Raw genomic sequence first — 144,179 nt, 5'->3', positions numbered from 1 at the left:
AGAGAAGGAGGGAGGGAGGAAGGAAGGAAGGGAGGGAGGGAGGGAGGGAGGGAGGAAGGAAGGAAGGAAGGAAGGAAGGAAGGAAGGAAGGAAGGAAGGAAGAAAGGCAGGCAGGCAGAGAGGGAGGGAGGAGGGAAGGAAGAAAGGAAGGAAGGAAGGAAGGAAGGAAGGAAGGAAGGAAGGAAGGAACGAACGAACGAAGGAAGGAACGAAGGAACGAAGGAACGGATGAACGTCAGGCCAAAACTGAAGGTCTACCCCTCTGGAACCCTGGGTGACTTCTGCTCACAAGTTGTGCTGCTTTGGTTCCAGGTAGCAAAATGTCACAAAATGGAAAAAGAGACTGTCTTTACACTTCAACCTGGGACAAGAACACAATGATGGTCAGCAGATGACTTCAGGAAAAGCTTACTTAGAATTTCTCCCAGTGCTGGAAAGCAACCATCAGGAAGAGAGGAAGCATAGACCCCCACATATTCTCCTGATGGCCACTGGTACCTCTGACTGCGCTGAAGCAGCCCCAAGCAGCATCCTGGGACTCCGCATCGAGGGAGAACTGGCATAGTAGAGAAGAACAGAATGAGCTTTCTCACTGCAGAGGAGTGAAAAAGCCTTGCTCTCGAGACACTTCTGGAGACTTCCTAAAGTAACAGTGGCAGGGCTCCAGATGCTCTGCATGGGGAGGTGGTGATGAGAAAGGTTGGTTTGGTTTCTTCACCTTACTTTTTTTTTTTTTTTTCAAGAGACAGGGTCTCACTCTGTCACCTAGGCTGGAGTGCAGTGGCACGATCATAGCTCACTGCAATCTCCAACTCCTGAGCTGAAGCAATCCTCCTGCCTCAGCCTCCCCAGTAGCTGGGACTACAACTACATGCCATCATATTCAGGTAAATTTTTTTTTTTTATTTTTTGTAGAGATGGAGTCTCACTACATTGTCCAGGCTGGCCTTGAACTCCTGGCCTCAAGAGATTCTCCACCTCAGCCTCCCAAAGTACAGGGACTACAGGTGTGAGCTACCACTTCCAGCTAAAGATGGTCATTTTTTAATGTGATTCCATTTGTCCTCCCATACTAACTCATGTACCTTCATGTCACTTGGGGAAATACGGGTGACATTATGCAACATTTCTGTTTTTTTCTTTCTAAAACAGCATCTAAATGTGGTTAAGCCATTCTTAGTGACTTCTAAGTTTCTAGGACCAAAGAGTTTCTATATATTCAACATATTTACCCACTTGGAAGCACAAATATAGCCGACTGATTTATATATTCCTAGTGGTAATATTTATAGTTAATGAAAGCATCAGACTTCATTCTTTAAAGCTATTTTTCCAAGATGGTAAAAAATGATTGCTAATATGTTATCTTGTTTTAGACTACATTTTTTCTTGTCATTGACAATGAAAATGTGCCTCTTTTTATAGGGAGCAAGTTTAAAAAGATGTTTTCTATATTCTTAATTTAATTTGGTGATTATATAATCATCTCTCCTCTAAGGGAAACCAATGGCACTGTGGGTTTTTTTTTTTTTTTCTTATTCTCTCAACTAAACACCTACAATCAAACAAAGAGAAGGCAGGACAAAAGTGTCTATTCATTTATAAGTAAAATAAATTGAACCTTGACTTATTAGAAAATGCAATTTGAGAATGAAAAATTCCTTTCTTCACATAATGGCTTGGCAATTCTCATCCTTGCATAAATCTGTTCCTTTTAAACTCTTAGCTTTTAGGCCTTGGCTGTTTTCATTATATTTAGAAAAATTGTCTTCAATTACATGACCCCAAACCAGGCCCTGGGCTCTTTACAAATTCATTTCTAATGTGCTGATCTTTATGCTGTACCTCAAAAACTCTTATCACTATGACTGAATGAAACTTCGTAATGCTGGAGAATCACTATTCCCAGCATCTTAAACAGTAAATGAATAGTCAAGCAAAACAGAATCCTAGTGCTATGTACAACTGTCCTTGAGAAGCTAAAAACACGAGATGTTTCAGATCTCAAATGTCAGCCCACATTCTCCCATCAAATAGTTTCCATTACAAAGGATTTCTAGCGCAGGTGGTAACATTTTTGACATTTATTTAACAAAAATGTATTAAACACCTACTATGTGTTTGCACTGATCCTTGTACTTGGAATTAGACCATGACCAAGATATGTAGAATTGTTCATGACTATATCTGTGTCAATGTGGCTTTTAGTTGATCCCACTTCTATCTGTAGATTCCAGAAGGAAATAATCACATATGAGAAATATTTAATCTATAAGACAAGGTACTAGTTATGATATCAACAACTTGCTAAAAAGAAATGGTAGATATAGAATAAAGTACAGTATTCCCCTGGCATTATGTGCTATTCAAGTCCTTGGTTTCTGCTTCTCTTTGTTGGACCCCACTTCCCACCACTAAGAGAGACAACAGAGACTTGAAAGAAGCATGTGCTTTGCTCTTTGCTGATTCAATAGCAAGTAAAAATCTCAACTTCTGGGCAGAAAATGTTGCTTCCAATGGCAGAAATCAATTAATTTGAGGGAAGCATCCTTCTTCTTGACTTAGGTATAGTCTTTTACTACACACACTTTCATTTCCTGTCAATGAGAAGCAAAAGTAAAGATGTTCTTGGAATGCATTTCTATTTAAAAAAAATTAAATGGTCAGGCACGGTGGCTCACGCCTGTAATCCCAGCACTTTGGGCTGTAATCCCAGTGCTTTGGGAGGTTGAGGCAAACAGATCATAAAGTCAGGAGTTTGAAACTATCCTGACCAACATGGTGAAATCCTGTCTCTACTGAAAATACAAAAATTAGTTGGGCTTGGTGGTGCATGCTTGTAATCCCAAGCTACTCAGGAGGCTGAGGCAGGAGAATCGCCTGAACCTGGGAGGCAGAGGTTGAAGTGATCCGAGATTGTGCCACTGCACTCCAGCCTGGGCCACAGAGTGAGACTCCTCAAAAAAAAAAAATTAAATGTAGATATAAATACACATGCAAAAGGATATTCCTTGCAGCAATGTTTGTAACAGTAAAAACTAGAAGCATCTTCAGTGTCTATCACCGGGGTCAGATTAATGAATTTTGGTACCGCTATATAGTAAAATACTATGCAGAATCAAAATCATGCTGTTTTTGCATTGTAGTAGGCTATATTCATTACCCCAATTTTTCACAGCTCCTGGTATTCACATTCTTTGTTAGTATATTCCCACACTGATTCTGCACTTGACCTTGTGATGGGCTTCAGTCAATAGGGTAATGGCAAATTTTATGCAAATAGAGGTTTGACAAAACTCTTATTGCCTCTGCATCAACTCTTGGATCCCTGCCTCTGTAATTATAACATGCTTGAGCTAGCCTGCTTAAGAGATGTGAGAGGTAAATGGTGAAAAGCCAAGCTTTCCAGCTGATACCATTATAGACCAGCCAGCTCCTAGCCCACTTACTAATAGATGTTTTAAAAAAAATACAACTAAGATCAGCCTATATTTGAAGAACTACCAGCTGAACCTATAGATACATGAAAGATAATAAAAGGCTATTGTTTTAAGTCATTAAGCTTAATGAAGTGTACTAACTCAATCTCAAAAAAATATGACTGAGTCATGAAGGCAAGTCAGAAAAATGATTATAGGATGATTACATTATACAAAAAAGATGTCTGATTCATACATAGAAAAAAGATCTAGTACAGAGGGATATATACCAATATTTACAATATTTACCTCTAGGAAGAAAAATAGATTGAATGGGGAGTATAAGGTAGATTCTTACTTTAAAATCTATATAATCTTTATTGATTTAAAAAAATTTTCCTAGTGAGCATATTTTCATGCATTACTTATATAATTTTTAAAAATCTTCAAGACAAAGCACAGCTATAAGATATCACCACCACAAAATATATTTTCTCTTCACCCAGCTCATTTGTTAAAAGGACATAAAACTTTACATAATGAATATTTTAGTGAAATTTCATGTGACTTGCAGAACACTTTGAAAATTGAAAATTGTTTAAAAACCTCTTCAAGGAAGATATAAGATAAACAGGCAGACAACAAGCATAAGAACAGATGCCTGGTTTACTAAGTTCTTCATACTATTTAAATATAGCCTTAATTAGGTTAGATGGGAAACAACAGAAAAGGAAACACTCAGAATCCTCTTGAACTACATGGGAAGCTCAGCATTGTCAGTACATTAGATATAAATACTACTTCCTTGAGCCCAGAATTGTCCCAGTACTTCAGTTGTGAGAGATGTTATCATTTTAGAGCACCTAATTCTAAAGCATCTTTATTAAGGAAGTGTCTTAGTCTATTTTCTTTGCTATAATGGAATACCACAGACTGGGTAATTTACAAAGAACAGAGGTCTATTTTGCTTACAGTTCTGGAGGCCAGGAAGTCCAAGTACACGGTCGAGGCATCTGGTGAGGGCCTTCTTGCTACATCATAACATGGCAAGAGGCAAAGAAAGTGCCAGTTCAGGTATTTATCTTCCTATAAAGCCATGAGCCTCATCATAGGAACCCCTGCCTGATGACCTTAACTAATGCTAATTATCTCCCAAAGACCCCACCTCCAAGTAACATCAACATATGAATTTGGGAATTAAGTTTCCAATACATACAATTTGGGGGACATACTCAAACCATAGCAGAAAGTTTCCATTAAGAATCATACATTTTGAGTTTGATAATTTGGTATGTATATCCCAGTTTAGTCACTTTTTCAATCTTTTGGAGTCAGAATTTTTAAATCTACATAAAAAGGTAAATCTATATATACTCTCACAAGATAATTGTGAGGATTAAATAAGATACTTCCCTTCACTATATAAATAAACAAAATTATTTAAATACCTTTTGAACCCACCAATAAAACACACAGAAGACAATTACTTATGGGGTAAGAATTTGAGAAAACCTGAATTTATTTTCCCGACCCTAAATATCATCCCCTCTCATTTATTCTGGATCATTGAAATTTTGCATTAGGAAGTCCTTTACTTGGTTTAAAGAACATTCCTTTTTTAGAATTTTACATCTAAAATCCCTAAGGGGAGAGTGAAACCTTAATGTAAGAATAGTGAGTCTGACCTTCACTAGCTATGCGATGATGGCTACAATAAACAACTTATTTTGCAAAATTGTGGGAATCAAATAAGGTACTGAATATAATTATGCCTAGCACTAAGAATGGGTCATGTTAAGAAAGTAATAAACATTCTGTTGATCGTTCTGACAAATCCAGTCATGTTAAGTAGATTCCTAAAGGCTTCAAAATCCCTTTGAAAAAAAGCAGCTCAACAGAACTATAGATACCTAAAACATTACTATCAGATGGAGCTGTCAGACAAACTTTTATTGAGCTCCTGTCATCTGCCAGGTACTATAATAGACCTAACAAATGAAAGTCAAGTAAAATAAAAATAAATGTCTCCATAAAATTCCCTATCTAAACTAGAAAAAAATGAAGGAAATAAGTCATTAAATAATGTGTTAAATGCAGTAACACAGTTGTGTTCAGGGTGCTATGGAACGAACCAACACAATACTGCTAGATTTCTAGTCCAGCTCTGTCCAAATATGTCAGCCACCAGCCATAAATGGATAGTGTGACTAAATAACTAAATTTTAAATTTTATTTAATTTGTATTAATTTAAACTTAAATGGTCACATAAGCTAGTAGTTACCATATTAAAGAGTGCAAATTTAAACATTTCCATCACTATGGAAATCTCTGTTGGAAAGTGCTGCTCTAGACACGGAGTCAGTAAACATTTTCTGTAAAAGAGCAGATAATAAAAAAAATTTTTTTTTGAGATGGAGTCTCACTTTGTTGCCAGGCTGGAGTGCAGTGGCACGATCTCAGCTCACTGCAACCTCCGCCTCCTGGGTTCAAGCGATTCTCCTGCCTCAGCCTTCTGAGTAGCTGAGATTACTGGCACACGCCACCGTGCCCAGCTAATTTTTGTATTTTTAGTAGAGACAGGGTTTTACCATGTTGGCCAGGATGGTCTCAATCTCTTGACCTTGTGATCCACCCGCCTCAACCTCCCAAAGTGCTGGGATTGCAGGCGTGAGCCACCGCGCCTGGCCTGATAATAAATATTTCAGTCTTTATGAGCCACATGTGCTCTCTCAAAACAACTGCACTTTGCCACTGTAGTCCAAAAGTAGCCCAAGACAATGTATTATACAAGTGAGTGTGGCTATGTTCCAATAAAACTTTATTTAGGAACACTAATATTTGATTTTTGTATAATTTTCCTATGCCACAATATTCTTTTTTTTCCCTCCTTTTTAACCATTTAAAAATGTAATCTGAACCATCAGGCCATCCAGAAAACAGGCCCTGATTTGTCCTGCAGGCCAGTGACCCCTGCTCTAGACACTCAAGAAACACCTCAGACAGGTTTTATTTAGTTGAAATTTGAAAAACTGGCACTCACCAGGCTTATAATGTTCTATAGTAAAGTAGAAAAGGAAGGAGAGAAGAGGAAGGAGAGGAAAAGAAAGGGGGAGGAAGAGGAAGAAATGCGGAGAGAAATAAGGATGAAAGAAGACAACACATTCAGGGAACACAAGTAAAGCTGAGTATAGAATACATAAGGTTGACAGTGGCTGAAGATAAATTTGGGAAGCAGGGTCAGCAACTCGTAAGCCAGTATAATGTCCCTTCTTGTAGATCTATTTGAGTTCAGCTATGTAGTCAAGCCCACAATACTAATGGGCTGCACTTGGCACAAAATTAATTAAAGGACTGCGGCATGCCAGCAAGTCAGTGTCAGGCATGTTTCCTCAGCAGGAGTTCTCACAGCAATCCACAGCCCAATCCTCTTTATCCCCAACCCCAGCTACCACTTGAGTACTAAGGAATGAGATCATGGATGTGGGAGCCACATTGATTTAGTAGCTCCACGCCCCAAATAGGAACCAATATATCTTATAAGAGTCCTGTAGACACAGCTTTTAGGGATCCAAAGAGACATGCCCCAATGAAACCATCACCACACTGAAGGAGTCAGTCCTGTGGTTTCCCACTTGCAATGCTCCTTGAGCAGGTGCAGTGTGTCAATAAGCAATTTTTGCCATTTGTAATATGGCCCAGTAACACAGCTGGACCTTCCACTTTTATTGAGTCTTCAGGGGAAAAGAACTAGAAGCACTTATTCAAGATCAATTTCTCATGTAGAAAGGAAAAGAGTTGTTGACCCTTTACTTACAACTATGCTAAGGAACTTGGTCTTCATCTTACAGGGAACAGAAATCAATACAATCCAAGTTGCATATTAGGAAGATTACTATGAAACCAACATGGAGGATGAAGAATGGAGGATGGAGCAAGTTGGCAGCAGCGAGTGGGTTAGATTCTGAGAAACTGAAAAGGACTTGTTGCAACAATGCAGGAGACCATAATGGCCCGAACTAAGGCAGAAATCATGAAGAGAAAACTGAAAAGATTTGATGACTAATTCAATATGGGAGGTGAAAAAAGAGGACTGTATCAAAGGTAGCTCCCACATTTCTGGCTTAATGACTAAGACTTGAGTGGCCATCTGTCGTTGAAATAGAAAATATAAGGAAAGGAAAGCTGCCGAAAGTTGTATTAACCTTACAAGAAAAACTAAATAGCAATTCAGCACCATTTACAAAAGAAAAACACAAAATGATCTTGATTTGTGTTCTCTTATGTGATATCTTGACCCAGAAAAAAATACATAGTTTTCAGTCTTGAGTAGTGCTGCCAAATGCACCCACCTATGTTAGAACACTTTATGTTAGAACTAAGAAAAAGTGATTTCTTTTATTCAACTGCTGACCAACAGAACAGATCACTATAAACCTATTATTTCATGTGGTGAGTTAGAGGCTCCCTCATTAACAGGGCAGCCAACAAAGGGACTGATGTTGAAGGGAGGATCATTCCTGGTGCTTAATTCATGTGCTTGTTCACATCTCAAATCTTGGTATTGTTCCTTTTGAATGACACATATATTTTGCCCTTGAAAGGGTCGTTACAACCTGGTCATACCCTTAAAGAGGCATGGGAAAGTATGAATACAAAAAACAGATGGTATTCTCCTTTTAGACCGCCTTAGATTAGTAAATTTCAACAATTTTCTGATTGTAGAATACATATGATATGATCATATTTGAAAAAAAACAAAACTAGAGTTAGCGAAAAAAGCCACTATAAGCCCTGTCTGGCAACCCTAAAACCCGCTGGTTTAGGAACTCTGTGTTAGATTACACCTGTAATTTTTACTTTCTAGCATTTCCCTAGTTCCCATTGCATTAGTGATCTAAAGCCAACCACAGAATCTGTTTGAAGGAAGATTCTTCAAGGCCTGATGAGCCTGGACTTTGGGAAACATTTCTAGACAATCATCAAATCCATACCTTTTCTGTTACTGCTACATCTGTAATACATTGCAATGCCCTGAATAATATCAGAAAGGTGGAAGAGTGAAGTTCCATTCCAAAAATGAAGTCTTGTTGTTAATTATTCCTTAATCCTTCATGCTTATGGAAGTCTAGAAGGATGTACAAAACAAGTCCTTACTTTTAATGAGACATCTACTGCTATCCACAGAGTCCACCTGAAAGGGGTTCTCTACACTATTCAAAATGACACACCAAAACCTTAACAATCTAAGGAAAAATTCCATCTCACTTCTCAGAATCACCCCAAAAAATGGCACCCTCACCATGAACTTAATATCAGAATAAAAGAAAGGTTCAGCCCAAAACTTCTCCTCAAGCTTTGCTGATAGCAAACATATTACAATATTTGGGCCTGGACAGATGCAATAGAGCTATCTTTCACTACAGGTTTATGGCACATTGAGATTCATAAGTTGCCCTATTCAGCTCAACCTACCTGCTTCTTAGACACCCATCAGACCTTCATTTTGAACTGCAAATATTTTCCAATTTTCTCTTTCCCACATTCGTTGTTAAGAGGAGGTTTTTACGTCCTGTAAGCAGTTGCCCTCAGCTTCCTTTTTCTCCCCTGTCAATGAAAACAATCTGTCTCTATCACCTACTTTTTTATTACTTTTGGCTATTGGTGCAACATCCTAAAAAACACAGAGAATGAAAGTGAAAAAGGCAGAAAAAACATTGGAGGGACTCAGAGAAACTAGTTTCAATGAACAATATTTGTTTAAATCTGGAAAAGAATGGGAATCAAGACAAAAATCTACATTTGGGGTTTGTGGCACATGTCATTCCCAGAGAGTTGTCAGTAGGACTTGCAAATCAACACAGTCATGGTCCCTTCTCACAAATCTCAAGGTTTCCTGGAGCTTTAATCTTCTGCTTTGGTGTTTCCATTCATACCTTACAGTAGAGGATTTCTGCGCATGTTAACTAATCTCACCGCTAAGCAGCAAACAAACGTTCATTAGATGGTTGTCTCTGCAACCACTGGTCAAACAAAGAGCACCTTCATGGCAGGTGGGCGTCTATAGACTAACAGGAAATGAATGGATACTGTAAGAACACTTTTTTTGTGCATTTCTGCCAAAAACAGGTAAAAGTTGAGCATTAGAAGACAAATACTCAACTCAACTTCACGAACTCCCCTTTCTTTAATTGAAGCAAACTGGGCTATTATATTAACCACATTTCTAGTTCCTGGAAGCTTGATGCTTTAACATCTGCCCTACACATGATGCTGGACATAGCTTGTTCTAGACAACAGAATAATATATATGACTTGCTTTGCTTTGTTCTTTTGCCTCCCTCATCATCCTTTTTTCCTCAGAGGGAGTTCACCTCCCAGGGATGAACTTTTCAAACAAACCAATCAAACTAGAATCCACATCCCCAACCACTTTTCTTATTGGACTTATTTTCTTATTGAACTCTTACACTCCAGGCGATTATATACACACCAGAGCCAGATACTATACAACTAGGGACAGTCTCTATGCCTCAGAGCCTGCTGAAATTATTCAAACTAGCCAATCTGAAGCCTGTTCACCCTGACTCACTCATTCCTTCCTGCAGAAATACAATAAAAGCCCTTACCTACTGTTTGCCCCTCTCCCTCTGCCTCATGTCCAACTCCAGTGCTAGCCCATCTGGTGCCCCATGGTGTGACATGCCCTTTCTTTTGGGAACTGTGAGTAATAAACTATCCTTTTGATAGCAGTTATCTCTTGGTCTTTTGAACTTATTATACCTCAACTTTTCCATTATACACTATATTTTAGAACACCTGCTGACTTTCACTATAATATAGAACTGAGGAGAGAGAAACCATAGTGATTAGAAGGGGGAATGTACTAAAGTCAACTAAAGTTAATTCCTAGTAACTCTCATTTGGGAAGAAAAATTGTTAGAGAGCTACCATCTCCCAAGGGGCCCCATGTCATGATGCCTTATCTCTTCCTTCAGAAGGACGGAATAAGGTACCAAGAGTCAAAGCACTCAAGTCCACAAGGCTAGTCTGGCTCCATTTCTTTCCAAAAGTATTAGACTCTTTGATCAAATCATAAGTAAAATATTGATTTCAAACCCATGGCGTGTGTGAGAATTAAAGAAGTAATTTATGTGAAGTGTCTGTTCCAGTGCTTGGCACACCATAGTTGCTCAATAAATGGTAAATATTATTACTGGTACTACTAATAATACCTCATTATTCTTTTTCATTTTTTGTTTTATGTCTCACTTGATGCTGAAATGGTAGTTAAGAACCAACCAGGCCTAAAATTTCTGAATTGCTTCAAAAGAGTTAAAAACCAATGATTCATTTGTCAATAGAAAAAAGAAAAAACATAACATTTGTTATTTTATCACTCACAAGTATTCTGATTTATTTTCACAATAAGCAGCCAGCTTGTCATGTTCCAGCCAATATGACTTATAAATTAGTCATACTGAGAGGAAGAGAAATCATAAGTGTCTGTTCCAAGGCAAGAAACCATCAAGCATTCAGTAATAAAAAGGCATAAACATAACTATAAAATAAAACATTTAAACATCAATAAACCTCAATCAAAAATATCACAGAATCTAGGTTCTAGCAGTGCATAGTGTTGGTGAATTGTGTGATAGTTGTTTCCATGATGGGGTAGAGGGTTCCCAGATAGTTAGTCAAACATTAATCTGAGTGTGCCTCTGAGGGTGTTTTTTGATGAGATTAACATTTAAATTGGTGAATTTAGTAAATCAGATTACCCTCACTAGTGTGGATAGACCTCATCCAATCAGTTGAGAGCTGGAATAGAACAAAAAGTCTGATCCTTCCCTGAATAAGAGAGGATTTCTCCTGCCTGAATGCCTTTCAACTGGGACGTCATCTTCTTCCTGCCTTCAGACTTGAACTGAAATGCCAAGGCTTTCTGAGTCTCAAGTCTGCCAACTTTAGGGCTGAAACTACACCATCATCTCTCCTGTGTCTCCAGCTTGACAACAAACACTGGAGAACTTGAAACTTGTCAGCCTTCATAATTGCATGAGCCAATTCCTTTTAGTAAATCTCTTCCTATATATTTGGGGACTTCAAAACATTTGTGAGAATATGGAATTAAAAGATAAAAATAAAAAATATAAACTTTATTTTCCAACCAAGCTCAGTCAAGTTCAGGACACATTTTATATTATATCAGCCATTCAGTCCATCCCTGAAGAACTGTGGGTCCTGGGAATTCAACCATGTCAATTTAGTCATTTTTTTTACATTGTTAACTGAAGAAAATTGGCACACTTCAAAGACTTTTTTTAAGATTGGGAACCAAAAAGAAGTCAGAAGGAGCCCAGTCAGGACTGTCAGTGGATGCCAAATGACTTCCTACTGCAAATCACAAAATTGCCCTTGTTTGATGAGAAAAATGAGCAGGACTATTATTGTGGTAGAGAAGGACCCTCTGGTGAAGTTTCCCCGGTTTCTTTTTTGCTGAAGCTTTGGCTAACTTTCTAAAAAAAAAAAACCTCATAATAAGCAGATGTTATCATTCTTTAGTCCTCCAGAAAGTCAACAAGCAAAATTCCTTGGGCATCCCAGAAAACTGTTGCCATGACCTTTGGTCTTGAACAGTCCACTCCTTGGTAGCCATTGCTTTGATTGTGCTTTGTCTTCAGTACCAAACTGATAAAGCCATGTTTCATCTCCTGTTACAATTATTTGAAGAAATGCTTCAGGATCTTGATCCCACTTGTTTAAAATTTGCATTGAAAGCTCTGTTCTTGTCTATAGCTAGTCTGGATGCAACAGTTTTGACATCAGAATGGAAAGTTTGCCCAACGTTAATTTTTCAGTCAGAATTATTTAAGCTGAACCAATTGAGATGTCTATGGTGTTAGGTATTTTTTGTACTGTTAGTCATTGGTCCTCGTCAATTAGGGCACAAGCAAGACAAATTTTTTCCTCACAAACTGACGTGGATGCTCTTCTGCTGCAGGCTGTATCTTCAACATTGTCTTGTCCCTTCCTAAAATGAGTTATCCATTTGAAAAGTACCGGTTTCTTTGGTGCATCATCCCCATAAACTTGTCATAAAGCATCCATGATTTCACCATTCATCTACTCAAGCCTTACCATAAATTTGATGTTTGTTCTTGCTTTGATTTTTACAGAATTCATGTTGCTCTGATAGGGGCTCTTTTCAAACAGAGATCTTATCCTAATTAGTGTCCCAAACTAGGTCCTGTTCAGATATGTTGTAACAAGTTAGTATAAGTTTATTTAGGTGCAAAAACAATTGAAATGCATGAGTAGTTTATTCATAGTATGCATTTTCAATGAACCTTTTTGAAGACCCTCTCCTATATACATCTTCTTGATTGTTTCTCTGGAAAACCCTAACATGCATGTCCAAGGACCTGTAATAATAATAAGAATAAATAATTGCAGTGTTTACTATGTGCCAAGTGCTGCTCTAGGCCCTTTATAGATATTTCCCCATTCCTTATCACATTTCCCATTTGCACCAAGAATACTGCATGGGCAGTGGGCAGCACTTTTTTTTTCTAAATGGGAAATAGGTTAAAAAGCAACCCAATGAGGAAGTACCATTGATATTTATAGTAGAGAAAACAGAGGCATAGAGAGATGGAATAATTTGTATCAGATTATATAATCAGGATTTGAATCTACACACTATGGCTCCAGAATCTATGCTTCTTTCCAAAATGGTGCTCTGCCTCTTATTTTGAGGAACAAAATACCTAGGGTGACACAGACCATCACTGGAAACCTAGTCATACTGTGGACAACTCTGTGTGACCTCAGCCCCATATTCTCATCCTTTAGAAAATGACTTGTAGGAATTTTATATGAACTAAATATTCAACTCATAATACATAAAGTGCCTACCATATTTTCCTAACACATCTGATACTCAATGGTTGCTACTTTCTTTCCCCAATGTGAATGAAATTTTCTTGTTTTTATTACCATAATCCTAGACTATATTAACCTACCAGTATTTCTGCTCACTGGAAAGTAATAAGCTTCTGTGTTCTTTCATTTTTTGCTGTTTTGACGATTTATCTTTCATACACTTTCAAAATTAGCAGTAAACATAAAATCAACTCAGTTTTAATATCCACATTTCCATCAAGTTACACCATGCTTGCCCATGTTGTAAAATATATTTGCATAATTTCATTATCATGATAAAGTGAAATATGACTTGCATTATGACATTAAAATAATATACCTTCTCTAAGGGCTGTAACTCTAGTTTCACAAATGTGACAGATTATTTTCTTATCCTATTCATGCTTTATGTGGGGAATTAACTTGCAGTTGAATTATATATAATTTGCGTTGTTCTTTATTATAAGACATAAACTACAAGAGCTTATAATTTTTATAAATTTAAATTGATATCAGTAGCAGTAATGTTTTGTATACTTTGCATTTCTTTACATAAAACTGACTGTATTAGCACCTTTAGTACATTTTCATCTAGAGAATAGTCAAGGACACATCCATAGGCTTGCTTCTTTACAGCTGAGAAAATGCCAGTGTTTTTCCTTGCCTGTTCTTGTTTGGTTTCAATTTGAATATGGATATATACACAAATACAATTCTTTCTTTCTTAACAGCCTTATTAAGGTATAATTGCCATATAATAAACTGTACATTTTAACTCTATAATGTTTTGACATACATATACATCCATGAAATAATCATTATAATCACCACAATCAGAGAGTGAATATATCCATCACCCCCAGAAGTTTTCTTGTGCGATTTTGTAAGTCTATCCCTTTCTCCTCCATTTTGGTGCCTTCCCATTCCCAAGGTTACCTTACAGACAAGGTAACCTCCTACTATTTATGCCCTTGCATAATCTCCTTCCTATAAGCATAGGCTCAACCTGTGACTTCTTGCTAACCAAAAGAATATGGCAAAAGTGATGTTCATATTTGTCTGGTTCTGTTGCTTGACTCGATCTGTTATCACATTAGTCACATTAGTTTGCCTAACATGGCCCTTTTTTGCTACAAACAACAACAACAAAAATGGTGCTTGTTCTTAACAATCTAACCTCCACCTTCTTCTTCAAGCCTATCTCCTATTAAACCCATGCCAATGCCTCTTATCCAATCAAAACAAACTACTTATCTCCAAACAGGTCACAATTCTGATGATTTTATTAATAACTAAGCAAGGTATCTTCCTACTTTTATAAATCATGCCACCATTCAAATTGTATTTCTACCTTGAGATCTAATCACATGAGTCTTCAACAATGATGACTTACTCTGAATCTGTGAAGCTTATCACTAGTGTTTTCTATTTGTGCTTCACACACTCAATCAAGTACAGTGATTAGCTCATAAATTCTATGAAAGCAATGAATGAAAGCAGTGATCACATCTACTTCTGCTCATTATCGTATCATAAAAACGTAAAGTAGTACCTAACAAATAATAAGTGATCAACAAATATTTACCTCCAAAATGTAACCTCGTATTTCTTTTTTTTTTTTTTTTTTTTTTTGAGATGGAGTCTCACTCTGTCACCCAGGCTGGAGTGCAGTGGCGCGATCTTGGCTCACTGCTAGCTCCACCTCCCGGGTTCATGCCATTCTCCTGCCTCAGCCTCCCAAGTAGCTGGGACTACAGGCGCCCACCACCGCGCCCGGCTAATTTTTTGTATTTTTAGTAGAGACGGGATTTCACTGTGGTCTCAATCTCCTGACCTCGTGATCCACCCGCCTCGCCTCTTTGTATTTCTAAAACTTAATGCTATATGGAGATCAAGTAATATAACTTATATATGATGATGATGATTAACAATAAAGAAACATCAGAAGAAAGGAAGATATGCAGCAAAGGAAATGGGATTGGTGGAAAATACAGTGACTGCTTCTTTTCTGAAAACTTAATGTACCTTTTTTCTTTTACCTAGTGATCACTGTAATAGTTTTATATTGAATCAAATCCTGTTTCATACCAGATAATGCTAGATAACATGTACTTACAGTTGAACAAAATATTTAAACTCTCTTCTATTTACATTTATCTCTTCATACCCAAGAATCATGAGACCTAAACCATTAAAAAAAACAATAACAACTTTAGAAAGCTTACTGATCTGAAATCCACAGCTTGTACTTCCCATCAGTTCAGATCAATAACCATCTATTGAGTGCTAACTATAAGACAGTCATGCTTAGGTGCTGGGGATAGAAGATGAATAAGAATTGTCAGTATTCTTGAGGAATATTTTTTGTACTGTGGACTTATTAATAGAAACCTAAATAGATTATTCCAATGCAATATATTAAGGAACAATGAGATAGAAGGCACGACTTCAAGGGCTTGGCACCGAATAGTAAGCACAAGGCTGTGTGAATAGGTTTGCTCTCCAGTTCTTATCAGAAATATTTTCACATCATCTTGGTATTAAAAGTATTCCACCCTACCAATATAAGCCCCAAATAAAAATGTATAAACTTCAGGATAAGGGATTTTAAGAACAAATCCAGAAGGGAAAAAATTCACATAATTCTTCTTTTGTTACTGTTGTCATAGGAGAGAATCTCAACCCAAGTGCTTTTCCATGACCTTGCTACCTGGATTTAATCTATTATAACATGCTAACTGAATTCTAAGAGGGAGCATCTCAAGGACAAACACACCAAGAGACAGGTAGAAGCTGAAATGCCTCTTGCCACCTTGCCTTTGTACTCATGCAGCATTATGTTTGCCCCATTCTACTGGCAAAAATGGAACTCTAGGGTAAGCCAGGCTCAAAGACAGGGGGATACACAATGCTGTAAATACTGGGAAATATGATTCATTGAGGAGGGTATCATTGGAGGTTATTTACTATCCAAGAACTTTTTGATCATAGAAAAGCATTTACTCAGTTGACAGTCCCAGCTGATTTCTCAGCTGAAGACCAGCATCAACTGTCAACCACATGACTAAACTATCAGGAATCTCCATCCTGGTTGGGGGATGGATGGAGAATGGGAAGACGTTAGACAAAAAGTAGGAAATTTCAGTTAGATAGGATGAATAAGTTATGGACATCTATTGTACAGCATGGTGATTATCATTAATAATAATGTACTGCATACATGAAAATTGAGAAAGATCTTAAATGTTCTCACTAAAAAATAATATGTATATGAAGTGATAGATATGCTAATTAGCTAGATTTAATCATTTTACAATGCATACATAAATTAAAACATCATGTTTTACATCATAAGTATATATAATTTTTATTGGTCAGTTATGCCTTAATAAAGCGGAAAAAATAAAAAGCAATTCCCTCCAATAACTATCCTTCACAATCAGAATATAAAAGATCATGCCAACATGCACATTAAAAAAATAGAAAATACATTAAAATATTAAGAGGATATAGCTGTTCTTCTTTAAAGAAAAAAAAACCCAGCCCAGTTAACTTTTCAGTAGGCACTGGTCCTAGTCATCATCTAATTAGAACCATATAAAAAACCCAAATAAGAATTGTCCAGGTAAGTCCAGTCGCCACAGAAACATGAGAAATACTTGTTGTCTTAAGGCAATAAGTTTCCTAGCAGTTTGTGCTATACAAAAATAGATAGCAGAAACATCTTGCATTTTCCAAACATAAGAATGTGTACTATAATATTTAAATTAACAACTAAAGGAATAGAAGAATGACTATATAAATAAAAAGCCAATAGGCTGGAAAAATATAAAATAATAAAAATAATCCATTCAAACTTTAATTTCTAAGTATAATGTACTATTTCATAGCAGGCCAATGCTCTTGAAACAATAACTAGGAAAAAAGATAAGCAAATTACCCAAATCATACTATTAAAGGTACTAGAAATGTAAGGAAACAAAAAGAGTTATTTGAAATAAAATTCTAAGGAGAATTCTAAGAAGTATATAAGAGGGGAAACTTTCTGAGAGAAGCTAATCTAATAATATCCAGGGGTTTTATGGTTTTCTGATTTTGTTTTGTTTTGTTTTCATGGACCATATGCTAATTTCTGTTGTAGACTAATGATTTGGGTTGTGCAAGCTTCAGGCTTGCCTAAGCACAAAGCTTCTAATGAGAGAACTGTAAGGCAGAAAGACTTGTAGTAATCACAGAGGAAGTAGCGTGGCAAATTAAAACTTGCAGAAATTGAAACAATAGTTGATGTGTTTATAAGACATTTTCTGCATTTTGATTTTGTAAAGAAATAAGATAATACAGGTCAAATTCTTTTATAGGCAGACTGAAATTCTCTCCATTTTTTAATGCTAAGAAATAAGAACTTGTTTCAAGCACACTGTCAAGTTTATCTTCAAGTTATTTGCCACATTTTGAAGTTAGGCAGGGTATGAGCCTAGAGATTTGGGCTCTGAAGTAAAGAACTGGAACTTCTGTAGTATTTTACACCTGAGAAAAATAAGACGATCCAAGCTCTACACATAAGGTCTGGGAAAGCCACATCCTCAAAGCAAAGGTGAACCAGAGGTTGACTGTGTATTGCTAAAATTCAAACTCAGCTGCTACCCAGCTCAATTTTGAATTGGACTGCAGTAACAAGATTCTCATCTTACCTGATTAATAGAGGAAAGAAGAAAGAACTCTATCTGGTGGAAGTTTACAACGTCAGGAACCTCCTTAATTCTTTATATGTCCAACATATATAAATGTTCAACATGTAATAAAAAACTATTATAATTGGAAAGAAGTCAAAAAATGTTACCTATTAAAAAAGAGAAATGGCAGACAATAGAAACAGACATACAGATAATCCAAGTGTAAATTTAGCAGACAATGGTATTTTAAAACAACTGCAATATGTTGGAGAAATAAATGAAAATATGAATCAAATAAGTGAAAGGATGGAATTTAATGGAAAATTGGAATCTATAAAAAGGTTCAAATGGACATTCTAGAACTGAAAATAGAAAAATAGAATGTACAAAATAAAGAATACTATTGATAAGTTTAATAACAGATTGAATACAGCAGAACACAAGACTAGTAGATTGAAAGGTCAGTAAATAAAAATACTAAGTTAAGCACTGCAAAATAAAAAATAGTGGGGTTGGGGGACAGAACAGGGAATAGCAGGTAAATGTAAAATGTTCAAAATATCTATCACATTTGTAACTGATATCCCTAAATGAGAGAAAAGAATAGGGCAGAAACAATTTGAAGAGATAATGGATGAGATAATTTCAAAACTAATATGAGACATTAATGCACAGTTTCCAAGAAGCTCCATGAACCCAAAGCAGGATAAACCAAAGCTAAAGCATAAAGCTTCAAAGTAGACAAAGTGGGAAAACATTGTCTTCAAAGAAACAATATTAAAAATGACAGCATGCTTCTTAATAAAAAATAATGTAAACAAGAAGGAAATTAAAAAGCATCTCCAAAAGGCTGACAAAATGACTGCTAACCTAGAATTCTATATCCAGTGAAAATAACATGCAAAAATGAAAGTCAGCATGAACAAATGTGTAGACAATAACTGGGTTCAGTTACTTCCCAGTCATAAACGAAAGAAAAGCTGAGAGCTCTTCAAGAAAAATAAAAATTATTCTAGAAGGAAATATAAAAATACAAAAGGAAGTGAAGATCACCAGTAAGAATATATATATAAATAAATACTGGAGGTATATAAATATATACAAATGAACGTGAATACTATACAAATAACATATGCGAATAATGGTATGAGTAGGCATAACGGGGTATTGCCTATAGATAGCAATAATTGTGATATTTTGTGAAATTTAAATTACATGGGGAAAGATTTTTTAAAAAGAAGATAATGTAAAGGTAGAAAGTAAGTAAAAAATTTTAGAGATTTGAAGTTTTTACCACTACTGGGGAAATAGGAAAATTAATACTTTGCATTAGTCTATAATAAGGAGGTGACACATATTATAATTTCTATAGTAACCAATAAAAGATAGTAAAACAATGTATAACTAAAATATTTAATTAGTATTAGAATAGTAAAAAGGTAATAATAGAAATAGTAAAAAGTATAATAATAGAAAAGGAAAAAAGCAAAAATAAAAGAAATATTAAAAATATGAATAAAATAGAAAATAGTAATAGTATGATCATTTTAAGCCCAACTATTTCAAAGTTGCATTAAATACAAATGAATTAAATACCCCAAGGAAAAGCATAATATTGTCAAACTGGATTTAAAAATAACAACTACAGTTTAATGTTGTATATAAGAGACTGACTTTGAATAACAACAAATATGAGAAATGGTGCTTAGCATAATTCTTACCATCACTAGTCACTGGGAACATTAAAATTAAAACTACAATGAAATACAAAGACACCTACCCAAATGGCTAAATTTTAAAATGCTAATAGCATCAAATTTTGTTGATTAGGTGGAAGAATGGGAACTGTCATAAAGTGCTAGGGAAAGTATAAATTGGTAAGGCCGAGAAGGACAACTATTTGGCACTGTCCACCAAAGTTAAGTATATGCTCTTCTTATGATTCAGCAAATCCACTTCTAGGTATATATACAACAAAACTGTCTGTGTATGTGCACCAGAAGACATGTATGAGAATGTCCATAATAGAATAATTCAGGATAGCGGAAACTAAAAATAACCCAAATGTCCAAAAAAGTACATTAAATTGTCTTACACTTGTATAACCAAATATACAAAATAAGTTTACTAGAGCTAGTCACAAAAATGTGATGGAATACCATAAACATAATCAGCAGAAACAAAACCCAAATAATATATTTAAATGATTCCAATTATATAACTATACCAAAGCTAATAATGGCGAAACTTAAATTATATGCTAGAGGTCAAGGTCAAGATTGTGGTTATTTGTGGGGGAGAACGTAGAAAGATTGGGAAAGGACATTAAAGGGTCTTCTCTAATATTGGCAATGTTCCCATTTTTTTTACCTAAATAGCAGTTACATACTTTAGGGTAATTCATTAAGCTAAGTGATTATAATTTGTTCTTTTTTTAAAGATGAGTACGTCAATAGAGAAATTTCAAAAATTATAGAAATGGATCTGTGTTTGTGAGATAACATTGCTGGGCTTAATACATGAGCTGAAACATTAAGCAAAGATGTATGAAATAATCCTTCCAGCAGACATCTTTTTGGCAGACATATAAATGCAACAAGACAATGTGGGCTGGAAACACAGAGGATGAAAGAGGGACAGTTCCAAGGGACGGTAGACAGCACCCGAAGATGCTTGTTATTATAAAAGGAACAAATCTATGAAATTCTCTCTATATCAAATCACAACATAGTAATATGAAAATGAATGGAGGCTTTTAACTTAACACTTAAGAAAAATGGTTTTTCTAGGTTGTTTTTCCATCTACAAAACTGATTTGACTAAGCCTGGTGACAATAATAGTCAGTTGCTATGTAGTGTACAATCACAAAGTTTGGAGATGAAAATTACCTCTTTATTTGATCTATGCAAAAAGATATCACATTTAGAAAGTCATATAATTTTGATAATGTCAGTGTTTAATTTTTAAGTAGTTATTTAAACAACTGTGTAGGGATATGGCTTAATGAATGCTCAAGAGGCAGAAGAGAGAGAGAAACTCATAGTTGTTCAGTTGAAGTTCTGCATAATTTTTTAATGGAAGTCCTGATTGCACAAATTGGGACTACAGAACTTCGGATCTCCAGGTTTCTGACTCAGATATGCCAGGAAAACTTCTTTCATTTGCCAAAATAGCAATAATCACAACATTTAATATTCCTGGCACTGCGCTGCAGTAGGGATACAAAACTGAAATACGCTACAACGTAACTTTATAAAATATGCCATTAGAAAATGGAGGTATAATCATCGTATTACTCTCAGGAAAAATAAACTTGTGATAATCTAGGAAACATATGCAAAGCCAAGCTATGATAAAAATTCACCATTTTACTATTATAATGTTACTAGTATTTGTTTACTATTATTGTAAATTTATTTTATATTATTTATATAAATTTGCTTTGTATTATGTATATCTGAATAAAATAATTGTGTATTATTACATAATATGTAATATTTGTTTATAATTCATATATTTATATTATAAATTTATTTCCTATGACTATAACATTTACAATTATTATAAAGTTCACTTTTACTTACCCAATTCCTACTTCTCATCTGCATCCTACTTTTTAAAGAATTTCCATTTTTATCATTAAAACCTGGTTTATTACCAGCAAGCAGAATGTCTTTAATTGAATCCATTTACTCAAACTACAAAAATACAAGGTTCTTGGATATTAAGTCCAAAAATGTGTTCAGATTCAGTTTGTAGATTATTAAATCTTACTAAAGTCCATTAAAGGATACCAACATGAGGCAAATGTTTATACTATTATTTTAATCAATAAAGGCTTAATATCCAGAATGTAAAAAGAATTCTGGCAAATCAATTAGGAAAAGACACATGAGCCAATGAAATATAAATACACAAAAAAATAAAATAGAGGCATTTCACAGAAAAGTAAATTAGAGGCCAGAGAAAGATTTTTGACATAACTAGTAGTCCTGGAAATATAAATTAAGACCAAATCAAGATACCGTTTTATACTCACCAAAATGAGTAAAAGATAAGAAGTCTAGCGATATTGCTTTGGCAACAATGTGGAATCCTGGAGATTTTTATATATTGTTAGCAGGATGTAAATTACTGTAACTACATTAAAAAACAATTGAACACTTTAGCAATTTCTTATACAATTGAAGATGGGCATACTTTACCATTAATCAGTTCCACTCCCAGGCATATGGCTCATAGATGCACATGTGCACAGGGATATGAGTATTGTGAACAAAGCAACATTGTTAGTAATGTTAGCAAAAAATAACAGCAGACAATCCAAATGTCCAAAAACAGAAAAATGAAAAACTATAGAATATTAATATTAAAAATATTTTATGAAAATGATTGACTTAATACCATAAATGACTCTCCTAAGTATAATTTGACTTTTTCTCTTTTTTCTTTTTTTAAAAATTTTATTTTAAGTTCTGGGATACATGTGCAGGATGTGCCGGTTACACAGGTAAACATGTGCCATGGTGGTGTGCTGCACCTGTCAACCCATCACCTAGGTATTAAGCCCCACATGCATTAGCTATTTATCTTAATGCTCTCCCTCCCCCTGCCACCCTCCCCGGCAGGCTCCAGTGTTTGTTGTTCCCCTCCCTGGGTCTGCATATTCTCACTGTTCAGTTCCTACTTATAAGTGAGAACATGTGGCGTTTGGTTTTCTGTTCCTGTGTTAGTTTGCTGAGAAAGATGGTTTCCCGCTTCATCCACATCCCTGCAAAGGACATGATCTCATTTCTTTTCATGGCTGCATAGTATTCCATGGTGTATATGTGCCACATATTCTTTATCCAGTCTATCATTGATGGGCATTTGAGTTGATTCCATGTCTTTGCTATTGTGAATAGTGCTGCAATGAACATACAGGTGCATGTATCTTTATAATGGAATGATTTATATTCCTTTGGGTATATACCCAGTAATGGGATTGCTGGGACAAGTGGTATTTCTGGTTCTAGATCTTTAAGGAATCACCACACTGCCTTCCACAGTGGTTGAACTAATTTACATTCCCACCAACAGTGTAAAGGCATTCCTATTTATCCACAGTCTTGCCAGCATCTGTTGTCTCTTGACTTTTTAATAATCACCATTCTGACTGGTGTGAGATGACATTTCATTGTGGTTTTGATTTGCATTTCTCTCATGGTCAGTGATATTAAGCTTTTTTTCATATGTTTATTGGCTGCATAAGTGTCTTCTTTCGAAGAAGTGTCTGTTCATGTCCTTTGCCCACTTTTTGATGGGGTTGTTTGCTTTTTCTTGTAAATTTAAGTTCCTTGTAGATTCTGGATATTATTAGACCTTTGTCAGATGGATAGATTGCAAGAATTGTCTTCCATTCTTTTTTCTTTTAAAATGAATTTTAATAAAGCTCACAAACAAAATAAAATAATATAATGTTTAAGGAACAGAACAACATTAACATCAGAATAGTAGTTACTGCTCAGAGCAAGCGTACAGGAGAAGGGTATTTAAGATCTGTGCTGGCAATGTTCTAGATCAGGGCTCAGCAAACCATAGCCATGGGTCATATCTGGCCTGATGCCTGTAAAGTTTTATTGGAACACATTCATTTACATATTGCATATAGTGGCTTTTATGCTACAAAGGCAGACTTGAATGGTTGAAATAGACATCCCATTTGGTCTACAAAACCCAAATAATTCCTATCTCGTCCTCTACAGAAAGTATTTACCAATCTCTATTCCAGTTCATAAATTCAGGGATAGGCTCCCGGCTCATTATGCTTCATAACTTACATTTGTAACTTAGATATGTTACCTATATTCTTTTGTATATGTTACATAATTGCTTCAAAACAGTGTTCCTATAGAAACACATTTTTATGTTAGATTACTTGGATTGGCAATTCTTCTTCTCTTTTTTTTTTTTTTTTTTTTTGAGACAGATTCACTCTGTCACCCAGGCTGGAGTGCAAGTGGTGTGATCTCAGCTCACTGCAGCCTCCACCTCCCAGGTTCAAGCGATTCTCCTGTCTCAGCCTGCCGAGTAGTTGAGATTACAGGTGCCAGCCACCATGCCCAGCTGATGTTGTTATTTTTAGCAGAGACGAGGTTCCACCAAGTTTCCCAGGCTGGACTTAAACTCCTGACCTCAAGTGAACTGCCCACCTCAGCCCCCCAAAGTGATTACAGGCGTAAGCCACCGTGCCAGGGAATTGGACAGTCTTTATATTAATGTGGCTAGGGGGAAACTTCATCATGCCAGCGCCCTATTCTAAGGTCATCACTTACTTTTCATTAGATCAGTCATGAAAATTATCTGCTCCCAGTCATGGGGAGAATCAGCAAAATGGGCCTAACAAATAACGAAGATAATCAGAATTACAATAACATCCCAATGCAAAAGGTAGTTGGTACATTGGTCTCCTGGGGCTACCATAACAAAATAGCTCAGACTGGGTGGCTTTCAACAACAGAAATTTATTCTCTCACACTTCTGGAAGGCAAACATCTGAAATCAAGATGTTGGAGGATGGGTTTCTTCTGGAAGCTCTGAAGAATCTGTTCCATGCCTCTCCTAGCTTCTAGTAGTTGCTGGCAATCCTCGATGTTCCTCGGCTTGTAGACACATCACTGTGATCTCTGCATCTGCCTGTACATGGCTTTTCTCTGTGTGTATCTCTGAGTCTTCACATGACCTTCTTCTTGCAAGGACTCTAGTCATTGGGTTTAGAGCCCACCCTAATTCAGTATGACCTCATTTTAACTAATTACTTCTACAAAGATTCTATTTCCAAATAAAATCATATACTGAGATTTAGGCTGACATAAATTTTGGGGGTAAACTCTTCAACCCAGTACCCCTATTATCCCCAATGAATAGACTGCACTTCGGTGCTAGGGTATAGAAAATTCTTAAACTCCTTATCACAGTCCTGGCAAGTATATTGCTCAGGGGTCTTTCAGGAAGACAGAAACTACTCTAAACATTTAAAATAGAAGTAATTTAGTAAAAATAACTGGTTACAGTGGTGTTTGAAGAAGTCAAGCATGGGAAAATGAGTCAACCTGGACATTAGCACAGAAGGAAGCCACTCTCACTCCTTGACTGGAAAGAGCGTGGAAGTGATGTTCTCAGCATCCAGGGATCAGGATCACACAACAGTAGCTAAAGCAGCAATGAGCCTGTCAGGTGGAAATTGCAGCCACTGAGGATATGAAGCAGCTAATTGAGATAAAACAGGGGGGTGGGAATAGGGAGGAGAGCAGGATGGGGATAATTTGCCCTATTCTTCCACTGCCATTTAAATTCCCACCCAGCCTCCCATTCGCCACACCCAACTGGAAGCCAACATCTGATGGATAAAGCAGCCTGCAGGTGTTCACTTTACCGTCAAACAAAAGCCAAGCAATGAAAGGCTACAGTGGGTCAGAGGGCAAACAAGCCATGACTAGCCCAGCAAATCTATACAAAGGTTAAAAAAATTCCCAGACACTTATAATTAGAATGAAAGATTAAAATCAAACGTTTTAAGAGGTATGCTGGGCCTCAAATGCTTCTACTCTGTTCAGCCTTCTCGCTGATAGGAAATTTCACTTTATTAGCAATCTCAACTATTCAGGAGGCTGAGGCAGGAGAATCACTTGAACCCAGGAAGCGGAGGTTGTAGTGAGCCCAGATCATGCCACTGCACTCCAGCCTGGTGACAGAGCGAGACTCTGTCTAAATAAATACATAAATAAATAAATAGAAAATTCTTAGAAGAGCATAGTACATTTTTTTAAATGTTGACTACGTGTACAACTTAATATGTTAAGTATGGTATTAACCTAAGATTCCAAATACCTGTTTGCTCATTTGACCTCTTTTCTGGGCTTGTTTTGAGCTTATATAAAAGCATTCTCTGTATAAATGGCCACATTAATAAAGCAAGAATAATATATGTCTACTTTTTCCTTTTTCCTTCTTCCCCATTAGAATTAAGGAAAGGAAAGAGCATGAAAACATACAAACATACTCCTCCTTGAAAATAATCCACTTACACATTCTGACTCAAATTTTCTAAACAATTTTAAAGTGTTTGAAAGCACTTTTAATTTCTTACAAAACTGCAAATAGACTGTGTTCATCATGCATAGATTTGATAAACAGTATGGAAATGTTATCAATGTTGATATTTTGTGAATTGTCAATAACCTGAGTGCAATTCACATCTATTAAGAAAAAGCTAAAAAAAAAAAAAAAAGCATTGATGAAATGGATTGGTTCGAAAGCTATTAAAACCCTCCACATTTTGGACAGATACCAATTCTTTGCTTCATGTCATTTTAAATAAATGACATAATAATAAAATAAATACTCATTGATATTCGAATTGCTTTGATGCAAGCCCATTCCTGGAATGATGGCAGCACAAATTATTAGGATTCTGATAATTTTGTGGGACTTGAGTGATGACAATATCACATGCAGAAAACTAAAGATGGCCAAGACATGGACTTTGCTGGAGAATCTGCAACCTAAAACATAATTCACAACATCCCTGGCAGATGGCACAGAGTTGTCCAATCATCTTTGGAAAATAGCAAGAGATCTATTTAAAGCTGCCCTTTAGATCTTTTTTTGTTTTTTGAGAAAAAGCCTCGCTCTGTCACCTAGGCTGGAGTGCAGTGGCACCATCTCAGCTCACTGCAACCTCCACCTCCTGGGTCAAGTGATATCCTGCCTCAGACTCCTGAGTAGCTGGGACTACAGGCATGTGCCACCATGCCCAGCTAATATTTGTATTTTTAGTAAAGATGGAGTTTCACCATGTTGGCCAGGCTAGTCTCAAACTCCTGACCTCAGGTAATCCACCCACCTCGTCCTCCCAAAGTGCTGGGATTACAGACATGAGCCACGGTGCCCAGCTAGCTGCCCTTTAGATCTTAAAGACTTGATAAACAGCAAGAATTCACAGGTTTGGGGTTCTTTACTTCCTAAGCTTTTGCTGGTCATTGCCTCCATCTCAGTAAAAGCACAAAGAAATGGCTAATATATTCCTTAATGATGACATTTATAAAAAGCATTAATGAAATGATTGTTCAATAAAAATTATCTGGAAAAAATGTCATTTAGACAAATTCACTGTCAAGCTATCCTGATAATTTTCTTAAAATTTAAATAAAACACACAATTTGATACTTTTAGACCATAAAAGAGATATATTTATTCGAACATTGTTCTGTGATCTTCAAAGGTGTAACTGAAACACAAATTAATGGACTTTTAAGCCCAGTAAATTACTTTCTTTCCCTTTTGTTTCATTTGCATTTATTTTTTTAAAAATGTACTTTGAGAGTAAAGCAAGCCAATAAAAGACCCATTTGAAGTATAATTATAATTTGTTGATCAAACAGGAAATTATACTATGCAATTAAGCAACCTGGTTATATAACAAACAAGCATAATTGAATTATGCCTCAGTTTGAATTTCCAGTTGTTTTCAGGGATGGATAGCCGGGAATAGGCTTTGTAGAGGTTAGGAACCCAGGCTTTGGAGTCAAGTACATCATGTGGATTAAAAAACAAGCTCTGCCATCTACTATCTGGGAAGTTACTTAAACAAAGCTTTGGTTTCACTGTTTTTTAAATGGGCTAATAATTGTACATTACACCTTTCTTTTCTGAAGTAAATGGCATGGTGTCTATAAAGTGCTCAGACCCCAATACCGAATAATTGCTCAGTATATAACTTTACAATATTGTTTTATATCGTTATTGAGGCATGAAGTTATAAAATCCCTAATTACCTGGTTTTCCCAAACTGTAACTAAACAAGCAACTTCAAATGTCAGTCAGGTCAATTCATTTCAAAGTGTATCCTTAAATTATCTGTAGAAAATCTTTTATGAGGCCGGGCGTGGTGGCTCAAGCCTGTAATCCCAGCACTTTGGGAGGCCAAGGCGGGCGGATCACGAGGTCAGGAGATGGAGACCATCCTGGCTAACATGGTGAAACCCCGTCTCTACTAAAAATACAAAAAATCAGCCGGGCGTGGTGGTGGGCGCCTGTAGTCCCAGCTACTCGGGAGGCTGAGGCAGGAGAATGGCGTGCACCCGAGAGTCGGAGCTTGCAGTGAGCCGAGATCGCACCACTGCACTCCAGCCTGGGCGACAGAGCGAGACTCCGTCTCAAAAAAAAAAAAAAAAGAAAATCTTTTATGAAAGGAGAAAGCCCAATCAATTCTGTTCTAAGAATTATTTATTGTTCAAATTCTCAGCGAGTTTTAGGAAACAGGTTATGCTAACCACAAAGCAGGGAAGAGCTCCAGATATGAATGTGTGGCTCAGCAGCTGTTGAATGGACAATTGGGGTTTAGCCAGAAGGGTGGGGAGAAATATCTGGGGAGCCAAAGTCTTGCAAACATCACATCGAAGAATGTTTAGTCTTTCAAGGCCTTCTATACATCTAACTTTATGCTGATGGCAAAACTGAATTAACACTACAGAATGAACTACAGGCTAAGTTAATGTATCTTAAATATACAGGTACTACAGTAAGGTCGAACTACACTATAGTTATAGTTACGAGGGCTGTACAGTTAAGGTGGAATCAGGAAGAACAGCTAACATCTTGTGAGGAAAACAACTTCAGCCAAGTATTTAAGGCTAGAAGGGAGGATGAAAGGGATGTTTTAAGGTGAGGAAATAGTTCCCTCGTGGAGTTAAGGTAAAGCCCTTAACTAGGAAAGGCTTGGATGTTCTCATTCAGATTATCGTCTAGTTTTATTTATTTGTCTCATCAGATTGAGAGCATAGGCTCTGGAGTCAAACATAGCAGTTTGCAGGTGTTGGCTGACACTCACAGCCTCAGTTTCTACACTTGCAAAGTGGGAATAACAATGCCTGACTCAGAATTGTTTCAAAGCCTAAAGAAGACAATATATAAAAGCCTCAGTGAAACAGAAAATTTTCCCCGACCCCTTCACGGGGCTCGCAAAAGGAGTGGCTCGTTTACTCAGCCTGCAACTCTCAACCCCTCAGAGGAGGAGGAGCACGCAGGTGAGAAGGTACAGGGGCCAGAACGAGTGCTTCTGGGCGCTGGCAGGAGCAGAACTCCCTGCGGCCCCATGGCAGCATCTAGGGGGGTACCTGCGACCCCCTGGAGCCCCAGAGGGTGTGTGTTACAGTGCACTCTTTCAGCTTAGCTGTCCACAGAGGGCTTCAGTGTTTAACAGCTCAATGTGACAGCCCTCTGTATCCCAAGCTCTTGTTCGGCATCTGGGAATAATCATGTTGTATGAACAAACTGAAAATGGTAAATGCAGGGAATTTTATTGCTGATGAAAGCGGTTCTCAGTGGGATGGAGAGCTGGGAAGGGGATGGAGCAGGAAAGTGATCTTCCCCTTGGAGTTTTCTCCAAAATCCCGCCATCAAGCCCCACCTCTGAAGTCAAGCTGCTTCTCACCAACGTCAAGCTGCTTCCTCTCTTCTCTCCTCTCTGCCGCTCTGCTGTCAGAGTAACCCGAGGTTTTTACGGTTACAGGATGCGGGGCAGGGCAGGCCGTGGGTGGTTTTAGAAAATGAAGCATTCAAGCAGGAAACAGGAATGCATATTCTCACTTTGAGCCACTGTTCCAGGTTTGACAGTAGGGCTTCACCAGGGACCCCACCCTCTTCTACCCAGTATTTCCCTGCCTCCTGTCTGTATCACTAGAACCAAGTCATCAGCCATTCAAGTAATCACTATTATTTCATTGAGTCAGCCATTGACATACTTTGATAATTCATGTTCAACTTTTCATGTTTGCATTTGAAAGGAATAATGAAAGACTCTCCACCTCTTCAATTTCCTACATTCTCAAAAATAATGCAACAACTATTAGGAACAAAAGCAACTGGAAATGGTCCATTCATTTCTCTTCTAGTAACATTTCCTAGGGGGATAATTTGAAATATCAGCAAAGGTTTATGTACAAAGACATGAATATGCTTAACAATTATGCTTACCAAGAGTTTTTATGCCACCAAAAAATTCTAATAATGCCTGAGAAGAATCACATTCAAAATTTTTTCTGCAGCCTGAACTCAGCCATTTTAAAATGCGTAGAGAATAAAGGACAGAAACAAAGATGTGCTTTGAAACTGACCTCTACTTTCTGAACAATGCCTCCTGCCATAAGCTTTCTTCTGTGTGAGGTTTCAGATCTTCCCAGCTTTAGGCAAGGGCATAGTACCTTCTGGGCCAAAAGTTGCCTAGAAGACTCTCTTATATTATTTGGAATCTCTTTGCTTATAACTGCTTCCTATCATTTGCAATTACACAAGGCCAAACTCTAATGGCTGATATTAAAAACTGTTTGCTGCTACAATGGTGCATTGAAATATATGAAGTCATGTTTATCTCATGCAGTAGAATAATTTCTTCATTCTCTGAAATTCTTGAAACAACAACAAAAACCATTGCTTCTCTCCAATTCCTTCTGTTCCCACTCTTCTGGCAGCATCTCATACACAGACTGTTGAAAGAGTTTCAGCATTACCGTTCCTGCTAATAAACTCCATCTCTCTCATCCATCGTGTGACTACAAAGAAAGAAACCATCCCAAACCAAGGTTTAAATTATATTATTCTCATAATAGATGCCTACTTCCTAATTAACAAAACCATACTTTTTGCAATTTTGCATTAGTCTCAATTTTTTAATCACTTCTTCCCCAGAACACAAGATCCCTGGTCAATCTAAATTCTGCTGCATTCCTCTGGAACATATGCTAGATTAAAATATTTCCAATGAATAAATGAATACAACAGCCGAAATGCACCCATCATTCCTCCACAATCCCATATAATCTAGCATCTATCATGTGTGTAGACCCTATCAGACCACTTTGTAGTGTAACTAGTTCTGCCCCCGTATTGTTCTCTAAGTATAAATTACTCGAATACAGGGAATGGTTTACACAGTTTTGTTTTCTTAGTAATAACTCACGTTATCCTTGATCACGTCCATGATTATTCTGTGCATGTCAGTCTTATCTCTCACCAGGACTGTTCTCATTGCCGTTCTCTGTTAATTTATAGTGTGGCTGAGGGTGAGTCAGAGCTTCTCTTAACCATAGCTCCCTGGCCTGTAAAAGGAGGCAGTTGGACTGTGTGATTCCTAAAGCCCTTTCTAAGTCCAACAAGCTATGATTATTTTAGGGCCCGAAGGTAAAGGACCATGAAGGCAAAAATGGTCCAGGTTTGCAAATGACTTTCAGTTCAGTGTGCTCCATTAATATGTGAGTGAGAAAGTCAGTTGTTATGCATTGCAGGTAAACCTTATTTATATTCAGAACATTGGGAAGTTTCCACGTAATACACAAGAAATGTCTAGCATGCCAATGAAGTTTCTGTCCTTTGAGGACTGTCCAACTTGAGAAACAGAACAACAAAATCAAAGAACTGCTAGAGGTAAAACGTGTCAATCTTTCATGTCTTCGGGTAAAGACACAAACAGGCTTCCTATCAGACATGAATAGAGTCCTTTAATGCAGATATAGTTTTACTGTCCTTGCCAATGATGCAATCCAAAATCCAAATTAGTATTAGAATTTCCAAGGCTTTTGTGTTTAAGGTTTTTAATTTTTAAAAAAGCTATCTAATAATAATTCATTATGTCTTCAATCTATATTTTCTAAGTATCTATTGTATCCCAGCTCTGGATTCTACATTACTTGCTACGTGAACTGGGGCAAGTTATTGAACTTACTTGTACTTCAGATCCCTCATAAGTTGAATGAGGACAACAATTGTTCACATTTCACCAGCTATGGTGTGAATTAGAATTAATATATATAAAACTCTAGAAGACAGACTAGTACATAGTTAACCAGTGTTTTGTTTTTGTTTTTGTTTTTGTTTTTGTTTTTGTTTTTGTTTTTGAGATGGAGTCTTGCTCTGTTGTCTAGGCTTGAGTGCAGTGGCATGATCTAGGCTCACTGCAACCTCACCCTCCTGGGTTCAAGTGATTCTCCTGCCTCAGCCTCCCAAGTAGCTGGGATTACAGGTGTGCACCCCCATGCCCAGTTAATTTTTGTATTTTTAGTAAAGACAGGTTTCACCATTTTGGCCAGAGTTAACCATTTTTAAGTGATTTATTTAATTATTGGCGTTACTGTTATTCTGTTATTGTTATTTTTCCATGTAAGGCACTCCACTAAATGTGTTGTAGGATTAAAAATATATATATATCACAAAGCATACTATCTATATGTTGCTTCTCAAAAACTTTAATATCATAGAAGAGGTAAAGATACTAAAAGAAGAAATTGATGATGCCACATAAGACGTAAAGATAAAATGCCATGAAAATTAAGAAAAGAATTACGTAAACTTCCACTATAGACCTTAAAACAACATGTGACTTTTTAAAACATGCTTTTGGTTCCTCTCTGCCCCCACTCCGACTGCCCATGTTGGACTAAATGTCCCCTGGAAGGTAGGACCATGACTAGTTCATCTTTGACTCACCTTGCCTTGCACAGAATACAATATAAAGGAAGGCATCAATAAATCTTGGTTTAATGGAATAAAAGTCTTGGAATCAAGCAGATACCATTTGACTGCAAATTGAGCATCCAAATAGAAAAGTCTAAGAAGGAATTAGAAAAAGCAGAATTTTTAAAGTTTCCTGAGTCGAGAAAGTATAAAGATACTGAGATTTTTGCTTTCAGAAAAGAGTCTCATAGTTGTCTGTAGAATGAACTGGGAAAGAAAAAATAAGTCAGAAGCACATTTAGATTTTCCTGTGTTAACTCAAAATCTTCAATTTCCCAAGTTTTACATCTTTAATAAGATTTATATAAAACACTTCAATTCCATTATCAAAGTGGTATTACTTGGTTCATTATGAAAATGAAATCAGTACTTTCTAAATGTGAGGCTGATGCCAAAGTTATATCAGTTCTAAGATAAAATTAATGCTGTAGATACTGTCAGAAAGAAGGATCTTAGAACAGAGACTCAGCTGAGAAAATTTTATTAGGAATTCTATGATTGTGACTTTCTGTATATCCAGGGCTCCCTACAAGAATTGGAATATAATCTACAGCCTTTTCAAAGTAATTTAGAGCAACAGCTTTACAGTAAGATAGAGAATGGAATTAATAAATCAGTCTCTTTTGTACTGCAGGCATTGCAGAAGCTGTGGTTAAAGTAAAATGTCACCCCTTTGTGATACCTCACAAATCATCCCCTGCACCTGCCAAAATTTGGAGTCATTTGCAACGTGCCTTCCCACATCACAAGACAATCACTTATTTTCTTTTTCCCTGAAAGTTCAGAGTAATTGAAATGTTGGTTCCTTGTATCTCTGAAAATAAGGTAAGAATTTTGTTTCTGGCCATTTGGAGATTAACATTGTAATCCCTCTACCCCAACCTATGACACACAAAAAAAGATACATTTTTTAAAAACCCACATACTTTTAAATGCATTGTTAAGCTAAAAAGAAAGTCCGGAAAAATTCCTAAAGGCAAAAAAAATGATGATAATAATAATAAGCCACAAGCACAGTGAGAAAGAGAATACAAAGTTGGAAAGGTCCTGGAGGCAAATGCCAATAAGAGGAGCCTCAAGCTTTGGGGACTGAGATCATGTCAGGTGGATAACTGAGGATTAGACTGTGGGTCTTTGCCAGGGTAGAGACTGCTGGACATAAGCCCCCCATCAAAACAAACAACTCTAATGAGGTGGAAGAATGACCTGGGCAACTCAGGCCTGCAGCAGAGTTAAGAGAGCTAAGAAGAAAACCTGTCTGCCCCAGCTTCAGTTAAAGGACAGAAATATATTAGAAGAATAAAAATAGTCTCATAAAAAATTCTAACCACAGACTGCCACCACATGTGGCTGGGGCTTGGTTTCATATCATGTGTATGATTTGGGGAAGCAGAAGCCAAAATATTAATTAAAGTAGACCGAGGATGACAACACAAATCCTCTTGGGAAGAAAGCATCTTCCACTGAGCCCCAATGTGATTTTCTAAAGTCAAATATTAGACCAAAATAATTATCAATTACACAAGAAAAGAAGATATCTTGAGAGTCAGTAAAAATAACAGGTTCAGAGCCCCAATACACAGAATTTTATATTAATAATAATTTAATATCATTTTATAATAGATATTTAACACAATTTAATATATTAATATATCATAATGTTATATTATACTAATATTAACAATACATTAATATATTGATATTAATATAAATATGTAATATATCAATCTAATTAAAATTAATGTTATTTATCATATTAATATTATATTATCATAATGATAATATATTTATTATATAATTATCATTATACAGTTATAATTTATTAATATGTTATTTTATAATCATATTGTAATTGTATAATTGTACTATGGTAATAATTTTTATTACCATAATTATATTATGATAATATATTATAAGATTTATTTAAAATAATTATTGTAAGGTAATTATAAAGGATATTTTTATATTATTAATATTAATAATATTTTATATTAAATATTATTATATTATACATGGAAGTTTATATTAATACTAGAATACACAGAATAGAAAATAATCAAGGATTAAAATGTTTAAAGAATAAAACCATAGCCAAGGATCAGGAGAATATTAAAAATTACCAAGCAGTTTTGACAAAGAACCAAGTAAAACTTCTAAAAATCAAAAAAAAATCATTGAAGTTCAACACTCAGAGGATGAGTTAAACAGCATGGGAAACAAAACCAAAGGAAAAATTAATTAAGTATACCTGAAGAAATTAGCCAAATGCAGCCAAAAAAAACAAGATAATTTAAGAGGTCTGGAGAATAGGATGAGAAGTTTTAACATATATCTAATCACAGTCGGAAAGAACAAAGAGGTTAGGGCATAGGCAATATCTAAAGAAAAATGTCTAAGAATTTTCTAGAAATTATAAGCTTAGAAATACTCAAGCAAAGTTTTATTTAATAAAAAAAAAAAAAAAAAAAAAAAACAGAAAACTCACAGCCTAGCCACAGCATAGCAAAAATTCAGAAAACCAAAGACAAGGAAAACATCCTTTAAAAAGTCATAAAAAGACAAAAGAATGAAAGAAAGATAAAGAAACAAAAGAATCAATAGCAGGATTAAATGAAATGGAAGCCAAAAATAAAAGTACACTATATTCCATTTATCCTTGTTACATCAGTGAGCAGGAGCCTCAGCACTTGGGACCCTCTGTAATTGCCCCAAAAAGAGACCCCCCATATACAAGAAAACATAATATATGATAAAATAGGCATGGCAAATCAGTAAAGATGAATTGGAGCTTAAATAATCGTGTTGGAAAAGTGAATTTATAAAACAGTGAGGCTGGAATAATTGATTAAACACATTAAAATAAAATGAAATGGGAACTCTATCTCACATCATACAAGAAAATCAATTCTAGATTAAAGATTTAAATGTGACAGGAGATTTTTCCATTTTAAAAAATACACAGGTTAGTATTTTTGGGACCCTGTGGTACGGAAGACTTTCTTAAACAGGATACGAAGCATAAATCATGATTGAAAAATAAATAAACTTGACTCATTAAAATTATGAAGGTTTCTTTTTATCAACAGATATTTTAAAAGAAAACGTAACATCAAATATCAGCCTAGAAGATACTATTGCAATCGGTAGAGCATAAGCTAGAATACATAAACAATTCTCATAAATCAAGAAGGAAAAGACAAATGACTAATGGAAAAACACGGAAAAATAAGAAATACGGCCCAGTGCGATAGCTCATGCCTGTAATCCCGGCACTTTGGGAGACCGAGGAGGGCGGATAACTTGAGGTCAGGAGTTAGAAACCAGTTTGGCCAATGTGGTGAAACACCGTCTCCTTTTTGTAAAAAAAAAAAACCCGTCTTTTTTTTGTAAAAGATACAAAAACTAGCCTGGCGGCGCGTGCCTGTAATCCTAGCTACTAGGGAGACTGAGGCAGGAGAATCTCTTGAACCTGGGAGGCGGAGGTTGCAGTGAACCCAGATTGCGCCACTGCACTCCAGCCTGGATGACACAGGGAGACTCTGTCAAAAGGGGAGGGAAAGGAGAAGGGAAAGGGCAGATCTAAAGGGCAGCTTTTTTAGCCAGAGTCTCCCGCTGTCCTCCAGGCTGGAGTGGAGTGGCTCACTGCAATCTCCACCTCCTGGATTCTCGCAATCTCAGCTCACTGCAATCTCTGCCTCCCAGGATTCTCGCAATCTCAGCTCACTGCAATCTCCACCTCCCGGGTTCTCGCAATCTCAGCTCACTGCAATCTCCTCCTCCCGGGTTCTCGCAATCTCAGCTCACTGCAATCTCCGCCTCCCAGCTTCTCGCAATCTCAGCTCACTGCAATCTCCACCTCCCAGCTCCCAGGATTCTCATGCCTGGATGACAGAGTGAGACTGCATGTAAAAAAAAAAAAAAAAAAAAAAAGAAGAAGAAGAATAGGAGGAGGAGCAGCAGCAGCAGCAACCAAATGTTCATTGACAAGATAACACATAAATAAATTCTTGTAGTTATACAATGAATTACTACTTGTGAAGATGAGTGAATTACTGCTCCATACAATAGTAAAGATGAACTTCCAAAGTTGAACTTCCATTATAATGATGAATAATGTAAGGGTAAATACAAATTAAAAAAGAAAAAAGTTAACTTTCCCTGCTGCAAAAAGAGAGATACCCTTTTCCCCTTTTGCTTTCAGAAAAAGTTTTCTTTAGAAAACTTGTTATGATAAATTCCTTCTATGTCCCTTTGAGATGTGTGTCGATCTTTTTAAAACCTAAATAAGCCTTTTGGCAACTTTACAAACTAGGAATTTCAAGGACCTGGGAGCCATCTCTTTGAAATGTAATCACAATGGAAGACAGTGCCCTATCTCCCAGTTTCTGTCAGAGGCGTGGAGCCTCACTTAGTTGGGCACCTTACTCCAAGACTAACTACATGCTGTCATAAAGGTATGAGAAGTTTAGTTTTTCCTTTGGATAAAACCAATTATCCAAAGGATAATTGGAGATGGTGACTCCAATGACCAGGTGAATTTACCACGAACTATGACAAATGATGTTGTCAAGTCCTTTTACTTGAAGAGTAGTCATTGCTTATCTTGAGAACATGTATGTGATGGGTTGTGTTTGTGTAGCTATACGGAGGAGTGAGATCTCTTTCTGTCTTTGCAATCTCTTTAGCAGATTGCCTGTGGTGTGCATCACATTGTGATTTAATGTTTATTCAATAATAAAAGTCCTCCTCCTCGTCTACCTTTGTGGAGACATTTGCTGGGTTGAAAGCTGTATTAGTCAGAGGTCTCCAGATAAAGAGAACCAATTGCTGTGAGTAAGAGAGAGAGATTTATTTTAAGGAACTGCCTCATGTGATTATAGAGGCTGGCAAGTCCAAAATCTGCAAGGTGAGCTAGTAGGCTACAGATCCATGAAAGAACCAATGTTTCACTTCCAGTCTGAAGGCTTGCAAGCTGGATACCCAGGAGAGTCAATGTTCCAGTTCAAATCTGAAAGCCATTAGGCATGAACCCGGGGAAGATCCGATGTTGTAATTCAAGTACAAAGGCCATCATCTGCTGGCAGAATTCATTTCCTCTTGGAGGAGGTCAATCTTTTGTTCCACTGAGAGCTTCAACTGATTGAATGAGGTACACCACATTATGGAGAGTAATCTGCTTTACCCAAAGTCTACCAGTTTAACCATCAATCTCATCCAAAAACACTTTTCACTGAAACATCCAGCATAATGTTTGACCACATATGTAGGCACCCTGTGGCCCAACCAAGTTAATACATAAAATTAACTATCACAAGTGCAAATCTTGTCAACTTCGCACCCATACACATCTTCTTAAACCATATTAATCTCCAAATAACAACAATAATAAAGTCATACTTCTACCTAACATGATAAAGTATTCTGCATACAACCAAAAACATACTCTTTCCCCAGAAGAGGATACAAAGTTCTTGAGTGATGTTAACTCTTCTCCTTTATATTCTATAACTTAAATACTATGTTGTAAAATTAAAGAGTACTTAAATACTATAAGTCAATATCTCTTACACTACATAATAACAGGATAATGGAAGGAAATAAAACAAAAATGCACAAATGTATTCACAACAAAATAAGGAAAAAATACTCATAACAATTACAGTCTTCACTTCTGTAACTGATCATGTGGTCATAGCTGATATTAATATGTATAGCTACCTTCTTCCATTACCCATTCTGTATTCCTTTTGCCCTCAGCAAGTACCTCAGGTGGTCATGATTCTTTACCAGGTACAGTGATCCAAGCTTCCTCTCCTGAAGAGTCTGGGCCATTAGTAGTCCTTCCTGGATTGGGTTGTTGTCATTTTCTATTGACTATAATCACAGGGCATAACACTAAGACACACCCTAAGTGACTTCCTCTATTCCAGATATGCTCTTTCTTTGCTACCATTTTAGCAAAGCAGTCCAATTTCCCTTTGACAGTCAGGATCAGTTGTGCCAGCCAACACCATAACACCCTGCTTATGCTGTTGACTCAGAGATATGAGGATCCCAAGGGGTCCAGGTGGCAGTCTTAACTTCCCATTGAATGGAATAATTGTTTTAGTTTCTGGTGAATGCATCTCTCCCTCTGCAACTAAGACTCCTAGACCAGCAGACAATAAAATTGCAGGAACAGGAAGCAAAATATTTGCTAGCAGATTACTAGGAGTAATAGTGAGTAGTACCACTCCCATTTCCACTCCTTGATACCTGGACCTATGAATCCTGTCTATGGGATAAAGAGCACCATACATTGGACTCTGATTCAGAGTATATAAAGCCTCCTGGAGAAAGCTGGCCCAGCCCTGCAAGGTATTGCCATCTATCTGGTGCTATAACTGAGTCTTCAAAATGCCACTCCATCATTCTATCAAGAAAACTACTTCAAGATGGTGAGCAACATGGTAAATACAGTGAATTCCATGAGCATAGGCCCATTACTATACTTCATTTACTGTGAAGTGAGTTCCTTAACCAGAAGCAATGTTGCATGGAATACCATAAGGGTGCAAAGGCATCTGTAAGTCTACAGGTGGTAGTTTTGGCAGAAGAACTGTGTGCAGGGAAGGCAAATCATATCCTGAGGGCCTATTCCAATAAGAATAAAACACTACCCCTTCCATGATGGAAGTAGTTCAATGTAATGACTTGCACCAGGCAGCTGGCTGATCACCTGAGAGAATGATGCCATACTGAGGATTCAGTGTTGGTCTCTGCAGCTGGAACACCGGACACTCAACAGTAGCTATAATCAGGTTGGCCTTAGTAAGTAAAAGTGGATATTGTTAGTCCATCCCTAATCTTTCTCTTGGCCGTGATGGTCATTTTGTTCATGGGCCCATAGGGCGGTGACAAGAGTGGCTGAGGAAAGAGATTGGCTGGTATCAAAAGAATGGATCACGCTGTCTACTTGAGTATCAAAATCTCCCTCTATTAAGGTCACCCTTTAGTGAGCATTCACATAGTATACAAATATCTTCATGTTTTTTCCCATTCAGAGAGGTCTATCTATGTATCTCTCCCAGATTTCTTTATCATCAATTTTCCAATCCTGTTCCTTCCAAGTCCCTGACCATGCAGCCAAACAATTGGCCATGGCTTCTAAGTCAGTCTATAATTGCTCATCCAGCCAATTCTCCTTCCAAGCAAAGTGAACAACTAGGTGCATTGCTGGAAGTTCTGCCCAGGGGGAAGAGTTCTCTTCACCACTGTCCTTCAGAGGTGTCCTAGAAAAAGGCTGTATTGCAATAGTTGTCCAGTTTTGGATATTACATGCATATTATGCAAAACTATCCATAAACCAGATTGAATTTACCCTTCCTCTATTATTTGATCACATGGAACTCTCCATGAGGCTATGAGTTCAGGCTGAAGGAGAAAAGAAAGTGTAGCAGGAGTGGAGACCATGGGCATTTGGGCCACTTCTTCATGTAACTTACTTGTGCCTTCAGGGTCTACTTGGTCCTGATCACATGTACATTACCTCCATTTGATGATGGAGTGCTGCTATGTACATGTTATATATGCCCAACTCCATGGCTTAGTATGAATTTTAGTGTACTGTTTTTCTAGATCAGATAAAACCCAGTTCATGATGGACACCTCAGCTTCCAAGGTAACTTGATGGCCCGTAACTCTATTAAGGCCCAGAAGCAAGTTAAGGATTGTTTATGAAAAAGAGAGTAAAGGCCAGGGGCAATAGCTCACACTTGTAATCTCAGCACTTTGGCAAGCCAAGATGGGAGGACTGCTTGAGCTCAGGAGTTCAAGACAAGCCTGGGTAACACTGAATAAAAAAAACAAGCCAAAAACAATTAGCTAGGCACAGTGGTGTGTACCTGTAGTCCCAGCTACTCAGGGGGCTGAGGTGGGAGGATTGTTTGAGCTCAGTAGGTCAAGGTTGCAGTGAGCTGTGATTGTGCCACTGCACTCCCGCCTGGGCCACAGAGCAAGACCTTGTCTCATTATAAAATTAAATTAAAATTAAATAAAAAGGAGAGTAGTTATCATCTTTGATTCTCCCACTGATTCACTGAACTAGAAGACTCCCAAATTTTAGACTGATTTATATCCCACCCTCCCAAATTTTAGACTGATTTATATCCCACTGAGGTAGAACAGTGAAGATATATCGGTAGCATTGACAGCTGAAAGTAAAATCTTTCTCATGGACCTTATGGGCAGGTATGGAGGAAAAGGCACATTTCAGAGCAATAGCTATATACCAGGTGCCAGGTGTTAATTTACTCAAATAATGAAACCACGTTATCTGATACAGCAGCTGTAATTAGGGTCACAACCTGGTTAAGTTATAATAATCCACTGCCATTCTCCAAGATCCATCTGTCTTCTGCACAGGCAAAGTAAGTGAACTGAACAGGACTGTGGTGGGAATCACCACCCCTGTCTCTTTCAAGTCTGTGCTGGTGGCACTCATCTCTTGAAGCTCTCTAGGAACATGATACACATTTTAGTTTACTACTTTTCTAGATAAAGGCAATTCCAATTGCTCACACTTATCTTTACCCATCATGATAGCCCTGATTCCACAGGTCAGAGAATCAATGTGGGAATTCTGCCAGTTGCTGAGTATGTCTATTCCAATTATGAATTCCGGAACTGGGGTAACAACCAAGATGGCTTCGGGGATCCACTATGCCCGCAGACCTGAGCTAAAACTCCACTGATGACCTCCAGAAGTCTCTATTGGCTTACAGACCACAACAATGGTTTGAGTCTCTTGAAATCAGTATCACTTCAGTTAGTGTCCAGTAGTCCCCTAAAGTCTGATTAGTTCTTTTTCCCTTGTGCGTAGCTACCATAGTAAAAAGCTGTAGTCCTTTGGGGAAAGCTAGAAGAAAGGTTAACAGTATAAATTTTTAGCAGCAGACTAGGGTTCTTCCTCAAAAGGATTTAACTGCCCCTTCATTCAAGGGGCTCCGTGTCTATAAACTGGTTCAAATCTACAAATCTAATAATTGACATATGGGCCATGATTCTCTGTTTTTGTGACTCAGGTTAGACTTTTTTTCTCTTGACCTACAGCTTTCTTGCTTATATAGATTAAGAATGAATTTAACAGTCTTCCTATCTATTTCACCTCTGGGAACATAACATTTAACTAGCCAATCCCATAATCAGGATGAGTCAGACTAATGAATCACTGCTTTGCCTCTGCTGTTCATTACAGTAACTGTATCTACCTGCCTTAGGTTGTTGAGTGCCACCACTTAGCCCCGACCACTCCAGGATGCAATTATTCCCATTGCATTTAGTTTTCCTAATTCAGTGGCTGTAGCTCTCACTGTAAGTTCTGGCCTACAGGGAACAGGGATCACAGAGCTCTTCAAGAATATTGGGGCTCCTCTAACAAATTCATTTCCCATAGTCGTAGCAAAAGCTCCCAGGGCAGGTAAGTAGGTCTTAGACGACAAATTCACTCTGACATTCCAAACTCCCTAACCCTTTGAATGGCTTCCTCTATGGTAAACCAAGGCAGATACAGCATTTCAGGTTCAATCAGTATGGGCCTACTTTTGCTCCATGTTTCAACCAACCAATCAACCAACCAATCTGTGAGAATTCTTTATAACTCCCTGAACTATGACTTTAAATGCAGAATGTCTGATTAGTGGACTCACGTCAATCAATTCAGCCTGATCCAACTTTATTGGTTCCTTCCACCATTATTCCACACCCTTAATATTCATTTCCACACATATCCACAGGTTTCTTTTTGTATAAATTAAAAAATCAATAAGTTCTTCTGGACAGTAGCATACTTCTGCATGACTCACACTTTGTAATTCACCTTTGGGGACCTCTAAAACTTCAGTCTAGTTATAGGCTGACAAGCAAAGGTGAGTATTTGGAATGAGTCCTAAGGAGAATGAGCATTGTCTTGCTTGGCAACTGCCTCAAGGGAGGCTGTTGCAGTTTCTTCAGGCAATGCAGGGTTAATCTCCTCAATGGTGGTGGAGAGGCTGCTTCTACAGGCAAGGAAGATGCATGCAAACTTAGGGATTCAGTGTCCCCAGCTTTTCCATGGTTTTCACACACACACTTTCTCCAACTTCCTGAATCCCATTCCTTTCTAATCAATGCCCTCACCTTAACAGTAGACACCCTGTGAGACTGAGAATTCAATTTGCTTTGTAATACAGTCACTTACAGGATGAGATGCTCGTTTGGTTTTCAGCAATCTCAGCCCGACAGCTGTAGAAGTTAAGTGTTGCATTCTGGGCAGACATAGAAGCTTTCGGCTCATTCATTCTATGCTTGAGTTAGGAACTTGTATCCCTGAGTTCATCCTTTTCTTTTCCCACTTTTACCAGCAACATTAGGAGCAACCAGCCCATCTCATTATACTCAGTTTGACAAAAATGTTCAAAGACATCCTATGCCTCACCACCCAGATATTTGCCGTTTTTAGGTGTTTAAATTAGGAGTATCCAATGGTGATATTGTGCTTATTTCCATTGCCACATCATGCCAAGGATGGATAGACAATGGTATTGTATCTAGGTCAAATTTCTTAGGGTTTTTTTTTTTTTTTTTTGAGATGGAGTCTTGCTCTATCACCCAGGCTGGAGTGCAGTGGCACAATCTCTGCTCACTGCAACCTCCACCTCCAAGGTTCAAGCAATTCTCCTGCCTCAGCCTCCCAAGTAGCTGGGACAAGAGACGCCTGCCACCATGCTTGACTAATTTTTGTATTTTAGTAGAGACAGGTTTCACCATGTTGGCCAGGCTGGTCTCAAACTCCCGACCTCAGGTGATTCACCTGCCTTGGCCTCCCAAAGTGCTGGGAATACAGGCATGAGCCACCACGCCCAGCAAAATTTCTTAGTTTTGATCACTGTTCTATGGTTATGTAAGATAATCCCATAATTGTAAGCTGAGTGAAGGGCATCTGAGAATTCTCTTTACTATTTCTGGAACTCTTCTGAAAGTCTGAAATAATCTCAAAATATAAGGTTAAATATTAATTTTTAATTTGAGGTTAAACCCAAAACCTCATCTTCCATAGTTCCTTGCCTGACCTAGACGGTTATATGGTCACCAACAACACAAAAGAAAATTATTTTTAGTTTGTAGCTGGACCGTATAATGGAACTTTCAATATTCAAAGACAATACATTTTTTAATTTCTGAATTAACAACAATTTAATATACATTGGATTTTTGCCTGTATGAATTTTTTAACCAATACTTTGCAGCAATTCAAAACCAACAGAAAATTTAAAAGCAAACACATCAACATTTTGTGTTAGCAAAATACTGAAAGTAAAATTCTAGAAAATGTTAAAGAACAATATGGAGGAATTCCTGGCTCCCACCCACCACCTGCTCTTTGCCTGGGAACTTTTCCCTTAACCAGTTGCAGTCCCTCTTGCCATGGCTAACTGGGCCTGGAATACACACTTGAGCTCGAAGACCACAGTCAGTTGGCTGAACCAATCAGATTCTCTCCAGGAATTTAGAATCTGGACACCAGACACTCTAGTACTGTATTCTGTAGATGCTAAATACACATTTTTCACGTATTTTATTTCCAAAATCATAATGCATCTTACAATAGCTTGTGCATTACATTTAACAGACAGCATTTTTCCTTAGTAATACGTTAAGCAATACTGCATGTTAGCATATCTGAGATACAGAGTATGAATCTAGTATGTGCCTCCTGAGCATTTTGGTGGGAGACCACATATGTCTATTGCTGCCACTTCTCTTTCTGTACACGTAAGCAAAAAAGAAAATCCTACGAAGAGAAAAGAAAGAATGAACCAAAGACACAGAGGAAAAATGAAGAGGAGAGACTTGTAGCTATAGAGAGAGAGACAAAAGATTTATATGGAAGAGAAAGATTTGCTGCTTTGGCTTCAGACAATGTTTCATTTTGTTTATCTCATTTTTTGTACGACCAAATGGTACTTTCATCCTTAGGCTCTCTAAATTGCTTTTGTATATTCATAATAAATCCTTCTTCACTAAAAATTATACACTAAAAGATATAGGTTATCCAAGGACACCACAAAGATCAGTAAATCAGCCAAGTTTTCCAGAATTTCAAAAAGAAATTTGTCATTTGTACTGAATGTGTTTAATATGAAAGGTGCTAGTGTTCCTTATACATTCCAGCAAGGTGGTTTTTACTAGGCCAAAGGAACAAAGATTACAAAAGGATGTTTAAAGAGGAAGTCAAATCTCATTACAAAAGGACAAAGGAAAAATAAAGAAGAAATTAATAAGAAATGCAAGCACATAATCATCTTATACACAAATTCAATTAAACTGCTAAAATTAAGAATGCAGACATTATGTGTCCTCCTCCTTTGCAAAAACATCCCTGGGATAGTATATTCTTTGCCTCCTATACTTTTATCTTTTTTTCATAATGTCAATGTTTCTGATTTATGTCATGATTTTAGTATTTCAATTCTATAAGCATGGAAAGCGAATTCCTTATAAGTTTGCCTATTTGGTATCACCATTTTTATTGACTGACTTGTCTACTTGAATTTAGAATTTGGCAAAAATATATATATAAATAAGACACAAGTCATTGATACTGGAGCCTAATTTTTATTACATATTTATATGCTCACTTGTAAATACCTACATGAGATCATTACCATAGAAACTGAGGAAGTGTTATGCTGCACATTCTTTTGCATCTAATATATTTTGCATAACAAAAGAAAAAGAGAACAGCATTTCAAAGGCAATGAGGGAGACACAAGTGAACTACCAAGGCTCTCCATGTTGGGGAGTACTTTGGTACTTGAGCCTTCCTGCTTTTGTCTTTTTTTCTGATACCTTGGTTCAGGTTGCCTCAAAGACAAGAATTTGCATACAGGTAGTTTATTCTGGGAGGTGATCCTAAAACACAGGAATGGGGGACTGGAAAGAGTAAACAGAGAAGGAAAAGCACATCACAACATACATTTTTGAAATGTGGTACATATACACAGTGGAGTACTATGCAGCCATAAAAAAAGAATGAGATCCTGTCATTTGTAACAACATGGATGGAACTGGAGGTCATTATGTCAAATGAAATAGGTCAGGCACAAAAAGACAAATTTCACATGTTCTCACTTATTTGTGGGAGCTAAAAATTAAAATAATGGAACTAATGGAGACAGAGAGCAAGAGAATGACTACCATAGGCTGGGAAGGGTAGTGGGGATAGTTAATGGGTACAGAAGTATAGTTAGAAAGAATAAGACCTTGTATTTGCTAGCATAACAGGGTGACTATAGTCAAAAATAATTGTACATTTTTAAGTAACTAAAAGAGTACCATTGGATTGTTTGTAACAAAGGATAAATTCTTGAGGTGATGGATACCCCATTTACCCTGATGTGATTATTATGTATTGTATGCCTGTATCAAAATATCTCATGTACCCCATAAATATATACACCTACAATGTGCCCACAAAAAACTTTTTAAATGTGCATGTTTGACTTGAGCACCCCTGTGGGCAACTGGAGCTGGGTCCTGCTGCTCTTATTCGATGCACTTCATAATGTCTGCATGAAGGACTGAAGAAGAAAGTATTCATGTACAGGTTCCAGCACCATGGTTCAATGGCTAGCCCATGAAGTGTTCATTTTCTCACCCTTCCATTTTTATGCATAGCTTAAAGGGGTGGGATACATTTCAGGGGACATCCTACAGAACAGCAGCAGAGAAGTCCTGGGGCAGAAATATGAGATCAGCTGAGGCAAAATGTTATCGGGTTATGCCTGCATATAGCTGGTTGCCACAGCAACAACTGGAGTATAAAGGTTATGAGGGTATCAGGAGGAGAAGACAGAGGTGAGCAACACTGCTGAGGTCCTATTCCTCTTGATATCACATAAATTCTATATCCTGGCCAGGTGAAGTGGCTCACACCTATAATCTCAGCACTTTGAAAGGCCAAGGCAGAAGAATCACTTGAGCCAAGGATTTTGGACAAGCCTGGGCAACACAGTGAGACCCCCATCTCTACAAAAAATAAAAAAGTAGCTGGACATGATTGTGCATGCCTATAGTTCCAGCTATTCAGCAGGCTGAGGTGGGAGGATCCCTTGAGCCTCAGATGTTGACAAGGCTGCAGTGAGCCATGTTTGCACCGCTGCACACCAGCCTGGGCAACAGAGTGAGACCCTGTCTCAAAAGAAAATGTTTTTAATTTAAAAACATACATATATATATACGTATATATATATATATATATATACACACACACACACACACACACACACTGTATTTATTTAATAAAGTTTCAAATTAATGATTTAAAAAGTGAATTGGTTATTTATCTTATTGTCCAATAACAAAAGTAAATATAAATAAGTAGGTCTTTTTTCTTAGTGGGACAAGTACCAAAGCATTTACTCTTGACATCATTGTGCATGATGCTGTGGTTAGCAATTGGTTGAAAGAACAATCCTAAATTATTAGTGGATATGAGTATGATTAAAGAAATCAATTTGTGATTCACATGGTCCTTTCAACAGATGATTATATAAGTAAGTTTATTCTGTTAGGATAAAAGGCAGACATAGACTTACTGTATTAGTCAAGGTTCTCTAGAGGAAGAGAACTAATAGAACAGATAGATAAAGGGGAGTTTATTAAGGAGTATTAGCTCACATGATCACAATGTGAAGTCTCACAATAGGCCATCTGCAAGGTGAGGAGCAAGGACGCCAGTGCGAGTTCCCAAACCTCAAAAGCAGGGAAGCCAACAGTGCAGCCTTCAGTCAATGCTCGAAGGTCCAAGAGTCTCAAAGCTGAGAGACTTGGAGTCTGATGTTCAAGGGCAGAAAGCTTCAGCACAGGATAAAGATGGAGGCCAGAAGACTAAGCCAGTCTACTCCTTCTATGCTCCTCTGCCTGCTTTTATCCTAGCCACACTGGCAGTTGATTAGATGATGCCTACCCAGACTGAGGGTAGGTCTACCTCTCCCAGTCCACTGACTCAAATGTTAATCTCCTTTGGTAACACCCTCACTGACACACCCAGGAAGAATACTTTGCATCTTCAATCCAATCAAGTTGACACTCAATATTAACCATCATACCTACCATATAGAGGAACAAAAAGGTGATTTCATGCCAGTAATGAAGAACAAGTAGATTTAACAAAGTAGCATGAAAAGCTCCATATTCATTCAGTCATTATGGTAAAAAGTACATTACGTGAAGGAGATGCACATGCAACCCAATAATCTGCAATAGACGTCAAAAAGCCATCTGATGAAGGCTAATTGTCAGGACAGCAGAAAAGAGCATGAAGGTATAGTGCTTGGGGAAGCAGGAAGGTCCTCAGAGAAGGTGTCCAGGATACCAGCTATGTCAGGTGGCCACCTCCTTCTTCCTCAGGACCCCTGAAAGAAGATGGCCAAAACAGATGCTCTCGCTATTACAGCAGTCTCCAGATTTTGCTTTGGCTGGTATTTTCAATACCTAATGTTAATTTAACCTTCCCCTCTTTGACTCATATTTTCTCCTACAGAAAAAAACTCATCCCATTTTAGACTATTTCATATCAGGTTTATTTATCTTCCAACTTTAACTGTTCTAAAGCTGTACTTGCGCTAAAGCTTCTGAAATTGTGCCCCAGTGAACGCTGTAAAAGGACTTGTGGCCATTCTATCCATTTAGTATCTCTACTCTATCTTAATATTCTGGAGCTATTTAGAAATCCTCCTACCTACCCAGAACTAATGTTCACAAAGCCTTCTTTACTTCAATGTGTGGAATGCTTTCCCAACCTGGATCGGAACTCCTGCCCTTTCCTGTTGACGATGTTTATCAGTGACATTGATTAAATGGTGAGAATGTTCTCATACAAAGTGTATTTATGTTATAATTTATCAGACTGACTGCCACTGGCTCTACTCTGACTTTTCCTTTTAATGATATATTGATGTCACTGATTGAGAGTTTCTCAATAAGATGTTTTATTTTTCTGAATTAAGTTGAGTGATTATTAATTTTAAATTAATTTTTCTGAATTAATTTATGAGTGTTTTAATACTCTTAGATGTAGGTGACAACAAATTTTTCTTCTGTCTTCTAGTTCTTTGTCTATTTGCTTCATCAGAAATTCATATATATATATATTCATATATATATATATATACATATATATATATATATATATAATAACTATGGTGAGGAAGTTTCAAATTCAGAGATGTAGGCCATCAAGGGAACATTCCTATTTTAAAGAAAAAAGTTAAACATAGGAAATGCTACTTACAAGGATGTATGATAAATTGTCAGTAGTTCAGAAACTGGGTGTGGTGGTTTTAAAAATGGCCTCCACTGAGGTGGGTGGATTGCCTGACGTCAGGAGTTCAAGACCAGCCTGGCCAACATGGTGAAACCCCTGTCTCTACTAAAAATACAAAAATCAGCCGAGCATGGTGGCACACTCCTGTAATCCCAGCTACTCAGGAGGCCAAGGCAGGAGAATCGCTTGAACCCGAGAGGCAGAGGTTGCAGTGAGCCAAGAACACACCACTACACACCAGCCTTGGTGACAGAGTGAGACTCCGTCTCAAAAATAAATAAATACATACATAGATAAATACATAAATAAATAAAAATTAAAAACTTAGATACATGTATTAAAAAACTTTTTTTTAAATGGCCTCCAAATTTTTTGACACACCTCTCACTGAAAGGCGGCCTCTAGATTCTCTCCTTTTGAAATGGGGCTTTGTAAAAACTTCAAAAACAGAATATAGCAAAAGCAACACTGTACCTGTGTCTGACTCCAGGCTTTAGGAACTGGCGGCTTCCACTTGTCTCTAGGGGTACTTGCTCTTGGAACCTGACATCATGCTGTGAGGATCTACAAACAGCCCATGGAGAGGTCCAGCTGAATCAGAACCAGACTCCTAACCCACAGCACTGAGGTCCCTGCAAATGGCCTGCACCAATTTGCTAGCATTTTAAAAATGGATCTGGGCCAGGCACAGTGGCCCATGTCTGTAATGCCAGCACCTTTGGAGGCCAAGGCAGGAGGATCACTTGAGCCCAGGAGTTCAAGACTAGCCTGTGCAATGTATTGAGACCCCACCTCTATCAAAAAATATTTTTTAATGAACCTGCTAGCCACTACCATGCAGCCCCAGCTGGTACCCAGCAGAGATGAGCTCCTTGCTGTCAAGCTCTGTCCAAATTTCAGATTCATAAGAAAAAAAAGAAGAAAAGATTACCATGCCAAGCCACTATGTTTCAGGATGATTTATTTTACACCAATAGAAACTGGAACAGAGAATTTTATATAATATCTTAGTAAACTCTTAAATGTCACACAAAGTTAGAAGAAATAAAATTAGCAAGTAATAAAAGAGGTTATATGCACCTATCAGTTTTAGAGATATTCAGGTGCTCTCGCTGTAAATGGAAAGATGGTCACCAAAAGGTTAAGAGATTTGCCCAAAATTAAGAATTTAATGAGAGGAAGCATTAGGATTAAAATGCAATCCTTGGCCTCCAACTTTGATATTTCAATGTCTTGCCAATAGCCTGTGCCCCTTTGCTAGCAGCCTGTGTTTGAAAGGAATTTGTTTTCTAGGGCAGGTCTGCACTTAATGGGCATTCTTGAAAAGATAACCCCAGAGCTAATCAAGTTAAAAGAAACTCATATTACATTGGAAGTCAAATGCATGTCCCAGATGTAAACATTTATTTTAGAATTAAAGTTCTTTCCTTAAGCCTCAAGTGATAGTATTTATTAATTATTGGCAACAAGACTGTCCAAACACCAGGGCAGTACACGCAATTATACCAACAAGCAAGGAACATAGAACAGTATAAGCTCCAGCAATAACAAAAACAGTGGCCAAAGAAAATGTTAACTCTTAGCAAAATAAATATGTCATGTGACATGCTGTGTTTGGATGCCACTTGAGAATCTAACTGACCCATCACTGAAAATAAATTAAAAACAGAAATATCCACTTGCCATCTTTATTAGTCCATTCTCCTGCTGCTAATGAAGACACACGCAAGACTGGGTAGTTTATAAAGAAAAGAGGTTTAACTGACTCACAGTTCAGCACGCCTGGGAAGGGCTCAGGAAACTCTTACAATCATGGTGGAAAGGGAAGCAAACATGTCCTTCTTCACATGGTGGCAGCAAAGAGAAGTGCTGCACAAAATGGGGAAAAGCCCCTTATAAAATCATCAGATCTGGTGAGAACTCACTAGCATGAGAACAGCACGAGGGTAACCACCCCCAAGATCAAATTACCTCCAACTAGGTCTCTCCCATGACATGTGGAGGTTATGGGAACTACGATTCAAGATGAGATTTGAGTGGGGACACATCCAAACCCTATCACCATCCTAGAAAATATCACTTGATGTTTCCATTTATATTCAAATTTACTGAGAAGGGATCCAATGTAACTGGTATTTTCTACAGTGCTTGCATGTGATTAATGCCTAGTAAATTTATACCAGCAAAACCAAAGAAGAAAATGCCCAGTGGTAGAGATGAGACAAACTTGATAAAGCCAAGCACACATTGAGAAAATGTAAGCAGATGGTAAATCTCATGTGTATATTCAACCAAAATACCTAGAGCACTGTTCAGGACTCCCTCCTACACCAAGACAATCAAACAGGAAATTTTCTGCTCTTCTGACTTGCAAACTAAAATAAATTCCCCACTCTTGTCCCTGTTTTTTCTCCCGTTTTGGCAGATATGAATCAAATGAATATATAAATCTGAATTATAGTTCACATTCGCTGGCTGTTATAGCCAAAAAATTTCATTAGTTAACAGACAATCTCCATGCCCGGAGGGATGACAATTGTTTTTTATATCAAATTTTTCTCTAAAAACAGCTGCTCTAAGGGCAATGACAGATGTCTGTTTTCTAGGGATGTTCTCTACTTTGATTTCTCTGAAGTTAACACAACTGTGTCTTTGTCTGTTTCCAAGAAATAGTTCAGAATTCATTTTGGAAATCTGTTGACTTCTATAAATTCTAACTACTAAATTATGACTACTAAATATAAACACCTATTATTAATTACACCAGGTACTTTACATCTTTGCCATAATAAAGTAGTTAAGAATCAGGAATGGGAACCAGGCAGACTCGGGTTTCAGTCCTGATTCTCTTCTGTTAGCACTATGACATCGGGAGAGTTACCAAAGCTCTTCGATCTGATGTGTTTTTGTAAGGATTAAATTGGATTCAACAAGGAAGCAATATTTTTGTTTTTGTTTTTTTGAGACAGAGTCTCACTCTGTTGTCCAGGATGGAGTGCAGTGGCATGATCTCGGCTCACTGCAACCTCCACCTCCCTGGTTCCAGTGATTCTCCTCCCTCAGCTTCCCAATTAGCTAGGATTACAGGCACCCACCACCATGCCCAGCTAATTTTTGTATTGTTAGTACAGACGAGGTTTCACCATGTTGGCCAGGCTGGACTCGAACTCCTGACCTCAAGTGATCCACCCACTTCAGCCTCCCAAAGTGCTGGGATTACAGGCATGAGCCACCACACGCAGCCTAAGGAAGCAATTTTGAAGATTTTTTTTTTTTTTTTTTTTGCCCATGGACGAAGAATTGGCCCAATTAGTGATAAAACTAAATTTTGTCTGTCTCCAAAGCTCCTACTTTACCTACTATACAATACCATTTTGAGGATCATGTATGAATTATACATTGAAGTGCATGGCCTAGAGTTATTGTTCTATGCAGTGATGTTGTAACAGCATTTAAATATACTGTCACTGTAAAACTTCATACAAATCATCACATTTTCTGAAAAATATTACATCACCGTATGTGTTCTCATGAGGAAAAACCCCTCATAACAGTTGTTGGACGACAATTCTCCGGGTGTCGCTCTGAAACGGACAGCAGCCAAACTTACTGCCCATTAAAAGATTCATGTTCCCTAAACTCAGCATCTTTCTCTCATAATGTAATCCATTGAGTGTGCAAATGTCATCTGATTCTCTTCACATCACCAGGTGGGAAGTGGGGCTTGGGCAATGGATGCCAAAATGCTGGTATTTTGACTACTCCTATTGCTATGGGTAATAAACTCTCCTTTATCTTTGACCCAAGATGTGTATTTGTTCTGCCAGCATTCATAAAACTGTGGTAGGCTAAAAAATAAACTCTTACGAGAAACAGGTACTACAACCACCAAAGAGTAATTGGGTCTACAAGGAATACCAGCAGGGCTCATCATTTCCATCATTATGAGTTTAACTGTGTCCCCTAAAACAACACGTTGAAGGCCTGGTCCCCAGTATTTAGAATGTGCCCTTATTTGGAAAAGGGGTGGTTGTGAATGATTAAAATGAGATCATACTGGAGTAGGATGGGTCCCTGATCCAATATGATTGGTGCCCTTATAAGAAGAGAAGATGACAGAAATGCACAGGAAGATGACCATGTGAAAACAGAGGCAAACACTGGAGTGATATATTAATATCTACAATCCCAGAAACACCATGTGTTGCTGGCCACCATCAGAAGCTAAGAAGACAAGGGAGGATTCCACCCAAAGTCTCAGAGGAAGCATGACAATGGCAAAAGTGAATGAACAATCTGAGGCTGGGGGAATAGCCCATGAGAACAGTAAATATGAAGGCTGCAAAAAGCCCAAGCTGAATTCTCCTCAACAGTCTCCTACCTCACATGCCCACACACTCCATCCTACCACCACCCCAATGAGACAAAAAGGAAATAGAGTAAAATGTGTTGCTCTTCTGTAAATCAGAGAAGATAGCTCTTAGGTTGGTCTGTTTTTCTCACACCACACACCCAATCCATCATGAAATCCTACCACTAGCAATATATATATATGTATCTAGAATTCCTCATTCCTCACAAACTTCACCATTATCACCTCCCTGAAGTCCACCATTGTCTTTCAACTGAATTATTGTAGTAGTCTTTTAACTGACGTCTCTCTTACTTTCTTGTGTCCCTATATTCTATTTCCACACTGCAATCAGAGTAATCCTGGCTGGGCACGGTGACTCACGTCTGTAATCCTAGCACTTTGGGAGGCCAAGGTAGACGGATCACTTGAGGTCGGGAGTTCGAGACCAGCCTGGGAACATGCTGAAATCCCATCTCTACCAAAAAAATACAAAAATTAGCCAGGCATGGTGGCATGTGCCTACTGTGCCAGCTACTCAGGAGGCTGAGGTAGGAGAATCACTCGAACACAGTAAGCAGATGGAGGTTGCGGTGAGCTGAGATCACGTCATTGCACGCTAGCTTGGGCAACAGAGTGAGAAGTGTCTCAAATAAAAATAGAGTAATCCTGTTAATTGTAAATCAGATTACGTCTCTCTGCTCAAAATCCTTCAATGGCTTCCCATTTTTCTCTATATCAAAACCTAACCCCTTTGGGAGGCCAAAGCAAGAGGATTGCTTGAGGCCAGGAGTTTGAGCCCAGCCTGGGCAACATAGTGAGATCGTGTCTCCACAGAAAAATTTAAAACATTAGCCAGGCACAGTGGTGCACACCTGTAGTCCTAGCTACTTGGGAGGCCAAGGTAGTAGGATTGCTTGAGCCCAGGAGTTCAAGGCTTCAATGAGCTATGATAGTGCCACTGTACTCCAGGCTCGGTGACAGAGTGAGACCCAGTCTCTAACAAAAAAATAAAATTAGAAAATTAGAAAATTTCTAATCTAAAATTCTTAGGTTAGAACAAACAAAATCTAAGTCTTAAAATAACCAAAAGTTTCTGTATAATCAGGCTACCTGCTACTCTCTCCTACCCCTTCCTACTGCTCCTCCTCTACAGTGCTTCCTGGATGATCCTTAAACATGTCAAGCCCACACCCATCATAGCATGTTCCTCTGCCTAGAACAGAGTGGTTTGTTCTCTCGTATTTTACAGATCTCTGGTCCAAAAAAACAAATCTCTTATTAGAAAGGCCTCTCTTAACCACTCAAAAACACTACTACCCTACTTTATTTTCCTAATATATGTTTATCTATGTCCACCTAAGATATAGAAACTGGTTTATACATGATTATTGATCTGTTGTCTGTTCCCCATTAGGTTGTAAACCCCTTAAGATAAAGGGTTTTGCCTATTGTTTTCACTGCTATATTCCCAATGCCTAGTTCTTGAAATACAATACCTACTGAACAAATATTTATTGTTAAATGGGTGAAGATGAGATCTACGAATTATCTAGTGGATATTTTTGTAAAAGTAACTGAAAAGTCTAGACAGACATGCCCTACATGAACTAAAATAAAATGTACTTCAGTTAAAAAAAATTTAAGGAAATCTTAGGCTATAGTCCCCAAAAGAGAGATGACAAAAAAGAGAGTATGTCTTATTTCTCTTCAAATCACAATTCTTACTTAATATATACCTGTTTAATTAACTCTGTTTTATCAGCATTGAAAATTTTTTTTCTTTCCATTATAGCAATAGTCAAATCATTGGGCAATTCATATTTCCCCTTCCTGTGGTCTATATATGATGGTTAATTTTATGTGTCACCTTGACTGGGCTAAGGGATGTCCAGAGAGCTGGTAAAAAAAAAAAAAAATATTTCTGGATGTATGTATGAAGGTGTTCTGGAAGAGATCAGCATTTGAGTCAGCAGGCTGAATAAAGATCTGTCCTCACCCATGTGGGTGGGCCCCATCCAATTTGCTGAGGGCCTGAATAGACCAAATGGAGAAGAAAGGGCAAATTCTCTCTTTCTTTGAATTGGGACACATCCATCTTCTCCTGCCAACAGACATCAAAGCTCCTTGTTCTCAGGCCTTCAGACCTCCATCGCCAGCCCCAGGCTAGCCACCCCCAACTCCCCCAACTCAGTTCTCAGGCTTCAGCCTCAGAATGAGAGTTATATCATCACTTCTCCAGTTCTCAGGCCTTTGAACTCAGTATTTCAAATCTTAGCGTTTCAGTTTCTCTGAAGAACCCTAATACACTATAATACAATTTTTCTTTCTCAGAAACAACCAATATTTATAATAATTCAGTTATAATCCAATTCAGTCAGTGACCAATATGAAAAAACTAATCCTTTACAAAAACTGATTCTACCAGACAATGTCACAAAAATAATCTCAATATCTAAAATCAATGCAAATTCAGCAAGTAGTTCTCTTGCAAATTTGATATTTAACTCAAATATAAAATATATTGAATGTTTTCATGACATTTATTAAAATCCCTAGTGGGCTAAGTCTCACCAATGGAACAATTCATTTTTCTCTCAAAGTCAAATTTACCTTTTTAAACTTTCATGCTCTTTAATAACTATATATATAGTAAAACACATGTTAATATTTCACCATGCCTTCTCCTCATTTTCACTAGCCACATAATAATTCACGGTATTATGCAACAATAATTTTGAGAGACACACTCCAAACTCATCAAATTGTACATTCATTATGTACAGCTTTTTATATGTTAAGCACACCTCAATAAAGTGATTTTTTTAAAAGAGGCATGCAAGTTAAGGAGTAGAATTTGCAATTATGTTCTTCAGATTCTGCACATTTTTGAAGAGTAGAGCATTCTTCAAAATAATGATTTCAAACCTTAAAGTTATGCAAACTAACAGAATTCAAATGTTTCGCTAGCAATATATGACCAATGGGATGTAAGCAAAATTCCTATTGCCCAAAGTTAATGTATAAACTTGTCAAATATAGTAATGAGCTCTATATAACCATGTACATCACAAGCCTAGCAAGGCATTTACAAGTGTATAAACTGTTGGGATGAATTAATTCCTTCACTTCTTGGATTACAATGTTATCAGAACTTGGCGTTTGGGGGAATTGGAACTTAGTGAACTTTAGATGAACTGGGATATGGACGGTTGCCTCTAATGAATCATTGTGACAGAGGCTGCTTTCCTTCTTTTTGTTTTTTAATAGGAAAGTGAGCCTACTGAGTTACAGTCTCTTTCCATCAAAAGCTCAATGAGAATTTGGAAGGTGAGTGGGAGTGTAAGACTTTGTTTTGATGAATAACTAAAATGATTTGCTTACTGAACACTACTCTCCAGCAGTTTGCCAAGCATCTACAAAATACAGCCTTCTATAGAGTTTTACAAAATAAACTTGGAAGCAATTTAGAGTACAATATTTCTTCAAGACAGTTCATCAGTCAGAAGCAACCTGACTTCCCACTGGCACACTCTGAATCAGCCAAGAAGACTGCCTTTCAGTCACCAGGATGAATAGAAGGCTTGGCTTGAATTTCTAAGAAAAGAATTTCAAGACAAAGTAAGATTGCAGCAATTGCACAATTCCGGACTTCAAGTCAGGAGATAAAAATTCTAACATCAACTGATTCCTCTAAGAAGAATTTCATTTGTAAGGGATCATTCTCATACACCCAATATAGTGATTTTTAACAAAGGAGAAAAATTGTATTCTACGACCTACTCCTTTCATTTCCTCTCTTGTCTTTTCTCGTTTCCCTCTTCATATAAGCACTGCGGCTATCAGTTTGCATCCCTATCCATTTGCCTTTGAATTGCAGGGTAACAGAGCTGCCATTTTAGTCACCAGAGCAGAGGCAAAAATCGCTACTAATCACATAAGCAATTAATCTGAGTGTATGTCACATAATAGCTGAATATCCATGGGGAGCTAAGAAAATAAATCAAGAGGAACGTCTTCTTCCTAATGCAATTTTTCTACTCTTCACTACTCCAGATAAAAGACCAATGCATATTATTTAATTTAAAGTAACATGATGATACAGTGAACAAGCTGCCGATAAATCCCAGCTCATTGGAATTCAGCATGGCTGAAACAATGTCTAGCTGGCAGTTAAAAAGCAGTCCCAGTTGTATCCCCCTGAAGACTTTTCAGAGGCCGGCCCTGCCAACTTATACTAAATGTGTTCAGTCATACACATCATTCAGTTAACGCTTTCTGAAAAACCAAGCAGGCCAAAAAGTCTGTCATTAACTTCTGAATTTTCCCTACTTTCACTTTGACTTGGCTGCAGAAACTACCAAAGAGATAGACCCAGCCAGGCCATGGTTCTAATGATGTCGTGGGTGCTGTCATACAAATGTTTGCTTACCTTGCAGGATTATATCTGGAGATGAAGATGAAAAAGGTAGCAGAGAAGGTTGCCAGCTGGCCAATGTCACCAAAAGGATGAACCTTCCAGATCCTTTCATCCTATCACTAATCATTCCAAATTCTTTATAGTTTGTTCTCCCTACCTGACTGCACCAGTTCTGGAACCAGACCATCTGGGTCAGAATTCCAGCTTTCCCATTCTTGGGTGGGTCATTTTATCCTCTCTGTGACTCAGTTTCCACATCTGTAAGATGGGGGTAATATCAACCTTATGGGATCATGGTAATTATTAACTGAGTTAATTCTCATGGAAAAATGGCTAGCAAACATTTGTTGCTGTTTGTGGTCGTACTGGAAGGGACCAGATATTTTGTCTATACCCTCAATTGCTCATTTAGTATTTAACCCATAGAAGATACTTAGAAAGCCTGTTGGTTGAGTGGCCTTGGGCAAGGCATTTAAATTCTCCAAGCTGGTGAGAAAGAGATATATCTGGGGGTGGCAGAGTAGGGGGGACAGAGCTGAAACAGGATGGGCAGATATCAGTAATTCTTGAATCTGGATTCTATAGGGATTATTTACACTATTTTCCTTATTTTTCTATACATTTAAATATTTCTGTGGTAAAATTTGAACCGAGAAAAAGAATTAATTTGAGCTTTCGTTCTTTCACCTAGGAAATAATAATAGCCTGCTTGCAAAGTTACAGAAAGTATTAGAAATATGTGAAGTACAGCGTGTGCCACATGATAAGGGCTTGACAAACGGTAATTGTTATTTTATTCTTCTTATTAACTGAGGAACTAAACCGTTATACCAATTTGAACCACTGATATTTAAATGCAGGCACCTTGTTCTTCAGTCTATACCTTAGTTTTTGAAGGTCTACAAACTCCATTATATCCACGTACCCAGAAACCTTCTCAAAACCCAATTAAAATTAACTCAACACATAAAAGATTAATAAATAAACCTCAGCACCAATTTATTAACTTGCAGTGGAGATAGTGGGGAGACTTAATTAGTAGTGAGAGAAGCCAAAACTCCGGAGCAGTATGATCCCAATAGGTATTTCTTTCATCTAGGAAATGCACAATAAACTGGAATTCCTTCTAACTTCAGCCTCTCTCACTCTCTTTCCCTCTCTCTGCAGAATAAAAGTTGCCAGATTCTTAATATCAAATTGCCCTTTTTGCAGGCTACAGATCACCTTTCTTTCTTCAGATGACTTAATGCTACCAATTAAACTATGATTATATTTCACTGCTCAATCTTTCCTAGAGTAAAAAATAGGAAACCAACAAACTAAAATCTCACCTCATCTCCCTTCCTCTTCCAGGTATGGACCTACCCTCTCTCAGGCTTTCCTTTCATGCCATCTCTTCTTAAAAAATTTTCTGCATGTGCCTCCGTTCCCTCACCTCCAATTATTCCACCCATTCTAATTTGGCTTCCACTACTGATCAAAATTACTGTCCACCTAAGGCAACCAGTGACTGTGCTGTCTGTTTAATGTCAAGAATAAAATATTTTAGTCTTAGAGTTTTACCTTTGTGCTGTGAAGATACGAAATATCTTGGTTATGAAGTTATGAAAAAATATCTTCACAGCATTCTACACTGGTACACTGATGACTCCTTCCCTCCACCATTTCTTCTTTTTTCCATTGATTGATTGATTGATTGATTGATTTTTTGAGACAAAGCCTCATTGTTGCCCAGGCTGGAGTACAGTGGTGTGATCATAGCTCACTGCAGCCTCAGCTTCCCTAGTAGGTGAGACTACAGGCATGTGCTATCACACCTAGCTAATTTTTTATTTTTTGTAGAGATTAGGTCTTGCTATGTTGTACAAGCTGGTCTCAAATTCCTGGCATCAAGCAATCCTCCTGCCTGGGCCTCCCAAAGTGCTGAGATTTACAGGTATATGCCACCATGCCTGTCCCCCATTTCTTTCTAAAGCCTTCTTTTCCCTGATCTCAAATTATTCTGGTGATTTCTCTACTTTCTGGCCTAGCCTTTGCTAGCCCATCACCCCTTACTGCCTTTAGATGCTACAAATTGTCTAGGTTCATTTCTGCCCCATCCTTTCACCATTATATGCTCTCTTCCTAGGTTTACCAGAATTTCCTAAATCAGGGTTTTTCACCCAGAGTTCTACTCTAAATTTTAAATCTATGTAATAAATGCACACTTAACATCTCCTCTAAGATATCACAAAGTAGCTTTAATTGCAAAATGTACAAAACTGAATTCATCCACCTTGCCTGGACCCAACTTGCCTTGTGTGTTCCTCCTAAGACATCTCGGCCTATATGCCAGAAAAAGCAGTAGTTTCCCTGACATCTCCTTTTCATTTATTTCTTCATTTCCTATCAATCTATCTATCTATGAATTACATGTATTTGTGTAGGTATGTGTATGTGCACTCATGCCTCCTGGGGGATTGTTGGGTACTTTTGAGTGCCTGTTTAGAGTTTACTATAACTAATTTAAAGTGAAATCAACCAATAAGGTTGTGTGATTTGCCCTAGAAACATGCAGCTGGTCAGAGCAGGTACAAAGGTCAGAGCATAGAGTTTAATTAGGATTGAGTTTTTCCAGATTGTGGGAAAGAGAGTTTCTGAGGTGCCAGTTGAGTTGGTCTCTCCTGTGTGAGACCCCAAGGGGAGCCACGGGCAGCCTCTGAGGAGAAAAGTCTCCTTATTTCCTTCATGTCTTTATGCCCCGAGAACATAACCGCTCAGCGGCATTCCACAGGTTGCTCAGGGAGATAACACTCCCTTGAAGCAGTGGAATATAATCAAACATCTTGGCTCCTTCTGAAACCGGCTCGCACCTGTTTCAGTCCCGGTAAGTTAAAGATTTTAAGTAGTTTAGACACACGTCTTTGCTCAAGGAAATTCACAGAAACCGCCACTGCTATACATATTATTGAATGAGTCACGAGTTCTCTTTCACTGATTAATCCTTTTCCTTATCCCTTCCTCCCCCTCCTATCTGCCCTAAGAACAAAGAGCTTGTGAACCAATTAATTGGACGGAGCCCGAGAGCTCTGGGCCTTGAGTAAGCCTCCGACGCTCTGGTCCTCTGGTCCCCGGGGTACCCGCTGGGTGATGAGGGGCTGGTTTCCCCAACACAGATGAGTATACAGAAGAGAAGGACAAGGAATTGGGGGATATTGCAAGACAGTGATTATAATTATGAATCATAAAATCTATGATGAGTATTAGTGAAGTTAATCTAAAAGGGAGTGGCGATTGATAAAAATAATAGTAGAATCAGTGGATGAAGGTCTCAAGAAAGTCAAAGAAAATGAATGGAACAGATTGGAGGTCAAGAATGAACTGCTAGGCTGGGCACGGATGGCTCATGCTTGTAATGCTAGCATTTTGGGAGGCCAAAGTAGTCAGATCACCTGAGGTCAGGAGTTTGAGACCAGCCTGGCTAACATAGTAAAACCCTGTCTCTACAAAAAATACAAAAATTAGCCAGGCATGGTGGTGGGCACCTGTAATCCCAGCTACTCGGGAGGCTGAGGCAAGAGAATGGCTTGAACCCGGGAGGCAGAGGTTACAGTGAGCCAAGATTGCACCACTGCACTCCAGCCTGGGAGACAGGAGACTCCGTCTCAAAAAAAAAAAAGAAAAGAAAAGAAAAAAAAAAGAACTGCTAAAATCAAGGAATTGAGGGCCAAGTTTTGAAGGAGGGGAAGAAATATGTTAAAATAGGGGAGAAAGACATCACCAAATTCTAACAATTTTACTTTCTAAATATCTCTTGGATCTATCCATTTGTTCCTGCCAACTCAACCCTACTCAATGTTACCAGGTATGGGAATGTCCAATAATTCACCAATTAATACAAGACATATAATAGTTTTAAATTTTATTTCTAAATTGCCTAAAATTGAGAGTACTTTTCTAGAAAACAGAAAACAATAAAAGGTATATCCACTGAAAATATCAATGTTTACTAGAGCCTTATATTTAAAAAAAATCATAAGCATGCACATTACAGAACAGGCATAACGTATAATATGCACATTAGTTAAATTCTGTACTTGTAAAAAGTCTAGGGGAAGTAACTGAAAATATAAATTTTAAAATATTTCTGTAGTCATAGATTAAAAGGTAAATGTGGATAAGCAATATAATTCTCAATATATTTTATTCTGCAGAAATACCTTAAACAACACTGCATTGTCAAAGAATAGTATGTCCTCTACAATTAAAAAAAATACAAGAATTTACATTCTTAATAAACATGGCATTGTGGCATAAGAGGATGTAGCTTAGTGCCTCTTGCAAGGCAATGGAAATATCTGAGTTGACAAATGAATCTCGTAGTGGAAACTCTATTACAAAACAGGCCAAGACATTCTGGCATATTGTGAAGATATTTCAAAGGCTCATAGCTATTATTTCTGGTAAACTGCTATAATTATATTTTTAGATTTAAAAAGAATATTTTATAAATATGTTTTGTTGTGTATAATGAACATATAAATATAAACATCTTTATTAATGATTACATAACAGTTTAACCATATGACTTGCAGACAGAATTATTAGTTTTACATGTTTGCAAAAATGCTCTTAAAGAAGGAGTTTTTTAGTTACCCTGCAAGCATATCCTTTTAAGTAATAGAGTCATCCTTCTAAATGGCCAGAACTGGGTGATAAAATATGCCCTGCCAAATTCCACCTGTACAGATAAACTCTTCAAAATATAAATTTTGCACTGCTTTAAAATATTTTATTTTATTAATATAACAGTGACAGACAAAGAGCAGGTACAAAATCCAAAGATGCGAACACCATATCTTATCACTGCTTCCCTTGAAGTTTAATCACAGAACTGGCTGTGAGAGCACACAGATTGATCTTTCTTATTTTTGAGGCTGCATGAGGAAAAGAGATTTTTCTAAGGTAACTAAAGGCCAATGGTAACATTTTTTATTTCAACTCAATAACTACAATTGCAACCTGGAGGTGAATCACAAATCCTCCATAACGCATATAAGCCTCATAATTCTCAGGGAAATTGACCAAAATTTCCATCTTAAAGGAAGGGTGCTTTAAAGGACACCTTATTCCACAGGTGTCATAAGGCCCTTGCTAAAACAGAAAGGAAAAAAACCTGAAAATGCAAATGATACTTTGTGTGATGTTTTTAAGTACTAAAAAGGGGATTGAGAGAGGAAATTACAGAGATTATGGAAATTAGAAAATAAAGAATGAAGTAATAATACTAGGTTATTTATATGGTTCCTATCCTCAGATGATAACTATCACCAATGTTACTGAAGATACAGTATTAATCATTCAAGTAATTATTTTTAAAAAATATATTCTTAAATTTTTAAATACAAAACTTAGAGAAAAATAGCATTTCAAAGCAGAAATTACTGTTCTTTTACCTTTTGGTCATTCTGCTACTCGTTATCAGAGAATGAAGGGAGAACAGTTGACTCCCAAACCAGATGCATTTTGCTACTTACTTCTAGTTCTCAAGAACATTTTGGTGGCCAGGGCAAGGTGTATCATGGAGGGGAGGTAATTTACAGCTGGAAGCTGACTGAATGAGAGTAAAGTAACTCAGGATTCTGGCCCACATCTTACTAGAGAAATACTGTCTTGATTCTACTTACCTGATATTTAAGGAATGAAAACATGAATGTCATACTAGATAGCACACATGTACTATGAAGCTAGTGGATATTAACCACAAGGTATTACTATTGTGTAACTATCACCAAGTATTGTAATAAAAAGCTCTGACTCATTAATGATTTTAATAAAATTGACTTTATTTTTTTTTTGAGAAAGGGTCTCGCTATGTTGCCCAGGACTTGAACTCCCGGGCTCAAGCAATCCTTGTGCCTCAGCCTCCCAAATAACAAGGACTACAGGCACACCATCGCACCTGGCTCTCTTTAATTTTTTACTCTGAGAGGTTCAAGCTAAATTCCCTAAAATAACATGTAACTAGGGATGCACTAAAATATAAATAAAGCCTCCAAACACATTTGATTCAGATTCATGTCATATCCATGCTAATTCTCTAGGAATAGATTATTTTGACTCACTATGTCATTAAAATGTTTTCAAAATTTGTGTTCTGCTCTTATTTCTAATTATATAGATAACTGCATAGTGACATGAAAATGGATGTTTCACTGAGATCCTAAAAGTGTGGTTTCTTGGTAGAGACATAATTGGTATTTGAGGTAGAATAATTCTTCAAACCTGGTTCACCAAGTCCAGTTTTGACATCTCTGAACTGGAGCAGAAGCCATGGTGATAAAATTCCAGAGGACTGGGCATTCAAGGGAAAGACATTTAACCAACACATCACTCCCTGATCTATCTCAATCCTTCAAGTCCTCCACCACACCCCTCAGGCAACCACTGATCTGCTTACTGTCACGGTAGTTTGCATTTTTAAAAATTTCATATAAATGAAATCATATAGTGTATAATATTTTTATCTGATTTGTTTCACCCAGCATAATTATTTTGAGATAAACTGACATTGTAGTATGTAACAATAGTTCATTCTACTTTATTGTTGAGTTGTGTTGTATGGATACACCACAATCTGTTTATCCATTCATGTGCTGGTGGACATTTGGGTTGTTTCCAGTTTTTGACTATTGCAAAAAAAAAAGCTGCTATGAACACTGGACACATGTTTAATTTTCTTGTGGTTATATGGCAGGTAATGTGGTAGGTTAGATGCTAGGTATATGTCTAACTTTTTAAGAAACTGACAGTTTTCCAAGGTGATTATCATATTTTTTATATTCTTACCAGCAGTATATGAAGGCTCCACCACATCTTGATAAAATTTGCTTTCTAATTTTATTAATTCTATCAGGTAAAATAGTGGCATCTCACTGAAATTTTACTTGCATTGCCCTAAGCACAAATTATGTTAAGTGTTTTTTATGTGCTTGTATGCCAAACATATCTTTTTGGGTGAACTGTCTGTTCTTACTCATATTCAATCTAAGAGACAATAGTGTATTCAAAACAATAATAGCAACAATGAATTTAGTGACTATAGCTTATGAATAAGTAAAATGAATGAGTCAAAATAAATAGTATTTTCTTGTGATCAAAATTAAGTTGTTATCACATCAAAAAAACCTGTTATGACAATAAGATGGTTTTTGTAAACTTCCTGGTAACAACAAAGCAAAAATCTTTAATAACTACACTAAAAACAAAAATGAAGGAATCAAAACATACTGAGAGAGAAAATTGCTTAACAACAAACAAAGATAGTAAGAAGGAAAAAAGGAAGAATGGAGCTACAAAACAACTAGAAAACAAATAATGTGGCAGTACAAAGTCCTTAGCTGTCAATAATTACCTTGCATGTAAATGGATTAAATTTTCCAATTAGAAAATAGAATGGCAGGGGCCAGGCACAGTGGCTCATGCCTGTAATCCCAGCACTTTGGGAGGCCGAGGTGGGTGGATCACAAAATCAAGAGATCAAGACCATCCTGGCCAACATGGTGAAACCCCATCGCTACTAAAAATACAAAAATTAGCTAGGCATGGTGGCACGTGCCTGTAGTCCCAGCTACTCAGGAGGCTGAGGCAGGAGAATCGCTTGAACCCAGGAGGCAGAGGTTGCAGTGAGCCGAGATCACGCCACTGCACTCCACCCTGGTGACACAGCAAGACTCCATCTCAAAAAAAAATAAAATAGGGTGGCTGAATGAAAAAAAAATCAAGACCCAACTATATGCCACCTACAAGAGACTCACTTTATTTGGAAGGATATGCTTTGGCTGAAAGAAAATGAATGAAAAAAAGACATTCCTTGCAAATGCAAACCAAAAGAAAGCAGGAGTAGCTAGCTATATTTCTATCAGATAAAATAACTTAAAAGTTTCTTTTTAAACTATAAAAAGAGACAAAAAAGACCATTATGTGATGATAAAGGGGTCAATATAAAAAGATATGTAACAATAATAAAGATATATGCACCCAACATCAGCACACTCATATACAAAAAGCAAACATTAGTAGATCTAAAGAGAGAGAGAGAAAGGAATATAATAACAGCTTACTTCAACATTCCACTTTCATCAATGAACAGATCATCCAGACAGAAAGTCAACAAAGGCACATCAGATTTAAAATGCATTCTAGACCAACTGGACATAACAGATATTTACAAAACATTTTATCAAACAGCTATAGAGTTCACATTCTTCACAACTGCACATGGAACATTCTCCGGGATAGATCACGTGTTCAGTTACAAAATAAGCCTTAACAAATTTGAAAAATCAAAATCAAGTAGCTTTTCTGACCATAATGGAATAAAACTAGAAATCAATATGAGGAAGAACAATGAAAACAGTACATATAGAAATTAAACAAAATGTTCCTAAACAACAAATGGGTCAATACAATTTTTTTAATTTTAAAATTTGTTGAAGCAAATAAAAATTGAAACACCAAAGCTTATGGGATACAACAAAAGCAGTCCTTAGAGGGAAGATGATAGCAATAAATGCCTACATCAAAATAGAGAAAGAATCTCAAATAAACAACCTTGCAATGCATTTCAAGGAACTAGAAAAACAAAAACAAAGCCCAAAATTAGTAGGACAAAAGAATAATAAATATCAGGACACACAAAAAGTAGAGCCTAAAAAAATACAAAAGATCAGCAAAACAAAAAGTTTTTTTACAACAGACAATCTCAGAATCAACAAACCTGTAGCCAGATTAACTAAGAGAGAAGACTAAAAAAAATAAAATCATAAATAACAAAAAGAGACCTTACAACTGAGACCACAAAAATAAAAAAAAATTATAAGATTCTGCTATGACAATTATATCAACAGTTGGAAAGCATAGAAGAAACCAAGATTGAAGCAGTAATAAAAAGTCCCCCATCAAGTTTGGCACCTAATAGCTTCACTGCTGAATTCTACAAAACATTTAAAGATAAACTAACACCAATTATTTACAAATTATTCCAAAAAAGTAAAAAGGAGGAAACCCTTCTGAACTTATTCTACAAGGCCAGCATTACCCTGACATCAAAGCCAGACAATAAAACAACCACAAAAATTACAGCCCAATATCATTGATGACTGTGGATGCAAAAGTCCTCAACAAAATACCAGCAATCAGAATTTAACAGCACATTATAAAGATCATCAACTATGATTAAGTATGATTTATCCCAGGCATGCAAGAATGGTTTAACATACACAAAACAATAATGTGATGCATCATATTAACAGAATGAAGGGAAAAAAACATATGATCACTTTAATAGATGTAGAAAAACATTTGACAAAGTTCAACACCCTTTATGATGAAAACTCTTAACAAATTAGGTAAAGAAGGAACATACAACATAAAAAAGGTCAAATATGATAAACCCACAGCCAACAACATGCTAAATGGGAAAAAGTTAAAGGTTACAACAATGTGTAAAAATAATTATACACAACAACTTAGTGGACTTTAATTCAGGTAAGCAAAATGGGCTTAACATTCGAAAATCAATTAAAAATCAATTAATGTAATCCATCACATCAATAGGCTAAAGAAGAAAAAATTACAAAATCATATAAACAGAAGAAGAATAAGCATTTGACAAAATCCAGCACCCATTAGTGATATAAACTCTCAGCAAACTAGAGAGAGTAACTTCCTCAATCTGATGAAGACCACAAAATAAAAACCTACAGCTAACATCATACTGAAATCTGAGAAAATAGGTGCTTCCCATTAATATCAGGATGACGGATGACAAGCAAGGATGTCCACTTTTAGCACTCCATTCAACATTATACTAGAAGTCATAGCTAAGGCAATAAGACAAGAAAAGAAAAGAAAACATATACCGATGAAAAAAATAAGAAATCAAACTATCTTTGTTTGCAGATAGCATGAGTGTTTATGTGGAAAAGCCCAAAGAGGCAACAACAATAACAAAAACTCCTGGAACTAATAAACAATTACAGCAAAGTTGCAAGACACAAGATTAATATTAAAAAGTCAGTTGCTTTCCTATACACCAGCAATTATCAATTGTGATTTGAAATTGAAAACATAATACAATTAACATTAGCACCTTAAAAAAAACTTATGTATAAATCTAAGAAAATATATACAAATTTTATATAAGGAAAACTACAAAACTCTGATGAAAGAAATCAAAAATTGAATAGAGAGTAACTCCATGTTTATGGATAGGAAGACAATATCATCAAGATGTCAGTTCTTCCCAGCTTGATCTACAGATGCAACACAATCCCAATCAAAATTCCAGCAAGGTTTTTTTTTTTTTTTTTTACAATTGAGTTTTATACAGTTGGATGAGTTATAATTGTGTATGCTCATGTAACTATCACCCAATTCAAGACATGGAATATTTCCATCATATAATCCCAGAAATTGTTTTTGTGCTTCTTTCTAATAAATTTCCCGACCACCTCAAATAATTAACTTCCAATTTTTACTACCATAAATTAGATTTCTCTGTTCTTAGGTTTTTAAATTTTTATTTTATTTTAGATTCAGGGATAATGTGCAGATCTGTTACATGGATATACTGCCGAATGGTAGAGCCTGGGTTTCTAGAGTACCCATCATGCAAACAGTGAACATACAATTGATTTTTGCATATAGATATTGTGTCTGGAAACCTTGCTAAATTCACTTATTAGTCCTATTAGGTTTTGTTTGCTCGCTTGCTTGTTTTAACAGATTCCATCAGATTTTCTAAATGGATAATCAGGTCATGTGTAAATAAAGATGTTTTATTTATTTATTTCCTTTATCATTTGCTTTTCTTTCATTTTCATGTTTTACTGCACTAGTAAAAAGTTCCTGCGTAATGCTGAATAGAAGTGGTGAGATCACACCTCAGGGAGAAACATTCTGCCTTTCACTATCAAGTATGCTATTTGTAAATTTTCCTAATTATCTTTATCAGTTTGAAGATGTTTCTTTTTAGACCCACTAACTAAGGATATTTATAAGGAATGGATGCTGAATTTTGTTTCATGCTTTCCCTGCATAAATTGATATGATCATTGTTTTTTCTCTTATAGTTTGTTGTGAATTACATTGACTAATTTTCTAAGGTAAACCAACCTTGTGTGGCTAACACCCACTTATCCATGCTGTATTATCCTTTTCACATATTGTTGAATTTGGTTTGCTAATATTTTGTTTAGGGTTTTTACATGTATGTTCATAAGTGACATTTGTAGTTCTCTTTTAACGTCTTTCTAGTTTTGTGATAATTATATTCTTGATCTCATGGAAAAAGTTGGAAAACCTTTCTTTTGAGATGGAATCTCACTTTGTTGCCCAGGTTGGAGTGCAGCGGCACCATCTCAGTTCACTGCAACCTCCGCCACCTGGGTGCAAGCAATTCTCATACCTCAGCCTCCTGAGTTGGTGGGACTACAGGCACCCACCACCATGCCCAGCTAATTTTTATATTTTTAGTAGACACAGGGTTTCACCATGTTGGTCCGGCTGGTCTGGAACACCTGACCTCAACTAATTTGCCCACCTCGGCCTCACAAAGTGCTGAAATTACAGGTGTGAGCCACCGTGCCTGGCCCAGCTTTTATGCTTATTTAATTTAAAATATTTTCAAAAACTTTTTTAGTTAGTTCTTTGACTTATGGGTTATTTGGAATTATGCTATTTAGTTTCCAAATATTTGAGAATATTCTAGAGAAGTTTCTGTTAGATTTCTAGTTTTATTCTGTGTGGCCACAGAATATACCTTGTATGACTTGAATAATTATAAACTAATTTAAACATGTATTTTGAACCAAAATATGACATATCTTGACAAATGTTCCATATCACTTGAAAACATGCATTCAAGCCTTGTTATGTGGTATGCTCTATAACTGACAATCAGATCAAGTTGGTTGAGAATGTTTATCAAGTCTTTTATATCCTCGCTGATTTGTTTTATCAAGTGTTTTATCAATTATCCAGAGAGGTATTCAAATCTCTAATTTCAACTGTGGATTTGTCTATTTCTCCTTGTAGTTCTATAATGTTTTGTTTTGTTTTGCTTTGCTTCATGTATTTTAATGTTCTGTTATTTGGTTAAAAAAAACATTTCAGAATGGCATGCCTTTTTTACACAATGACCATTTATTCTTTTTTGGTAATATTCCTTTCTCTGAATTTTATTTTGTCTCTTACTAATAGAGACACTTTCTGTTGACCAGTGTTAGTACTGCATATATTTCTTACTCTTTTACTTTTAATCTATCTGTGTCTTTGTATTTAAAATTGATTTATTGAAGGCAATATATAAATGAGGTCTTGCTTTTTTATCCAAGCTATCAACCCTGCTTTTATTGGGCTGTTCATAACACTTACATTCAATATGGCTATTACTGTAATTAAGTCTATCATCATGCTATTTGTCTACCATTTGCTTCATCTGTTTTTTCTTTTTTTCAAATGGAAAATGAATTCTTTATTTTCAATATAAGGCTGGACTATGTTCTGAAGAGAAAACAAGCAAGAAAACTTAGTAAAATGTATCAATAATAGATCATCAGTTGCATGCTGGGCAGCTCTAGTATAAACCAGTAGGTTATTCATACTGTCAATTGGCCAACTTGGGTGTTGCTTTTAATATGTATCAATTCTGGGACATTCTGTAGTGACATACCTTCTCTTTTTCACTGATCTTAGAAATTTCTCTTAGATTTACAGATTGTCTTTATGTTTATAGCTCTTTCTTCTCTTCAGACCTTGAAAGTTTATAATTGCAGTTGGCCATCGTATCCTAGTATGACAGAGATGTTAATGTCTTCTACGTCTGATTGGTGTACCTGAAAGTGACAGGGAGAATGGAACCAAGTTGGAAAACACTCTGCAGGATATTATCCAGGAGAACTTCCCCAATCTAGCAAGGCAGGCCAACATTCACATTCAGGAAATACAGAGAACGCCACAAAGATACTCCTCAAGAAGAGCAACTCCAAGACACATAATTGTCAGATTCACCAAAGTTGAAATGAAGGAAAAAATGTTAAGGGCAGCCAGAGAGAAAGGTCGGGTTACCCACAAAGGGAAGCCCATCAGACTAACAGCTGATCTCTCGGCAGAAACTCTACAAGCCAGAAGAGAGTGGGGGCCAATATTCAGCATTCTTAAAGAAAATAATTTTCAACCCAGAATTTCATATCCAGCCAAATTAAGCTTCATAAGTAAAGGAGAAATAAAATACTTTACAGACAAGCAAATGCTGAGAGATTTTGTCACCACCAGGCCTGCCCTAAAAGAGCTCCTGAAGGAAGCGCTAAACACTGAAAGGAACAACCAGTACCAGCCACTGCAAAAACATGCCAAAATGTAAAGACTATCGAGGCTAGGAAGAAACGGCATCAACTAACGAGCAAAATAACCAGCTAACATCATAATGACAGGATCAAATTCACACATAACAATATTAACTTTAAATGTAAATGGGCTAAATGCTCCAATTAAAAGACACAGACTGGCATATTGGACAAAGAGTCAAGACCCATCAGCGTGCTATATCCAGGAAACGCATCTCACGTGCAGAGACACACATAGGCTCAAAATAAAGGGATGGAGGAAGATCTACCAAGCCAATGGAAAACAAAAAAAGGCAGGGGTTGCAATCCTAGTCTCTGTTTTTTCTTTTTTTCATCTTTTTCTTGTTTAATTCAGATTTAGTGTTCTTATGAATTCATTTTCTCTCCTGGCATATTAGCTATAAACTTTTGTTTTGATATTTCAGTGGTTGTTTTAGGGTTTATAGACTACATTTCTAACTTACCATAACACACCTTCATCTATACTATGATATACAGTATAACAAATTTCCAGTAATGTACTTCAATTTCTCCCATCCTTACTTTTATGCTATTTTTTACATTTTTACTTATATAGGCTATAAGCCCCATAATACAGTTTTTGTTTTAATAGTCAATTATATCTATAAGAGATATAAATAAGGAAAACATCTTATGCATTAACTGATGTAGTTACCATTTCCAGTGCTCTTTATTCCACTGTGTGGAGTTTGAATTTCCTGGTTCCATGGATCTACAGTTTCCATCATATTTGACAAATTTTCAGCCTTTTTTTTTTAGTATTTTTCTCCTCACCCACCTTAGGGGCAATAATAACAGGCACATTAGTATACTTGAAGTTGTCCCACAACTCACTGATGTTCATGTTTTTACATTTCTTTTTCTCTGCATTTCAATTGGATAGTCTATTACAGTACCACGCCTTCAAATTTATTCATCTTTTCTGCCATTATATCAAACCTTACATCAGTCCAAGTCAGTGTAGTTTTCATCTTCCACATTGTAGTTTTGATCTAAAAGTCTGATTTAGATCTTTTTTATATCTTTCACATCTCTACTTAAGTTTTTGAAAAACTGAATATTTAAAACAGTGTTTAACTGCTGGGTTACTTATTCCACACTTTTGAGGGAAGACCCTTCTAAATAATCTACTCAATGCCCCATTAATTGTGAAGTTTTCCAGGCTGGCTAATAAGGAAAGGCACCCTTCCAACCTTGATCGATTGCCACAGACTGACCTGCTATTCCTTTCATATAGTTATTTCCCTGGACTCAAGTTTATTGTTTGCTCACATGCATATGGTGATAAGCACTTGGCTAAATATCCTATGGAGTCCTCGTGCAGGTCTCAAGGGTTCTTTCTTTGTGTAAATCTCTCTTTTCCAGGACTCTGTCCTGTACACTACAGATGATTTGGTCATCTTGTACTCTCAGCTCCTTGTCTTCAATTCAGGATGTCTACTGGGCCCTGTCCACGTTCCTACTTCCTGCACTGAAGCCTGGAAATTCTCTCAAGGCAACCTTATGTGTTTCCTGTCTTTCAGACATCACTGTCTTTCATTACCTGACATCCAACATCTTCAAAACTGTTGTTTCATATATTTTGTCTAGTTTTTGTTTCAGGGGGGAATGTAAATCCAGTAGAGTTAAAACATTTTTAATTTCAGAAATGAAATTTTGCTTCTGACTTAAGTGACAGTAGGACTTCCTATTTCCTAAGAGTAATCAGACAAGGACTGGTTTTCAGTCAGGGAAGAGGACAAATTATACCCATCAAATAAATGTAGAGACATTCCTAGAGAAAAAAATAAAATTATCTTTTCATTACATCCCACAGGTTGTTCTTGTTCATTGTACCAGTTATTCAACTACTGAAAAAAACTTTCATGACCAGGAGTATGGGGTTTACTCATCCATGCCATCCTTTACTGCTATTACTATAACTGTAACCTCTCTTTACCAAACAATAGATGTAAAACATTCTCATAGAATGAGACATTTACTTTTCTCCTTGGAAAGTTTTCCAGTCAACATTTTCTGTCCATCAGCTGTCATTGGAGCTTAAAGAAAACCTGCTAGACCCTGGTCATATTTACTGCTCTCACCAAAGAGCTTGATAATGGAATTGGGATTCACTCTGCGAGTTGTTTCTGCAGCACCACAGATACTGGAATTTTTACAATGTTGCCCAATTGGATCTTAGCTCTCCAGACACTGAATTTGATAGTACTCTGCCTTAACCTAACTGGTCTGTCTTAGACTACATGGAACTCCTGAATCAAAGGTTTTAATCAAGAACTTTTTTGTACTGCAGCAATAAAAATGTTTCCGAAAGCAAGAAAAACATTTATTGTCATTGTATAAAAAAGGGCCTTTGAATATTTCCTTGTTTCTAGACTTTTGTCAAAATTTCCATGCACTTAAAGCAGCCTAAAAATGTTTAAACACTTGATGTTTCAGTTAAAATATCTATTAAATACCTATTTAGTGATGGGTACTATAATGTGCATTGGGAATATAGAAACAAAGTAAATCAGTTCTGTCTTTAGAATGCATTGAGGCTGGAATGGGTCCCAGAGTTATACAGACAGATAAAAAGCAGTTAAAGAGGCCAAGCATGGTGGCTTATGCCTGTAATCCAAGCACTTTGGGAGGGTGAGGCAGGTGGATCACCTGAAGTCAGGAGTTTGAGACCAGCCTGGACAACATGGTGAAACCCCATCTCTATTAATAATACAAAAAGTAGCCAGGCTTGGTGGCAGGTGCCTGTAATTCCATCTACTTGGGAGGCTGAGGCAGGAGAATTGCTTGAACCTGGGAGGTGGAAGCTGCAGTGAGCCCAGATCACGCCACTGCACACTCCATCTTGGGCTACAAGAGAGAGACTCCTTGTAAAAAGCAATTAAAGATTTGTCTTGTTTCCATAAAAGGTCATACCCATAACAAGCTATTATAGAATTTTTAAAACTGTAGAATAATCAAGTTTTTTTTAAGTCACAAAAATGATCACTTTTTATTTCATTTTCCTTAAACCCTATCAAGCAAATTTTCATGTTTCCCACAGGAGAGTAATCTCAACCAGGGGTCAGGAAACTACAGCCCAAGGGCCAAATCCCTTCTGCCTCGTGTTTTTATAAATAAAGATTTATTGGAACATAGTCATGATCAGTCATTTACATATTGCTTATGGTTGCTTTCATTCTGCCATAGCAGAGTTGAGTACTGCAACAGAGGTTACATGGCCGTGGAAACTGAACACATGTATATCTGGCCCTTTACGGAAAGTTTGCAGACCTCTGCATCAGAGGATTAACTTCTCAGCTCTGCATCTAAACAAAGAGCTCTACATAAACTAAGATGAAAACTTGGCTGCTCTGAAATCTGCAATAAAGAAAATTAGACAACCCAATACATGATTTCATATTTAACAATTTGATAATTTTTTACGTCGCCCACATCATTTTTGTTTGCTTGTATGAAGCCAATTGCCTTTACTCCACCTACAGAGAAGGTAGAGATCACCTGACCATTAAATTCTTCATTATAGTCCTCCATATATGTTTGTGTATATCACTTCTTTCCTCAGAAACCAAAATATTTTGAGAGTCTTAGATCATCATAATGTAAATAGCATAATGCAAACGCAAATTAACTCATTTTACCTGCACATGACTTCCCAAATACACAATTTTTGTTAAATATTTTCTTTGTATTACCTTGATTTGGTGAATATTATTTAAAAGTGTCAGCTATCTCTAGAACTAGTTCTTGAGAGGTTTTCTTGGAGTCTTTTTGTAACAAGGGAACTAGTTCCTCAAAATCAATTTCTCACATTCTGCTTTTTTACCTTTACCTTTTGCAAATAGCTATTTACAAATAATTTTTTGAGCTACCTAATAGTTTAGCCACAACCTAGCACATTTCTTCAAGTCATTCCATTTGGAATTGCTTGCAGTATATAGAGACACATTAAAATGTTATCAATTACTCCCAAATAGATTATCAGGCAGCTAAAAAGACTATGACAACTTAAAATATCAAGAAATTTAGAGAATATATGTTCAGGAGAAAATAATTTGGAGCCAGGCACAGTGGCTCACACCTGTAATCCTCTTGTGAGGCCAAGGCAGGCAGATTGCTGGAGCTCAGAAGTTTGAGACCAGCCTGGGCAAAATTAGCTGGGCGTGGTGGCACGTGACTGTGGTCCCAGATATTATGGAGGCTGAAGTGGGAGGATCGCTTAAGCCTAGGAGGAGGAGGTTGCAGTGAGTGAGCCAAGATCACGTCACTGCACTCTAGCTTGGGTGACAGAACGTGACCTTGTCTCAAAAAAAAAAAAAAAAAACAGTTATACAGGGATTTTCAGCCTCACAGGGGTCGGTGTTCCTAACCTCAGCGTAGTTTATGGGTCAACTGTATAAATACGTTTTCTTAAAAATAATAAGCCCTCGGCATTAACATATGTATCGTTCATAAAACAATAGTGGAGAAAACATTTTTCTTTATTTCTATTAAGATAGATTCAAATTGGTAGTAATTAGTTGCTACGATGAAAATACATTTAGATAGGAAATATTCATCCCTATAGACCCCATTATTATAGGTGAGCTTTATTTCTACTTCAATTAACCTACACCCTCCCCCAAATCATTCTGGAGTCTTAAAGCCCACTTTAGGCAAAATGAAATTGCCTAAAGTTTCCTCAGCTGAAGTAATGACTTAGAAAGAGTCCAGATTTCTGTTTAGCAATTTGAGTGGGTCAGTGAGTGAGCTGACAAGCTCAGCGAGTCATTTCCCAGACCTCGCCACTGAATTCCTTAAACATAGTTAGAGATATTAAACACCTTTGTGATTTTTCAGGGACTTTAACGCAGTTGCCTCTGTGGTATTATGCTTTAACCATTTTTTTTTTTTTTTTTTTTTTGAGACGGAGTCTCGCTCTGTCGCCCAGGCTGGAGTGCAGTGGCGCAATCTCGGCTCACTGCAAGCTCCACCTCCCGGGTTCACGCCATTCTCCTGCCTCAGCCTCTCCGAGTAGCTGGGACTACAGGCGCCCGCCACCACGCCCGGCTAATTTTTTGTATTTTTAGTAGAGACGGGGTTTCACTGTGGTCTCGATCTCCTGACCTCGTGATCCGCCCGCCTCGGCCCCACAAAGTGCTGGGATTACAAGCGTGAGCCACCGCGCCCGGCCGCTTTAACCATTTTTAACAGCATTATGCTCTATTCCCTAAATTATTCATGTTACTTCTCAGAAAAGTCAAAAATCCATTCTGAAATATCCAAAATAAGAAGGCAGAGCTACTTTTCTAGTTTAGTATTTTTCCTTATTTCAAGACCAGGTAATAGGATGCAGTTCAATTAGGTTTTTTAATTTGTTTTATGTCTTTACACAGCAACATTTGCACATATTATATGTAATAATATGCAATAAGAAACTGAATGTCATTACTCCAACTCCATCCTAATTGAGAAAAAAACTTATTCCTCCATGGTTTTACCCCTAAAGTACATTATGCTTATTTGGCAATCAATTTAACTTTCATTATTGCTTCTCTTTTGAACTCTCATTTTAAAGTAAATATTTACCTTTTTTAGTTTAAGTACCATTAAAACTATCTATAAAAGTCCATTTCTTTGTCCTAGTTCTAGATTTATTTTAGATATGACTGGATAAAGATCACCAGTGTTATATATATATATATATATATATATATATACAGACACACGCACACACACACACACACACACACACATTCATTTCCTTGATTTGGCTTTCTGAGAACAGATATAGAAGAGTAGAAGGAAAATAAGAGATAGGAGCTGCTTTCTAACAATTTCATATGCAAGGACATGGTATCCATGAGAAAGAAAGTACCATATAGACCAGAGGTCCCCAACTCCCTGAGCCATGGACTTGTGCCAGTCCATGGCCTGTTAGGAACCAGGAGTACAGAGCAGAAGATGAGTGGCAGGCGAATGAGTGAAGCTTCATCTGTATTTATAGCTGCTCCCCACTGCTTGCATTACCACCAGAGCTCCACCTCCTGTCACATCAGTGGCAGCATTACATTCTCATAGGAGCATGAACCCTATTGTGAATTGCACATGCGAGGGATCTAGGTTCTGCGCTCCTTATGAGAGTTCTAATGCCTGATGATCTGTCACTGTCTCCCATCATCCCCAGATGGGACCATCCAGTTGCAGGAAAACAAGCTTGGGGCTCCCATTGGTTCTACATTATGGTGAGTTGCATTATTATTTTATTATATATTACAATGTAATAATAATAGAAATAAACTGCACAATAAATGTAATGTGCTTGAATTATCCCAAAACCTTCCCTCTCTTCTCTGGTCCATGGAAAAACTGTCTTCCACAAAACCGGTCCCTGGTGCCAAAAAGGTTGGGCACCACGGATGTAGACTATTTGAAATATCAAGGCTTCTTTGCAGTTCCTCCCTCTGAACACTGGCCACTTTAGGCATCCCATGTACATGGCTTTTCACATTAACTATTTCCCTCAAACTGACTTTTTAGTGCATAGCCAATCCACTTATATAGGATTCATATTCTAAAAGACTTCTCCAAAAGGTTTTATTGAAAATATTAGCAAAATATATCCATATTGAAAAATATCAGCCTTTGTGTTTCTATTATTTACCTATGCAACTCTGAAATCATAGCTTCTGTTTCAGAAATTATTGCTGTATCTAGAAAAGATGAAATTGAATAACGATAGCTATAACTTAATAAACACTAAAATGGGCCAAACCTATAATAGATACATTAATCATAATATATTCAATCTCTATAAAAATCCTAATAATAGTTTCTCTTGAGAAATCCAAGATTTCTTTTAACAAAGGATCAAAAACAAATAGCTGGCCAGGCACAGTGGCTCACACCTGTAATAATCCCAGCACTTTGGGAAGCCAGGCGGGTCAGGAGTTCAAGACCAGCCTGGCCAACATGCAGAAACATGTCTCAACTAAAAATACAAAAATTAACTGGGTATGGTGGCACATGCCTGTAGTCCCAGCTACTTGGGAGGCTGAGGCAGGAGAATCACTTGAACCAAGGAGGCAGAGGCTGCAGTGAGCTGAGATCATGCCACTGTACTCCAGCCTGGGCAACACACAGAGACTACATCTCAAAAAAAAAAAGAAAAGAAAAGAAAAAAATATCTAATAAATCACTAAGCTAGATTACGCATCAACATCTGAGTCCCAAACCAAAACCTATGCTCACCACTATAGAATATGATCTCTCATTAACAATGACCTCACTTAGTTTTAGAGTTTTAGTAGTTTCTATATGAATACCAAAATGTTCTGAATGTGAATCTCCCTAAAATTAGCACTTAATCTAAGAAGGCTAAATATTTCTGAGCAGAATGTCTATTATTTAATGTCCTAAAATATCTATTATTTAAAATAGTACCAACTACTGTAGGAAGCTCAACTGACAAGTTTACCTTCAGAAGAACCACAGTCTACCATGAACGTCTCGCACTTAGTTTACCATACTGAATGTAAACATTTCTTAAGAAAAATTTAGGATGTTATGGCTGAATGTCTCTTATTTGGAGTTTTAGAAATTTCTTTAAACCACGGGACAATTAGCAGCCCCTCTGGACACATCTCCTGCCCCAAGCTGTTTTGCTCAGCTTCTCTTCTAATTCTCTATAAAGGTATCTTGTAGATCATTTCCATTGAATCCTAAAAGGTAGCATAATAATCCGTAGATTCACAAAGCACTAAGCATTGAATGTAGTGGAATAAATAATGTGTCTTACACATATACTTGTTATTACATTTCAAATTTATGCAGATTTTACTGATTAACAAATTACAAGTTATGTGAAAGTATTATTTTCATAGCATTTTTGTTATTTCAACCACCATGAAAAATACTATTAAGTAATAAAATGTGAATGTTTCTATTAATTTATTTCTTACTTTAAAAAGAATTCCACATAGCTGAAAAAGCTGGAAACCACTACACTAATCCTTAAACAGTAAAATTTCCATTCTACTAGGTTTATTGTAATTTGACCAAGAAAAGGAGTGTAATATCTTCTTCATAATTGTTCAAAATTGTAATATTAGACAAACAAAAAACCCACAAGCAAAAGATGAAAAGCCCCTAAAATATAATACTTCATCACCTGCTCCTAAGAACCTAAAAGAGCAAAAAGCTCCAATACTGATATTTAGGATACCTTTCCATTCTCTCTTCCAGCATAAATAATATCCATTTTTGCAGCCTCTTAATACAAATAACTGAGACAAAGAGCCTGAAAAGAAATGTAGTCTGGTCTGTGTTTCTTCCCAGTTATTGGCATGTGTTTTGGGAAGAATTTAGCAGCATAAAGGGATGCATGGATATTTTGAGCAAAATATGCAGGAGTCACTCTTTAATTAACATCACCAAAGATACTCAAACACCATACAACAGTAATTACAGCGTGGGGCTATTTGCTCTGTAGTATTAAAGAATGTCAAGACTTCCATTATTTATAAAGCTGTATTTTTTCAGCCTTTCATTTCACTTGCTCAAATTGATTCTGAAAAGATTTAGCTCCACCGTAAAACAAAATCGTTTTAAGACCCCAATATGTTGTCGTTGCTATAAATTGCCTAGATATTTACTTTATAGTCAGAAGTGATTAACCTTGATGAACTCTGAATTAAAGTCCTTCCAAAAGTGATTTGAGAAAAATAATTCTGGCTGTTGGCTAACCTTTGACCCACATAAATTCCCTTAGTTTTTTATCCTGAAAGAGTAGAAAGAAGTTAACTTTGAATGTATACCTGTCAGACAATCCCAGCTTCATTTTCTACCATTATATTATCTAATGGAAGTTGTTTGACTTCTTTGAATGCCTGCCAATAGATTTCCTTCACTGTATAATCAGAATTACATCAATACTGTTTCTTTACACACAACTGACCTACAGTAGGATTTCGAAAAACATCCTATACTCATCTTCCTATAGGCTTTTTATTCACATCTCCTCTTCAGCTCTTAGCACTTAGCTTTGACCTCTTAGCACATGGATTTGACCAGATCCTTGAAATCTGGGGCTTACCTAGTATCAGCAAGAAGGAGGAAGAGCCAGTGAACTAATGATCATGGATCTGGCCAGTCCGGTTTACAACAGTTTCTCTTCATTTGCTTAATTCATCCTCAAAGGCATATGTTTATTTTCAAGAAACTTGTAAGTAGTAGTTGCTAGTCATATGAAAAAATGAAATTCACATTTGTTTCAAATCCAGTCAAAAAGCTAAAACATATATCTACACTATTTTTCATCTGTAACATCATGGGTTAAATTAGAAAAACAAAATGGTTGCCATCAATAAATATTGCTGGAGTTCATAGAATTTAAAAAGCTGAATGTTTGGATGCTGTGAATCAGCTACGCAAAAATCTTTCACAACTTTGTTTTCCCTGAACTTTCTCTGAAACGGAGCCTAGAGAGTTAAGAAATCCTTCCAGAATCCCCCACAGCTGGGTTTAGCCATGCAACTCACTTCCAGCTAGTGAAACTAAAGCAGAAGTCAATAGACAGGCTTTATAAAATGAAAAAAGGTATACGTTTTGGCATTTAGCTTTTGCCATTTATTCTTTCCCTTTCTTCTGCCTGGAACATGGATACAATGCCTAGAGGTACAACAGCCTTTTGGAACTATGGCCATAAAAGACACAGTTTAAGCACAAAAGGAACTGAGGTATGAAGCCATTATACTATTCAACCACCCTAAGATATCCTACTTCCAAATTTCTTGTTGTATGATATAAATAAAACTCCTATTCATTTTACCACTATCAGTTGAGTTTTCTGCTATTTCTAATTAAAATTTATCCCAGTGGATGCAGCCTGAGCGGAGAATAGAATTTTGTTCAACAGAGAAGAATGAGAAGGAAATCCAGATGGGAAAAACAGGAAGAAACATAGCCATATCCAAAAATGAACATCCTGTATTTGGGGGAAAAAAAATGAACATAACAAATTCACTGAAGTCAAGGATATATAGGAGGTAGTAATACACAAGATGGGTTTGTAGCTATGGGAAGGGGTCCAAATATAGTCTCTGAATGTCCACGAAGAGTGGGAAATAGAGACTCATTGAAGGGTTGATGGGACAAGAGAGGAGGGGATTTAAGATATGTATATAGTAATCTGCAAGGAATTTTTCAGTTGCTTAGTCCTCATATACATAGGGCTGGTATACATCATTTTTAAAGACCTGGAATGGCACATCTATTCAGCATCTATTTCTAGTAATTGTTCTATGTAATCTGTGAAGCAGCTCTGATACTTGATCCAGAGTAAAAGTAGTAAGAGGCCTCAAAATAAAAAAGCAAGGATGTATTTATCCCTTAGGCACTTTTTTTTTCTCTTTTGACACACAGTCTCTCTCTGTCACCCAGGCTGGAGTACAGTGGCACAATCTCAGCTCACTAACCTCTGCCTCCTTGGTTCAGGAGATTCTCCTGCCTCACCCTCCCAAATAGCTGGGATTACAGGCACATACCACCACTTCCAGCTCATTTTTTATATTTTTAGTAGAGATGAGGTTTCATCATTTTGGCCAGGCTGGTCTTGAACTCCTGACCTCAGGTGATTCACCTGCCTCGGCCTCCCAAAGTGCTAGGATTACAGGCGTGAGCCACCGCACCTGACACCTTAGGCACTTTTGCTCTTTACATGGTATATAAACTCTTTACTTGATGTTATCTCCCATATCACTTCTGTCACCAACTGATTTAGTCACTCCAGACTACTATAACAAGATACTCTACATTGGGTGGCTTAAACAATAGAAATTTATTTCTCACAGTTCTAGAAGCTGGGAAGTTCAAGACTGGAGCGCTGGCAGATTTGGTGTCTGGTGAGGGCCTTTTCCTGGTATGTCCTCACATGCCCTTTGTTTGGTGCATGCACAGAGACTGGGGGGTGAAAGGAGGTTCTTGTCATTTCCTCTTCTTCCAAGGGCACTAATGCCTCCATGAGGGCTCAACCCTCATGACCTAATTACTTCCCAACACCCCACTTCCAAATACCATCACACTGGGGATTACGGTTTCAACATATGAATTTCAGGGGACACTCACATTCAGTCTATAGCACCAACTAATGCTGTAATGGTGGCAACCAGTCCCCAGTACCTGCTGCACCTGCAGAACAGATCAAATTGGACTTTATGACTCCAACCTTTATGCTACACATTGGAAGAACATGTAGGCCTGAGCATGGGTTCCCCCAGAAGCAGAAGCTGATATAAGTATTGGAGTCCAAGTCTTTTATTTGCAGAGGGAAAGAACAACAGTTAGGGAGTGGAGAAGTCAGTGAAGGATGGTGAGGCATTCAATAGAGAGAGTTTCTAGAGCTCAATCCCACTGGAAAAGCCCTAAATTTAACCTGAGAAGGAAGGAACATGGTATATTTATCAGTCACTGGTTGGGCAATGTCAATTCTCCTGCACTTTGGGCCAGTCATGGGCAAAGGCAGAGGTGCATTCTTTAGCAGCAGAGAAAGTCCTCTGGAAGTCCTCCAGCAGGCCACAGTGTCTGGAAGTCTGATGGCAGGCACTAATGTAGTAAGGAAATAGGAGTGGAGAAATATGAGTGGAGAACTCTATTAGTCCATTTCATGCTTCTGATAAAGACATACCCAAGACTTGGCCATTTACAAAAGAAAGAGGTTTAATGGACTTACAGTTTCATGTGGCTAAGGAGGCCTCACAATTATGGTGGAAGGCAAGGAGGCGCAAGCAAGTCACGTCTTACATGGATGGCAGCAGGCAAAGAAAGAGAGCTTGTGCAGGGAAGCTCCCCCTTATAGAACCATCAGATCTTGTGAGACTTATTCACTATCATGAGAACAGCATGGGAAAGACCTGCCCCCATGACTCAATTACCTCCCACTGGGTCCCTCTCACAACATGTGGGAATTCAAGATGAGATTTGAGTGGAGACACTACCAAACCATATCAAGAACCAACAACATACTTGGGCTGGCCAATGACTAAGAGTCCAGGGATGATTTTAAGCAGCAAAGTTCTAGTTCTGCAGAAACTATAAAATGACCCAAACAGAAGAATTGAGGAGAGATTGAAAGATTAAGGATACAGCAGCAGAGCATAAGACTCTAGTTTTCCTTTCTTTGCTGTACTTTAGAAACCAGATATAAACCCAAAATTCCTCCAGAAAGTAGCAAAGAGGGAATACTCAAGTAGGATTTGCTTATACTCTAGAAAAATTATAATAGTTGTAAAAAATGCCCTTTTAGATAAAAGTAAAAAAAATACTGGTTAAAATAATAAGGGTAAGAATTATTCCTTTCACTTTTGACAAACCCAGGATGTAATCAATATGGTAAAGAATAAGTCAAATATTAAGATCAGAGTCTAACATCTTAATACTAGGCAAGAATCAGTAGAGGAAGCTATGCTTGGAAGCTTCCATTGTGCTAAGAACTTCCACCGCTGTAACTTTTTCTTTCCCTCTAACAAACACCAGTATAAGACTTACTATGTGACAAGCACTGTTCTATAAGTAAAACAAAATAAAATTAAAATAAACTAGAACTAAATAAAACAAAATAGAAAGAAAAATAAAACTCAATTCCTTCTCCTGTATCTATGAATTACTTACTACGATTTATCCCCATTTTATAGATTGAAGCATGAAGAGGTTAAGGAACACCCTGAAGCAAAATCTATCTCCAAAGTACATGGTTTTAACCATTATAGTCTTCTGCCCTCCTCCAAATGATAATCTGATAGATACTCGAGTATATGGTTGTGCCTAAAATCCATATTATTAAGACAAGTTTTTGCCTTCTTATTACTAGCGCTGGCCTATCATTAGGCTACAGGGGTAAGATCAGGAGAGAAGAGCTGAGTCTGCTGGGCTAAGTGTAACAATCACGTCATCTCTATCTCCCAAATGTTTGGTATAACAGAAACAGGCTCAACTGGCTAAAGTAAGAGTAAAGTAACTGAGACTCACACTAGAGAATCTTGAACGCCAGCCATGGAGTTTCATCTTTATTATCCTGGAAACACAATCATAAAGAATTATTGAAGAATCTGAGCAAGAACTTACAAGTACGTACATGTGGTCAGGTGTCAGACTGAGTAACACAAATAGTGGCCGTGTAATAGTCAGTGTCAGGCAAGAGGGATTCCAGAAAAATCACAACTATCTGGAAAAGTCTACCTCCTCCTGAGGTCATGACATAACTGCTACTGTCACTCTAGGCTTCTAAAATGCTAAATCCTATAAAGCAATAACAGGTTCACACTGAAGAAAAGACAGCTCGGAATTGTCATGTAAACATTCATCATCATAGATGCCAATTGTGTTCTCTGGATCCTTGAATTCATTCTCAAAGCAGAGAGAAAAATGCTATTTTCTTTCAATAAGAACCAGCTGGAATGACAAACATTCTTTCCTCAAGGTTGGGTTCCAGCTAGACCCAGAAAGGTGTTCAACAGCTGGTTTCTCACATCTCCATTTGACAGCCAAAGACTTTTGGACAGTACTCATTTTGATATTAATGAGTTTGGGGATTGGTAGCCTGAGTTATGTGTCTCTAGTGATCTAATTTCTATAGGAGCTCACCATTCACACTTACCTTCACATTTTGCTACCTGCAAACATGTCCCAGAAGTGCTCTGCAGAGCTGACTGTCTCTCAGGATCCCTATGGTTTTTTTCTATGCATGCCCACTTTCCAATGCCAGAAATGTTGCTTAATCGGTGTGGGCTAGAACCTGAGGATGTACATTTTTTCAGATACTGCAGGTGACTCTGATGCAAAGCAGGGTTGAGAACTACACCACAGCAGTAAAATTATAATGGTTGTTAACACTGTTTGCATTCCTGCACGTGCCATTCAGGGACCTGCCTAAAGGATTTAAGTGTCTTAACTCATTTTTATCTTCATTGCCACCCTCTGAGGTTGGGACTATTATTACCTCCATCGTTAAGAAATCTGAGGCAGAAATAAACTGGGTAACTTTCCCAAGGTAATATGGTGGATCCAGGATTTAATCCCAGGCAGTTTGCCATAAATATATACACATGTTCCTTACACCAGCTAAGAAAAAGCAATTATTTCTATAGCCCATTCAGTAGTTTAAGATCTTAATTCTTGAAGTCTTAAAGCTCAAAGAATTTAAGATTTAAATGAAATTGGTTTGAATTATCTGTATTATACTGCATATCTGAGATGTCTACACAGGGGCTGACAAGTGGTCAGTTCTGACTCCAAGGTGTGGCTTTCACTGAATTAGCTCAGTTCAAGCGCATCCTATCTACTGCATTCACTTGCCAATGTTTCATTCATATGGAAATAAAGAAAAAAACTAAACTAAATGGTAGGTTTTATAGGGTAATGTATAGTAAACTTCTTTACTGATTTCTTAGGTGAAACAGAGAGTTTATTACTTTTTAAGTGTAGCAAGATAACTTAAAATTGAATAATGATTCCCTTTTATTAAAATTTCTCCAGCCACCTGACTAAGCTGGTTGCTCAGCCACACCCACTGTCTTGTTTTCTCTCTGTTTCCTTCTGTCTTATCTAGTTTTTGCTTTTCCATCACCCCTGCATTTATCTTCATTCTGAAGTAAAGGCTGGGTGCAGTGGCTAACACCTGTAACCCTAGCACTTTGCAAGGCCGAGGCAGGCAGATCGCTTAAGCCCAGGAGTTTGAGGTCAGCCTAAGCAATATGATGAAAACCCATTGCTCAAAAAAAAGAAAAATACAAAAATTAACCAGATGTGGTGGCGTGCACCTGTGGTCCCAGCTACTAGGGAGGCTGAGGTGGTCAGATCAATTGAGCCCAGGAGGTCAAGCCTGCAGTGAGCCAAGACTGTGCCATTGCACTCCAGCCTGGATGACAGAATGAGACCCTATCTCTAAAAATAAAAATAAAGACATTTAGCAATTGCATTGCCTATCTCAGGTGTAGTCTTCAGCCTTAGGGGCCCACCATCAAATACTTACATTCAATTATAAGTGGCTTATCAAAGTATTTTCTTACATAAAGGTAGTGCTATTCCCGGGACGATATTGTTTGTTTTGCTTGTTTTTAATCTTTAAGAATGTTTTCTTCACCAGGGACAGGGCCGTGTCTATCGTTTTACAAAATAAATATGAGATATAGTCCCTAATCAAAGGGTTGACAATTTAGGTGGTGAGGTAAGACCACATTATTTGATTATGAATGACACAAGAAAAACTATAATGATAATAATATAAAGTACGCTAAACATCAGTTGGGATATATGACTGAATATAAATGAATGAAAAATGTAAAAACATTAAAAGTTGAATTAAGAAAAAAAGATGATTTAATAAGAAATGAGTATATACATAAGAGCCCTGGGAGTATTGTAAACTTGGAAATTTAGAGAAGAGAAAAAATAGAGCCCAGGGATGTAAAAGAAATCATTACAGAGAAGAGGACACCTTGGCTAAGTAGGAATCAGAGGATCAGGAATACGAAGTGGAAGACATTTGTATCTCACCCCAGATCAATTCAATCAGAATCTCCCCAGATGGGACCTGAAGCATGATCTATACTCCAAACCCTCCAAGTGATTCTAATACATACCCTTGTTAATCATCACTGTTTCATCTAGTGCCTCATGGCTCACCTACTGAGAAAAATGTCAGTCAGGGTAATGCAATTCATGACAAGGGATTATCTAATATGGGATAATTTGTCAAATTTTCTAATCGTCTTTACGTTATGCACACAATAGACTCGAAATACTGCATCTGGACAACATGGCAAAACTCCGTCTCTCCAAAAAAAATTTGTTTTAATTTTTTAAAGATCTAGTATATTCTAAATTATAACCAGAAGATGGGTTAGGAAATGCTCCTGAATTCTTATCACCTCATTTTACTGTGTGTCATTTGCTAGTTATACATTAGCAGCAGCAGCTTTGGAAGTGAGTACCTGTCAACTGCCTGTCAGATGGACAAAGCTTACCATGTAAGAGAAACACTGTAGAAGCACAACATACTTCCAGCTTTCATGGACTGTGAATTGTTATTGGTAAAATACGGGCAATAACCAAATCAATGTGATTCAAAACAATACTGGAATTTGTTTCCAGAACAAAATCAATAAGCTTCCAGAAGGACTCTAGGAAAGACTTCCACTTACAGTTATAGAGGACTAACTGCAATCAGCCAGCTGTTGCTGAAAACAACTAGAAATCCTGGATATAAAAAATATTAATTAATTAATTTAAAACCTGAAGGCAATGTGCAACCAAAGTTTCAAGGACTTGACAGCTGACATCCCTGAGAGAAAGGAAGTACAGAATGGTAACTCCCAAATTCATCATATTTTTCCTCAAGTCACTGGCTTTTTTAAAAAATTCTATTTTTTAATTGACACATAATAATGGTACATATTTATGGCATACATAATGTGTTTTTGATACATAAAATGTATAGTGATCAAATCAGGGTAACTGGCATATCCATCATTCAAATATTTACTATTCCTTTGCTTTGGGAACATCCAATATCCTCTTCTAGCTATTTGAAAAAATATATATTATTAACTACAGCCATCCTTCAGTGTTATGGAACACTGGAACTTATTCCTCCTAATTAGCTGTAATTTTGTATCCTTTAACAAATCTCTCCCTACGTCCCCTCTCCCCTCTCACTTCCCAGCTTCTACTATCCTCTGTGCTACTTTTTACTTCCATGAGATCAACTTTCTTAGCTTCCACATACGAGTGAGAACATGCTGTATTTATCTTTCCATGATTGGCTTATGTCACTCAATGTAATGTCCTCCAATTCCATCCATGTTAGCATGGATGACAGGAATGACAGGATTCCATTCTTTTTATAGCTGAATGGTATTCCACTGTGTATATATATTATATTTTCTTTACCCATTCATCTGATATTGTATACCTGGGTTGATTTCAAATCTTGACTATTGTGAATAGTGCTGCAGTAAACACAGGGGTACAAATATCTCTGATATACTGATTTCCTTTGCTCTGGACAAATATCCAGTAGTGGGATTGCTGGGTCACATGGTAGTTCTATTTATACACATAGACTTTTTTTTAAAATGCTGGCTGAGAGACAAAAAAGCCACACAGGAAGCAGCAACTTAAAGGCTGAAAAGTTGAGCAGAGTTCAGCAGTGAGTTCAGTGGTTCATGAGACTGAGAAAACAAAAACTGGAGAGAGAAGGAGCTTAGTAAACACTCCTAACTTTCACCTGGGACTCATGAAGGGCTATGCTGTTGGAGTAAGGGCAAAACAGCTCTTTTAGAAACTTAAATAGAGCTGCAAATCAACTTAATTCCCAAAGAGATTGAATTGTTCTTCTCCAAACTACCTGCATACAAGAAACAAAGGCAAATTCTCTGTGTGAGGACATAACATTGTGCAGAGCCCCAAAACTGTTCTATAATTTTCACATACAACTACAAAAAATAGTCATTTCTGTAAAATAGGGGAAAAAATTTATCCTATACCATAGTTATGAAGATTGTAGAAGTCTGTAAATTACCTGGTACACTGATGCTCAACAAATGAAAACTCTAAGAATGGGCAATAAGAATATATTTATAGAATATGTAATTTTTAAAATCCTTTCATTCTTTCTACAAGAGACACTGGGGAGCTGATTAATAACTTTGTGTTATATGAGACAAAGGTGTGCTGGCTTTATGATTAGACTAACACTAGTATTAGAAACTACAGACAGATACTTTCTCTTGTCAGCACCTAAGCAAGAAACCAGAAGTCAGCAAAGACAGCAATTCTGCATGAATGAAGCGAGCAGAGCTTGAAAAGCACTTAAGCCGCACTTTTGTAGCCATTGTCACCACATCAAATCCCAAGCTGTTATGTTTATTATTAAACAAAATTTCTGCATATAACATCACAACCTAATGTTTCATAATTGAGGGAAACTATCCTTTCACTATGGGTGTTCCTTAACAACTAAAAATAGAAATGCATTATCCACACTTTCGAAGACTCTACATTGTACTGCACTTAGAATGTCAGAAAATAGGCCAGTTGCGGTGGCTCAGACCTGTAATCTCAACACTTTGGGAGGCTGAGGTGGGTGGATCACTTCAGGTAAGGAGTTGGAGACCAGCCTGGGAAACATGGCAAAACCCCATTGCTACTAAAAATACAAAAAATAGCTGCACATGGTGGTGCGCGCCTGCAATCTCAGCTACTCAGGAGGCTGAGGCAAGAGAATCGCTTGAACCCAGGAGGTGGAGGTTGCAGTGACCGAAATCGCGCCACTGCACTCCAGCCTAGGTGACAAAGACTCTGTCTCTCAAAAAAAAAAAAAAAGTCAGAATAGTGTTGACATTAGGAATTAAATGTACCTCGAATTTATTAAGTGCTTGAAAACATGAGTTCTTGTTTTTATATCTTTAAGAATTGTGTTTTGGTGTTTATATACTAGTGGCTAAGACTATAAGGCATAAGAAACCTAAGTGCCAATATCAGCCAATGTAATACTAAATTTAGGTAAAATTAAGGTTAAATTTAGTAGAACTCTTGGCTTCAATTTAACTTATGCCATTTAGTCATCGGATTTGAAATATCCAAATGCTACTTTCTAGGCTGTACCCAAGAAATAACTGTGCCCAGAATAACTATGCCCAAGATTTTAGAAATACCACAGCATAGAAAGTATATTGATTATATAGAAGATGCCAAAAACATTGAGATTAAAATGTTTTTACAAATAAACAACTGTTTACAACTATTATGCCACAAACACTGCATTGGTGGTGACACATTTGAGAGCAGGCACTAAAAAAGGTTGGAAAAATTATGGTTATTCTAGTCAGATTTCTCTTATAGTTCTCACTCTGGAGCTCTAATAAGACATTCAAAGAAGTAAGATGTTCCTAAGTACAATAAAATTACTGTACTCTGTATGACAAATCTCTTTCCCCCAAAGGATGGAGACAAATTGAGAGATGCATGGAAAGTTCATGACTTCTGATGAGTGCCAATAACAGACAAAACATGGAATATAGAACAATAAGATAGAATAAAAAGGGAATGACAATGACATATGTTGACAGTTTCAAACAAGTATCAGAGAGGATTTTTTGATAACAGAAAAATGAAATACTAGATCCTTGATTTTTAAACAATTTTCAAAACCACTTCCACCTTAAAATGTATTCTGAGACTGGCAAACTAGACATAATAGCAGTTGAACATTTCAGCAAGGACACAACAATTTTTGGCTGAAGTACTCTTTTTATGTTAAGAAAGATTCAGTTTATAAGAGCAACAAAAACTAGCAAATACTTAAGAATTAACATGAGAATATTCAAGAGATATATAAACAAAAGTTATTATATTTAAACCTTATTCATGGGCATAACATGAGACCAGAAGACAGAGGGAGGAACACCACGTTTTAGATTGAAGGGAAAAGTACCATAAGACTATTGATTTTTCTTAAATAAATCTATTAAACCAATGTAATTTAAATCGAATGCAAACTTACATTTTATAGAACTTTACAAAGTTATTCTACATTCAATTGAAAAAGTAAATGCACAAAATAGGCAACAAAATCTTAAAGAAATAAAAAAGAATAAAGAATTATTTGCTGGCTGAGAAGATGGCCAAATAAGAACAGCTCCAGTCTACAGCTCCCATCGTGAGTGGTGCAGAAGATGGGTGATTTCTGCATTTCCAACTGAGGTACCGGGTTCATCTCCCTGGGGAGTGTCAGAGAGTAGGTGCAGGACAGTGCGTGCAGCGCACCGTGCACAAGCTGAAGCAGGGCGAGGCATCGCCTCACCCGGGAAGCACAAGGAGTCAGGGAATTCCCTTTCCTAGTCAAAGAAAGTGGTGATCGACGGCACCTGGAAAATTGGGTCACTCCCACCCTAATAATGCACTTTTCCAACAGGCTTAAAAAACAGCATACCAGGAGATTATAACCCGCACCTGGCTCGGAGGGTCCTACGCCCAAGGAGTCTCGCTCATTGCAAGCACAGCAATCTGAGATCAAACTGCAAGGTGGCAGCAAGGCTGGGGGAGGGGCAACCACCTTTGCTGAGTTAGTTGTTTGATTAGGTAAACAAAGCTGCCAGGAAGCTCGAACTGGGTGGAGCCCACCACAGCTCAAGGAGGCCTGCCTGCCTCTGTAGGCTCCACCCCTGGAGGCAGGGCACAGACAAACAAAAAGACAGCAGTAACCTCTGCAGACTTAAATGTCCCTGTCTGACAGCTTTGAAAAGAGTAGTGGTTCTCCCAGCACGCAGCTTGAGATCTGAGAACAGACAGACTGCCTCCTCAAGTGGGTCCCTGACCCCTGAGTAGCCTAATTGGGAGGCACCCCCCAGTAGGGGCGGACTGACACCTCACACGGCTGGGTACTCCTCTGAGACAAAACTTCCAGAAGAACGATCAGGCAGCAGCATCTGCGGTTCACCAATATCCAATGTTCTGCAGCCACCGCTGCAGATACCAGGCAAACGGGGTCTGGAGTGGACCTCTAGCAAACTCCAACAGACCTGCAGCTGAGGGTCCTGTCTGTTAGAAGGAAAACTAACAAACAGAAAGGACATCCACACCAAAAACCCATCTGTACGTCACCATCATCAAAGACCAAAGGTAGATAAAACCACAAAGATGGGAAAAAAACAGAGCAGAAAACCTGGAAACTCTAAAAATTAGAGCGCCTCTCCTCCTCCAAAGGAATGCAGCTCCTCACCAGCAACGGAACAAAGCTGGACGGAGAATGACTTTCACGAGTTGAGAGAAGAAGGCTTCAGACGATCAAACTACTCCGAGCTACAGAAGGAAATTCGAACCAACAGCAAAGAAGTTCAAAGCTTTGAAAAAAAATTAGATGAATGGATAACTAGAATAACAAATGCAGAGAAATCCTTAAAGGACCTGATGGAGCTGAAAACCAAGGCATGAGAGCTACATGATGAATGCAAAAGCCTCAGTAGCCGATGCAATCAACTAGAAGAAAGGGTGTCAGCGATGGAAGATGAAATGAATGAAATGAAGCATGAAGAGAAGTTTAGAGAGAAAAGAACAAAAAGAAAAGAACAAAGCCTCCCAGAAATATGGGACTAGGTGAAAAGACCAAATTTACGTCTGATTGGTGTACCTGAAAGTGACGGGGAGAATGGAACCAAGTTGGAAAACACTCTGCAGGATATTATCCAGGAGAACTTCCCCAATCGAGCAACGCAGGCCAACATTCACATTCAGGAAATACAGAGAATGCCACAAAGATACTCCTCGAGAAGAGCAACTCCAAGACACATAATTGTCAGATTCACCAAAGCTGAAACGAAGGAAAAAATGTTAAGGGCAGCCAGAGAGAAAGGTCCAGTTACCCACAAAGGGAAGCCCATTAGACTAACAGCTGATCTCTCGGCAGAAACTCTACAAGCCAGAAGAGAGTGGGGACCAATATTCAACATTCTTAAAGAAAAGAAATTTCAACCCAGAATCTCATATCCAGCCAAACTAAGCTTCATAAGTGAAGGAGAAATAAAATACTTTACAGACAAGCAAATGCTGAGAGATTTTGTCACTACCAGGCCTGCCCTAAAAAAGCTTCTGAAGGAAGTGCTAAACATGGAAAGGAACAACCCATACCAGCCACTGCAAAAACATGCCAAATATTAAAGACCATCAAGGCTAGGAAGAAACTGCATTAACTAATGAGCAAAATAACCAGTTAACATCATAATGACAGGATCAAATGCACACATAACAATATTAACTTTAAATGTAAATGGGCTAAATGCTCCAATTAAAAGACACAGACTGGCAAACTGGATAAAGAGTCAAGACCCATCAGTGTGTTGTATTCAGGAAAACCATCTCACGTGCAGAGACACACATAGACTCAAAATAAAGGGATGGAGGAAGATTTACCAAGCAAATGGAAAACAAAAAAAGGCATGGGTTGCAATCCTAGCCTCTGATAAAACAGACTTTAAACCAACAAAGATCAAAAGAGACAAAGAAGGCCATTACATAATGGTAAAGGGATCAATTCAACAAGAAGAGCTAACTATCCTAAATATATATGCACCCAATACAGGAGCACCCAGATTCATAAAGCAAGTCCTGAGTGACCTACAAAGAGACTTAGACTCCCACACAATAGTAATGGGAGACTTTAACACCCCACGGTCAACATTAGACAGATCAACAAGACACAAAGTTAACGAGGATATCCAGGAATTGAACTCAGCTCTGCACCAAGCAGAACTAATAGACACCTACAGAATTCTTCACCCAAAATCAACAGAATATACATTCTTTTCAGCACCACACCACACCTACTCCAAAATTGACCACATAGTTGGAAGTAAAGCACTCCTCAGCAAATGTAAAAGAACAGAAATTATAACAAACTGTCTCTCAGACCACAGTGCAATCAAACTAGAACTCAGGATCAAGAAAGTCACTCAAAACCACTCAACTACATGGAAACTGAACAACCTGCTCCTGAATGACTACTGGGTACATAACGAAATGAAGGCAGAAATAAAGATGTTCTTTGAAAACAACGAGAACAAAGACACAACATACAAGAATCTCTGGGATACATTCAAAGCACTGTGTAGAGGGAAATTTATAGCACTAAAGGCCCACAAGAGAAAGCAGGAAAGATCTAAAATTGACACCCTAACATCACAATTAAAAGAACTAGAAAAGCAAGAGCAAACACATTCAAAAGCTAGCAGAAGGCAAGAAATAAGTAAGATCAGAGCAGCACTGAAGGAAATAGAGACACAAAAAACCCTTCAAAAAATTAATGAATCCAGGAGCTGGTTTTTTGAAAAGATCAACAAAATTCATAGACCACTAGCAAGACTAATAAAGAAGAAAAGACAGAAGAATAAAATAGATGCAATAAAAAATGAAAAAGGGGATATCACCACCGATCCCACAGAAATACAAACTACCATCAGAGAATACTATCAACACCTCTACGCAAATAAACTAGAAAATCTAGAAGAAATGGATAAATTCCTCAACACATACATCCTCCCAAGACTAAACCAGGAAGAAGTTGAGTCTCTGAATAGACCAGTAACAGGCTCTGAAATTGAGGCAATAATCAATAGCTTACCAACCAAAAAAAGTCCAGGACCAGATGGATTCACAGCCGAATTCTACCAGAGGTACAAGGAGGAGCTGGTACCATTCCTTCTGAAACTATTCCAATCAATAGAAAAAGAGGGAATCCTCCCTAACTCTTTTTATGAGGCCAGCATCATCCTGATACCAAAGCCTGGCACAGACACAACCAAAAAAGGAGAATTTTAGACCAATAACCTTGATGAAAATCGATGCAAAAATCCTTAATAAAATACTGGCAAACCGAATCCAGCAGCACGTCAAAAAGCTTCTCCACCATGATCAAGTGGGCTTCATCCCTGGGATGCAAGGCTGGTTCAACATACCCAAATCAATAAATGTAATCCAACATATAAACAGAACCAAAGACAAAAATCACATGATTATCTCAATAGATGCAGAAAAGGCCTTTGACAAAATTCAACAACCCTTCATGCTAAAAACTCTCAATAAACTAGGTATTGATGGGACATATCTCAAAATAATAACAGCTATCTATGACAAACCCACAGCCAATATCATACTGAATGGGCAAAAACTGGAAGCATTCTCTTTGAAAACAGGCACAAGACAGGGATGCCCTCTCTCACCACTCCTATTCAACACACTGTTGGAAGTTCTGGCCAGGGCAATCAGGCAGGAGAAGGAAATAAAGGGTATTCAATTAGGAAAAGAGGAAGTCAAATTGTCCCTGTTTGCAGATGACATGATTGTATACCTAGAAAACCCCACTGTCTCAGCCCAAAATCTCCTCAAGCTGATAAGCAACTTCAGCAAAGTCTCAGGATACAAAATCAATGTACAAAAATCACAAGCATTCTTATACACCAATAACAGACAAACAGAGAGCCAAATCATGAGTGAACTCCCATTCACAATTGCTTCAAAGAGAATAAAATACCTAGGAATCCAACTTACAAGGGATGTGAAGGACCTCTTCAAGGAGAACTACAAACCACTGCTCAATGAAATAAAAGAGGATACAAACAAATGGAAGAACATTCCATGCTCATGGGTTGGAAGAATCAATATCCTGAAAATGGCCATACTACCCAAGGTAATTTAGACATTCAATGCCATCCCCATCAAGCTACCAATGACTTTCTTCACAGAATTGGAAAAAAACTACTTTAAAGTTCATATGGAACCAAAAAAGAGCCCACATTGTCAAGTCAATCCTAAGCCAAAAGAACAAAGCTGGAGGCATCACGCTACCTGACTTCAAATTATACTACAAGGCTACAGGAAACAATACAGCACAATACTGGTACCAAAACAGAGATATAGACCAATGGAAGAGAATTGAGCCCTCAGAAATAACACCACATATCTACAACTATCTGATCTTTGACAAATCTGACAAAAACAAGAAATGGGGAAAGGATTCCCTATTTAATAAATGGTGCTGGGAAAAACTGGCTAGCCATATGTAGAAAGCTGAAACTGGATCCCTTCCTTACACCTTATACAAAAATTAATTCAAGATGCATTAAATGTTAGACCTAAAACCATGAAAACCCTAGAAGAAAACCTAGGCAATACCATTCAGGACATAAGCATGGGCAAGGACTTCATGTCTAAAACATCAAAAGCAATGGCAACAAAAGCCAAAATTGACAAATGGGATCTAATTAAACTAAAGAGCTTCTGCACAGCAAAAGAAACTACTATCAGAGTGAACAGGCAACCTACAGAATGGGAGAAAATTTTTGCAATCTACTCATCTGACAAAGGGCTAATATCCAGAATCTACAATGAACTCAAACAAATTTACAAGAAAAAAACAAACAACCCCATCAAAAAGTGGGCAAAGGATATCAACAGACACTTCTCAAAAGAAGACATTTATGCAGCCAAAAAACACATGAAAAAATGCTCATCATCACTGGCCATCAGAGAAATGCAAATCAAAACCACAACGAGATACCATCTCACACCAGTTAGAATGGCCATCATTAAAAAGTCAGGAAACAACAGGTGCTGGAGAGGATGTGGAGAAATAGGAACACTTTTACACTTTTGGTGGGACTGTAAACTAGTTCAACCATTGTGGAAATCAGTGTGGTGATTCCTCAGGGATCTAGAACTAGAAATACCATTTGACCCAGCCATCCCTTTACTGGGTATATACCCAAAGGATTATACATCATTCTGCTGTAAAGACACATGCACACGTATGTTTATTGTGGCACTATTCACAATACCAAAGACTTGGAACCAACCCAAATGTCCAACAATGATAGACTGGATTGAGGAAATGTGGCACATATACAGCATGGAATACTATGCAGCCATAAAAAATGATGAGTTCATGTCCTTTGTAGGGACATGGATGAAGCTGGAAACCATCATTCTCAGCAAACTATTGCAAAGACAAAAAACCAAACACCGCATGTTCTCACTCATAGGTGGGAATTGAACAATGAGAACACATGGACACATGAAGGGGAACATAACACACCAGGGACTGTTGTGGGGTGGGGGGAGGGGGGACGGATAGCATTAGGAGATATACCTAATGCTAAATGACGAGTTAATGGGTGCGGCACACCAACATGGCACGTGTATACATATGTAACAAACCTGCACGTTGTGCACATGTACCTTAAAACTTAAAGTATAATAATAATAATAAAATTTAAAAAAAATTATTCACGTGACCACTCAAATACCAAAACATAACAGAAAGTTTTGGAACCCCAAGGAATGGTGAAGTAGATAAATCACCCTAAACAGTGCAAAACAGACCTATGCAAGTACAAGCAATTAATATATGATCAAGTGACATTGCAGATAATTAGGGAAGGTTGCATTAAAACAGTCAGCTATATACTTGAAAAACTAAAGACAGATCTCTATATCACTCATTTAGAAAAATAAATTCCTGCCATACTAAGGATCTAAATGGTCTGGGAGTGGTGGCTCACACCTGTAATCCCAGTACTTTGACAGGCCGAGACAGGAGGATTGCTTGAGCCCATAAGTTCAGAAACAACCAGGGCAACACAGTGAAAACCTATCTCTACAAAAAAAAACAAAACATCTAATTAGTAAGTCATGATAGCACGTACTTGTAATCCTAACTACTCAGGAGGCTGAGGTGGGAGGATTACATGAGCCCCAGGAGTTTGAGGCTGCAGTGAGCCATGATCTTGTCACTGTATTGCAGCTTGGATGACAGTGAGACCCTGATTCAAAAAAAATAATAATAAATAACATCTGAATGTAAACAATAAAAATATAAACTTTTAGAAGGAAATCTAGGAAATTATATTTTGATAGGAAAGGCCTTAAACAAAACTAAATCCCAATACCATAAAAATTTATAATTTGACTTTTAAAAAGCCAAATTTTGAATCACAAAAATCTCTTAATTATACTGTATAGAGAATATCTATAAATTATTTTTAAATAAATATAAATGTCTCTGGGATATATGAATAAGAAATTAACAGAAGAAATACAAATTTCAAATAAACATTTGAAATGATAAAATCATTAGGAACCATAGGAATTCAAATTTATCATCAGCCTAGCATAAATTTTAATAACTGATAAAATTTACTGTTGTCATGTCTTTATGCTACTGGCAAGAATATAAAATATCACAACCATTTTGGAGAACATTAAAATGTGCACAAAACACGTATGTTTATTGTGGCACTATTCACAATAGCAAAGAGTTGGAACCAACCCAAATGTCCAACAACGATAGACTGGATTAAGAAAATGTGGCACATATACACCATGGAATACTATGCAGCCATAAAAAATGATGAGTTCGTGTCCTTTGTAGGGACATGGATGAAACTGGAAACCATCATTCTCAGTAAACTATCGCAAGGACAAAAAACCAAACACCGCATGTTCTCACTCATAGGTGGGAATTGAACAATGAGAACTCATGGACACAGGAAGGGGAACATCACACTCCGGGGACTGTTGTGGGGTGGGGGGAGGGGGGAGGGACAGCATTAGGAGATACACCTAATGCTAAATGACGAGTTAATGGGTGCAGGAAATCAACATGGCACATGGATACATATGTAACAAACCTGCACATTGTGCACATGTACCCTAAAACCCTAAAGTATAATAAAAAAAAAAAAATGTGCACAAAAATAGATCCAGGTATGTCGCTGCTATAAATTTATCCCTCAGGAATACTTGAATATGTGCACAAAAGCATTTATTAAAGCATTGCTTATAACAATAAAAATTAAGATAACTTAAGTGACTCAATTTAAAAAATTGTATATATTATGATAATCTACTATGTGGAATTATATTTAGATGTTAAAAAGAAAATGGAATACCTATGTGTTCTAACATAAAAAATTCTCCCAAAATATAAGTAAAATAATTGAGGTGGCAGACCATATATACATTCAGATACCATTGTGTTTGAGAAATACAGACATATTATGCATACACATGTAAATTAAAAGAAAGCGATCTAAAAATATAACATTCAATATTAATATTAGTTAACCTCAGGAAGAGATAACTTCCTTTAAACTATGCATAGAGTACGTGGCAAAAAATTACAGCCAATCCACTTTATTACATTGTAATATGTACTTAACAAGTCTATACTGTCAATAAAATAATTTGATACATAATAAATATGTAACTAACCTTATACATTGACATTTTTAATTAATATAGAAAAAAAGCAATACTGACATGCATCTACAGAAATGGAATTTTGAGTTTTCATTTACATTCTCAGTCTTACAGAAATATATCTGTGACAGTAGTCTCCAGATGTATAAACTCCAAACTATGGAATCAAAATGAAGCCAAGCTTAAAATTATCATTCTCCTCATCAGTTCTGTAATATTCAGGATCAAAATTAATCTTGCAGAAAGTAAAGAGATACCATATATTTATTTTTTAATGGTTATTTTGCTTTTGCAGTTTGCATACATTCATAGGTAAACTTTAATAACACTCTAGTTTTATGTAGTTATTTATTTTAACCAATATTTTAATGCATTTCAAGGAGACTGGCTATTTATGCTGTAATAACAATCTGAAACTGGCTAGAACAAATCTTCCAAATCTTTATAGTAAATACAATCTCAATCCAATTTCTAATACATATTTATTTTTTGACTGAGGAATAGCACACTGATTTTAAAGTTCATAAGGGAAAGTAAGTACTCAAGGCAAACCTATACATTTTTGAAACAAAAATAGTAAGGAATCTCAAAACTTACAGTAAAGACTCAGTAATTAAAATGGCTTGTTGTTAATTCAGAAATAAGCATAAAAATGAACACATGCTTATACTTTCATATTCATTGAGAATGTGATATATAAATTCTTATCAATAAAGAAATAGAGAGCCATTCAGTAAATGCTATCAGACAGTTGGCTAGTTGAGAAAAAATAAGTTGTACTCATTAAAACTAAACGTAGTGAATACAAAACAAATATTCCAACAAATACAGTAATAATTTATAATATTTAGGTGAAGAACTTTGTAAGCAAGATAAGAACCATAAAAACTAAGGTCACCGAATTTAAAATTCAGTTTAACACAAATAACATAAGCAAAGATTAAAATCTACAAAAACACTGAAGCTATATGTGCTCTATAAAGCAAGTAATATCTATATTACATCAAAAGTTCCTATAAAGTTATAAGAAAAAGACAAGTATCTCAATAGAAAAAAATGGACAAATAATATAAATTGGCAATTTAGCTAGGAAGAAATATAAAACTTTATATGTGAATGAACTTTAAGCCAGCCAATCTGCTTCTGGGAGACCATTCCACAGAAATATTAGAAATTAGTACCAGCACAAACACGAAGTTTCCATTGACATCCTACTTGTCATAGAAAGAAATATTTATTTGTCCTTTAAAATGAAAATATTCTGTCAGATGGATAGGTTGCAAAAATTTTCTCTGATTCTATAGGTTGACTGTTCATTCTGATGATAGTTTCTTTTGCTGCACAGAGCTCTTTAGTTTAATTAGATCCCATTTGTTAATTTTGGCTCTTAGAACTTAAACAAATTTAACAAGAAAAAAACAAACAACCCTGTCAAACAGTGGGCGAAGGATATGAACAGACACGTCTCAAAAGAAGACATTTATGCGGCCAACAAACATATGAAAAAAAGCTCATCATCACTGGTCATTAGAGAAATGCAAATCAAAACCACAAAGAGATACCATTTCATGCCAGTTAGAATGGCGATCATTAAAAAGTCAGAAAAAAATAGATGCGGGACAGGATGTGGAGAAACATGAAGGCTTTTACTCTGTGGGTGGAAGTGTAAATTAGTTCAACCATTGTAGAAGACAGTATGACTATTCCTCAAGGATCTAGAACTAGAAATACCACTTGACCCAGCAATCCCATTACTGGGTATATACCCAAAGGATTATAAATCATTTTACTATAAAGACACATGCACAAGTATCTTTATTGTGGCACTATTCATGACAGAAAAGACTTGGAACCAACTGAAATGTCCATCAATGATAGACCGGATAAAGAAAATGCAGCACCTGGCCAGGCGCGGTGGCTCAGGCCTGTAATCCCAGCACTTTGGAAGGCCGAGACGGGTGGATCATGAGGTCAGGAGATCGAGACCATCCTGGCTAACACAGTGAAACCCCGTCTCTACTAAAAATACAAAAAAATTAGCTGGGCGAGGTGGCGGGCGCCTGTAGTCCCAGCTACTCGGGAGGCTGAGGCAGGAGAATGGCGTGAACCCCGGGGGGCGGAGCCTGCAGTGAGCCGAGATTGCGCCATTGCACTCCAGCCTGGGCGACAGCGAGACTCTGTCCCCCTCTCCCAAAAAAAAGAAAATGCAGCACCTATACACCATGGAATACTATGCAGCCATAAAAAAGAATGAGTTCATGTCCTTTGCAGGGACATGGCTGAAGCTAGAAACCATTATTCTGAGCAAACTAACACACACAAAAAAACAGAAAACAAAAAACTGCATGTTCTCACTCATAAGTGGGAGTTGAACAATGAGAACACATGGACACAGAGAGGGGAACATCATACACGGGGGCCTGTCGGGGGTGGGCGGTAGGAGAGGGATAGCATTAGGAGAAATACCTAATGTAGATAACGGATTGATGGGTGCAGCAAACCACCATGGCACATGTATACCTATGTAACAAACCTGCACATCGTGCACATGTACCCCAGAACTTAAATTATAACTTTAAATAAAGGAAAACATTTAACCAAATTAAACAACAACAGACTATCATGAAATCATTTAAGGAATGAGGAAAATCATATACTACACCCAAGAGAGGAGGATTTAATTGGCCAACCCAAGGCCACATAATCAAAAGCAAGTTGCTGAAGAATATCATGATATAATCTCATTAGAAATATCGAAATGGCAGAAAACCAAATACCGTATGTTCTCACTTATTAATGGCAGCTAAATGATGAGAACTTATGAACACAAAGATGGAAACAACAGACATTAGGATCTACTTAAGGGTGGGGTGTGGGAGGAGGGAGAAGAGGAGAAAAGATCACTGCTGGGTACTGGGCTTAATTTCTGGGTTATTAAAAATAACCTCTACAAAAACATTGGGACGAAACTGTACTGCTGATGAGTTCTTTTAAAGATACAAAAACTAGACAATGCCCATACTGTTTAAAATATTCCAGGAATAGACAAAATGGGAAACACCCTAATTCTTATTATGCAGCTAAAACCATCTTGAAAATAAGATTAGCAGGCAATAAGCAAACAGACAAAAAATGTCAGGTTAATCTTACATGTAATACAATCAAACACACTAAATAAATACCATAAAAATTAAATCAGAAATTTATTAAAAGTATAATATATAATGAACAAATAGAGCTTGTTACTAGTTTCATATTAATATATCTACCAATACATATATTAATAAGTAAAATAGAAAGCATAGGATTATCTTGATAGATGATGAAAATTCATTTGATACAAATCAGATTTTTTTAAATCTCAATAGAACAAAATAGAAAATACTTTTGTGGTATACCAGCAGATATACCACATTGGTTGTCTACATTGGTTGTCTACACTGGTTGTCTACACATTAGCCATTCCTTCATCCTTCTTTTCTTCCTCCAGAACCACCACTCCTTCCTCTGGCCTTTCATGTTTCATTCCTTAATTAGCAAAAGTCTTCATTGTTCCTTTCTAGGGAAATAAAGTAAGTGTTTCCCATTCTCCCCTTTTATGAATGTGTAGACAATACTAATGGACTAGCATTTCTAATCCGTTAATGTATATGTGAAAAAGAAGATTAAGTTCTATTTTCTCTATAAACCTGAACTATGGGGAACCAGATTGATACTTGAGGGAGAAAAATTACACACCATCCAAAGACACTGGGCATAGAGTCAGATGCAATAACTGAATAAGATCTTGGAGTCCGTTCCTGTGAGAAAGATGTTAACAAGTTAACAAGGTGTGCAATGAAGCAGTTGGCCATTTAGCTGAGTCCTGTGGGAAACCCTCTAAGGAACTGTGGAGAAGAGCCTCCAAATGTCCCTGTAGAGAGATTCTGGGTCATGTTTCCATCAATGCTCATCCTCTGTTGATGAAGGATTGCCCTAGTGTATGACCTCTTTTTGAACTTCAAGGTTGCACCTGCTTGCAGCTGAATGGCTTGTCCAGGTTTCAAGAAAGCAGAACAGCATATGCCTACAAAGTACTTGGTGCAGAAAGCAGACAAGGGGAGGGAACTGTCCGCTACATTAGTGCTGAAATCAAGTGCACAAAAGAGTTGTGACAATTTGCACTCCAAGTGTCTGCCATACAATCCAAATAAAGGTTTTTGAGAAAGGTAAATGCAAACCAGTTAATGAACTTATCTAATTAATAAAAGAATTTATCTGAAGTTTATCAGAGTTACTCAGGGAAACTGGGAAACAAGCAATCAAAAAAAAAATTATACATAGCCATTAGACGAAGCTGCCATTCAGATGTGATTAAAGATGAAGTGTCACTTCCCTAAAACAGTCCTCTCAAACACCATTGTAGCAGAATTCTAAGTGACCATAAGTCGTTACATCCCCCTATTTTCAATGCCCCTGTTAGAAAAAAATATATAAAAGAAGTTCAAGTTGCCTTAAGAATAACCAAACAAATGTTGAATCACTTCCTCAGATAATCAAATCAAGGCATTTTTACAATCAACTAGGAAAGGAAGAAAGGTTTGAATTGCACAAGTGAAATGCCTATTCCCAGTCAGTTGGCAAAGACTACTATCTCTGCAGCATTAAGTTACTCTCCCTGGGTTTTATTTTCTTGGCTGCAAACTGGAGCCAAGAAATAATCTCCAAGATAATTTCACCTCTTATACTCACTGAGCTTATGGGCCAAACCTCCAAGCTTAAGAGCATCAGAGAATGGGCATTATTAAGAAAGATAAAAGTAAAGCTTGGGGTTGAGGTGGTAGCGATGGAGTTAGTTATCAGTTAGTTTCAGTTAGTATCAGTTTATGCTGCATTTAAAAAAAAACGCCCCAAACCTTAGCAGCTTTAAGCAACAAGCATGTATTATTTTTTATGATTTTGTGGGCTGGCTGGATGGTTCTTCTGATTTGGGCCAGCTTACCTGAGACTAAAAGCTCTACAGCAGAGGTCAGCAAACCTTTCCTGTACGAGACCTTATGGACCGTAGGGTCTCCCTTGAAGCCACTCAACTCTGCTGCTTTAGTGCAAAAGCAGCCATGGACAGTACGTACATAAATAGACATGGCTGTGTTTCAATGAAACCTTATTTGCACAAGCAGCTGATGGGCTGTATTCAACTCATGGGCCATAGTTTGCTGATCTTTGGTCTAGAGTGGTCTAACATACATGTCTAGCTGCTTAGCTCAAGAGAAGCCAAGATGCTTCAGTTCTGTTCTACATTGCTTCTAAATTTCCACCAGGATAGCCTATGTTCATTCATACGATGTATCTGAGGTTCCATATTCAGCAAAAAGCAAGCCCCACTGCATGGCATTTTAAAAGCTTATCCTTGTGACGTATTTTCCTCATAGTCCAAAGTAATTTGCATGACATGTTCTCAGCCAAAGAATCAACAAACAGCCTCCACCCTTTTATGGAAGGAAAATGGAAAGTCACAATATAAAGTAATGCACATACAGGGGTGAAAGAAATCTGTAGCCATTTTTATAATATGCCACAGGGAACCCTGTAAAAATACAAATGCAGTGAATCCAATTTTTGAATTATTTATATCTATCCTATTAAAAGAAACCCTGAACCTATTAAAAAACAAGGCTTTGAGATGACATGAAATATACACTATTTCTCCTCAAATTTTTTTTTTTTTTTTGAAATGGTGTTTTGCTCTGTCACCCAGGCTGGAGGCTGTGGCGCAATCTCAGCTCACTGCAACCTCCGCCTCCTGAGTTCAAGCAATTCTCCTGTCTCAGCCTCCCAAGTAGCTGAGATTACAGGCACATGCCACCATGCCCAGCTAATTTTTGTATTTTTAGTAGAGACGGGGTTTTGCCACGTTGGCTAGGCTGGTCTCAAATTCCTGACCTCAGGTGATCCACCCACCTCAGCCACCCAAAGTGCTGGGATTACAGGCATGAGCCACTGCGACCAGCCAAAATAATTTTAATGTTGCAATTATGTCAAGCTTTTTCACATGGAAAGAAATATTATCACCTAAAGAATTTCCGAGTTCCTATGACAATATAAGCTGTAATTTATAAGGTTTGTAGAGATTAGACTATTACAGAGTGGATTAATAAAATTGTTGTAAATTGGGTATGTTTTTGGCTGCCTTCACATGAAAAGAGATGTCTATAGCCTACAGCAGTAAGTAAACAGGACATTTATCACTTGAGATTAAACATACACACTTAAGTCCATCATTTTCCCTGAGTTTGATATCTGTCCTCTAGACAACAGGAGTCTGCAAAGGTAGAAGGAGCAATCACTACAGAAATTTACTGAAGTGTTATTTTATAACAGGAAGCAGCTGAGACCACTGTCTAAGAAAATGGAGAAGCACCCTCAGAAAGCCAAAGGTGGAATTCTCTTTTAACATTCTGTCAAAAATATAGACATAAAAGTGAGACTATTTAGTTATTTGATAGGATTTTCAAAATTCTTTTTTTTTAATTATACTTTAAGTTTTAGGGTACATGGGCACAACGTGCAGGTTTGTTACATATGTATACATGTGCCATGTTGGTGTGCTGCACCCATTAACTTTTCATTTAACATTAGGTATACCTCCTAATGCTATCCCTCCCCGCTCCCCCAACCCCAAACATGCCCTGATGTGTGACGTTCCCCTTCTGTGTCCATGTGTTCTCATTGTTCATTTCCCACCTATGAGTGAGAACATGCGGTGTTTGGTTTTTTGTCTTTGCAATAGTTTGCTGAGAACGATGGTTTCCAGCTTCATCCATGTCCCTACAAAAGACGTGAACTCATCATTTTTTATGGCTGCATAGTATTCCATGGTGTGTATGTGCCACATTTTCTTAATCCAGTCTATCATTGTTGGACATTTCGGTTGGTTCCAAGTCTTTGGTGTGGTGAATAGTGCCGCAATGAACATAGATGTGCATGTGTCTTTATAGCAGCATGTTTTATAATCCTTTGGGTATATACCCAGTAATGGGATGGCTGGGTCAAATGGTATTTCTAGTTCTAGATCCCTGAGGAATCACCACACTGACTTCCACAATGGTTGAACTAGTTTACAGTCCCACCAAAAGTGTAAAAGTGTTCCTATTTCTCCACATCCTCTCCAGCACCTGTTGTTTCCTGACTTTTTAATGATAGCCATTCTAACTGGTGTGAGATGGTATCTCGTTGTGGTTTTGATTTGCATTTCTCTGATGGCCAGTGATGATGAGCATGTTTTCATGTGTCTTTTAGCTGCATAAATGTCTTCTGTTGAGAAATGTCTGTTCATATCCTTTGCCCACTTTTTGATGGGGTTGTATTTTTCTTGTAAATTTGTTTGAGTTCATTGTAGATTCTGGATATTAGCCCTTTGTCAGATGAGTAGATTGCAAAAATCTTCTCCCATTCTGTAGGTTGCCTGTTCACTCTGATGGTAGTTCCTTTTGCTGTGCAGAAGCTCTTTAGTTTAATTAGATCCCATTTGTCAATTTTGGCTTTTGTTGCCATCGCTTTTGGTGTTTTAGACATGAAGTCCTTGCCCACGCTTATGTCCTGAATGGTATTGTCTAGGTTTTCTTCTAGGGTTTTCATGGTTTTAGGTCTAACATTTAATCCATCTTGAATTAATTTTTGTATAAGGTGTAAGGAAGGGATCCAGTTTCAGCTTTCTACATATGGCTAGCCAGTTTTCCCAGTACCATTTATTAAATAGGGAATCCTTTCCCCATTTCTTGTTTTTGTCAGATTTGTCAAAGATCAGATAGTTGTAGATATGCGGCATTATTTCTGAGGGCTCTGTTCTGTTCCATTGGTCTATATCTCTGTTTTGGTACCAGTACCATGCTGCTTTGGTTACTGTAGCCTTGTAGGATACATTGAAGTCAGGTAGCATGATGCCTCCAGCTTTGTTCTTTTGGCTTAGGATTGACTTGACAATGCGGGCTCTTTTTTGGTTCCATATGAACTTTAAAGTAGTTTTTTCCAATTCTGTGAAGAAAGTCATTTGTAGCTTGATGGGGATGGCATTGAATCTATAAATTACCTTGGACAGTATGGCCATTTGGGTTTTCAAAATTCTATGTGGAATATTATGGCATCTCTGGCTGAATCTGGTACTGATACTCATTTATAGTTTTAAATCGTTTTATTTGTATGAATATGGATTATTAATTTGTCAACAATAAAGAAACATAAAGATATACAAAATATAGAGAACTTTGAAACAAAATTGAAGACGTCCCCTACATGAGAGAGATGGCTTCTGTATGTGGTACAATTTTTTTGTGTGTTCTCAAGATTAAACTTTAAGTGACAAAACTGCCCTCTCCTTAACTTCTAATCTTCAGGAGAGGGAATAATAAATCTTTAAAATAATCCTTTCAGAGAAGAAGCAACCAACATCTTTAAGCATAAAAAAAATAATGTAAGTCATTTCAGATTAGCTATTGCAGGGAGGTCAGAGAAGAGACTGATCTTACTGCTTAGAATAGTAGATCTTAAACTGTGGTCCCAGACCAGCATCACCTGGGAACCGGTTAGATATGCAAATTATCCAACCCATACCCTATTCCATAAATCATAAACTCTAAAAATGAAGCCAAACAATCTGTGCTTTAACAAACCTCTTAGTTGAAGTTGATGTATGCTAAAGTTTGAGAACCACTATTGTAAAACGACAGAATAGGATTGTTGCATTAGGAGAGACACTAGAAGCCAATTATGTCTGATAATTTTAAACTACCTGTTCTTGGCAATTTTCATAGCTCATTCACTTTTTGTTAAATTAGATATTCAGTCAGGAATTTTTACTGACTACTAAAAATAGGCTTGATTGGCAAATCATCATGTTGTGAATGCCTACTTTTCATTTCTTTTTCAAGTTAGGTGGCATCAGTATACCCATGGACAAAATAGTTACATGAGCAAAGTTAGGACATGGAAGTGAGATAAAATTCTATCTCATTTCTTCTTATTTTTTATTTATTTATTTATTTATTTTTTTGAGACGGAGTCTCGCTCTTTCACCCAGGCCAGACTGCAGTGGCACTATCTCGGCTCACTGCAAGCTCTGCCTCCTGGGTTCATGCCATTCTCCTGCCTCAGCCTCCCAAGTAGCTGGGACCACAGGCACCCACCACCACGCCTGGCTAATTTTTTGTATTTTTAGTAGAGACGGGGTTTCACCATGTTAGCCAGGATGGTCTCGATCTCCTGACCTCGTGATCCGCCCGCCTTGGCCTCCCAAAGTGCTGGGATTACAGGCATGAGCCACCGCGCCCGGCCTATCTCATTTTTAATAGTTTTCAAAAAGTATGCACTTCCTGTGACTCCACAGAATTAATTTGGATAAGAAGAGTAACAAAAATTTGCAATGTTGTCCTTAGAGAAATCACGCAATATGAGTCTAGTGTGCATTAACACACACACAACTTACCCAAAGAATTACAAGTGGTATCTTTCTCATCTTAAAAAAAAAAAGCTAAAAGTAAATAAACACTTAAAATATTCATGAAAAAGACCCAGGAAGGAAGTTAATAAACTAGATGAAATTCAATTTAGCAGAATTTGATCCAAAATAGTACATGGAGGATAAACTAAACATAATATGGAGTATGGAAGAGCTCTGGTTAGCCAGGTGTGGTGGTGTGCACCTGTGGTCCCAGCTTCTTGGGAGGCTGAGGCAAGAGGACTGCTTGAGCCTGAGAGCTCGAGGCTGCAGTGAGCCATGTTCACACCACTGGACTCCGCCTGGGCAACAAAGTGAGACCCTGTCTCAAAAAAAGACAGACAGACAGAGAGAGAGAGAAAGAGAGAGAGAGAGAGCACACTCTGGAAGTTCATTTGGGTTTGGAGATATTTGGTTTGGGTTATTTTTAACTTATGTGGAGGGGTTCCATGAGTTTACAATTTCATATACTTTTGCTTTTTTCTACCTTCATGGAGAAGTTGCAAATAGCCAGAATGTTACAGCTTTAGACTACATGCTTTTTTCAACCAGTCCCCCATCTCCAGCCACTTTCCATATCTTGTTCTTACTGTTGAACATGCTTATCTCACAGGGCATAGGACTTTCCAACAGAGAGTTACACAATTGTAATCACTTTCCAAACACTCTTCTACTTAATGAAGCATGTGAGTGACATTTGCAAGTGCATTTAACAGCCTATGAGAAATCTTAAGCTTAAATATGGTACAGGTCATACAAATTCATAAAGGAAAAGATTATCCTAAAGGGAAAAAACTGCCTTTTCTATGCGTGTTTTACACCTTTGGTTGTCTGACAACTGAAGCTAATCAAGATAGCTCAAGATGTGCTATGCCTGAGAATGTGGTTTTCTGGAATAAAGGTGAAAAGAGAGGACATTTACTTACTACAAATCTAAAATAAAGCACTACTAACTAGTGCTAGTCTCAGATACTCAGAACTGAAGTTTCTCTTTCCAAAGTAAATTTTAAACTTGGATGGTATTTTATGTAGAATTATTGGAGAAAATGACCCAATTATACGTGTTTCTTTCATACTGCATGAAGATTGGTTTTTACAATCTTCTTTAAATTTTACAATTTTCTTTAAAAAGAAAGCTATAAAAATTTACAATAAGGATAAAGACTATTTTCTAATGCATTATATTTATAACTAGTTTATTAAAAATAATTTGGTTTTTTAGAAGCTTTGCACATGAATTATGATAATATGTGAACTCTGAAGACATTAAAAGTATTAGTTCCACAAAAGCAACATGAGATTGAGACTCAAAACCAATTGACTGAAAGCACATACATCTGGAGGTGGCCTATGTAAAACTTAAGAATCATAGGTTTCATTCTTAACTCAAACTATAGGCATGACTAACCATTTATAGGTCTCATTGAACTTATTGAAATAAAAGTTTTCACAACTGATCAGCCCTATTGTCTTTCTCAAATTTGTATTCACAACTAAAATCAAAGTTGCATGTCCTTTTTGGTGGGAATGAAAGAGAATTTTGAGTCTGAAAGAAATACAATCAAATTAGGCAGAATGCAATGAAACAGTTCGTAGAGGGAAATTTATATCATTTAATGCATATTATAGAAAGAAAGAAAGACCTCAAACCAATAATTTAAGCTTCCACCTTAGGAAACTATAAGAAAAGAGCAAAGTAAATCCAAAGTAAGCAGAACGAAATAATAAAAATTAGAGCAGAAATCCATAACAATAAAACAGATAGGAAATCAACAGAGAAAATCAGTAAAACTTTGGCCAAGCTAACCAAGTATAAAAAGAGAAGACACAAATAACTAATATCAGGAAAGAAAAAGGGGTCAACACTATTAATCCTATGGACACACTCTCTTTCTAAAAGGATAATAAAAAAATAGTACGAGCAACTCTATAATCACATTTTTATATTGCAATGAACCTATTCCTTGAAAAACACATTCTACTAAAACTCACATAAGAAGAAACAATCTGAATATGCCTGTATCTATCACAGAAATTGAATCCATCATTAATAATCTTCCAAAATAGAAAATACCAGGCAAAGATGGGTTCACTTATGAATTCTACCAAACATTTAAGGATGACACAACATGAATTCTCTATAATCTCTTCCAGCATACAATTAGAAGGAATACTTCACATCTCATTCTGTGAAACCAACATTACTCTAATATAAAAACAAAGACATTACTAAATAGGAAAACTATAGACCAATCCATATCATGAACATAAATACAACAGTCTCAACAAAATATTAGCAAACCAAATCCTGTAATTTGTTTTTAGAAAGGAATTATACACCATGACCAAGTGAGATTTATTCTGATGTTGGACAAACATTCAAAAATCAGTTAATGTAAACAATCACATAAACATGCTAAAGAAAAAAATTATAGGATCATGTCAATATATTCAGAAAAGCATCTGTCAAAGTCCAACACCCATTTGTGATTAAAAAAAAAAACTCTCCACAAACTAGGAACAGAGGGAAGCTTCCTCAACTTAATAATGGCCATCTACAAAAGAACCCATAGTTAGCATCATACTTAACATTGAGAAAATAAATACTTTTCCACCATAATTGGGAATGAAGTAAGTATTTCTGTTCTCATCACTCTTATTCAACATCCTACTGGAAGTGCTAGATTGTGCAATAAGACAAGAAAAGGAAATTAAAATTATATAGATTAAGAAGGAAGAAATCAAACCACCTTCGTTTACAGATGACATCATTGACATCATTTCTATGTAGAAAACCCCAAAGAAGCAATAATAAACTCCTGGAACTAGTAAGCGATTCTAATAAGAATTCAGGATATAAAGTTAATATATTAAAGTCAATTGCTACCCTATGTACCAGCAATGGTCAATTGTAATTTGAAACTAAAACATAATGCCACTTGCATTAGCAAAGAAATGAAATAGTCATAAGTATCACAAAATATGTACAAGATTTATGTGAGGAAAAATACAACTCTCTTGAAAGAAAACATGGAAGTCCTAATTAAGTGGAAACACATTGCATGTACATGAAAAGGAAGACTCAATATTAAGATGTCAGTCTTCCCAACTTGTTGTATAGATTCAATGTAATCCCAATTAAAACCCCAGAAAGTTATTTTTCGGAAGCCAACACGTTCTACAGTTTCAGTGAAAAGACAAAAAGTCCAGAATGCCTAATACAATGTAAAAGAAAAGAACAAAGTTGGAAAACTGACACTACATGACTTGAAGACTTACTATAAAGGTACAGTACTGAAGACAGTAGGAAGACAGTGTGGTATCAGTAAAAGAACAAATAGAGAATTAGATCAAAATAGTCCAGAAATCAACCCCCACACATATAGTCAACTGATCTTCGACAAAGGAGTAAAGGCAATTCAAACACTTAAAATATTCATGAAAAAGACATAGAAAAGAAGTTAACAAACTAGATGAAATTCAATGTAGCAGAATTTGATCCAAAATAGTAGACTATCTTTCAACAAATGATACCGTAACAAGTGGATATCTACATGCAAAATCATAAATATAGACACAGACCTTGAAACTTTCTTAAAAATTAACTCAAAGTTGTTGCAGGAAGTCAGGGACCCCAAATGGAGGGACCGGCTGGAGCTGCGGCAGAGGAACATAAATTGTGAAGATTTCATGGACATTTATCAGTTCCCAAATAATATTTTTATAATTTCTTATGCCTGTCTTTACTTTAATCTCTTAATCCTGTTATCTTCGTAAGCTGAGGATGTACGTCACCTCAGGACCACTGTGGTAACTGTGTTAACTGTACAAATTGATTGTAAAACGTGTGTTTGAACAATATGAAATCAGTGCCCTTGAAAAAGAACAGAATAACAGATTTTTAGGGAACAAGGGAAGACAACCATAAGGTCTGACTGCCTGTGGGGTCGGGCAAAAACAGCCATATTTTTCTTCTTACAGAGAGCCCATAAACAGACGTGCAAGTAGGAGACATATCACTAAATTCTTTTCCTAGCAAGGAATATTAATATTAATACCCTGGGAAAGGAATGCATTCCTGGGGGGAGGTCTATAAACAGCCGCTCTGGGAGTGTCTGTCTTATGAGGCTGAGATAAGGACTGAGATACACCCTGGTCTCCTGCAGTACCCTCAGGCATACTAGGGTGGGGAAAAACTCCACCCTGGTAAATATGTGGTGAGACGGGTTTTCTGCTCTCGCATGCTGTTTTCTGTTATTTAAGATGTTTATCAAGACAATATGTGCACCGCTGAACACAGACCCTTATCAGTAGTTCTGCTTTTGCCCTTTGCTTTGTGATCTTTGTTGGATCCTTATTAGTAGTTCTGCTTTTGCCCTTTGCCTTGTGATCCTTGTTGGACCCTTATCAGTAGTTCCGCTTTGCCCTTTGTCCTGTTCCCTCAGAAGCATGTGATCTTTGTTCTGCTTTTTGCCCTTTGAAGCATGTGATCTTTGTACCTACTCTCTGTTCTTACATCCCCTCCCCTTTTGAAACCCTTAATAAAAAACTTGCCGGTTTGAGGCTCCGGTGGGCATCACGGTCCTACCAATATGTGATGTCACCCCCGGCAGCCCAGCTGTAAAATTCCTCTCTTTGTACTGTCTCTGTTTATTTCTCAGCCAGCCAACACTTATGGAAAATAGAAACAACCTATGTTGAAATATTGGGGGAAGGTTACCCCAAAACAAAATGAATCATAGACCTAAATGTAAAACATTAAAAACTCCTAAGAGATACCATAGGATAAAATCTAAGTGACTTGGGTATGATGATGACTTTTTAGATTCAACACCAAAAGCATGATCCATGAACGAAAAAAATGTGCACGTTGCACTTTATTAAAACGAAAATTTTCACTCTACAAAAGACACTTCCAAGACAGTGAAAAGATAAACCACAGAGGGGAAAGAAATATTACAAAATATATATCTGATAAAGGATCAGTATACAAAATATACAAGGAACTCCAAAAATAAACTCAACAAATAAACTCCAAAATAAACTCCAAAACTCCAATAAATAAACTCCAAAAATAAAACTCAACAATTAAAAAAAAACCCAGTTAAAAAACATAGAAAAGATCTGAACAGACCTGACCAAGGAAGTTATAAAAATGGCAAATAAGCATAGGAAAAGATGCTTGACATCATCTGTCATTAGAAAACTGAAAATAAATTTGTAGTACTTCTACACATCTATTAAAATTGCTAAAATCCAACACACTGACAATGCCAAGTGTTGATGAGGATGCAGAGTAACGTGGATTCTCATTCTTTGCTGATGGGCAGAATTTGGAAATTCTTACAAAGTTAAACATAATTTTACCATACAATTTAGAAACTGTCCTCCTAGTTATTTACTTAAATAGATTAAAAATGTATGTACACACAAAAAACTGTACAGGAATGTTATAGCAATGTTATTCATAATTGTCAAAACTTGAAAGCAATGAAGATATTCTTCCATTTTTTCCTTATGTGAATTGGCTGTTTGTGTTCTGATTCATTTTGTTTTTATATTAGGTTGTTGGTCTTTTGCTTGCCAGCAAAAGGAGTTTTCATATATCTTATGTGTTATATATGCTGTATATGCTGTTCATATTCTTCTTTTGATACATAGGCTGTCTGTGATATACATTGCACATATTGTCCTCCCAAGACTACTAGTTGTTTTCAACTTTGATACCTCCTTTTGCTAAATGTTTTCAAGTTTTAAGGTGCCCAAATTTTTCCATCTTCTTCAAATTTTGGCTCTCTTTTCCTCTTTCATTGTTTTTTACTTTCTTCCTTGTTTTGGCTTTTGCATTAGTAGGGTAACTGTAAAATTACAGTACCAACTTGGACATTTTGGTGAATAAAAGGTGGTGCTACAATTATTATAATTGTGTAGTTATTTAAACCATCTGATGAATTGGTTTCATTACGCTGGTAAACCTATGAAATAGCTCCTTTCAAAACGTATTTCGAAAAAATGATTTATAAGAATAAAATTAGCATGTACTGATGAACAATAGTATAAAAATATTTCTTTATAGTATCTAAATGCTTAAAAATCAGAATAATTATTCTTAGAACATATTCATGTAGTCTAATTCATTTCTTTGATAACATGTTACAAGTATTTTTCTTAAGAATAAAATTTTTTTCAACATGGTTTTTTTTTAAATTATACTTTAAGTTCTATGGTACATGTGCACAACATGCATGTTCATTACATAGGTACACATGTGCCATGTTGGTTTGCTGCACCCATCCACTTGTCATTTACATTAGGTATTTCTCCTAATGCTATCCCTCCCCCAGCCCCCCACCCACAGGCCCCAGTGTGTGATGTTCCCCGCCTTGTGTCCATGGGAGGGAGGGAGTGAGGAAAGAAGAGGGGAGGGGAGGGGAGCGGAGGGGAAAGGGGAAGGAAGGGAGGAATGGAGGAAGGGAGGGAGGGAGCGACAGTGAGGGAGGATGGGAGCAGAGAGGAAGGATGGGAAGGAGGAAGTCTTTGGAGATGACTGAAAAGTTTACAGCATTGACTGTGGTGATGGTTTCACAGGTGTACACTTATCTCCAATCTCATCAAGGTGTATGCATTAAATATGTACAGCTTTTTACATGCCCATCATACTCAATGAAATGATTTTGTTTTTAAAGGGTGACAGGAAGTTTCAGTCTCCATTTAATCCAATATCTTTAACTGGAATTTTTTTTTTTTTTTTGAGACAGGGTCTCACTCTCTTGCCCACACTGGAATGCAGCAGCGTGATTTCAGCTCACTGCAACCTCCGCCTCCCTCTAACTGGAATTTTCTAATATCCACTCCTTTTTTATTTAACCCCTAATGCATTATATAAAAAAGAATTGCCATAATATTCTATAATAACTTGTTATATCATGATAGCTCACTTTCTAATGAAATCGAAATTTTTGCTTCAACTCATGATGGAAATTAAAATCACCAAATAATTACTGTTCAATAATGCAGGTATAAAACATGTACCTGGGATACCACACTATTCCTGCTTACAAGCATAGTTTGTGTATCTTATAAAGCTAAAAGGTAAATTTCTCTGACTTGTGAAAGGTCTATATTAAGGTGATTTCTAACAAGGGTGTACTCCCTGTAAAAATAAAATTGATTGCTTCAAGTCTTCATGATGAGTCAATTTAATTAGATAAAATCCCTCCTGAGTGAAATACTTAATATTCCACCTCAACATGTATTTAATTACCTGTGTTACCATTTTTGGTTTCTGAATAATACCCATTAAAAGATAAGAGTTCAAGAACATTATAAAATTATAAATCCATAAAGAAAACTTTATTTGGGTTCAGCTTGGAGAGCAAATGCCACCTACCCACAGGAGTTATTAGAATGCACGTACTTGCTATTTACTTTAAACTATAATGGCATTTTCTAGGCAACGTTAGAGCAGGAGACAGTGAGTCATTTTCCTTGAGAAAAACACAGTTTTACTCTGATGGTTTTCAAGCCCAGTATTTCTTCAAAGGATGAACACTCTGCTTTCAAACACAATTTGTGATTGTTCCCAAAAGAATGAACAGTGTGAAACAGGAAAAGATTATTATTTCTATTCTGACCATTATTCTCTCCATTTATCCCACTAAATGTATAAGAAATGAAAGAATTTTAAGCAGCAGTCATTAAACAAGCAAGGAGAGTGAAGGAACTATGCTGAAAAATAATATCCAGAGGGGAAATTTTTTTCCTTACAATAAAGGTCCCATTAAAGTGCTGTCTAACTTTAAGAGTTTAATAATTGAAGAGCATCTTTTCCATTATCTTACCAACTATCAAATGTATTATCCACACTATGCACCCACTGAATACCAAAAACCCCAGCATCTCCTAGGATAAGTAGACCAAAATCTTAGGGGATGACCATTGTCCATTTTTCTCTGAAACTGTCTCCAAAATAGAAAATGAGTAAGTATTAGGCCATTCTTTAATTATTTGGGATTGTAGAATTATTTTCAAAGTCCCAGAATGGTCTTGATCTAAGTTATTATGGAACCCATAATCCGTCCCATTAAATACAAGGGAGAGAATTCACCAAAACCAAAATGAATGAATGATCACACAACCAGCCCCTTCCAAGCAAGATTTTTCTTTTTCCCTTTTTCTTTTTTTTTCTCTTTTTTTCATTTTTTGAGACAGTCTGGCTTTGTCACCCAGGCTGAAGTACAGTGGTACGATCATGGCTTACTGCAGCCTCTACTTCCTGGGCTCAAGAGATCCTCCCACATCAAGTAGCTGGGACTATAGGAGTGCACTACCAGGTTCAGCTAATCTTTTTATTATTTTGTAGAAATGGGATCTCTTTTTGCTGCCCATGCTGGTCTTGACCTCCTAGGCTCAAGCAATCTTCCCACCTCAGCCTCCCAAAGTGCTAGGATTACAGGCATGAGCCAACATGTCCGGACTTTTTGTCTTACTCTTTAGTGTATCCCTACTGCCTTGCACAGAGTTGAGTTGCATCATTAATAAATGATGTGTTTTTAGAAAGAATTTTTAACTGAATTGACCCAAATATGTAGGAAAACAGGGAATTCTCTTTCCAGTTTCCATCTTTGTCACCCACACACACAACACTCCAAGGAAGGGAAGTAAGGAATAATTATTTTACTTTGTTTATTCTCTCTTCCTTTAACACAGCAGCTATATTTCCATGTTTCCTCACGTGTAGCTTTCTACATTTCTCTTAATTATGCTTCCAAAGAGTCGAGAGGAAAGAGATTTGGGTGGAGGAGGATATCTGTTTGACTTGCACTGTAAATTGCCTCTGACAATAACATTTATACTTGCCAGAAATTCAGTTGGGCAATATGACTGCTGCGGCAATGTAAATTTATGCAAACCTATATAATTACTGATGATGGGGGAAAGATAATTGAGCTTAATATTTGACGAGAAAGACAGAAAAAATTATGATCCTTCCAGTCCCCAATATGCTGAGTTCCCAATTATCAAGATTTGAAGCTTGAGTGACACACTAAAATGAAAAAATATAATAACAGTGATGAGTATCATCAAGAATTATAAGCAAACCAGGGGAAGAGATTTAAAGCTGCTAATGACCAGTGAAGAATTAGTCCAGGAAACTCAGCCTGAGTCAGAACCAGAATACTCAGTGTGTGTCTAAATCACAAACTTCAGGTATTTCAGATAAGACTGAGGCTGTAGGATGAGGACAGTGAAGGGATGGGGTAATACTAGGGGCAACCTGCATGCTAGGACAAGAGCAGGTAGTTTTGAGCCAGTGGAGCACAGAAGGTTCCTCATTTCCATTTCAATCCACCGCTGGCCAGCATTCCCAGTTCTGTCTGTGCACAGAACCTGGGGTCAACAACTGGCTGCTGTACTCAGGTGTGACAAAATCAGCGTGGCAGTTCCAAGGGGCTTCATTCCAGAAATGCTAGACCATCCTTGGCCTCATTATACAGGGATGGATTCCTCCTTGTGGCCAATTCAGTCAGGGGAGAGGCTTTAGTATTAGCAAAATCTCAACTCCCCGGGAAAAATACCATTTTATGCACACATCCATTCAGTTGAGCCTCGCTAAACCTTTTTGATTTTGAAATGAAGATTTTGCTCTTACTCAATGGTATAGCATTATAAGCAGGAGCTTTGTGGTGTGAATGGGAGCTTAGAAATAAATAAAATTTAAATATCATTATATGGTCGTGACTGTAGGGATAGTTTTTCTGGGCCAAGACATTCTAGCCTTCTCATATTTATTCAGCACCAATTTGAATATGTCCATATTTGCTTTTATACAGTGCAAATTTCTGCTAAAAGACAGTAAGATACTATTTTTTTTCTTTTTTTTTTTGTTATCTTTCAGTCTTTAGTTAGGGCCCTTATTGAACTAATTTACCTGATTATTTACTTCTTTTGCAGTGATATAAAAGTTAATAATGACACTGTCATAATTCAAACAAAATGTTAAAACATACATTGATAGATATAGATGACAGGCAGATGGCTAGATAGATGGATGATTTTATCCATCTTTGTTTGTACAGATATAAAAGTACATTTAGTGGCTGAGTACAGTGGCTCACACCGGTAATCCCAGTGCTTTGGGTGGTTGAGGCGGGCAGATTGCTTGAGCCCAGGAGTTTGAGACCAGCTTGGGAAGCATGTCAAAATCCTGTCTCCACAAATAATACAAAACTTAACCAGGCATGGCAGTGTGCATCTGTGGTCCCAGCTACTCAGGTGACTGAGGTTGGAGGATCACTTGAACCTGGGAGGTCAAGGCTGCTGTGAGGCATGATGGTGCCACTGTACTCCAGCCTAAGCAAGACCCCGTCTCAAAAACAAAAATTAAATAAATAAAGTATATTTAGTTTATCATCTCCACCTGATCCCAATTGACTCTAACCTTATATTCAAGACAGATTCCATGAAACAAACAATATGTATCTGTGATAAAAACAATCTTCCCTTTTGATTTTGCTCTCCCTAGACTACGTGGCCAGAGTTGCCTCAAATTTGAGGGAACCTCTCATCGTAATAGGCTGACAAGGTAGTATATCAACTTCATAATCGCTATCCACTCTTTCACCTTGAACACCACTGCAATTCTTCCTATTACTGGCTCCAAGTTCCACCCTCTCATGTGTGTTTCCTCCTGTAACCATGGCCTCCTGAGAAATCCTAAAATAACATAGCTAAAATAGATCTGAGTCCACAGGCTGAATCTGAAGAAATGCTGAAGATACCTTGATTTTCCAGTTTTGTGGAAGCAAGAAAAATGGTCTCAAGCCTAGATCAGTATGAAAACTTTGAAAAGTTTAACTATTATTGTCTTTACTCGCTGGATTAGATTCCTATGGCTGCTACAATTACCATAAACTTAAAGCATCAGAAATGTGTTCTGTCACAATTCTGACACCAATCACTAAGTTCATAAATATCTTTACAACAATTGAAATCAAACTGGTTAAAGGCCAAAATCCCTCCCCCACCCTCTGCGACTAGTTCTAACTATCTATATTGGAAATTACCAAAGGGTTTGCCACAGATTGCTTTGACCCCAAAATCTTAATAGAAAATAATGAGAAAAAATATGCCTCATGATGAAATCAGTTTGGAAAATCCAGGGTTAAATACCAATTTTATTCCAAGCCTACTGAGAGCCTTCAGTGGACTGATGTATGCCAAGGCTCCCCTGGGGAAGTTTGGTGTCTGTAGCACTTGCCAGTTGTCGATCCCTTTTAGGGGGGATTAACTTCAGGAAGCAATGAGAGTGTATAGATGGTAGTTTGCAAAACACTTCGCTAGACCGCACAAACATTACAAAGTTAACATGGGAAGGTCGTATCTATAAAGGAATGCAAGACGTTAGAGAGCTGTAGGCATATTCTCCTGGGAGGTGCAGAGAGGGAGAATGGGGTCTAGAGAAACTCTGAAATTATCTCCTGACATCAGCTTTCCACTTCGTTCAGTTTGATGCTCAGTATATCTACTCAATTTTGTTTAAGCCACTACCTATTTTAACTTGGCATAGGTGGTGTTGACTCTCTGTAAACAACAAAAGTAATCAAATTCTAATCACTACCAATATTAGAAAAAATATGTCCTACAGTATATCAATATATAGGACTAGATAAATTCCTGAAAGAAAGTATTTTCTGAGTGACCTTTAGGGCAGCATGGCTGGTTTTTACTTTATGGTACAAGAGAGGAGTAAAATGTTCAGCAGTCTTCAGTATCTCCAAATACAATTCATCTTAGGGCATATCCACCTGAGTGGAGCTAGTCCAATTTAAAAAACTATAGGAAAACCTATGAGTGATCTTTCTGTTATGCTTCCAGTGGCAAGATTTTGACTGTAAGATTATGTTGTTAATCAATACAGACAATAACAAAAATAAGTATGGGGCATTACACACATAGCAAAAAATATTTTCTGTACCAGTTTCTTAGATTACCGGAAATAAAAAAAAAAAAACAATTGGCTCTTTCAAAGAGACATTAATCCCTGAAGCACTCAGAACAATGGTCTTTGTAAGAAAGCATCATTATAGCTCTTGTGCCTTAGGGGTGGATCTGAACAGTGAAAATCACAGTAGAAGCACTCAGATGCATGGGGAAAAGGAAATAAGGAAAATGTGAGGTTATTTTTATTCTATCCACTCATTTCAAAAGAAAACAACCTGATAGCAAGGAGAAGACAGGGAGCATCACTGAGTAACAGACAGGGCCAGCTGCATAATTTGCAAGGCCCAGAGCAAAATGAAAATGCAGGGCCCCTTGTTTGCAGCACTGACAAAAAGCTTTCTCCCTTCTTTCCAAGTTTTGTCTCTTGACCTGCCACGGTGGGTTTTTGGGTTTTTGTTTTTTGGGGTTTTTTTTTGTTTGCTATTTAATGGTGCATAAGTCCAACTTTAACCTCTGACACATATCCAGATCCTACTTGGAGTGGGGGGTATAGGTCACAGGTGGTGTTGGTAGGGGCAGAGGAGCAGGTGCCTGAGAATCCATCCTAGGAGGTGTGGAGGAGGCAGGAGGTGCAATCCCACATGGACCAAGGCTCCAAGCCCCTAGCCCATACTCAGTTGTCCCAGTTGTCAGATCTCACTTGCATAGCACAAATGGAAAGATTAAATTGCTCAGAATTTCAGGACAGCAATTGCATGTAGAGTATTTGGTATGATTTGGCTGCGTCCCCACCAAAATCTCAACTCAAATTGTAATCCAAATTCCAATCCCCACATGTTGAAGGATGGACCTGGTGGGAGGTGATTGGATCACGGTGGTGGTTTCTCCCATGCTGTTCTCATTATAGCAAGTGAGTTCTCATGAGATATGGTTGTTTGATAAGTGTCTGGTACTTCCTGTCCCCGTCTCCTGCTGCCATGTAAGAAGTGCTGCCTTGCTTCCCATTCACCTTCCACCATGATTGTAAGTTTCCTGAGGCCTCCTCAGCCATACAAAACTGTGAGTCAATCAAACCTCTTTTGATTATAAATTACTCAGTCTCAGGTAGTATCTTTATAGCAGTGTTAAAATAGACTAATATAGCATTAAGCCCTAAGTGCTTTGAGCTGCACTGGTTGCATGTCCATGAAGCCCGTCTTGATAACAGAGGAGGGTCAGAGCCCAGGGCATATTAACCGATTAAATGATAATAAACTAGAGCCAGAGGCACTGGTGGAAATGGCTCCTCTGGCACCCCCAAATCCTCCTTTCCATATTTTACCTTATTCTGCTAAGCTGCTGGGACAAGACAAATGAGATTTAACCAAATCTGCAGTCAAAGTGAGACTTTCTGGGAAGTGCTTTGAATTGGTTGATGTTTATTATTCCTGACATATTTAATTAGCAGCTTTGCTGTTACTGGATATTAAAATGTTTAGGAAATAAATCTATTTTCCTTTCTAAGTTTCTACCTATTACTCAAGCCAAATTTACTTTTTCACTCACTGTGCTGCCACGAAGATCCACAAATTTTAACCTAATTTCCATTAAATTTAATTCCCCACTACTTGCAAATTCATTGTTTAAAAAAAAAAAAAAGAAGAAGAAGAAAGCGGCCAAGTGTGGTGGCTCGCGCATGTAATCTCAGCACTTTGGGAGGCTGAGGTGGGAGGATCACTCGAGCCCAGGAGTTTGAGACCAGCCTGGGCAATATAGTGAGACCCTGCCTCTATTTCAAAAAAAAATTATTTTAAGAAAAGAAGATGTAGTAAAATTATGTATATGTTCTATGATAAGGTAATTGGAATAATTTCACCTGGTTATCTTGTAATATCTGCTGAGGTTATCTAACAAGATTTTTCTATGTTGCTGAATTCGTTTCTTCCATTTGGTAAAAAATTCACCATACAGTGATTGAGACCCATCAATTTCACAAAGAGGGCAGTTAATTATTTTTTTAATTGAAAGTTTTCTTTGCCAAACTCAGAGAATCTGCAGCACATTAAATAAGTCATCAAAAAAATTAAGTCCTCAAAGCTAAAGGAGACTGTTGGTAACAAAGGTTGCTAATGAGAACAGCAAAGTTTTACTATAACTTGCTGCAATACTTTCAAAATTATGAAATAATTTATAATGCTCTGACAAGAGAATAATATAACATCCAATGCAGTCTTATTAACTGGAAAGCATCTAATTTTTGAACAGATGTACTATCCCTATTCAACCACCTCCAGGGATTCATTCACAACCACAGGGTTTAATTTGAAGGAAAAGGAGAGTACTTTTTTCTTAATAATATCACAGTTTCAGCTTGCTCTGATGCAATTTTGGGAAAAGGACAAAGAAAAATTGTGCTATTTGTGTCCCAGCAGCAAAACACCTGAGGGAATGAAGCCTTCATAGGGCTTCGTCTGTTGTTATTTTCAACCCAACTGTAAAGATCCGGAAAGATCAACATAGGGTCTAAAGTGGATAAAAGCAGAGTGAAACTGAGTTTCTAACGGGGCGAACATTCAGGAAAAGACAGGATTCATGATCTTTACAGGGCCAGCTGATAACACAGGATTTCTGCAAAGAAAAAGTAGAAATTGCACTCTTTAGAATGAGCTCTTCAGAGGAGCCTTAAACTGTTTCCTGCTAATTTCAAGCAGAACAGAGTAAACAGACTGTTGACTTACCTTTGGTAAGATGAGCACACCTATAAGGACAAATAAAGGTGAACCTCAGCTGTTAGTAACTGTGCCTCAGAGAAAACATATGTTTATTGAACAGCTATGTCTCCTTAATCAACAGCATGAAGGAAATATTAGGTAGCCTTGATTATAAAACACAACTGTAAAGCTTAATCATTCTTTCATGGCTTCACATCCCCCAATTCTGACACAAAATCATTTATTAACTGCACGTTTTACCCTGTGGAATATATTATTCCATTGACTATACAAATGTTACAGACTTCTTCATGAAGGCCTATAAGATAACATTCCCTTGGGTCCATGTACATAAAAAATGAATATATTCTATTAAAATTATTTCTTTTTATCCTATGATCATTAAAGATCATGTAACACCATCACGAGTCATCATGAAAATGCAAATCAAAATCACAATGGGATACCACTTCACATCTACTAGGATAGCTAGAACCAAAAAGTCAGCTAAGTGTTGAGAAATATTTGGAGAAATTGGACCCTAATACACTCCTGGTGGGAAAATAAAATGGTGCAGCTCCTTTGGAAATCAGTCTGACAGTTCCTCAAATGATTAAACATACAGTTACCATAGGATCCAGCAAGTCCACTCTTGGAGATGTACCCAAGAGAAATGAAGACATGCCATACACAAGTGTTTATGACAGAATTATTCATATTAGCCAAAATCTGGAAACAACTATATGTCTACGTGTTGATGTATAGATAAACAAAACATATATGAATGAATAATATAAAATATTTTATATGAAGGAATAATATATTATTCATCCATAAAAAAGAATGAAGTTCTGGTAACATGCTACAACATGGATAAACTTTGAAAACATTATGTTAAGTGAAGGAAGCCAGCCACAAAAAAGAATACATGCTTAATATTTCCATTTTATATAAAATCCTAGAATGAGGAAATCTACAGAGACCGAAAATAGATAAGTGGTTGCTTATTGCTGAGGGGTAGAGGATACTCAAGGATAGAGAGGAAAAGCCAGGTTATGCAGGGTTTATTTTTGGGGTGATGAAAGCTCTAAAATTGACTACAATGATAAGTGTATGTATTTATGAATATGCTAAAAACCATTGAATGATACACTTTAAATGTGGGAACTATATGGCATGTGAATTCTATCTTAATGAAGCTGTTATTTAATTTAAAAAATAAAAGAGAAGAAAATCACAAAGCATATTTTAGCTCCTACTTTGAAGGAGTCAGAATCAAGGTTCTGCACAACTTTGGCAAAATGTATAAACTTTATAGATTGTTTTTTTCCTCTTCTACTTCTATTTTAGGTTCAAGGGGCACATATAGAGGTTTGTTACATAGGTAAATTGCATGTCACTGAGGCTAGTGTGTAAATGATCCTGTCACCAAGGCAGTCAGCATATTCCCTGATTGGCAGCCTTCCAACACATGCCTCTCTTCTACCCTCCCTCAACAGCCTCCAGTGTCTATTGCTCCCATCTTTGTGTTCATACGTGTTCAATGCTTAACACCCCACTTATAAGTGAGAACATGTAGCATTTGGTTTTCTGTTCCTGATTTAGTTCACTGAGGATAATGGCTTCCAGCTGCACTCATGTTGCTGCAAAGGACATGATTTCATTCTTTTGTATGGCTGCATAGTACTCCATGGTGTATATGTACCATATTTTCTTTATCCAGTCCACCACTGATGGGCATCTTGGTTGATTCCACATCTTTGCTATTGTGAATAGTGCTGCAATAAACATACATGTGCATTTGCCTTTTGGTGAAACAATTTATTTTCCTTTAGGTATATACCCAGTGATGAGCTTGCTGGGTCAAATAATAGTTCTGTTTTAAGTTCTTTGAGAAATCTCCAAACTGCTTTCCACAGTGGCTGAACTAATTTATGTTTCCACCAGCAGTATATAAGTGTTCTCTTTTCCCTGCAACCTTTCCAGCATCTGTCATTTTTTGACTTTTTAATAATAGCCAGTCTGACTGATGTGAGGTGGCATCTCATTGTGGTTTTGATTTGCATTTCTGTAATGATTAGTGAAGAATATTTTTTCATGTATTTGTTGGCTATGTGTGGGTCTTCTTTTCAAAAGTATCTGCTCATGTCCCTTGCCCATTTTTTAATGGAGTTATATGTTTTATGCTTGTTAATTTGTTTAAGTTCCTTACAGATTCTGGATATTAAGCCTTTATCAGATGCATAGTCAGCAATTACTTTCTCCCATTCTGTAGGTTGTCTGTTTACTCTATTGATAGTTTCTTTTGCTGTGCAGAAACTCTTTAATTAGGTCCCACATGTCAATTTTTGTTTTTGTTGTAATTGTTCTGGTTTTGTTGTAATTGTAATTGTTGTAATTAGTCATACATTCTTCGCAAAGGACAATGTTCAGAATGGCATTTCCTAGGTTTTCTTCTAGAGTTTTTATTGTTTTAGGTTTTGCATTTAACTCTTGAATTTTCTTAATTTTTGCATATGATGAAAGGAAGGGGTCAACTTTCAATCTTCTGCATATGGCTAGCCAATTATCCCAGCGCCATTTATTGAACAGGGAATTCTTTCCCCATTGTTTGTTATTGTCAGCTTTGTCAAAGATCAGGTCATTGTAGGTGTGTGGCTTTATCTGTAGGTTCTCTATCCTGTTCTGTGGGTCTGTATGTCTGTTTTTGTACCAGCATCATCATGTTTTGGTACTGTAGCCTTGTAGTATAGTTTGAAGTCAAGTGGTGTGATACCTCTAGCTTCCCTCTTTTTGCTTAGAATTGCTTTGGTGATTCGGGCTTGTCTTTAGTTCCATATGAATTTTAAAATAGTTTTTGCTAATTATGTGAAAAGTATGATTGGCAGTTTGATAGAAATAGCATTGAATCTATAAATTCCTTTGGGCAGTGTGGCCATTTTATCAATATTAATTTTTACATTTGTTTGTATCATCTCTGATTTCTTTCAGCATTATTCTGTAATTCTCACTGTACAGCCTTGTTACCATCTTGGTAAGCTGCATTTCTAGGTATTTTATCCTTTTGTGGCTATTGCAAATGAGACTGTGTTCTTGATTTGGCTCTGAGCTTGAACATGATTGGTGTATAGAAATGCTACTGATTTTTGAACACTGATTTTGTGTTCTGAAACTTTGTTGAAGTTATTTATCAGTTCTAGAATCCTTCTGGCAGAGTCTATGAGGTTTTCTAGGTATATAATCATACTGTCTGTGGAGAGAGATAGTTTGACTTACCCTCTTCCTATTTGGATGCCTTTATTTCTTTCTCTTGACCGATTGCTTTGGCTAGGACTTCCGGTACTATTTTGAAATGAAGTGGTGAAATTGGACATCCTTGTCTTGTTCCAATTCTCAAGTGGAATGCTTACAGCTTTTGCCCATTCAGTATGATGCTGGCTGTGGCTTTGTCTTAGATGGCTCTTACTATTATGAGGAATGCTCCTTTGATGCCTAATTTGTTGAGAGTTTTTAACATGAAGGGATGTTGAATTTTATTGAATGCCCTTTCTATGCCTCTTGAGAAGATCATTTGGTTTTTGTTAATTCTGTTTATGTGATGAATCACATTTATTGATTCATATATGTTCAACCAATCTTGCATCTCAGGAATAAAGCCTACTTGATCATAGTAAATTAACTTTTTGATGTGCTGCTGTATTCAGTTTGCTAGTATTTTGTTGAAGATTTTGTATCTATGTTCATCAGTGATACCAGCCCAAAGTTTTCCTTTTTTGTTGTGTCTCTGACAGGCTTTGGTATCAGAATAATGCTGGCTTCACAGAATGAGTTAGGGAGGAGTCCCTCCTCCTCAATTTTTTGGAATAATTTCAGTAGGATTTCACATCTGGTACAATTCAGCTGTAAATACATCTGGTCCAGGGCTTTTTCTTTTTAGTAGGTTTTTTACTACTGATTCAATTTTGGAATTTACTGTTGGTCGATTCAGGATTTTAATTTCCTCGTGTTTCAATCTTGGGAAAGACTGAAAGAATTTATTCATTTCAAGAATTTATTCATTTCTTCTAGGTTTTCTAGTTTGGATGCATAGCGGTAATAGTTGCTGATGGTTTTTTTTTTTTAAATTTCTGTGGGGTAGGTTGTAATGTCCCCTTTGTTGTTTCTGTGTTTATTTGGATTTTCTCTCTTTTTTTTTCTTGTTAATCTAGCTAGTGGTCTATCAATTGTGTTTAATCTTTTGAAGAACCAATTTTTGGTCCCATTGATCTTTTGTACAGATTTTTGTGTCTCAATATATCATTCAGTTCAGCTCTGATTTTGATCATTTCTTCCTTATGATAGTTTTAGGGCTGGTTTGCTCTTGTTTTCTAGTTCCTCTAGGTGCAACATTAGACGGAGTCTCCCTCTGTCACCCAGGCTGGAGTGCAGTGGCGTGATCTCGGCTCACTGCAAGCTCCGTCTCCCGGGTTCACGCCATTCTCCTGCCTCAGCCTCCCAAGTAGCTGGGACTACAGGCGCCCGCCGCCATGCCCAGCTATTTTTTTCTATTTTTTTTTAGTAGAGACAGGGTTTCACCATGTTAGCCAGGATGGTCTCAATCTCCTGACCTCGTGATCTGCCCGCCTCGGCCTCCCAAAGTGCTGGGATTACAGGCATGAGTGACCACTTCTGGCCACTAACTTCTTGATATAGGTGTTTAGTGCTATAACTTTCCCCTTAACACTGCTGTACCTGTGTCCCAAAGATTCTGTTACGTTGTGTCTCTGTTTTCATTAGTTTCAAAGAACATTTTTATTTCTGCCTCAATACTGCTTTTTATCCAAAAGTCATTTAGGAGTAGGTTGTTTAACTTCCATGTAATTATATGGGTTTGATAGATCTCCTTGGTATTGATTTCTGTTTGTATTGTGCTGTGGTCTCAGAGTGTGGTTAATATTATTTCATTTCTTTTGAATTTGCTTTGTGGCCGAGCATGTGATTAACATTAGACTTTGTGCTGTGCGGAGATAAGAAGAATGTATATTCTGTTGTTGTTGGGTGGAGTGTTCTATAGTTGGTTATTAAGTCCAATGAGTCAAGCGTCGAGTCTCAGTCAAGAATGTCTTTGTTATTTTGGTGCCTCAAGATCTGTCTAACACTGTCAGTGGGATGTTAAAGTGCCCCACTGTTACTGGGCAGTTGTCTAAATATCTTAATAAATCTATAAGAACCGGTTTTATGAATCTGAGCACTTCGATGTTGGATGTGCATATATATTTGGGATAGTTAATCTTCTTGTTGGATTGAGCCCTTTATCATTATATAATTCCCTTCTTTTTCCTTTTTGATCATTGGTGGCTTAAAGTTGGTTTTATCTGACATAAGAATAGCAAGCCCTGTACCTTTTTGTAACCTGTTTGCTCTATAAATCTTTCTCCATCCCTTTACTTTGAGTCTAGGGGTGCCATTACTTGTGAAATGGGTCTCTTGAAGAACAGGTCTTGCTTGTTTATTCAACTTGCCACTCTATACCTTAGCCCATTTACATTCAGAATCAATATTGAGATGTTAGATTTTGATCCTGTTATCATATTGTTAGATGGTTGTTATGTAGACTTGATTGTATAGTTGCTTCATAGTGTCAATGAGCTATATACTTCAGTGTGTTTTTGTGGTGGCAATTATCATTCTTCCATTTCCATGCTTAGCACTCCTTTTAAGACTTCTCGTAAGGTAGGTCTCATGGTAATAAATTTCCTTAGCATTTGCTTCTCTGAAAAGGATTTCCTCTCTCCCTCGCTTATGAAGCTTAGTTTGTAGTTTGGCAGAATATGAAATTCTTAGTTGGAATGTCTTCTATTTAGGAGATACACCTCCAATGCTAAATGACGAGTTAATGGGTGCAGCACACCAACATGGCACATGGATACATATGTAACAAACCTGCACATTGTGCACATGTACCCTAAAACTTAAAGTACAATAATAATAAAAAAAAGAGACGTTGAAAGTAGGCCCCCAATCTCTTCTGGCTCGTAAGGTTTCTGCTGAAAGATCTGTTGTTAGCCTGATGGTGTTCCCTTTGTAAGTAACCTGCCCTTCTTTCCAGCTGCCTTTAAGATTTTTTCTTTTGCATTGGCCTTGGAAAATGCTGACTGTGTAACTTGGGGATAGTTATCTTACATAGTATCTCACATGGGTTCTCTGAATTTCTTGAATTTGCTTATCAGTCTCTCTAGTGACATTGGGAAAAATTTTGTAAATTATATCCTCAAATATGTTTTCCAAATTGGTTACTCTTTCATCTTCTCTTTCAGAAATGCAAATGAGTGATAGGTTTGGTCTCTTTACATAATCCCATATTTCTTGGAGGTTTTGTTCACTTTTTGAAATTATTTTTTCTTTATTTTTGTCTGCCTGTGTTGCTTCAGCGAAGTGGTCTTCAAGCTCTGAGATTCTTTCCTCAGCTTGATCTGTCGCGTTGTTAATGCTTACAATTGTATTTTGAAGGTTCTTCCTCATCTGTGAATGCTGATGGTCCTTTATCCTTTGGAACTGCTGTCCTTTGGGTGGGCTTTTTGCTTTCATGATCTTTATTGACCTTGAGGGTTTAACTGTAGTGCAAGCTGGGTATAGTTGAATGGCTTCCTTTCTAATGCTTGGAGAGAACCAAGGCTCAGCTCTGCACTCCTGGTCTGTGTGCTCTAATCCGAGGTGGCTGGGACTGGGTCCATGGCTCTGTCTTCTGGTCCCCCAAGGTCAAGCCCCAGCGGAGCTGGAAGGGCCAAGGTACTCCCAGACTGCTGGCAACAGCACTTCATAGGGAACAAAAGGAAGGGCCGTGGGCATAAGTGCTCCAGCAGGAACAGTAGGAGTGCAGCACACAGGAGGCAGTCTGGCAGGGGTGCCACAGGCAAACGTGCTTTGGATGGATGGTGGTGGGGTTGCAGGCAAACATGTTCCAATGGGAGGTTGTCAGCAAATGTGCTCCGGTGGGGCAGCGGGTGCCGCTGCTGAAAGCACAATGGCGGTGGCTGCTGGCAAAATCATTCCAGCAGGGTAGCAGAGACCACATCCATGCCGGATGTGTGCCAGCATGTTCAGGCAGGGACTCTGGGAGGGGCTCGCATGCACATTACACTCACCCCAGTCCCATGGGAAACAGCCCTGCTTTCTCCAGGTCAGGCAGATTACACAGGTCAGAGCTGTCCATTCCTTTGGAGCTGTTCAGGGCCTGGAATTTGTCCCAGTGCTCAGCAACCCCATGCGTGGTTCCCAGTTTCCTCCCACTTCACTCCCGGCATGTGGGTCATCTCTCCACCCTCTCTCAGTGTGTTCTCTCAGATGATCTGTTTGGAGTATGCCCATTTACTCAACATATTGGTCTGTCTCGTGGGAGTGTCTAGCCAGCCATCTTACCCAGGTCCCTAGATTTTTAAAACAGGGATTTTAACCTAGCTTCATCTTCCATTTCCTAACCCTTATATTTCCATCTCTCCTCTCACAAACACACTAAGCCTAACTTTTTCACTTATTTTGCATCTATTTATTCTCTAGCTAAACTTGTACACTGCCTCATTTTCTCTCTGGAATGATGTGTACTATTAATCTTTAATTAAACTTATTATTATTAATTTAATTAAGCTTTGTTCTTAAAAGAACCAGTTGGTTTAGGCAAACCTGGTCTTACAGTAACAATATACACCAGATTTGAAATTTCTTTTTCAAGGAGAGAAAAATTAAAATGTATGTAAAAATTTAATTTGTTGAGTTTCACCTATTTGAAAATCTCATCTTCATTTAATTACAGAGCAATATTTTACCTTTTGTGGCTTATTTTTTAAGAAACTGGTTAAGCCTGTGCTATTTCAGGGATTTCTTTATATCTGAAACAGAAGGACTGAAGAACTGTCAAAAGTATTTATCTGAAAGCAACTGATAGATTGCTTAAACTACTGTTATTTTTGCTGTGTTATTTCATGCTTTCATTTTTGGCAGGCAATGCAAAATGAGCACAGCCTTCTTAAAATCAGTTTTCTTTCATTCTAAAAGCATTGTGTAAAGTTAACCATACCCTTCAAGTAAACGTATAGTATATAAAACTTCAATGGAAGACAGATTGACACAATCCAGTCCTTTAAGAAAATAAAAGTTACCCAAGGATATTTTAGTCAAAAATGTGAACATACGCATTGCCACACATCAGTTCTTGAAAATCAGACATCCCTTCCTGCATTCTGGCAGAAAGCAAGAAAAGCTATGAACTTCGCAAAAGTAAACAGGAATAAAACAATATTTATTACCATATTTTCTTTAGTTTGTCAATTTCGATCTCATATCTAATTTCATAAAAGCATGATGCAGAGATTCTCCTGAAAAAAAAGTAATTGATCCTAGTTACAAAGTTATATGGCACACTTATAATTTTGATCTTTCACCCTATCAGAGTAAAGCTTTTAATATCACTCAGTCACTTGTGCGAAAAATATTAACACTATCAAAAATCCAGTTAACACACTCCCTCTGCTGGTTAACAGCTGTCTTCCTCAACCTTAAGGACATCCAAGCTCATCATCTCTTCCTTGAACATATGGTTCCCTTACAAACAGATTTCCTATGTTATACCTCTTTATAAAGAACCAAGTTACCTAATTCAGCTATGAATGAATGAGTAAATAAAAACTTCTTTAAAAATAGGGTTTTTTTGAATGGCTTATTATTGAACTCATGCTAACTACAAAACCTTCCTTCCAAATTCAAACCATTTTGAGAAATTTGATAGCACTGATAATCCTTCAAATTAATCTGGTGAAAAATACTATTTTTTTTCTTCATTTACAGTGGTCACTTCTAAAAATGTTTACTACAGTTTTACTGCTTCTTAAGATAGCTAACATAAACTTTGGTATCATAGAATACTTCCTAAAATATTTGGAACATTAAATGTAAAAATTAAAATGCACACAAAAAATTCATTGCATTCCATCTATTCAAAAGACTCATTGTCAGTTAATTAATGCACAACATCTTTCTTTTATTGCTTTAATCTACATCCTGACAACTGCCTTCCCAGTCTAGGTCATCTTCATTTCCTCTATTTCCAGTTCTTTCCTGGCTCTGATGCTTGTAATTACACTGATACAACAAAGAAAGTTTCCCCAAACCAGGAAAATGTCCCTAAACCAAGATAATAATCTCACGCCCTTGCTCATAAACCTATAGCCATTTTGAAAAAAAAAAAAAAAAAAAAAAACACACACACATATAATTTATTTCCTCCATTTGCTTTTAAGGAAGCTATAAATCCCCTAAAATTAGTTACAAAATCTTTGCCTCTTTATATATATATGTATATATATGTATACATGTTTATACATGTCTCCTTTCTCTGGAGAAAGGGTTGCATAGATTTCATTCAGTCATCAAAAAAATGCACGACACCCCTCCAAAATGTAAGAACTTATTTCTTGGCCAGGCGCGGTGGCTCACACCTGTAATCCCAGCACTTTGGGAGGCTGAGGCGGGTAGATCACGAGGTCAGGAGATCAAGACCATCCTGGCTAACATGGTGAAACCCTGTCTCTAGTAAAAATACAAAAACAAAATTAGCTGGGCATGGTGGTGGGCGCCTGTAGTCCCAGCTACTTAGGAGGCGAAGGACGGAGTATGGCGTGAAGCCGGGAGATGGAGCTTGCAGTGAGCCAAGATCACGTGACTGCATTCTAGCCGGGGTGACAGGGCAAGACTTTGTCTCAAAAAAAAAAAAAAAAAAAGAAATGAAAAAAAAGAAAACTTATTTCTTCTGTGTCTGCATATACCTTGCCCTGCTACACGTACAGATGATGTATATCTTTACTGGATACTCTGCTAAGTCCTATGCCTGGAATGGCCTCCCCTTCCACACTCATCTAGCAAACTCTGTCCTTCCTTCAGGACACAGTAAAGTACCACCTTCTCCATGACACTTACCCCAACTACTCTAGCCCATATTGGACACTATACTTTCTGAACTCCTATCACACTTTAAACAGTAGCACTCTATTTTAGCACTTAATCATTCTCTAATTATTTTCCAGTTATGATCTAATAACAATTTCCTAGTATTTGTTTCATAAGTACTGATTTTATTTCCCCAACTAGACTGCACATATCTTTGTCATATCTCTTAGTATGTCTTTTACATTCGTTTGATTGTGAGTTTCCTATGGGAACTCCCACAGGAATTTACTATACCTATTCCCAATGCCCAGCAACACATCTAGCACAGAGACCCCCTAAATGTTTGGTGAATAACTATAAATTCTCTGAAGGAAACTGATATGGTTTAGCTGTGTCTCCATCCAAATCTCCTCTTGAATTGTAGCTCCTATAATTCTATGTTGTGGGATGGACCCAGTGGGAATCAACTGAATAATGGGGCTTCCCCCATAGGGTCCTCATGGTAGTGAATAAGTCTCACGAGATCTGATGGTTTTATGAAGGGTTTCCCTTTTCGCTTGGCTCTTATTTTCTCTCATGCTTGTGGCCATGTGAGACATGCCTTTTGTCTTCCATCATGATTGTGAAGTCTCCCCAGCCACGTGGGGCTGGGACTGTGAGTTCATTAAACCTCTTTTTTTAAATAATTACCCAGTGTCAGGTATGTCTTTATCAGCAGCGTGCAAACAGACTAATACAGAGACAAACATCTCATTATTATGCTTCCTTCAATTTACAGGTATTCAAATAATATTTATGGGTTTAAAAAATATTTTGTTAAAATACTCAAAATCTAAGCTTTTCCTTACTTGGAAAATAAAACAAGAGAATATGCCATGGCATGTCTTGGAAGTTATAAGGACTAAATACTTCAGTCTCTAAGGAAGATGCATAGTTCACTGCAAAATATTTAGAATTATACAGGAAAAAAAATGGATGACAACAGAAAACCCAAAATCTTAGTTTTGTGGGGATAACATCCATATTTCCCATAGATTATGTCAGAGCCTGATGGTAAGTTTTCTGATTAGAAGATATAAAGTAATGTCTTATTACATGGTTTTCTCTTTGGCCTCAATGCAACAGTTTACTGTCTCATTAGAGGCTGTCCAATATAACAAAATATTTGCATTAAAAACATACAAAGAGTGACAACAAAAAAGGCAGAATGCAAAAGACCTCAGTTCAAGTTCAAAAACTTGAATGCATTAATGAAAAACAAAATAGGCTGGGCACGGTGGCTCACGCCTATAATCCTAGCACTTTGGGAGGCCGAGGCGGGTGGATTACCTGAGGTCAGGAGTTCAAGACCAACCTGGCCAACAAGGTGAAACCCCGTCTCTACCGAAAATACAAAAATTAGCCAGGCAAGGTGGCACACCCCTGTAATCCCAGCTACTCGGGAAGCTAAGGCAGGAGAATTGCTTGAGCCCGGGAGGCAGAGGTTGCAGCGAGTTGAGATCGTGCCACTGCACTCCAGCCTGGCTGACAGAGACTCTGTCCCAAGAAAAAAAGAAAAACAAAAAACAAAATAAACTAGTTATTCTCAAGCCTGAACACCATTCAAATTAACTGGAAAACTTTCAGAAAAAATACACATACCAGGACCCCAACTCCAGACTTAATTACCATAAGGTGAGGTTTACATATTTTAAAGCTCCTCAAGTAATTCTTTTTTATATATAATTACATGTATTTTAGATTCAAGGGGTGCATGTGCAAGTTTGTTACATGTGTATATTGTGTGATGCTGAGGTTTGGGGTATGACTGATCTTGTCACCCAGGTGGTGAGCATAGTACCCAATAGGTAGATTTTCAACCCTTGTCCCTCCCTCTCCCACATCTAGGAGTCCCCAGTATCTACTGTTCCCATCTTTATGTCCATGTATATCCAACATTTAGCTCCCACTTACAAGTGAGAACATGCAGTATTTGGTTTTCTGTTCCTGTGTAAATTTATTTAGGATAATGGCCTTTGACTGCATCTATGTTACTGCAAAGGACAGGATTTCATTCTTTTTTATGGCTGCATTGTATTCCATGTATACATGTACCACCTTTTCTTTACCCACCACTGATCGGCATCTAGGTTGACTCTATGTCTCTGTTATTGTGAATAGTACTGCAGTGAACATATGACTGCACGTGTCTTCTTGGTAGAATGATTGATTTTCCATTGGATATATACTCAGTAATGAGATTGCTAGGTCAAATGATAGTTCTAAGTTCTTTGTGAAATCTCCAAACTGCCTTCTACAGTGGCTGAACTAATTTACATTCCCACCAGCAATATACAAGCATTCCCTATTCTCTGCAGCCCCACCAGCAAAATCATCGTACAAACATCAGCGGCATTTCTATACACCAATAACCTTCAAGCTGAGAGTGAAATAAAGAATGCAATCTCATTTACAATAGCCACAAAAAATAAAGTACCTAGCAATACATCTAACCAAGGGGGTGAAAGATCTCTACAAGGAGAACTACAAAATACTGCTGAAAGAAACCACAGATGACCCAATAATTGTAATGTAAGGTTAGATTTGAGAACCTCTGCCATGAATTTAATCAAAACTGTATCTCAACAGTGTTTTCTGAGATAAATAATATAACATAATAAACTTTAAATTCTGTAATACATATTGCAGACATGAATGACAAAAATGAGGGAGGGAGTTATGAAGGGAAACAGGGAAAGGAAAGACTAGAGGAATCACAGAGGAAGAGAAAGCTAAGAGAGCTGTGATATGGTAAAATCTCAACCTTAGCCATCCTCAGATTAATAATCAGAAAAAAAATTTTGCTCTAGAATTTTACAGCCTCCCAGATGTTAGCTAGCAGGATACTGGCCCTTCCAAAGATCATTTAATTCAATTGTCTCATAAGTCTTTTCTTCCAAAGTCTCTTGATATTCACATGTGGTTCTCAAATATAGCTGATAATCAGATGCAATTCAGATTTTTCTTTTAAATATAAATTTCTTATTCCACTCCAAAGGATTCTGATTCAATAAAACCACCATGGCGTTCAAAGTTTATTTCAAAAGATGTTTTCCAGGCATGTTACCATCAGGATGACTGAGCTAGATTATTAGGTAATGAACTCCTTGACGGTAAGATCATGCCCACTTCAGGGTTTCTCAAGTACAGCATACTAAAATGATAATGCACCCCTACTGTATTAGTCTGTTTTCACACTGCTGATAAAGATATACCTGAGACTGGGCAATTTACAAAAGAGGTTTAATGGACTTACAGTTCCACATAGCTGGGGAGGCATCACAATCATGGTGGAAGGCAAGGAAGGGCAAAGTCACGTCTTATATGGACGGCAGCAGGCAAAGAGAGAGAGCTTGTGCAGGGAAACTCCTGTTTTTAAAACCATCAGATCTTGCGAGACTTATTCACTATCATAAGAACAGCACAGGAAAGACCTGCCCCCATGATTCAATCACCTCCCATTGGGTCCCTCCCACAACACATGGGAATAAAAGGTGAGATTTGGGTGGGGACACACCCAAACCATATAACCTACCATGTCATCTACTTACCAAATCAGATTTTTGGAACAGGGGAGGGTGTCTTGAGATTGAGTATTTTTAACAAGCACTTCCAAGGGATTCTATGATTAGGGAAGTTTTGGAAACACTGAACCAGGGGGGAAATAAATGCAATGTAGGAATAACCAAATAATGCTTAGACCAATAAATACACAGAAGCAGTTAGTTAATGTAGATTGAAAGGTATGAAACCAGTGCCTTAGACGTAAAAAACAAGGAAGACACTATTTCACCAGAGCATATGGGAGAGTAGTTAAGAAGCATAGCTTTTAAAACTAATCATTCTCATTAAATCTGCTTATTCCTTCCACTTCAATTAGTGATTTGAACTGGCTAACAATAAAACCACAAATATACTGATATCAAATGAAACCAAAAAGCCAATTTATAAAGATGGAAGGTAGAAATTACATCCAGAAAACTCTGACCAATGAACACTACCACAACTGAACTCAAAGCTTTGCCCTGAGCTTCCTAGCAGCCTACACAAAGGGTAATATGATATGTTACACAACTCTCATTGTCTAGTAGAAGAAATCACATCAGTTCACCAAGAGAAACAAATGTTTTTTTACTGTTTTCTAACACACACACCTGTGTGTTAGAAAAAATTTGTCCCAAGGGTCTTAATAGAAGGAACATTGAGAAGGTAATGGGCCATGAACTCCAAAGCAATAAAGAACAAAGAATGTCATTCAACATATGGCTATTTTTCATATCAAAGCCTTAGTAAAAACAAAGGTCACAATGATTTCATAACACTATAAGGACTTTTGGTAACTTCCTCCAATAGAATAATGATTAATATCACATAATAACTCAAGAAATCTTAAGAATTAAGTTCATTAAGCCTGTGATTTCTTAAATTAATTTTTCTGCTAAGAAATGTAAGTTCCTATACTGCTAGAACCTCTGGATTGGGACCAGGAATCTGTATGTAGAACAAGTGATTCTCAGATGATGGTGGAGGCACCACCTCCTAGAAATGTCACTGTCAAAAGTCAGTTGCTGGCCAGGCATGGTGGTTCACATCAGTAATCCCAGCACTTTGGGAGGCCGATGCGGGCAGATCACGAGGTCAGGAGATCGAGACCATCTTGGCTAACACAGTGAAACCTCGTTTCTACTGAAGATACAAAAAATTAGCTGGGCGTGGTGGCGGGCACCTGTAGTCCCAGCTACTTGGGAGGCTGAGGCAGGAGAATGGCATGAACCCGGGAGGTGGAGCTTGCAGTGAGCCGAGATCGCACCACTGCACTCCAGCCTGGGTGACAGAGCGAGACTCTGTCTCAAAAAAAAAAAGTAAGTTGCTGCTGCTGCTTGAGTTGTTCTGATTCAAGACAGCAGAAGCCAGCAAGGGACTGGAAGGTACATGGTTGAAGGTAAGAGGAACCATGGTCTCTGGGATCAGTTTGTCCAAGTGTGGCCCATTCCCTTTGGTGGCTTGCTAGAAATGCATATTCCTTTGACTCTCCTCAGAGCTGGGGACTCCTTAGTGGTGGAATAGAGGAATCTGTATTTTAAGTAATACAATTGCACAATAAAGTTTGAAAACTTCTATACTAGCTATTGACCATATTAATAGAGAAGAAGGAATAAAAAGATATCTCAATATGAAAAGTGACATTCCCGGCTGGGCACAGTGGCTCACGCCTGTAATCCCAGCAATTTGGGAGGCCAAGGCAAGTGGATCACCTTAAGTCAGGAGTTTGAGACCAGCCTGGCCAACATGGTGAAAACTCGTCTCTACTAAAAATACAAAAATTAGCTGGGTGTGGTAGTGCACACCTGAAATCCCAGCTACTTGGGAGGCTGAGGCAGGATAATCGCTTGAACCCGGGAGGCGGAGGTTGCAGTGAGCCCAGATCGCACCACTGCACTCCAGCCTAGGAGACAGAGCAAGACTCTGTCTCAAAAAAAAAAAAAAAAAAAAAGAAAGAAAAAAGAGAAGAGAAGAGAAGAGAAGATTCCTGACTTGAAATATAACTATGGGGGAGGCCTGCTGGAGGAGTTTTCACAAGGAGAGCCAAGATCTCTTGGAGAGCAATTTCAATTGTTTCAGCCCTCAAACCAGAAATCAACTGAAAGTTGCGTCATGCATGATGAATAATTAAAATTTCCAGCACCTTTCAGCTCCAGGAAATGTCCTAATATAGTATCAATTGGCACCCCAGACCTATGCTTCCAAATTTAATCATCCTTCCTCAGAAATCCTTCTTAACACTAGAGCCAGAAGAGACTTTTTAGTTCATCTAATTAAATTTTCTTAGTTAAAAAAAAAAAATCTGAAGGCAAGGTCATGCCCAAGGTGACACAGCTAATTTTGGCACATAGAGCTCAAAACATCAGGTCCCTAATACTACCATAGCCAGTTCTTTCTATTACAGACTTGCTAATTCAAATTAAGGTTACTGGTTTTTTAATGAAAGGCTGAACCTAGGGGTTATGAAAGCAAGAACTTAATTCTTTTAATATACTACTTTTTATATACTAGGAAGATACTGGCCTGTCCTCCTTAAATGTTAATTGTTTTAAGGGAGGGGATGGGACTTTACTTGATACTGGCTTTGATTTTGTTTTTTGTTTGCTGTTTGTCATGTTGTGTTTTGGTTTCAGCGATAATACATTTGCTGATCCAGCCAATCTCTTTACCCAGACTCCACATTTATCAGTTTACCACCTTGAGTGGAAGTGAAATCCAGGCCTTTGAAGAAACTGACCCTAAAGGGCTGCTTGTTGATCCTGAGTACTACCTTGACCTTTGTGGTATAATGCTATAAAAGCCTGGACGTCTCTGCATCAAGTAGAAATCTACCCCACAGTAAAAACAGTTCTTTCCTGACATTTTCTAACAATACTTCCCAGCCTTCCTGGTGTGAATTAATCCTGCCTAAAAATGAGTTTAGCCCAAATAACCTAAATATAGATATAACCCTGAAATGATACCTTTTGATCTTATATTCAAAACTAACTCAGAAAGAAATAACACTTTTTCACTAGAGTTTTTATCTACTATTGTGTTATTTAGAAGTCTGCCTAATGATCTACAGATCTGCTTCTAAAAAGATGCTTTCAAAGTGAAAACCTCAAAGGAAACACTAATTATTTTTCTGAAACTTTTCGTGAGTATATATATATATTTATGTGTGTGTGTGTATGTGTGTGTGTGTATGTATATACACTTTTTCTTTTTCCTTCAACTTACATTTATCTGAGCATCAGCCTTGTTAGAGGTGGATTGGAGGGGTCTTAAAAGCCTGCTAATGGAAGCTCTGAGTAAGAGAAAACATTAGCACACATCTCAGGAAAACAGGCTTAGCAAACAACTCCTGCACTTACCAGAGGCTGGGAAGCTCTGATGGGAAGTGCTATTTTACCTGAGATTCTATTCCGGGAAAGAATGTGTTTAGTAAAACGTAATGCAACTAATGCTATGAACAGACATGCCTTGTTTAGATTTGTGGAATTTTTAAAAAGCTATCAAATGGGACAATCATAAAGAACAAATTCCACCCAAAAAAATGTTGAAGTTCGGTGTAATTTCTATCATCATGACGCAACATTTGTAAACTAGGATAGGTAGAGTTCTTCTTAAGAATTTTCATTCATTATGATTACATTTTTAAAAGACCACTTACACTTCAGGAGATATAGCCAAAATAGAAGCTTTTCATCTATTGGCCATACAATACAGATCAATTAATTATTTACTAGATGTAATGCATTGTTTTCTGCACTACCAATTGGAAAGAATTCTTTATATTCATTCAAACATTACCTATAAGTCTTCTTTGATTCTAAGATTCAGAAAACAAATAATAATAATAATAATATTTGAGCTTTTCCTCTCTGGAGTCTGTTGACATGTACCAACTACAATTCTCCGTGGTAAGTGCTAGAAGATGTTTAGATGACAACGAGCCTTTGAAATAATCAACTCCTTTCCTAGGATGAAAACAGATTTATTTCAAAGCCCTCTCCAAACTGAGGTTTATAGGATGAGGATTTGTACAACTCTGAGAAAGCCTTCCCAGCAAAGAAAATGCAGGACTATGGATGCAAAGGCAGGCTTTAGCGTGCTGAGATGACGATTAATATTTCGGTACGTGTGTTTGCATGCATGTGTGTGTCTCTATGTTTGGAGTGGGAATGGAAAGAGATTAGGGCAGAAAAACAGAAGCCAGATTCTAAAGGGGTTTTTATGTTCAGTGTTCCATGCAATGGTCTTTTTCTAAAAATGTATTCCATAAGTGCTGGGAGTTAAAGAGAATCAAAACTAAAAGAGTGTGCAAGTGGCTGTGGGGACAAAGACAATGAAAAATGTATACAGTATATTTATCTGGCTGTTACATGTGACAATCTGTGGAGTTTAACCAGAAATATGTCTGTTTTTGGAGTTAACATATCTGTGAACAGAGGTTTGAAGCAATTCTTAACTTTTAGAATCATAGTGAATTTATTATAAAACTATAAATTTTGGAATGTTTTAGGGCCAACAAATAATATCTATGCTGTCTTGAAGTTAATATTTATGCATTCACTGAACTTAGATGTTTCTATCCCTTTATGTCTGCAATCTCTATCTCTGTTCCACATTTTTATCATTCTACATTCTGACTTCTACCAATATCCAGCTGCAACGGGGCTTCAATGGTTCCTGAGTCATTACTCTCCCTTAGCAGCACCTAGAGACTTCTGTAAAGCAGCTCAGGTGAATGTCAACTGAACACTCGTCTAAAAATAAAATAAAAATACATAAATATGTATTGAGTGCTTTAAACACTGAACTATAAACATCCAATGCTAAAAACAGAACAGAAATACAAAAATGCAATTTGTAAGGGCTTTTCAAGGTCTAAGAGGAGTAGTGCTCATAGAATACAGATTGATGAAAATATTGACTTCCAATCGGCCCAATCAGTCCACCATCAATTGTCTCACTTTCGAAGTGTGAGGCTATCCAAAGCAATGAAGCAAAAGAAAGAAATAAAAGTCATCCACATAGAAAGAGGAAGTCCATCTATCTCTTTTCAGAGAGATATAATTCTACACCTAGAAAACCTTATCATCTCTGCCCAAAGGCTCCTAGAACTGATAAACAACTTCAGCAAAGTTTCAGGATACAATACCTAGTAATAAAGCTTACCAAGGGGGTAAAAAGTCTCTACAATGAGAATTACAAAACACTGCTCAAAGAAATCAGAGGTGACATAAACAAATGGAAAAACATTCCATGCTCATGGATAAGAAGAATCAATAATGTTAAAATGGCCATACTGCACAAAGAAACTTACAGATTCAATGCAATTCCTATCAAACTACCAACATCATTTTTCACAGAATTAGAAAACAAACTATTCTAAAATTCATATGGAACCAAAAAAAGAGCCAGAACAGCCAAAACAATCCTAAGCAAAAAGAGCAAAGCTGGAGGCATTACGGTACCTGACTTCAAACTATACTATGAGGCTACAGTAATCAAAACAGCATGGTATGGTATAAAAACAAAAACATAGACCAATAGAACAGGTTAGAGAACCCAGAAACAAAGTTGCCCACCTACAACCATCTGATTTTCAACAAAGTTGACACAAGCAAGCAATGAGGAAAAGACTCCTATTCAATAAATGGTGCTGAGATAACCAGCTAGCCACATGCAGAAGATTGAAATTGAACCACCCTTTCCTTTCACATACAAAAATCAACTCAAGATGGATTAAAGACTTAAATGTAAAACCTAAAACTATTTTTTAAAAGCCCTAGAAGAGAAGCTAAGAAATACCATTTTGGACACTGGCCTTGGCAAAGAATTTATGAGTATGTCTTCAAAAACAATTGCGACAAATATGAAAGTTGAATGTGGGACCTAATTAAACTAAAGAGCTTCTGCACAGCAAAAGAAACTATCAACAGAGTAAACAGAAAACCTACAGAATAGGAGAAAATATTTGCAAACTATGCATCCAACAAATGTCTAATATCTGAATCTATAAGGCACTTAAACAAATCACAAGCAAAGAACAAACAACCACATTACAAAATGGGCAACAGAGGCCGGACGCGGTGGCTCACGCTTGTAATCCCAGCACTTTGGGAGGCCGAGGCGGGTGGATCACGAGGTCAGGAGATCGAGACCACGGTGAAACCCCGTCTCTACTAAAAATACAAAAAATTAGCCGGGTGTGGTAGCGGGCACCTGTAGTCCCAGCTACTCGGAGAGGCTGAGGCAGGAGAATGGCGTGAACCCGGGAGGCGGAGCTTGCAGTGAGCCGAGATTGCACCACTGCACTCCAGCCTGGGCAACAGAGCGAGACTCCATCTCAAAAAAAAAAAACAAAAAACAAAATGGGCAGCAGACATGAACAGATATTTCTCAAAAGAAGACATGCATGTGGCCAATAAGCATATGAAAAAGTGCTCAACACTAATCAGTAGACAAATGCAAATAAAAACACAGTAAGATGCCATCTCCTACTAGTCAGAATGACTATTATTAAAAAGTCAAACAATAGGAGATGCTGGCCAGGCTGCAAAGAAAAATGAATGCTTATACACCGCTGATGAGAATGCAAATTAGCTCATCAGTGAAAAAAAGTAGTTAAGAGATTGGAAAGCAGTTTGAGAATTTCAAAGAACTTAAAACAGAACTACCTTGTGACCCAGCAATCCCATTACTGGGTATATACCCCAAAGAATATAAATCATTGCACCATAAAGACACATGCATGGCATATGTTCATCGTAGCATTATTCACAATAGCAGATACATGGAATCAATCTAGATGCCTATCAATGATGGACTGAATAAAGCAAATGTGGTACATATACACCATGGAATACTATGCAGCCATAAGAAAGAACAAAATCAGTCCTTTGCAGCAACATGGATGGAGCTGGAGGCCATTATCCTAATCTCATTAATGCAAGAACAGAAAACCACATATTCTCACTTATAAGTGGGAGCTAAACATTGAGAACACTATGAACACAAAGAAGGGAACGACAGACACTGGAGCCTACTTGTGGGTGAAGAGTGGGAGAGGGGGGAGGAAGGGAGGAGGGTGAAGATGGAAAAACTACCTATCAGGTCCTATGCTTATTTCCTGGGTGATAAAATAATCTGTACAGCAAACCCCCACAACACACAATCCACCCACGTCATAAACCTGTTTATGTATCCCCTGAGCCTAAAATAAAAGTTGAAAAAAAAAAAGTGAGAAGCTATCATTCATGGTTGGCTTCCAGGTGTCTGTTAAACTGAAGCAATTTGTCATTAGTCCACTAAAGAGGTTTGAAACTACATCTGGTTATTACTTCATACTATGGCTATTGAACTGTCATTGGATGATTAAACAGGTTTAGAACCAATTTTGTTAGTTTAACAGTTGCCATGAGCATAGAACAATCAGTCTTTTCCTTAAGTTTATCTAAACAGAAACCCTATTCTAAGACTTTTGGCTCCATGACTTCCCAAATCACATCACCATGGGCTAAAGACCCATAATCTTTTCTTGTAGTTAAGGTGTCCTCTGCCAAGTTTCTGAAATGATTGCATTTTTTCCTGGCCATACAGCTAATCAGAGTGGTAAGTTAACTTCAAGTGAAATAAATAGCTCTAATTTAACCCAAACTACTACAAAGACAATTGAGCCATCCACTTGTCCCTGACACAAATCAGCACAAACAC

Source organism: Hylobates moloch, unplaced genomic scaffold (assembly GCF_009828535.3).
Source record: "Hylobates moloch isolate HMO894 unplaced genomic scaffold, HMol_V3 SCAFFOLD_2, whole genome shotgun sequence".
Lineage (NCBI taxonomy): Eukaryota > Metazoa > Chordata > Mammalia > Primates > Hylobatidae > Hylobates > Hylobates moloch.
This window is presented reverse-complemented; position numbering follows the sequence as displayed.